The sequence below is a fragment of the Lissotriton helveticus genome, chromosome 4_1, assembly GCF_964261635.1.
Source record: "Lissotriton helveticus chromosome 4_1, aLisHel1.1, whole genome shotgun sequence".
Lineage (NCBI taxonomy): Eukaryota > Metazoa > Chordata > Amphibia > Caudata > Salamandridae > Lissotriton > Lissotriton helveticus.
In genome coordinates, this window is record NC_136063.1 from 1297903026 (window position 1) to 1298047204 (window position 144179).

Consider the following 144179-nt stretch of genomic DNA (forward strand, 5'->3'; position numbering starts at 1 on the left):
GAGTTAATGGAGGCGAGTACTAGAAAAGATTCTAAGGGGTTTTGGGATCTGATGAGAGCCAGGGACAAGCCCCTTGATGCACAACTCACCTGTAATATTCCTGGAGAGGTCTGGTTTGACCACTTCTCCAAGCTTTACTCTGCCCCACTAGGGTTATTACAATTAAACACGGGTTTCTAGCCAGATCTCCTGATGTCACCACAATTAATGATTTCCCCTTCAGTATTAAGGAAGTAGAAGGGGCAATCAGGTGCCTTGTTACCAACAAGGCTGCTGGCCCAGACGGAATTCCTGGGGATCTGTTGAAGGAAAATCCATACTTGTGGAGTAGAATAATTTCCTCGCTCCTGAACGAGGCTGTGTTGGGAGGTTCTCTTCCTGATTCTTGGAGGGGCGCTGAGGTCGTCCCCATTTTTAAGAAAGGCTGTCGGGACGACCCAGCTAATTATCGCCCAATTAGCCTGCTTGACTCGACACAAAAGGTTGCGGGAAAAGTAGTACTAGGTAGGATTTTGCAATGGGCCGAAGAAAATCAGGTTCTGTCAGATTTCCAGGCAGGATTTAGAACAGGGACAGGTACCATCGAGCAGACATTTCGCCTTCTAATGTTGTATTGGAAAGTGGTCGTACTGGGCGGGGGCAGTTTGTATTTAGTCTTTATAGACTTGCGGACTGCCTTCGACCTGGTCCCACGAGTCCAACTGTGGAATGTCTTAGATGGGTTGGGTATCCCCCCTTATTTGTTGGGTTTGCTTATCAAGTTCCATGAAAGCAACTTTGCCCAGATTAGATGGGGTGACCAGGGGGAAAAAACATCCCACATTCCTGTAGATAGGGGCGTCCGCCAGGGTTGCGTGCTAGCCCCCACTCTGTTTTCACTCTATGTCAACGGAGTGGTGGAGCATCTTCTTCAACAACCATCAGACGCACCATCCCTGGCTGGTAGAAAAATACCTACGCTCCTATTTGCAGATGACACCCTCCTAATCTCAAAATCACCAGCAGGCATCCAAAAGTTGCTTTCTAGCTTCAAGGTCTTTTGTGACACCAAGGGCCTATCTATAAATATAAGCAAAACCAAATTCCTTGTTCTTAACCCCCCTAGGAAATCTGTAATTCCTTCTGCTCTAGACTCAGTCCCACTTGAAAGAGTCAAAGAATTTGACTATCTGGGCATTCGACTCTGTGACACCATGACTTGGAAGGCCCACCACCAAAAGGTCTTTCTGACCCACAAGAGGGTCACAGGGGCCCTGCTTAAAGAACAACGTGCCTCATCTCTTAAACCTATTGGGGCACTATTAGACATCTACAGGGCAAGGGTGGGGAGTGCAGCACTGTATGGTGCGGAACTGTGGGGCGTGCAGAGAGTTGACACCTTAACCTATCTCGAGAACAACTTCCATAAAGATCTCATGAAGTTACCCCACAGTACCCCTACACTCCCCCTCTTACTTGATGCAGGTACTCGCCCAATATGTGAACAAGCTAGGCTACGCCCCCTCTTACTATGGGCCAGGATATGGAATGTACCAGAACTGTGCAGCTATGCTGATGCTCTAAGAGAACTCCTATCCCTACCGGGCTGGCACAAAGTCAGCTGGCTCAGGGAAGTCAAGCGGCTTCTCCATGAATTGGGTCTAGGAGATGCTTGGGTCAATAGAACAGCACCATCTAAACAGATGCTCAAGAAGTCTTATTGGCTATGGGTGGCAAATGAGAGAATGTGCAATTCTAAGTTATGCAAATCTGTTGTTGAGTTTCTTTTAATCAAGGAGCTCCCCTATAGAGAACCATATCTGGATCTAATTCATAACCCGGGCGACAGATCATTGTACTTCAAATTTAGGGTAGGAGTACTTCCCTTAGGGCTGTTAACTTCTACTTGGAAGCCACCATTACAAACCATTCCGTATTGCCCGTTCTGTGATTCAAGGGTTGAGTCTACTGCCCATCTGTTGTTTGAGTGTTGTGCATATGCAGCGCCCAGGTCGAAATGGCTGAAGCCACTATGTAGGAGCTTGGGCACCAGTTCACACCTGGAAGCATTACGCATATTACGTTCAGATGCTCGTCCCTTCTTCGCCTGTTGCATGGCAACATTTTTGGGCTGGGCTTGGCGGATAAGATCTGCAAAGAAACTGCTGCTCCAGTGATGTGTCTTTTGCTTGAATCTGTCTCTATGTCTGGGCTAACAATCCACTTCCTTGATATTTCTGTTGATTTTGTAGATTTTTATATTGTGTATTGTTAAACTGTTTTTATCTATTGCTGTAATGTAATGCTTTTATGATATACTTTTTATATCGAAATAAAGCTATTAAACAATAAACAACAACAGTCTATGTCAATTGGCGCCAGTACCATGTTCTCCCTTCATGGTAAGGAAATGGTATTAGACATCTTGCGCCAAAACCATACAGCACAGCCACTTGGCGAGGCATATACTGGCCAGCAGATATGCCCAAGGCACAGCAGCGCTGGCCCAGTTTTACCTACAGGTATCATGTCTGGCAGAAGATGCGTCAGAGTAAACGTGATTCGGAGACTAGGCGCGTACCCATATGCTCAGGCGCAGCTGCCCTGTCATAAAGCCCCTGTACATGCTATTATGGCATCTGTTCAGCAACCAAATAGTACACACTCACTACCGGAAACCCCAGTACATCGGCATCATATAAATCTCGCTAGCGGACTTCAGACTAGGCCCAGAGGGAGTCAAAACTGAGGCAACATTCAATATCCCATTCTATGGAGAATAATCCAAACCTATGCTCAAGAAATCGGGAACCGAACAACATATAAAGCAAAACAGATCAATATCAAACATGTGTGTGAATAGGGTGTACGTGTGTCCGTCTACAATATGAAGTGGCTAATACAGCGGCAGCCCCCGGGGGGAGGTGGAGGGGGGGGGAAGAAGGAAGAGGAGGTGCGAGGGGGTAAGAGGGAAACACAATCCGCTCTGCTCCAGTCGGGATCGCACTGACATGACTACGTGTCCAAACGTGAATGATAACTGTGATCTTTGAAAGGATGCAAACCTGGGAATGCCATTTAGGTTGTCTACCTGTCTCAATGACTGCCCAGGGCCGGGGAGGGAAGGAGGAACACGTCTAAGTAATGCCTCTCTGCATGCACACTCGGTGAAAAGCAGCCAAGAAGTCATCCCAGGCCTGGGCTATACGGTATTTGCGGAGACCTGCAGTCTCCTCCCTGTGCAACGCCACGCTCTCTGCTCTGCTCTCTGCTCTTGCCCAATTATCAAATGAATGGCGTCAGTGTATAGCCTGTGGGGGTTCACTATTTTTCCGGAGCTTGGTGATAAGCTATTTAATACAGCGGAATAATTTTAAACCAGCAACCCTGACCTTAATTTCTGTCTCCTGACCCCCTCAGAAAGATGTGCGGTGCACAGTGAAGCTTATTATATGAGGAAATTACGATACCCTTCACTACACTAAAGACGCGGAATCGCAGTAAGTGGATATACAAAAGGTTTTCCCCTTGCCAGTTGGCTAATGAGCTGTTTTAGCATTTCCGCTCAAACCCTCCCCCCATTGTACTGTATTTCAGAAACGAACAGGAGCACGCTCAAGCCCAAGACGTGATGCAAGACTCGCCGTCCGTCATTTTCTTTGTAGGTAACCCCTACAATTAGCCTATATCAAAGTGCCACTTCACCACACAGTTAACTAATACTAGGTAATGCCATGTTTTCCAGGCTCTCCTCCTTGTCCTGATGAAGACCCCATCATGAGGGAAGACTAACCCTTTAATGCACTCGGGGTCGAAACGTAGACTACGCCTAATCCTACACGCCATAGGAACTAAAGAACGATTCAATCTTACCTATGTGTGATGTGTTTTGGGAACACTGTTATTACCTTAAATGTAAAGGCGTTTCGATTTGAATGTGATGCAACATTGTCACACCACCTTTACCTTGTCCCTCACATATTCCTCTCTCCCTTTTCCCTTTCTCACTGAGAGCACCATTTGTGTAATGATTTTATAATTACATTGATGATATGCAGATGGCTTATAAGTAATTGTATGCAGTAACAAGTATAACGATTGCATCGGTACATGGAATAAATACAATTAATTTCTGAATACTGCATACGTCAATCTCATTGCGCTAAGCATGCCCATTGTGAAATATAATTGTGGTGAAAATATATACTAAAATAATTGCAAAGTATATCTACTCAACTCGGACCACCCTTCCTTGTACTTACGTATTGATCCAGGTCCATGAGTTTTGAGGGCCCACCCCTTTACAACTCATACTCTCTGAGCAAGAGTTCTCTTGCGAGGGTTTTTCACATCTAAATAATACCACTCACTAACCGAGTGTTTTGCATACAGTGAGGGTCACAACAGTATGGAACTAGAGACCCTCTCCTACACGGAAGACTATATTAAGGATCTAATTGGGGGAGAAACAGGGAATGCTTTCCTTTCATCCAACAGCACAAGCATAGACTACTCTCTGAATGAGAAAATTGACAAACTCGAGCGTCTCGAAAAAAAGCTGGTGAGAACCAAACTCCATGGACATCTACTGACTGGGTATTTGAGAGCCAACATTATTCCTACGGGACTACAAGTCCGAAACGAGCCTGCTATATTTGTGGATAGTCCAAAATTTAAAGAAGCCTTTAGCTTCGTGGCAAACAACTGCTCCCGGCACTGGATGGTGCTGAGAGTGGAGACAGCGAAAGAACAGGTTGAACAGCTAACTAAGGAGATTGAAGACTTGAAGGCAGAAATAGCCAGCCACGCGGCCTTTGCGGATGCGAAAGAGACGCTAGAAAGATTGAGAAAAACTTTGAAAGACTTTGATATAGAGACACAAACAAAGAAATTGGACAAGCAATCCAAAGACATTTAGTACTACGACAAGAAGAAGACCTATCCCTATCTGCAAGCAGAGTATTACAGGCAGGACACACAGGGCCGTTTCTTCTACAGAGGGAGAGGAGGTTACAGGGGCTCACGCAGATTTACCAATTTTTCAGACTCCTCATACAGTGGTGAAAGCAAAAACTAACAATCAGGAGCAAACTACCAACCACAAGACCAATATTACCAGCCCCCTCAGGGACACATGAGTGGTCCACAATCGCCTTTTTTAGGAGAAACTCAATGGAGGCCACCGAGTGGCAGAGGCAGAGGAGGTTCCTGGAGCAATCGCCCCACCAGGGGCCAGAACCAACAGATTTGGGACGGAGGAAGACAACAGGGTCAGAATACGAAGCAGGTGCGTTTCCAACCAGAGGACCACGGCGAGAGGAGCACCAGGAGGAAGACCTACAGATGGTAGCAGGGGGGATCGGCAGAAGCACTACCACAACTGCAATCAGAACTAGTCCCATAATTAACTTATCAAGTTACACACCCACAACAGACGAAACCAGTGTACTCTCCAAAGGATTATCCTTCGTACCCACATCACATGTCAACAGATTCAATATCCAAGCTGAACTAACCCGATTCTTTCACAAGCTACGATTAAAAAACTTTTTCAAGAATCGACCATCTACTGCCTTGACAGCCTTCACGAATCTACGACCTCCTACAACATTCATATACCACATTGTAAATACGGTGCATCCATTGTGGTGATGTCACAGTCCACAATAACTGACATACCTCTGGGGATGTACCACTTATTGTACATCTTCTGATTACGGTTTGAATGTAGTGAATGGATTATGGCACATACCTCTCCTTTTCCCTTCCACCATAACTCAATAGTGTGCCTATGCCAACCTATGAAGTGCAGCAGTGCTAACAGCTCTGATCTCCAGGCTAGACGAAGACAAATATCACTTGTCTATCAGCTACAAAATAAGCACACTAAAGGCTTTCAGTGTTAATCGGAACTCTGCAATTTCTTTTGTGGAAATTCCTTTGGTGTCTCAAACTTGCTGCACAAAGCCTTAACCTTGGCCTCGGCTCCCTGCGCACAGCGAAGCCAGGGAAGCCTCTTGCAGAGAAGCAGGAAGTACAATATACAAGCAAAGTTAAAAATAAGTGTGCAGGTGTTCATAGTTTATCTTCACTTTTGGTGCACGCCAGAGCTATTCTGCATAGAACCATTAGAGAGACGTTCCATGGCTACTCTATGAAAATTCAAGGCACGTTCTCTCTGCTTACTCTCTCATTTATTGAAGGTAGAATATTCATTTTTTTGGGGAATATTTTTATTAGTGCGTTTTTGATTGAAGGTTACATGAATGCGACATATAGCATAAAATATCACATAATTCGGCTAGTTCTTTCATCATACATTATATACCTGTCTCATGAACTAGCAAGTGGAAATGAGATATGACAATTGCATCCAATAGTGTACACAAGGATTACTATAAACAACAACAGTCTATGTCAATTGGCGCCAGTACCATGTTCTCCCTTCATGGTAAGGAAATGGTATTAGACATCTTGCGCCAAAACCATACAGCACAGCCACTTGGCGAGGCATATACTGGCCAGCAGATATGCCCAAGGCACAGCAGCGCTGGCCCAGTTTTACCTACAGGTATCATGTCTGGCAGAAGATGCGTCAGAGTAAACATGATTCGGAGACTAGGCGCGTACCCATATGCTCAGGCGCAGCTGCCCTGTCATAAAGCCCCTGTACATGCTATTATGGCATCTGTTCAGCAACCAAATAGTACACACTCACTACCGGAAACCCCAGTACATCGGCATCATATGAATCTCGCTAGCGGACTTCAGACTAGGCCCAGAGGGAGTCAAAACTGAGGCAACATTCAATATCCCATTATATGGAGAATAATCCAAACCTATGCTCAAGAAATCGGGAACCGAACAACATATAAAGCAAAACAGATCAATATCAAACATGTGTGTGAATAGGGTGTACGTGTGTCCGTCTACAATGTGAAGTGGCTAATACAGCGGCAGCCCCCAGGGGGAGGTGGAGGGGGGGGAAGAAGGAAGAGGAGGTGCGAGGGGGTAAGAGGGAAACACAATCCGCTCTGCTCCAGTCGGGATCGCACTGACATGACTACGTGTCCAAACGTGAATGATAACTGTGATCTTTAAAAGGATGCAAACCTGGGAATGCCATTTAGGTTGTCTACCTGTCTCAATGACTGCCCAGGGCCGGGGAGGGAAGGAGGAACACGTCTAAGTAATGCCTCTCTGCACGCTCACTCGGTGAAAAGCAGCCAAGAAGTCATCCCAGGCCTGGGCTATAGGGTATTTGCGGAGACCTGCAGTCTCCTCCCTGTGCAACGCCACGCTCTCTGCTCTGCTCTCTGCTCTTGCCCAATTACCAAATGAATGGCGTCAGTATATAGCCTGTGGGGTTCACTATTTTTCCGGAGCTTGGTGATAAGCTATTTAATACAGCGGAATAATTTTAAACCAGCAACCCTGACCTTAATTTCTGTCTCCTGACCCCCTCAGAAAGATGTGCGGTGCACAGTGAAGCTTATTATATGAGGAAATTACGATACCCTTCACTACACTAAAGACGCGGAATCGCAGTAAGTGGATATACAAAAGGTTTTCCCCTTGCCAGTTGGCTAATTTGCTGTTTTAGCATTTCCGCTCAAACCCTTCCCCCATTGTACTGTATTTCAGAAACGAACAGGAGCACGCTCAAGCCCAAGACGTGACGCAAGACTCGCCGTCCGTCATTTTCTTTGTAGGTAACCCCTACAATTAGCCTATATCAAAGTGCCACTTCACCACACAGTTAACTAATACTAGGTAATGCCATGTTTTCCAGGCTCTCCTCCTTGTCCTGATGAAGACCCCATCATGAGGGAAGACTAACCCTTTAATGCACTCGGGGTCGAAACGTAGACTACGCCTAATCCTACACGCCATAGGAACAAAAGAACGATTCAATCTTACCTATGTGTGATGTGTTTTGGGAACACTGTTATTACCTTAAATGTAAAGGCGTTTCGATTTGAATGTGATGCAACATTGTCACACCACCTTTACCTTGTCCCTCACATATTCCTCTCTCCCTTTTCCCTTTCTCACTGAGAGCACCATTTGTGTAATGATTTTATAATTACATTGATGATATGCAGATGGCTTATAAGTAATTGTATGCAGTAACAAGTATAACGATTGCATCGGTACATGGAATAAATACAATTAATTTCTGAATACTGCATACGTCAATCTCATTGCGCTAAGCATGCCCATTGTGAAATATAATTGTGGTGAAAATATATACTAAAATAATTGCAAAGTATATCTACTCAACTCGGACCACCCTTCCTTGTACTTACGTATTGATCCAGGTCCATGAGTTTTGAGGGCCCACCCCTTTACAACTCATACTCTCTGAGCAAGAGTTCTCTTGCGAGGGTTTTTCACATCTAAATAATACCACTCACTAACCGAGTGTTTTGCATACAGTGAGGGTCACAACAGTATGGAACTAGAGACCCTCTCCTACACGGAAGACTATATTAAGGATCTAATTGGGGGAGAAACAGGGAATGCTTTCCTTTCATCCAACAGCACAAGCATAGACTACTCTCTGAATGAGAAAATTGACAAACTCGAGCGTCTCGAAAAAAAGCTGGTGAGAACCAAACTCCATGGACATCTACTGACTGGGTATTTGAGAGCCAACATTATTCCTACGGGACTACAAGTCCGAAACGATCCTGCTATATTTGTGGATAGTCCAAAATTTAAAGAAGCCTTTAGCTTCGTGGCAAACAACTGCTCCCGGCACTGGATGGTGCTGAGAGTGGAGACAGCGAAAGAACAGGTTGAACAGCTAACTAAGGAGATTGAAGACTTGAAGGCAGAAATAGCCAGCCACGCGGCCTTTGCGGATGCGAAAGAGACGCTAGAAAGATTGAGAAAAACTTTGAAAGACTTTGATATAGAGACACAAACAAAGAAATTGGACAAGCAATCCAAAGACATTTAGTACTACGACAAGAAGAAGACCTATCCCTATCTGCAAGCAGAGTATTACAGGCAGGACACACAGGGCCGTTTCTTCTACAGAGGGAGAGGAGGTTACAGGGGCTCACGCAGATTTACCAATTTTTCAGACTCCTCATACAGTGGTGAAAGCGAAAACTAACAATCAGGAGCAAACTACCAACCACAAGACCAATATTACCAGCCCCCTCAGGGACACATGAGTGGTCCACAATCGCCTTTTTTAGGAGAAACTCAATGGAGGCCACCGAGAGGCAGAGGCAGAGGAGGTTCCTGGAGCAATCGCCCCACCAGGGGCCAGAACCAACAGATTTGGGACGGAGGAAGACAACAGGGTCAGAATACGAAGCAGGTGCGTTTCCAACCAGAGGACCACGGCGAGAGGAGCACCAGGAGGAAGACCTACAGATGGTAGCAGGGGGGATCGGCAGAAGCACTACCACAACTGCAATCAGAACTAGTCCCATAATTAACTTATCAAGTTACACACCCACAACAGACGAAACCAGTGTACTCTCCAAAGGATTATCCTTCGTACCCACATCACATGTCAACAGATTCAATATCCAAGCTGAACTAACCCGATTCTTTCACAAGCTACGATTAAAAAACTTTTTCAAGAATCGACCATCTACTGCCTTGACAGCCTTCACGAATCTACGACCTCCTACAACATTCATATACCACATTGTAAATACGGTGCATCCATTGTGGTGATGTCACAGTCCACAATAACTGACATACCTCTGGGGATGTACCACTTATTGTACATCTTCTGATTACGGTTTGAATGTAGTGAATGGATTATGGCACATACCTCTCCTTTTCCCTTCCACCATAACTCAATAGTGTGCCTATGCCAACCTATGAAGTGCAGCAGTGCTAACAGCTCTGATCTCCAGGCTAGACGAAGACAAATATCACTTGTCTATCAGCTACAAAATAAGCACACTAAAGGCTTTCAGTGTTAATCGGAACTCTGCAATTTCTTTTGTGGAAATTCCTTTGGTGTCTCAAACTTGCTGCACAAAGCCTTAACCTTGGCCTCGGCTCCCTGCGCACAGCGAAGCCAGGGAAGCCTCTTGCAGAGAAGCAGGAAGTACAATATACAAGCAAAGTTAAAAATAAGTGTGCAGGTGTTCATAGTTTATCTTCACTTTTGGTGCACGCCAGAGCTATTCTGCATAGAACCATTAGAGAGACGTTCCATGGCTACTCTATGAAAATTCAAGGCACGTTCTCTCTGCTTACTCTCTCATTTATTGAAGGTAGAATATTCATTTTTTTTGGGAATATTTTTATTAGTGCGTTTTTGATTGAAGGTTACATGAATGCGACATATAGCATAAAATATCACATCATTCGGCTAGTTCTTTCATCATACATTATATACCTGTCTCATGAACTAGCAAGTGGAAATGAGATATGACAATTGCATCCAATAGTGTACACAAGGATTACTATAAACAACAACAGTCTATGTCAATTGGCGCCAGTACCATGTTCTCCCTTCATGGTAAGGAAATGGTATTAGACATCTTGCGCCAAAACCATACAGCACAGCCACTTGGCGAGGCATATACTGGCCAGCAGATATGCCCAAGGCACAGCAGCGCTGGCCCAGTTTTACCTACAGGTATCATGTCTGGCAGAAGATGCGTCAGAGTAAACATGATTCGGAGACTAGGCGCGTACCCATATGCTCAGGCGCAGCTGCCCTGTCATAAAGCCCCTGTACATGCTATTATGGCATCTGTTCAGCAACCAAATAGTACACACTCACTACCGGAAACCCCAGTACATCGGCATCATATGAATCTCGCTAGCGGACTTCAGACTAGGCCCAGAGGGAGTCAAAACTGAGGCAACATTCAATATCCCATTATATGGAGAATAATCCAAACCTATGCTCAAGAAATCGGGAACCGAACAACATATAAAGCAAAACAGATCAATATCAAACATGTGTGTGAATAGGGTGTACGTGTGTCCGTCTACAATGTGAAGTGGCTAATACAGCGGCAGCCCCCAGGGGGAGGTGGAGGGGGGGGAAGAAGGAAGAGGAGGTGCGAGGGGGTAAGAGGGAAACACAATCCGCTCTGCTCCAGTCGGGATCGCACTGACATGACTACGTGTCCAAACGTGAATGATAACTGTGATCTTTAAAAGGATGCAAACCTGGGAATGCCATTTAGGTTGTCTACCTGTCTCAATGACTGCCCAGGGCCGGGGAGGGAAGGAGGAACACGTCTAAGTAATGCCTCTCTGCACGCTCACTCGGTGAAAAGCAGCCAAGAAGTCATCCCAGGCCTGGGCTATAGGGTATTTGCGGAGACCTGCAGTCTCCTCCCTGTGCAACGCCACGCTCTCTGCTCTGCTCTCTGCTCTTGCCCAATTACCAAATGAATGGCGTCAGTATATAGCCTGTGGGGTTCACTATTTTTCCGGAGCTTGGTGATAAGCTATTTAATACAGCGGAATAATTTTAAACCAGCAACCCTGACCTTAATTTCTGTCTCCTGACCCCCTCAGAAAGATGTGCGGTGCACAGTGAAGCTTATTATATGAGGAAATTACGATACCCTTCACTACACTAAAGACGCGGAATCGCAGTAAGTGGATATACAAAAGGTTTTCCCCTTGCCAGTTGGCTAATTTGCTGTTTTAGCATTTCCGCTCAAACCCTTCCCCCATTGTACTGTATTTCAGAAACGAACAGGAGCACGCTCAAGCCCAAGACGTGACGCAAGACTCGCCGTCCGTCATTTTCTTTGTAGGTAACCCCTACAATTAGCCTATATCAAAGTGCCACTTCACCACACAGTTAACTAATACTAGGTAATGCCATGTTTTCCAGGCTCTCCTCCTTGTCCTGATGAAGACCCCATCATGAGGGAAGACTAACCCTTTAATGCACTCGGGGTCGAAACGTAGACTACGCCTAATCCTACACGCCATAGAAACAAAAGAACGATTCAATCTTACCTATGTGTGATGTGTTTTGGGAACACTGTTATTACCTTAAATGTAAAGGCGTTTCGATTTGAATGTGATGCAACATTGTCACACCACCTTTACCTTGTCCCTTACATATTCCTCTCTCCCTTTTCCCTTTCTCACTGAGAGCACCATTTGTGTAATGATTTTATAATTACATTGATGATATGCAGATGACTTATAAGTAATTGTATGCAGTAACAAGTATAACGATTGCATCGGTACATGGAATAAACACAATTAATTTCTGAATACTGCATACGTCAATCTCATTGCGCTAAGCATACCCATTGTGAAATATAATTGTGGTGAAAATATATACTAAAATAATTGCAAAGTATATCTACTCAACTCGGACCACCCTTCCTTGTACTTACGTATTGACCCAGGTCCATGAGTTTTGAGGGCCCACCCCTTTACAACTCATACTCTCTGAGCAAGAGTTCTCTTGCGAGGGTTTTCCACATCTAAATAATACCACTCACTAACCGAGTGTTTTGCATACAGTGAGGGTCACAACAGTATGGAACTAGAGACCCTCTCCTACACGGAAGACTATATTAGGGATCTAATTGGGGGAGAAACAGGGAATGCTTTCCTTTCATCCAACAGCACAAGCATAGACTACTCTCTGAATGAGAAAATTAACAAACTCGAGCGTCTCAAAAAAAAGCTGGTGAGAACCAAACTCCATGGACATCTACTGACTGGGTATTTGAGAGCCAACATTATTCCTACGGGACTACAAGTCCGAAACGAGCCTGCTATATTTGTGGATAGTCCAAAATTTAAAGAAGGCTTTAGCTTTGTGGCAAACAACTGCTCCTGGCACTGGATGGTGCTGAGAGTGGAGACAGCGAAAGAACAGGTTGAACAGCTAACTAAGGAGATTGAAGACTTGAAGGCAGAAATAGCCAGCCACGCGGCCTTTGCGGATGCGAAAGAGACGCTAGAAAGATTGAGAAAAACTTTGAAAGACTTTGATATAGAGACACAAACAAAGAAATTGGACAAGCTATCCAAAGACATTTAGTACTACGACAAGAAGAAGACCTATCCCTATCTGCAAGCAGAGTATTACAGGCAGGACACACAGGGCCGTTTCTTCTACAGAGGGAGAGGAGGTTACAGGGGCTCACGCAGATTTACCAATTTTTCAGACTCCTCATACAGTGGTGAAAGCGAAAACTAACAATCAGGAGCAAACTACCAACCACAAGACCAATATTACCAGCCCCCTCAGGGACACATGAGTGGTCCACAATCGCCTTTTTTAGGAGAAACTCAATGGAGGCCACCGAGAGGCAGAGGCAGAGGAGGTTCCTGGAGCAATCGCCCCACCAGGGGCCAGAACCAACAGATTTGGGACGGAGGAAGACAACAGGGTCAGAATACGAAGCAGGTGCGTTTCCAACCAGAGGACCACGGCGAGAGGAGCACCAGGAGGAAGACCTACAGATGGTAGCAGGGGGGATCGGCAGAAGCACTACCCAACTGCAATCAGAACTAGTCCCATAATTAACTTATCAAGTTACACACCCACAACAGACGAAACCAGTGTACTCTCCAAAGGATTATCCTTCGTACCCACATCACATGTCAACAGATTCAATATCCAAGCTGAACTAACCCGATTCTTTCACAAGCTACGATTAAAAAACTTTTTCAAGAATCGACCATCTACTGCCTTGACAGCCTTCACGAATCTACGACCTCCTTCAACATTCATGCCAAGCATGGCATCTGTATCACACAGGATTCTGACCTATGAGAGTGTAGTAATGCGAGATGTCCTAAATACATCTAAAAGAAGATCTTATGTGAAGTATAATATCACAGCTGGAGAAAGAAAAGCACTGGACGCATTAAAGAACAATAAGTCAGTCGTGATCAAACTGGCTGACAAAGGGGGATCCATTGTGATGCTGGACGTAGAAGACTATAAGGCTGAGATTCATTCCCAACTAACGGATGGAGTTAGTTACAGGCCGATAGCACTGGACCCTACAAAGGAGATTAGAAAGGAGATCGTAACCATCACCAAAAAAGCACTCGAAGTTGGTTTCCTTTCCAAAAAGGAATTAGAATATTTGAACGTGGAACAACCCACTGTGCCCACGATATACGTACTACCTAAAGTGCATAAAAACCCTGTCAAGCCTCCTGGCCGACCAATTATATCAGGATGTGGGTCCCTCCTGGAACCACTCTGCAAATATGTAGATGCGTTCCTGAAACCACTAGCTGAAATCACGCCTACATATCTCAGGGACACAATGCAAGTAATCAACTTGGTCGACCAAACAACCTTCAATAAAGAGAGCCAAATTTTGGTCACGATGGACATTGTCTCTCTTTATACCAGCATACCGCAAAGACCCGCCTTGGAATCCATGAGAAGAGCTCTACAAAATAGGGAACAACCAGCTGGGGTCCCCACCGAGTTTATCATCGACCTACTAGAAATCGCTATGACAAGGAACTTCTTCTTTTTCCAGAACAGGTTCTATATCCAGAGCAAAGGAGTGGCCATGGGCGCTGCCTTTGCCCCAGATCTGGCCATTTTGTTCATGTCTGAATATGAACAACATTGTATTCTATCACAACACAACCCATACCAGACAAGGATCTCGGTATGGTATAGATACATAGACGACGTCTTCATGATCTGGACCGGCGATGAGGTGGACTGGCACAATTTCTTTGAATGGCATAATAACCAGTCAGATGACATAAAATTCACAATGCACAAGAGCAAAGACTCTATTGACTTCCTAGACATTAGTATAAAAGAAATGGAAGGCAAACTATACACCACCCTCTACAGAAAACCATCTGAAAGGAACACCTTGCTGAGATATACAAGCCACTATAGTAGAGGACTACGGGACAACCTGCCCTTTGGGCAATTTCTCCGCATCAGGAGGAACTGTTCTCTAAAGGAGGACTACTTTAAAGAATCAGATGACCTATTCCTTCGCTTGATCGAAAGGGGATACCCCAAAATATTGGTGAAAAGATCCAGAAAAAGAGCCTGGTTCCAGGATAGAACCACTTTATTGACGCCAAAAGAACGCCAGCCATCTCAAGAACGAATGATATGTGCCACAACATATTGCACTAAAAGCAATGAAATAAAGAAAATAATAAACAAACACTGGGGCTTGGTTGCTGACATCATAGAAAGCCCAGAACCACCGATGCATGCCTTCAAAAAGGCAAGAAGCTGGACACACCGCAGGCACCAACCATACAAGGACTTTGGAATCTACCAGAAGTGGTAGGCCATTTTCGGTGCACGACATGCAAAGCCTGCCCGACATGTTGGGAGACCAAACAAGTTACCAACAACAACCTAACGGTAGACCTCAAATCTCTCACAAATTGCAACTCGAGTGGAGTTATATATGCCATCGTCTGCCCCTGCGACCTTATGTATGTAGGGCAAACCAAACAAAAGATCAAAAACCGAATTTTCCAACACTGTAGCAGAATTCGCTGCCAGACAACAGGGGCACCTCTGGTAGAACATTATACAGAAAAGACTCACACTCCTGAATCCATGAAATGGGTTATACTTGAAAAGATCACCTTGGGACCATGAGGGGGGAATCTCAATTCCATCCTTAATATTAGGGAGTGCAAATTGATGCACAAATTCAATACCATACAGAAAGGTCTGAATGAACTGGACGCTAACTTTGCCCAAATGGCAGGACTTGACCCAGAATAACTATAATGCCCAAGTGGTCCTATGATCAAACTGTCAATTTGTCCCGTACCTAGCAAGAGACTCCACATCAGCACCCTATCTTAGCTTAAAGGCATTAATTCTCACTACTGATAGGAGACACATAACTCCTCAGCAGACACCCCTCCGTCTACATGATGAGCACAAATATGTTGTTTAGTAGGCAATTCAGAATGCAATACTGTCGATATTCTATTGGTGAACTGTCAAAGTTGTCATTCTTGTATGTATTCTATGTCTTTTAACTATGCACTTATATATTTGACCAAGTGAATGTTTCAAAAAATGCTGTTTATGACAAAGGTTCCCGCACTGATGTGGGAATTAGCACTGTTTGGCATTTGTTTAGTTTAATCCATATAGGAAGACGGAGATAAGATGATAATGTCCGGATGCGAGGCATGTGCTACATAGATACGAAGCTATTAGGTCACTCTGCCCCCTAAAACAAACCATTATTGGATTCTACCCCTGAGTAAATTACAATACTCTTTTTAGACGGTCCCCTACCAAACTGCGAGCGCCGCCACGGCATACTCGCCTGGAAGCCGCTGATTGGCTGCTTGAGCCGAGCCCCTTGCTCCTAGCATCTAGCGGCTGCACCGCGAGCATTCCCACAACCACGGAGAAAGGGACAAGTGCTGACTGCTGTAGCCTCGCGCTGCATAAGGTATGAGACAGCTACGTACCAAGTCGCTTTTAACTCAGTTTTCCAGTCAATCGGTAGTAAGCACAATTAATATATAGGTGGCCATGACTGGATATTGTCCTTATTATATGCCGCTTTGAAATGTTACTCTAGCAACTGTCATGCCATATTGCGGTTGTAATTGTAGTTCCCCTCTGGTCTTTAATAATGAATCATGCAATATGCTTGACAATACTTAGTCCCAATGTTATTTCTAGTTCATAACTCTAACTGTGAACTATTTAATACTGCGGAATAATTTTAAACCAGCAACCCTGACCTTAATTTCTGTCTCCTGAGCCCCTCAGCAAGATGTGCGGTGCACAGTGAAGCTTATTATATGAGGAAAGAAATTACGATACCCTTCACTACACTAAAGACGCCGAATCGCAGTAAGTGGATATACAAAAGGTTTTCCCCTTGCCAGTTGGCTAATGAGCTGTTTTAGCATTTCCGCTCAAACCCTCCCCCCATTGTACTGTATTTCAGAAATGAACAGGAGCACACTCAAGCCCAAGACGTGACGCAAGACTCGCCGTCCGTCATTTTCTTTGTAGGTAACCCCTACAATTAGCCTATATCAAAGTGCCACTTCACCACACAGTTAACTAATACTAGGTAATGCCATGTTTTCCAGGCTCTCCTCCTTGTCCTGATGAAGACCCCATCATGAGGGAAGACTAACCCTTTAACGCACTTGGGGTCGAAACGTAGACTACTCCTAATCCTACACGCCATAGGAACAAAAGAACGATTCAATCTTACCTATGTGTGATGTGTTTTGGGAACACTGTTATTACCTTAAATGTAAAGGTGTTTCGATTTGAATGTGATGCAACATTGTCACACCACCTTTACCTTGTCCCTCACATATTCCTCACTCCCTTTTCCCTTTCTCACTGAGAGCACCATTTGTGTAATGATTTTATAATTACATTGATGATATGCAGATGACTTATAAGTAATTGTATGCAGTAACAAGTATAACGATTGCATCGGTACATGGAATAAATACAATTCATTTCTGAATACTGCATACGTCACTCTCATTGCGCTAAGCATACCCATTGTGAAATATAATTGTGGTGAAAATATATACTAAAATAATTGCAAAGTATATCTACTCAACTCGGACCACCCTTCCTTGTACTTATGCATTAAATGGATAGACTCCTGATTTCGCCCAATTGACTTTAAGCCCTGACATGACGCCAAATTCGCGAAAAATGTTAGTGAGCTCCGGCGGGATGCGGGTCAAATCGCTGACATAAAGCAACAAATCGTCAGCAAATAATGACACCGAATGCATTCCGTCCGCTAGTCGTATACCCCAGGTTTCGCCTGAAGCACGCAGTCGAGCCGCCAGTGGTTCCATCATAAGAGCGAATATAAGAGGGGAGAGGGGACACCCCTGCCTAGTGCCCCTTCGCACTCTGATCGAGTCGGATATAAGTCTGCCCGTACGGACACGCACCACCGGCCTCCGGTACAGCAGCTTCACCAGTTGTAGAAATCCCTCACCCAGATCATATTTACGCAACACAGACATGAGGTAAGGCCATTCCACAGAGTCAAATGCCTTCTCCAGATCAAGCACCAAACAACCCGAATCAGGCCATCTGGGTACAGCTATACTCTGCACTCGGAATAACCGTCTGATATTACATGACGTGCTGCGCATAGGCACAACACCATTTTGATCAGTATGTACAAGACTGGGCACCAGTGGTGCCAGTCTTTGCGCCAATGCAGACGCCAAAAGTTTATAGTCTGTGTTTAGGAGTGCCAGTGGGCGGTAAGACCCCAAATTGGCCGCATCTCTGCCTGGCTTCAATAGCGACACTAGAGTGGCCTCATTCAGTGTGGGCGGGAGGGCAGTGTCATGAACAGCCGCTGCAAACATGCGCAATAGTTCCGGAATCAATAAAACAGAAAAGGCCTTATAAAACTCTGTAGGCAACCCGTCTGGACCTGGAGATTTACCATTTGAGAGCGAGAATATGGCTGTTCCAAGCTCTTCCGATGTAAGGGGTGCACCAAGGTCATCTCGTTGGGCATCAGTGACCTCTGGCAGGGGCAGGGTGAATAAATATGTCAATATCTGCTCGGCAGAGACCCGTATTCGAGAACTATAAAGGTCTTCGTAGTGTTTCGTGAAGGCGGCATGTATGTCTCGTTTTGTATATACTGTGGTGTCAGTGGCCACTGTTATGGACATCACTGGGGTGGTATGAGTGTCGCGCTTTATCAACCATGACAGCAGCTTGCCTGGTTTGTCCCCAGAAGTGTACGTGCGCGCTGAGTGTGCAGCATAATTCAGGTGTTTCATTCTGTCTAGTAATATCGTGTGGCGCTCCCTGTTTGCCAATAACTCTGTGTCATCACCTTCAATTGCTTCGCGTTCCCCATCTAGCAGTGTGGACTCAACCCTGGTCAGCTCGCCCTCAACCTGTCTGCGCATCCCTGTTTGCCTGCCCAGACAGTGGCCCCTAACAACCACCTTGAAAGCGTCCCATTCCAGCTGTGGGGAGGAGGCAGTGTCCGTGTTCGCCTCAAAATATTGCAGGAGGCGGGTTTCAAGTGCTCCTCTGAACAGAGCGTCTAGTAGGAGATCCGGTTGAAGGCGCCAGACAGGCACTGGTGGGCGTGGGCGCTCCCAGGCGAAGTCTAGAGTGTGGGGGTTATGGTCTGAGTGGGTGCGGCCTAAATAGCAGGTGTCCACCACTTGGGGGAGGAGATCACTCATCAGCATAAATCTGTCCAATCAGACGTGGAGTGTGTGTGCCCTTGAGTAATATGGGTATGTCTTCGTGTAAGGGCTACGCTGCCTCCAGACATCATGAAGATCCCACTGTTCGGCCCAACTCTTAAAAGCTCGCATAGCCCCATTCACCGGTGCACCAGCTAAAGGAGGAAATGAACGATCTAGGGTTACATCTAAGACACAATTATAGTCTCCTCCTAACAGGAATGGTATTCCATGCCATGGTGCAAGCACAGCTGACAATCGTTCAAGATAACTAAATTGCTCAGTATTAGGGGCATAAAGGGAAGCTAGAACGATGGGCTGCCCATCTAAGGAACCCTGTATCACCACATATCTACCCTCCGTGTCTACCACGCAGTGGGAGAGCGCAAAGGGGACCCAAGGTCGCACCCAAATCAGTGTACCTCACGCATAAGCTGAATATCCAGTAGCATAAATTTGTCCCCTCCATTTGCGGCGGAGTGTGAGTGTCTCTGTAGCAGTCAAATGCGTCTCCTGTAACAGTGCTATTTGTATGTGCTGTCACTTAAGGTAAGCATAGATTTGATAACGGCGGGATGGCGTGTGCATTCCCCACACGTTCCATGTACAGAATTTAACCACAGACATGATAACTATCTACTGTCACCGCATCCATCACCCACCCACCCCCCAGACCCACAGCCCTGTCGCACCACTCAGGTAGACACGGAGAACGGCAAGAAAACGCCACATACACCCATAACACAGTGATAAAAGGGGAACAAAAAACAGAAAAACAAAGAATCCCAAAACCCAGTGGGACAGTAATACAATACCAAAAGGTCGGCAGCAGAACATGTTGTCGTCCAAACGCTCAAGTGAGCTGCAATAAAACGTAAGTTCAAGGGGGAGTTTGCTGAGCACTCGACTCTAAAGTTAAAGAGCCCAGCATATGTGCAGACAAGGAGCGTCCACCCCCACAGGTAGTTTAGGTCTCTCGGGCTAGGTCCAGTAAATGGTTACGGTGTTTCCAGGGCACACTCCAGGCGGCCCCCGGCACCCCCATAGGAAAGACGTCAGATCCAGTAGAGCGCCAGTAGAGCATAACCGAGACAAGTAAGAGTCCATCGTAAGGCTCAAAAGTGCCCTATGTTCCACAAGCAGAGCCATTCAATCCAGGAGGCAATCAGTGGATGAAATCCGCAGTTTGTGGCGTGACATCAGGTAGGTCCGTCGATACCTGCGAGTCTGGCAGACCATATATGCATTCATCATTGCTGGGAGGATTACAGGGGCTAGTTGCTAGAAGTGGGTCTTCTTCCATGGAGCCACTGATTTCCACCACCATCTGCAGGGCCTCTTGCTGCTCACTGTGCATGAGTTTGGTGGAAGGGCCCATGTCGGTCTCCATCCGGGTCTGGCCCGACGGCAGAAGCCTCCTCCTGCGGCAACGTCAGGGATCTCGCTGACGTCTTACTGCTGACGTTGAGGGCATGGTGCCAGGTGCCGTTTCAGATCCGAAGTCCAGCCAGGCTTCCACTGCCTCCGAGGTATCAAAAAAGTGAGTCTTGACGTGAGCCACCACACGCAACCTAGCCGGGAAGAGCAAGGAATACTTCAGTGTTAGACTACGGAGACGCTGTTTTGTGGAAAAGTAAATTTTGCCATGTTCTGTGTCCCTACGTGTCATCCATCATATGTTATGTGTGCATGATTAAATATGCATATGTATTCCCTATGTTCGATTAATGACGCAATTACAGTTGTGTCCCCCTCTAGTATGTCAGTTTCCAGTTCTCGTGAATACTACGAATATCAGGCCTATGTAAAGCTACGTTGCCACGTTTCTCAGTGTGCACGTTATTCCATTGTAAAGTCCCCGTTTCTAGGCCTCAAAAGGGCCTGGACTCCAGATTCAGCTCCTGTCTCCTGAAGCCTCGCTGAGGAGCGATACAGCCCCCACCTGTATCCTCGACCCTTCACTTACTTCCTGCCTCGCAGTGCCCGGCCCAGCCTGGCTCAGTCTCTGAGTCTGCCAAGAATATGTTATGATTCCAGTTATCAGTTCAGCCCTCCTTCTCTGCATTCCTAAACTACTGAACTGCATCAATAGTTTCCGTCATTGTCTAGCCTTTCCGGCTCCACGTTAGAGAAATACTGTATTTAATGGTCATTTAATATTCTTCATCACGCACTACATGTAGAATAATGCATGGTCCAGTCTCAGAATCAAGTTAGCCTTTCCCCTCCTGACTTCTAGTTTATATCAACATGTTCTCTAAACATCAGATACTAGATACTGTTTAGGTACATGTCGCTCTGACTCTCCAGACTTCAGTCTCTGCTCCTAGCACAGAGTTCATAGCCCCCAGCTTCTCCTAGTGATACGTCATTGCCAGTTTGCGCGCACCATCAGGTTAGAGGTCCCGGCTCCTTAGGTAGCCCCCTCCAATGTTTCCGCCCCATTCATGACATATCCTGTTACGTTGGCATCACATGTCTATGTATACGCCCAGTTACACCTACTTTCGCCCTTATCTTTCGCGACTGCTACGCGTCACACCTTCTGCTCCACCCACTGCTACGCCTACTGCAATGTAATGCTATGTGTTCGCGTTATGTATATATGCTCATGTATTGTTATTGAAAGCCAGCGCGCTCATCCCAGATCCAGCCCCAGCAGCTGCTGGGCCCTGTCATCCTATTCCTATGCAGGTTGTCCTGTTCCTGTCCTTATGCTGTATTAAACCTGCAACTCCTACTACCTCGAATCTTGACTCTTATTTATTGAGCTATCTGTTATGATATATGTCTAGTCAAAAATAGGGTATTATTTATTTATTTACCACATAATGGCGCCCGAATAGGGACTTGCCCTTTCCCCACGCGTCGGTGAAGCCACGCCGACCCCCTGACCCTCTGCAGTCGTGACGGAACTCTTCTGCGCAGTGGCAGATATTTCTGCTCAAGTATCCCTCAGGCCCACGGAGGAGACGGAGGAGGCGGTCCAGCATCCAGACGAGACGGTGGAGGAACGCGGCGAGTCCCGACCAGAGCCCAAGCCAAGAGTCCAAGGTCCGAGGTATCCGGAGGTCCACCCGTAACTGAAGTCCGAAGTCCGAAGTTCGTCGTCCGTCGTCGTAGCAGTCCAGTCCAGTCCGAGGCCCTCCGTTCTTGCTGCCCGGTGAGTACCGTTACTGGGGTGGTATCTAGACAGGGTCAATTTAATTGACTCTGGTCTGTGGGTTGGTGGTACACAGTCCCACAAACGAAGTGTCCACTTCGATGGATGCGGGTCCTGACGTGTCTCTTTATGAGACCGGTAAGTTTCGTACTGTTTCAGCAGTGCATCTAGTTTCTGTTCTAGTCAGTTTCTGTTCTCGAGAAAATTTATGTGTTCTGTTCTCAGTATTTCCAGGTAGTATTCTGTTCGAACTGATTATTTTAAATGTTTTTCATGTATTTTAATGTCGTGGTATGAATGAGGAATAAGTATCGTGTTCATTGTGTATTGTATTGTGTCTAGATTACAGTTCAGTCATGCCCATATTTTCCAAGTTAGGTCAGTTAAAAAATAGAAAGGGTCTGCTGGAAGCAGCAGTTCCCGTCCCGCCCAGGGACAGTCCAGGTCATTTTATGTATCAGAAACATGGCATAAGTGCCATATTGTATCTAGATTTATGGGTAGAGTATACCAAACAGTTAGAAGAAAAGTATAGATGGCCCGTATCGGGTACATGGGATGCCGAATGCATCATGCGAGTAGAAGAAGCATTATGGAAAAAGAAAGCCAGACAGTCACAGAAAGATGCCATTGAGTTATGGCGCAAAGAAGCTCATAAAAGAACTGAAAAAGAAATCAGAAAGTCAGAATTAAGTAGAGAATCCTTAGAGCGAGCCCAAGAAAAAGATTAATCGAGATAGGTGAACAAGTCAAAGCCGAACAGTCAGATAGACAGAGGCATGCCCTTATTAAGGGTATGTATCCTCTTCTTGCCGAGGGTTTGCCAAAAGCGACCCCGGAGGCATCCAGTAATTTCCCGCCACCACTAGTTCCAACCAAGCTACGTCACAAACCGACCGCAGCTGATATTTTTATTTCGTCCTATCTGGACGACACAGTCCCTGAATATGCAAATCCTGTTCGCGCTCCGCCAGTCCCTGTAAATCAGGCACATCCAGACACCGGGGCACCCCATGCAGTACCTGCTACGGTACCCCCGGTCCAGCCAGCATTTCAATTTCCCGCTCCGCCACGAAGAATATCAGTAGACGACTCTAGTCTAGGGGCCGCAGGAGGAGGTCCTCCTCAAACCCCGCCGCCACGCAAGCGTTTATCAGCACTCGAATTACATGCTCAAGCATCACAGCGTACTCCCAAGAGTAATAAGTCTGTTGCAGAAATCAGGCAAGCCCTTGGCGAATGTGCCTATGACCCAGTCCCAGGCGAGAATAATATGGTTTTATATTCAGTACGCGTAAGGAGGGTGACCGAGTATCTAGTCACCCTACCCAATATGAAAGAAGATCTAGACAGAATATATCGTTTCATCCGTACAGGGGATGATCCAGAAAGTATTAGTGATGCCATGTCTCAAAGGAAAGCTGAGATCCAGCGTATGATATTAAAGTTTTTAATTAACTGTCTAATAAGAGAACAAGATTACCCGTCTAAAGATCCGGCCGAAATGAAAACCCTGACAAAGTGGATTGATAATATAGCCGAGGGTAAGCACAATACCATTAATGCCATGGAGAGTATGTACAAGAAAATCCGTAGAGAAATAATAAAGATACACGAACAACGTAAAGCAGCACAAGTAAGCGAGAAAGAAAGTAACTCTGATCCTGAAGAGGAAGAGGACGAGAATCCCGCCAGAATAGCGTATGTAGGAAAATCTAGATTTCCAGATCGCCATTTACGCCTAGAACACAAGTCAATTTTCCATCATTCAGCACCAGAACAAGGTTCCCTAGAACAAGTGTTCCAAGCTACCGATCACATTCTAAAATCACGAATCGGTTACAGTGAGTTAAGTACCATGCATGAACAGGAACTAACCCGATCAGCAGTCCGATGGATTACTGATTCTACCACTTTTCCAGACGAAATAGTGGCACAAATGTTTCTGAAATTGCCCCCAGCCGAGCAGCGACTGGTGGGTATGTATATGATCCAGCACCTCATTACTCTGTATGAGGGTCAGCACTCTGATCCAGGTCCGTTACACGATATCCTGAACGAGTTACTCCAGTATAGATGGAGAGGTCTAGGTACCGATTTAATTAGTGTCATTCTAGAACAGCGCCACAAATATAGAACGTTTCTGAACCCGCATTTTGTTCATGTCTCACCCCCAGAAAGTAAACCATTTTACATGGAAAGACAGAACCCGTTACGAGAAGTGCATCCAGTTAAGACAGAGGACGGTGAAATGCAACGAGTGTTTGTTTACACTCCAATTACAAAGATGGAACTCCTCGAGATGAAGAAATTAATTCCCTGTCACGACAAAGATCCAGCAGGGTTCCATAGAGAATTAAAAGACATGCTCCGTATGGGAGAATACACTTACCCAGATATCATTAAAATGTTAAAGGTCCTGTTGCCCGCAGGGGTGTATGAAAAGCTAAAGGAAAAAGAATGGGAGGTGGGAGAGAAAAAGATCGATTGGGCAGTTCTAGAAGCTGAAGACAAGGCACGAGTACCAGGTACCGGTCTAGGAGAGAAATGTAAAGAATTACCAGAATTATTAATACAAGTTTTACCCAGATTATTGACAACTAGAAAAGAGGACTGGGATGCAATCTCAGCCTGTAAACAGAAACAAGAAGAAGATATTAGTGATTTTTATTCTAGGTTTGAAAAATGCTTTAGCATCAATAGTGGCCTCAAGACAAGTAGTGAGTCATACCCTCATCTTTTTGTTACTAAATTAGTCGAGAATTCAAGCCCACAAATTAAAAATCGAGTTTTGAAAGTCGAAAGTACCTGGCAAGCTAATACTCCGTCCCAGATGCTCCAGATGCTCCAGTACCACCAGAATAGAATCAGGGAAGAGCAAGAACACGAGAGAAAACGTATGAAAGACACGAAAATGAAAGTACTAGTTGCACAATCTGTTCCTCAAGACAGTCAGAAGAGGGGTCCGAATCAAGCCAGTCATCCTGCAGCTCCTGTTAAAGGGAATTGCAATTATTGTAAACAGCCAGGTCATTTTATAAATGAGTGTGCAGTTCTGAAACACAACATAGCTACTGGTAAGAATAAAGAAATACCACGTCCGCCTAGACAAGAACAAGTTTCACAGACACCTCAGCCACAGAATGCACAACAGACAGTTACCGTACCGCAGCCTATCGCTGCAACACAGCACGTTACATCGCAGATGTACCAGTATGCACAGTCTGAGTATCCAGAGTACCAGCAGTATTCATGAAACAGCCTAGAGAGGGAGGTAGGCTTGCCTCTCATCGAGATACCTGTAGATCAAGAAGGTCCCTATGTTCACAGTCAAGTATTAGGGAAAGACAGAAAGTTTTTGATTGATACAGGGGCAAGTAGGACCACAATTAGTCACGCCGAAGTTCCAGGGGCTCCGCTCTCAGGCTCAAGAAATTTTTCCCTTGGATTTTCAGGAAAACCTATCGTAAATGAGATTTCAAAGCCAGTTACTCTAGAAGTAGGTCCATTGTCCCGCACTACTGATCTGTTACTTACTAAATCATGTCCAGAAAACCTATTAGGCATTAAGACACTGAAAGAGTTAGGTGCAGTTATATGTTGTTCCCCAGAGGGAATACGGTTGTTCCTACGTGACTTCAAGGGTCACTATGTATTACGAGATTTTGATTCAAGACTGTCTAATGTTCCGCAGCATTTATGGGCGCAAGGTCCAACTGATGTAGGTTACATGCAAATCACACCCCATCGTGTGACTCTCAAGCCAGGTGTAGTGTTACCACGAATCAGACAGTACAGATTGCCACCTGAGGCTGTAGCAGCCTTATACAAAATTATTGACGAGCTCAACGCTCAAGGGGTAGTTGTAGAAACTGACTCCAATGTATGCAATTCTCCGATCATTCCAGTCATGAAACGTACTGATCCTAATGCACCCACAGTATATCGATTAGTGATCGACCTACGAGAACTTAATAAATGTATTATTCCTCAGTACCCAGTTGTTCCAGACATCTCTTCCCTATTGACAGCCATTGATTCCGAAGCCATGTTCTTTACAGTAATCGACCTCAAGAATGCATTTTTTAGTGTTCCAATTCATCCAGACAGCCAGTTTCTTTTCGGATTCTGTTTAAATGGAAGGAGCTATATGTTCACACGCGCTCCTCAAGGTTTTACAGAAAGTCCTAGTATTTACAGTCAAGCACTCAAGAGACAACTAGACAACATTCACATGCCAACTGACACTGCCCTGCTCCAGTATGTCGATGATCTACTGATCACAGCCCGTTCTGAACGTGATTGCGAGCGAGCATCACTAACGGTTCTGTATTTCCTGGCCGAGATGGGGCACAAGGTGTCCCCTTCGAAGCTTCAATTCTGTGTCCAGCAAGTGGTATACTTAGGACACTTGCTGTCCAAGAGGGGTAGGCAGTTGACACCAGACCGTATCCAGTTAATAGCGAGTCTTCCTCAGCCCAAGACCCAGAAGGAGGTACGTGCCTTTATCGGCCTTACTTCTTATTGTAGACAATGGATTCCTCAGTATGCATTTCTAGCCAAGCCACTGATACAGTTAACGACACAGGAGGCAGCCGCATCGACTGTTCTCCCTTGGACATCTGAACATACACTTAGTTTCAACGAGTTAAAGAAAGATTTATGCCAAGCTCCAGTTCTAGCCACACCGAACTACAGTAAGCCTTTTACACTTTTCGTCACAGAACGCGAAGGTACAGCATTATCTGTTCTCACACAAGATCAAGCAGGACAATACAAGCTATGTGCTTATTTTTCTAGCACATTAGATCCAGTCGCCCAGGCTTTGCCTGCGTGCCTCAAGTCAGTTGCAGCCACAGCACTAGCTATCAGACAAAGTGATTCCATAGTCTTAGGACATACCTTGACAGTACAAGTTCCACACTCTGTGGAAGTTCTTCTGAATCTAACACAAACTCAGCACTTGACAATTGCACGTTTAACAGGTTATGAATTGACACTGTTCCAGCCACACATAGAAATCAGACGCTGCAACATTTTAAATCCTGCTACATTATTACCATCAGTTAATTCGAATTCTGCCACACACGATTGTGTGGAAGTAGTTAACATTACGACAAAGCCAAGACAAGATCTGACAGATATTCCGTTACCAGACCCCGACCTGACACTTTATGTGGATGGTTCATGTATGAGAACAAGTACAGGAGAACTAGTAGCCGCGTATGCAGTGACTACTGACACCGAAGTTATTGAGACACACCGTATTGATACCCTGTCCGCTCAAGCAGCAGAGCTAGTTGCTCTGACACAAGCCTGTATACACGCCAAGAACCTGAAAGTTAATGTTTACACAGATTCACGCTACGCATTTGGAGTCGTACACGACTTTGGAGTGCTCTAGCAGGAGAGAGGTTTCATGACTTCTCATGGAACCAAGATTCAGCATGGTCTCCTTATTCAAGCTCTGTTAGATGCCATACACTTACCGACATCTATCGCTATCATGAAGTGCAAAGCACATACGAAAGCCACTGACATTATTTCCCAGGGTAACGATCTAGCAGATCGCACAGCCAAGCTTACAGCACAGACTCCAGACATTCCAGTTAACATGACACATACTCCAGATCCGACTACATGCATGACAGTTAAGGACCCTACACAAGATGTCATAAATATCCAGTTACATGCTACTCCCGATGAAATCAAGAAATGGTCCGAACAAGGAGGGGTCCAGACAGATCAAGGATGGTTAACGAAGGGTAGAGCCACATGGTTTCTCCCCGACTCTATGGTTCAAGTCATTATCAATACCGCACATAGTCCAGCACATTTAGGGGAAAAAGCTATGTTAGATAGTATCCAGAACATTTGGTTCAACAAGCATTTACGAGCTGCAGCCAAGCAGAAAGTCCGTACCTGTATGATATGTTGTCAGTTTAACCCAGGTAAAAGTGTCCCGGTGGAACAAGGTGGTTTCCAGCCCCCTGACCACCCTTTTGAAGTCCTCCAGATGGATTATATTCAGATGGAGCGATGTCGAGGTTTCAAGTATGTCCTTGTAGTTGTATGTGCTTTGTCCAGGTGGACAGAAGCATATCCAGTCCCAGATTACACAGCCGCGACCACTGCCAAGCAGTTGGTTCGTGAGTTCTTCCCTCGTTATGGACTCCCTAGAGTTGTATATTCTGATAACGGCCAGCCATTCTCATCCGAACTCATGAAGCATGTTTCCCTTTTGCTAGGGTACCAGTGGAAGTTCCATTGTGTACGCCATCCTGAAGCAGCCGGTCTCGTTGAGAGACATAACCAGACTCTGAAAATCCGAATTGCCAAAGTGTGTAAAGAAAAAGGTGTGGACTGGCTAGTAGCTCTGCCAGTCGCTTTATTTTATATGCGCATGGTCGCACATTCCAGATCAGGTCTGTCCCCGTATGAGGTCGTTTTCGGCCGCCCCCCTAACATGTGGGGTACTCCTAGACCCCGAAATATTACCGATGTTTCAAGTAATATGCTGACAGATTACCTAGCTTCCTTGATGTCTGCCCTCAACTCATGTCGTTCACAGGTTGCCGCCGCATTTCCAGACAATACCGAGGTGGCACCGCATGAAATCGTTCCAGGATCCATGGTGATGGTCCGCAACTTTGACAGATCAAGTCCGCTGGAGCCTCGATGGAAGGAGCCCCGACAGGTCCTCCTCACTACCCGTACAGCCGTGAAGTTGGAAGGACGCAAAGGCTGGGTACACCTTTCTCATATTAAACTTTTTAATGGACTGAAACCCGCCTTAAAGAACATTTCCCAGGATTCAAAGGATTGCCAAAATATTGTTCTCAAGGACTGTCCCGCAAAAGACATTGTTACAACCCCTCCCCTGTTAGAGAAAACTCCGCAGCAGGAGTATAAACAGAAACTACGGTCTAGTAAAATAAGTCAGCCAGTTTGATTGTCTAAGTCCTCCCCTAGGTGAAACGGTTAGACTGTTTCTGACATGTATAAAATAGACCCCCATAGTGAGAGAGTTAGTCAAAACTCAATCCGATGTATCGTTTTTCTATGTTTCATATTGTTTCTCAGTATTATGATTTCCTGCACCAGTTATGCATTTTACCTGTATTTCCCAGTTTCTCATGTAAATAAGTCTGCTAATGCTACAGCAGAGCACACGTTTAGTGATCTGCCCCCTCATGAACTCTCTTACCGCCTCGCTATGCGTAATAACTCATTTATCCGCATGTTACATTACTCACACCAGTCCAGCAATACCACTAATTGTTGGGTGTGTGGTCGACTCCCCCCTTTTCAGACCCCGAAGGGAGTTCTGCCACTTTTTCCTTATCCATTCTCACATAATGGTTCGTGTGGAGCATGGTCCACGTTAACGTCATCCTCAACAGATATGTCTTTTCTTAACAGTACATGTTTCCCAGACAAGCAAGGTCTCCCCCACAGAACCGGGTTAGATCTAGAAAATGAAGTGTATAATTTAGGTAATTATTCGTCGAATTTCATGGTCCTGAATGTTCAGTCTGATACTACTCCAGACTTACCTGCTATTTCAGTACTACCAGTCAAAGGCGAATTATGTGTCCGAAATAATGGTTCCGTACATGTAGGACATAGTGATTGTACTACTATTGTCAAGTATAGTGACAGTGGGAAATCTGTCTTCAAAGCCTCACGTCATTCTTATTTTATTTGTGGTCAAACCGCATATGTTCGTCTACCCCTCGATTGGGAGGGAACCTGTTACATTGCCTTCCTACTGCCACCAGTTTTCCTAGCCCCACCTGATTATCATAGGAATACACATCTAGTACACATTAGACATAAAAGGGAGTCCCCAATTGTCGATTATACTGAAACTACTCTAGAACAGTATACAGATTTCAATAAAGGTTTCTTCTTCTTTATAGGCCCTGTCCAGAATAGTAAGTTAATCCGTAGATTAACCAGAACCCTTGAAGCTGTAGTAAATGAGACTGCCTCTGCTCTAGGTAACCTAACCGAAGAGCAATCTGCTATGAGATTTGTAGTTTTGCAAAATCGTCTCGTCCTTGACGTCATACTGGCCGATAGGGGCGGGGCCTGTAGAGTCATCGGATCTAGTTGCTGTATTTTCATTCCAAATAACGCGCCGTCTGTTTATTCAGCTATAACCAGACTCCATAAAATTGCCCATCTGATACACCAAGATCCAGGCACCTGGACATGGTCCGGTTGGTTCTGGAATATATTTTCCGCATGGGGATGGAAAATACTGTCCTTTCTAGGTATTGCAGTAGCGATCATATTCAGCTGCTGCCTCTGTATACAATGTGGCCCTGCGATTTGCGGCATTTGTGCTACCTCTTGTATTCCTAGTCCCAAGCCCCGTTCTAAATCCCGTTCCAGGATAATTCGAGATGAGCAAATGATACTGTATGAAATGATAGATGGTATCATGAATATTGATGTTTCCTGATGGAAACGTAGTGACAAGGAGGGAATGTGGAAAAGTAAATTTTGCCATGTTCTGTGTCCCTACGTGTCATCCATCATATGTTATGTGTGCATGATTAAATATGCATATGTATTCCCTATGTTCGATTAATGACGCAATTACAGTTGTGTCCCCCTCTAGTATGTCAGTTTCCAGTTCTCGTGAATACTACGAATATCAGGCCTATGTAAAGCTACGTTGCCACGTTTCTCAGTGTGCACGTTATTCCATTGTAAAGTCCCCGTTTCTAGGCCTCAAAAGGGCCTGGACTCCAGATTCAGCTCCTGTCTCCTGAAGCCTCGCTGAGGAGCGATACAGCCCCCACCTGTATCCTCGACCCTTCACTTACTTCCTGCCTCGCAGTGCCCGGCCCAGCCTGGCTCAGTCTCTGAGTCTGCCAAGAATATGTTATGATTCCAGTTATCAGTTCAGCCCTCCTTCTCTGCATTCCTAAACTACTGAACTGCATCAATAGTTTCCGTCATTGTCTAGCCTTTCCGGCTCCACGTTAGAGAAATACTGTATTTAATGGTCATTTAATATTCTTCATCACGCACTACATGTAGAATAATGCATGGTCCAGTCTCAGAATCAAGTTAGCCTTTCCCCTCCTGACTTCTAGTTTATATCAACATGTTCTCTAAACATCAGATACTAGATACTGTTTAGGTACATGTCGCTCTGACTCTCCAGACTTCAGTCTCTGCTCCTAGCACAGAGTTCATAGCCCCCAGCTTCTCCTAGTGATACGTCATTGCCAGTTTGCGCGCACCATCAGGTTAGAGGTCCCGGCTCCTTAGGTAGCCCCCTCCAATGTTTCCGCCCCATTCATGACATATCCTGTTACGTTGGCATCACATGTCTATGTATACGCCCAGTTACACCTACTTTCGCCCTTATCTTTCGCGACTGCTACGCGTCACACCTTCTGCTCCACCCACTGCTACGCCTACTGCAATGTAATGCTATGTGTTCGCGTTATGTATATATGCTCATGTATTGTTATTGAAAGCCAGCGCGCTCATCCCAGATCCAGCCCCAGCAGCTGCTGGGCCCTGTCATCCTATTCCTATGCAGGTTGTCCTGTTCCTGTCCTTATGCTGTATTAAACCTGCAACTCCTACTACCTCGAATCCTGACTCTTATTTATTGAGCTATCTGTTATGATATATGTCTAGTCAAAAATAGGGTATTATTTATTTATTTACCACAGTTTCACCGCCAGGAAGGAGTGTCTTTGGCGTTGTACCTGTATGGTATAATCTGGGAAGAACATTATCTTCGCGTTCTCAACCCGGACTTCAGACAGCGTCCTTGTCTCTCGTAGCACAGTGTCACGATCCCGATAGTTCAGTATTCGGATAAGCATTGGTCTCGGGTTGGAGCCTTCAGGGGGGGGCTTGCAGGTACTCTGTGCGGTCGTTCAACCACGAAATGAGGAGAGAGGGATCCTTCAGGAAGGAGGTCCATAAGCCATTTCTCCACTCGCACCTCTGGCTCTCTACCTTCCCATCTTTCCGGCAATCCTACGATAGGGACATTATTTCTTCGTGCCCTCCTTTCCGCGTCCTCCGCGCAGTCTTCTAGGAACTCAAAACGATTAAGGAGGTCTCAAACATGCTTATCTGTCTGTGTTACCTTGGGCGTGAGGTCCTCCACTGTAGTTTCAAGGGCCGTCGTGCATTCAGAAAGTTTCTTATGGTCAGCCCGCAGGTGCGTGAGGTCAATGGCTACGCTATCAATCTTCGTCTCCAGTGAAGTACAAGTGAGTTGTAAGAATTCCTCTAAGCGCTCCATTGCTGCCAGCATGGTATCAAGTTTGGAAGCTGTTTGGTCTTGGTCCGCCGGTTTCGCTTTCTTTCCTTTTGCTAGTGTGCCGCCGGTGCCGGCTCTTATTTTAGGTCCTCCAGACATGAGCCACATAGTGCAGGTCAGTATGGCACCACCTCACGAAGTAGGCCCCCAGCGGTCCGGAAACGATCTTAGCACCTTGGATCAGGGCCCTCAGGCATTCTGCGTCTCACCAGTTGAGAAGGTGTAATAACAGCAATCCACAGCATCCACCCGGAAAATCCACCTGATCAGACAGTCGGTCAATCGGGTCCAGCCGCCCCACATCACCTCAGTTATATGCGCAGGACTGTTATGGCGTCACTCCAGTGTCCATCACCAGCCTCATAAAGTGCATGGAGTAATCTCAGCTGCAATTGTAGCTTCTTGTTCAATTTCATCGTTCAACATTTTCACATAATTAGCAAAAACAGGATATTCTATACTATCTTTAGTTGCATTGAAAGAATCTTCATAGCTGTCAAAATCTCCAAGTAATTCCAATTCTGATCGCCATGGCTTGAAAAGTTGCAAAAGAGCTAAGTAGTAAAATTCCCTTTTGTGAGAAGTTTCGCAGCTCAGTTTACGGTGATTAATCAAATGTCCTTTTCTTTGTTTTACCAAACATCCTTCAGAACCAGTCACAGCATATATACCATTATTGATGTTTTCTGTAATATTCAGTTTAAAAATATAGTTTTGCAGCACTTCATAGAGACAAATGTTCTCCAGATGGTGACTTCTGTTTGGATAATATGTATCCAACATATTTGTTTTCACAATATCTGTACTTTCTGGATCCTTTTCAGCTAAATATTCAATTTCTTCTACAGATTTAAGTACTCGGTTTCGTGTTGCAGCAAGGCCTAGACTCACCCAAATGATTCTTCTAGATTTGGAGTATAGACTTGCAGATGATAAGCGATCCGAGCATTCATATGCTCCAATTTTTCGATGAGACAACATCTTCAAACTGTAAGTATATCATTTCTTACTTAGACTCTTCTCGTGGGAAATCTCTTCCCACATTTCCTTCAATTCTGTCTTTTCTGATTTCGTTATGTACGATGTTACATATCGAGCAACAGCAATGGAATTGTCTGCAACACATTGAATATCCATGTTAGCATTCCACATAGACAAAATGACTGGGTTGTAGTCATTTATGTATTTTGACTCTTCATTTCTTCTTAAGTTGTAGGTATTTTTAGGAGACTTTCTTGTGATAGTATGTCGCAAACTTGAAATAAAACTGTTCACTCTTCCTTTCAATATTACTGGTCGTGGAAATCCAAAATGGCATTTGGTGTAGAATTTGTCTTTTGATTTGTACTTTCGACTACAGTATTTCCCACAACGATGGCTTTGGAATCGTAAGAAATGTTGTTTTAAGTCTTTATCCTGTGTGCTTTTGAGTATATCACATGTAGCGTATTCTTCAATAAAAGACATCACAGTATCATCTGACTCTGTTCCAAATTTGGGAGCATCTTTGATCCATAGTAGCATGTGTTTGTGAGGAGCACCTCTTGCTTGTCACTCCTTTCTCCAAAAGAAGTCCACAACCTCTCCAAGAGGAGGATTTTTTTTATTGGTGATAAAAGACATCATAGCTTCAAATCTATGATTGAAATACCTGCATACATTTACTGGATCCAAAGAACACAATTCCCCTGGTGTCTTGTATTCAATATTTATTATATTTGGATTTGCCTCTCGAAGAAATTGAAGTAAATCATCCCAAGCATATTCAGCACAGCTTAGAGTAAGGAACCATGTAGGAGGTCCTAATTTCCTTAACATACATTTAAGTTCTCCATGACAACGGTACCAGTACTCATTACTACCACGCTGACATGCCATGAGATTGATCAGCTGAGATTCCAAACCATTATCTTTCTGGTATACTTTATCCATAAATTCCTTTGCCGAAACATTTTGCAGATGTACACCTGTTTTCAATATATGGTTTACTGCATAAGAAAGTCCAGACAAATCACTCTCAAACAAAAGATGAAACAAATACAGAATACATTGTAGAAATCTTGGATCTTCTGCATACAATCTTAGAGTCCGGTATTCAGGTGCAAGAATCTGCACAGGTCGGTCATCATATTGTCCTCCTTTTCCTGTAGGAAACAAATGAGGGAAACAATGAGCTTCCAAGCTTTTTTCCCATACACTAATGGGACTTCCCTTTGCTTCTTTCATTTGGAATAACTCTATAGTATTTCCCATCACTTCTTTGGAATGCAGTGGATGAACACTGTAGTGTTCATATATTTCCTCAGTTCTGGACACATCCACTTTTTCAATTTGTCCAGATGGCAAGTCACTATCTTCTTCTACAGTTATTTCTTCTTCACTCATAAACACGTCTTTATAATATTGCTTATTTTCTATCAGATACAACGTTGCCTTTTTTACTTTCCTAACGTCCACTAATTCCTGCCAGATTTTCTTATTCTTTGTAGGTACGCCATTAACAAGAATAACTAAAGGTTCATCTTCTACATTTTCTACATCAACTGTTTCAATATTTTCCTTTAAATCTAATGGCAAATACACAACTCTTCCCTTTAATCCTCTCTGTAAATCTGAAGGAGGCAATTTCCCTGTCTTAGGCTCCATACGAACAACAGCCTGAAAAGGATGCACACATTGAATAAGAATAGACTCATAGGTATTTAAATCCACCAGTTCAGAAGGAATTTTTATCAACTCAAAATTATTATGCACAGCTCTAGCAGGCATTTTATTTTCGTCTAATTTGTTATAACAATATTTACAAATACACTGATCACAACCCAAATCAAAAGTATTCTTTACCAACAAATAAGTTACAAATTCCATCCACTCATTATTTTCCTTTTCACATTTTAAATACAAATCAACATTCCTAGTCTGTTTTTTATAATGAGTACGTCGACAACAAATACAAGAATAATTTGGTGTTTCACCTGAAACCACCTTGAACTTTGTAATTTCTTGCTCAAATTTTTCTGTACTGCAATGTTGTACATTCTCTTCTACATTTCCTTCTACTAACGTATCAATTTCTGCACTATCTTCTTCTGCACCAAAGTAACTAACCTGAATTTCATCACAAACATTCTTCACATCTGACACAGATCCATGCAAAAGAGCACTGTTCAACTTCTTTAACATTAGAGCTGGACTTTTTGCATAATACAACGTTCTGACTAATTTCCTCATTTCAGTAGGATGTACTGCCAACATCCTGAAATGGTGAAAAACACTTCTACATACTTTTTTGGAAAGACAAGCCAAAGAATGTCCTTGCAAACCAGTATTTTCTCTCACTCTGCAAGGGTCTAATCCTTGCAACATCGTAATCTTTTGTTTAACACTTTTCTTAGTATAGTTACAAAGAGAGTGCATAAAAAATCAATAGATTCCTGTTGTACACTACAAACACTACTGCAATTACAAGTGTACGCTGGAGCTTTAGGCCTTCTCCCTAATACTTCATCAGCTAACACCTCTTCTACATTTCTAGGAACAATTTTCTCTTTCTCAATAGGACAACCATTTTTAACCTCACAAGCACGACCTGTAGTGTCATCTGCATGCAATAACTCATTACTCCGAAAATAACTCTCCTCGTTAAAAAAAGGCTCATAACTTAAACTATGTTTCCATTCACTCGAAAAAACTTCAGAAAAATTACTTCTATTAATTACTCTTCTCCATTTACTTTTGCTTTTCAATAAATGGATTGGCTTATCAAGTGATCGAATTCTGTTGATTACTAAAACATAAAGTTTATTTTTTAATTCAAAAGCTTTCTCAACTACATTCACAATACATTTTCTCTTCTTATAAAATACAGTTTTCTTCTTACAATTCTTTATTAATTTAGTTAAGTTTTTCAAAATTCTATTATAGAACATCTTCTTCCTTATTTCCTTATATTGATTTTTTTCTTCTTTTACTATTTACATTTTTTTCAGAAGTCTTTCCATGGTTTTTCTCTTTTCTCTTAGTAGAAGAAACAGTGATTGTATTTTTTATTTTGCGCACACTACTATTAGTGGTTGACAATATTCACAAAAAACTCTTCATTTTCTTACCAGGACTTTTTTTTATTTTTCTTATCACATTGTTGTTCAGGAAAATGTTGTAGATCACTTTTCTGTAAATAATCTGCTTTCTTGCTTTGTTTCTTCTTTGCTATTTTTGTAGGCATGATGTTCTTTTTCAGTGATAATGAAATTAATCTATATTAAAAAATATATTTCACTTTACAAAAATAAATACATCAAATATACTATTATATAATTTATAAGAAGAGAGGAGATATTATGACAACAAACATAAGAGTATGAAAATAGAAGGACTTACAACAAGAGAAAAAGGACTATGAGACAATAGGAAATATAAATTGAAAAGAGGATATGAGCAAACGCTGCAGTATAAGGGGATAAATATAGAATGAAAAGACTGGAAAATATGAAGAGATAATGAGCAGAATAAGGAGAAAGGTGACAGTATGAGGAGAGAAGGGAGAGTATTAGAAGAAAGACACAGAATATGAGGAGACAGGGGAGAGAGTATAAAAAGTAGTTAGACAAGGGAGTATAAAAAGAAGTTGGACTATTAGGAAACAGACGAGACAATAAGGACAAAGAGACACTAAGGGACCCATTAGGATGGTGGGCAGCTTTCCCCTACCAGGCTGGCGGTACCCACCGCCAGCTTGACAGGGGCAATCCACTCGCCAACTCTACCAGAATGACCCCCCGCCATATTTGCATGGCTGGAGAATCTACAGCGGTGGAGAATCTACAGCGGTCGGAAAGACCGTCCACCGCTTTTCTGCCCTGCTTGCCTTGCAACCAGTGTGGAAAGGGTTTAATATAGTGGCAGTATCTAATATACACCACCAGACATATTATGATAGACCTCTGCAGATGCTTTTCCATAGTAGTGATTTTGCCACGGAAAGATATGTAGTCTTTACTGTAGGGGCCCCCTGCAGACCCCCAGAGTGCAGGTATAATTGAGGGTGCACACAAGGGGTACCTGTGGTATCCCCCAGCATTTGCATACACAAAGCAGCAGACACATTTGCAATTTCCTGCATTACTTTTGTGCCAACATTACATCCAAAAATAAGACACAATACAACAAGAAAGAGGCCCATAAGGCTTTTAAACCTGCCTAACAATGTAAGCAGCAGTCTATGTATAGTGACTGGAAAATTATTAAATAAGACATATGATGTGAAATAGAGGAATACAATGTCAGAGGATAGACTATAAAAAGAAGGGAAACTATTAGGAGACAGAAAGAGACAGTAAGGACACAGGGAGACTAAAAGCACAGGAGGGAGTATGACAAGAAGTGGCACTGTGAAGAAAGACAAATTAAAATAAGGAAATAAAAGAAAATATCAGAACAGAGGGAACACTATAAGCAGAGAGAGGTAGACTGTGAGAGTGACAGCAGACATTATGGAAAAAGGTGCAAGTGTAATTCTTTAATTTATGCAGACGCTCAGTTGATTCTAGACAGAAACATTTAAACCATACATTTCACCAAAACACATTTACCACACTAAAACCTTTTATTAACTAAACACATTCCATGTATATGACCAGTACATTTCAGTAGACAATCCTGACTCATTTTGCAAATACATTTCCAATTTGCACCATTACTTTTTTGGGCCACCTTAAATCCAAAAATGAAACACAATAGAAAAAGAAAGAGACCCAAGAGGCTTGTAATTCTGCCCAGTAATATATGCAGCAGTCTATATATACCGACTGGAAAATTATTAAGAGAAACATATGATGAGAAAGAGAGGAATAAGATGTCAGAGGAGACACTCAAAAAAGAAGGGGCACTATTAGGAATCAGAAGGAGACAATAAGGACAGAGGGGGACTAAAAGAACAGGAGGGAGTATGAGAAAAAGTGGCACTGTCAACAAAGACAAATTAAAAGAAGGAAATAAAGGGAAATATCAGAAGAGAGGGGACACTATAAGCAAAGTGAGGTAGACTGTGAGAGAGACAGCAAATATTATGAAAAAAGGTGCAAGTGTGATTCTTTAATTTACAAAGACGCTCAGTGTGATTCTAGACAGAAAAATCTAAACCATACATTTCACCAAAACACATTTACCACACTAAAACATTTTATTAAGTAAACACATTCCATGTATATGACCAGTACATTTCAGTAGACAATCCTGACTCATTTTGCAAATACATTTCCAATTTGCACCATTATCTTTTTCCAACATTACATTCAAATATGAAACACAATAAAACAAGAAAAAGGCCCAAGGTTCTTATAAATAAACGCAAGAATATATGCAGCAGTCTATGTATACTGACTGGAGAATTATTTAGAGACAGATATGATGAGAGAGAGAAGAATAAGAAGTCACAGGTGAAACTATAAAAAGAAGGGGCACTATTAAGAGACAGAAGGAGACAATAAAAACAGAGAGGAATTAAAGGACAGGAGAAAGTATGACAAAAAGTGGCACTGTAAAGAAAGACAAATTAAAATAAGGAAAGAAGGGAAATATCAGAAGAGAGCGGACACTATAAGCAGAGAGAGGTAGACTGTGAGAGAGACAGCACAAATTATGGAAAAAGATGCAAGTATAGGCTCAGACGCTCAGTGTGATTCTAGACAAATCATTTTAAACCATCCATTTCACCAAAACACATTGACCACACTCTAACATTTTACTGACCAAAGACATTCCATGTATATGGCCAGTACATTTCAGTAGACAATCCTGACTCATTTTGCAAATACATTTCCAATTTGCACCATTATTTTTTTTGCCAACATTACATCCAATGCCAATATTACATCCAAATATGAAACACAATAGAATAAAAAAGAGGCCCAAGGGGCTGGTAAATCAGCGCAAGAATATATGCAGCAGTGTATGTATATTGAATACAAAATTGTAGAATTAAAACACAAGCCTAATTCTACAAAAGCAACACTATTAAATATTCTACAACTAAAAAAGTGACTACTCACATTCTACATTTTTTAGTACTGCACTTTATTACACACAGGTGACTACCTAAACACATTAACTTACCAAATGATTTTATCACAATAGTGTTCCAAATGGAGAGAAACTTAGAATATGGTTCTCCAACTTTATAGAAATAAACACATTACTATTACTAAAAATAAAATGCACCACACACAGTCCCTTACAAGTAATAAACTCACCTTTCAAACTGATTGGAAGATTAAGAAGAATGCCACGCACACAGCAGATAGCCTCACACAGAATCTCTCTGCTTCAGTGTGTGCAGCAGAACCAAACAAAAAGTCACATTTTCCCTCTCAATTTACACATATACACACATTAATAACAATCAAATTCCTTCACACAATAATTCAAAACCAAAGACACATTTTCATTGGTTCAACATTTCAAACCTGTTCAACTGACATAACTTTCCACCCTCCCCCCAGCAGATCAATCAAAAGTTAACTGTCAACGAGGTCAAAAGTTCAGCACTCTATAAAACACTGCTACTCAACAAGATTAAACTATGCATAAATACTTACATGCAAGTACCAATAAATTGAAAAGGTATAATTAGAACCAACCACCACATAAACACATAAACTTTATAGATATTTGTAAAATATATTTTTTTATTGAGTTTTTCATGCTGAGGTACCCTTATGGGACGTCTTACAGACTTTTTACCGTACGTTCATGGTACACGCACTGTAAATCTTTCATAAAAAAAAAAATTGCGTCTATTACTAATTTTTTATAATCCCCGGGGACCCCATCCCCCGGGGCTAAAATATAACGTTGGGGACCGTGCCAGCCGGCTCCCCACGTCCTTCGGGAGCCGGCATTGCTTTTCGTCAGAGAGAGCAGCCATCATGCTGCTCTCTCTGACGAAAAGTAGTTTGCTATGGTAGGGTGGGAGCCGCAAGGCTCCCGCCCTACCATACCAAACAGCAGTGTCCCGGGGGTAAGCACCCCGGGACACTGCAGGAGCCGGTCCTGGGGAGGTGGTGGTCCCCAGGGCCACACAAGGCTCCAGGAGGGGGGCCGCGCGGCCCCCCTCCCAACATCCTGAGTTTCCAGACTTCATTTTGAACCACTGTTTGTATTTCTTGAGGCACAAACAAAATCAATAAAGTCTCTTTTCTTTTTTCTTTGCCTTTTCCTGTTATTTACAATGTCTTTTTATTTTCAGTTTTCCATTCGATTATTGCAATTGTACTCCAATAATACTAACCTATTGAAGAGATGTAGTCAGCCCTATCCCATAATGCATCTTCTATCAAAAGTCCCTAATTTACTTCTTCTTCCGCTTGGGCCTAGGTTATCTTCTTTCTAAAGGCTAATAAGTTCTTCTTTCACAGTTCAATCTTCATCGTTAATGATATTATCTCCAAGCATAGCAAGAACAAGCTGTAGAATTTCTGCACAAATCTCTCCCATTTCCTGTGCGGTGGGCTGTCGACCAAATGTAGGGAACGCAACCTGGTTAAGATCAGAAATCGCAAACCAATCTGCCTTGGTGGATTAGGAACTGTCAGAGTCAGAATTCCAAAAGCATCAACTCCAGGGACCAGCAACTGAATATCAATTGTCAAAGTGCTCTCTTCGTGACTCACTGTATTGATCCCCAGCCTCCCAGATCTCCCCGGTCTGCATCTGCAGCCAGGTACTCCCACTCAGGAGAAGCGTACTTTTGAGACGGTACTCTCTTTCTTCTGGATCGTCTTAGACCATTGAGTCTCTGATCTGATTCAGACGTTTCAGGAATCGTAGCGAGGTTCTTCTCAGGTGCAAGCCTTATTTTCAGCCTCTCTTTTCTTGCTGGCCAAATCTCTGTTTCGGCACCTGCTCTCCTCTCTTCCTCTCGATCTGATCCTTCTGCACTAGGCTGTTCACTCTGATCTGGCTCAAAGTTCACTTCTGAAATCTCATCTATTTCAGAATCTAAACTGAACTCTAGGGTAGCTTGATCTCTTCTTCCTTTCTCAGTTGATTGTCTAGCCTCATCAGGAGTTTGTACGACTTGATCTGTTTCTTCCTCTCTTATTGCATTTTCAGTTGCACTTCTCGGAACAAGAGGAGTTATTTCTTCCACACGCTCTGAAACTTGACGGGTATTTGGAAGCGTATATCCAGTTTGGCAATCCTCCACAGTTCACCCCTGTACTTGTAACCAAAATCACCTGGTATGGTCCTCGCCAGAGAGCATAAAGGCAGCTCTTCCTCACGTGCTTTCGGACAAGCACCCAGTCACCAGGGTTAAGGTCATGCAGCATGTCTCTTGAGGTGGATGTAGTCGAAGCCTCGACCTGGTGAGACACAGAATTAACCACATCAGCCAGTCCCCTACAACAATCCAAAACCAAAACATCTGTGATGTTTATCAATGCTGTAGCTGGCATCATAGGCAATCGCATAGCTCTTCCCATCAATATCTCATGGGGAGAAAGCCCTGTCCTTCTATCAGGAGTGCTACACAGACTCATCAAGACCCTTGACGGAAGTGGCTATAGGCAGGGTGCTGTCCTTGGTGTCGTACGCCGACGACACCCAGCAGGTGATTGCCTTTTCTAAAAATTTCCGGGCCAACTTGGAGAAGTTTAAGGAGGAATTGTCGGTCATCTCGGATTGGATGAGGGCTAACTGTCTTCAATTAAATGCCAGCAAATCCGAGATCTTACTGTCCGGGAAGGACCCGCCCCATCACCCAAGGAGGCTGTTAAGAACCTGGGTGTCTGGTTCGATAATGGAGAAACAGACAAAAGCTGTTGCCTCTGTTTGCTTTGGACTCTTGAGAGGACGGAGACCCATGCTTGGTTTTTTCCCTACCAGAGTGTGCCAGACTATCGTGCAGGCCTCCATTTTTGCTAGGCTTGACTATGGAAATTCTCTATATCTGGGTGCCAACAAAGCTAGCACTAAACGCCTACAGAGGGTTCAGAACGCGGCGGCGCGTCTGTTAGTGGCTCTACCTAGACCCCATTCGGTGGCGCATGTGCTCCCCAAGCTGCATTGGCTGCCCATCAAAAAGTGCATTCAGTTTAAGGTGCTGTGCATCTCTCATAAAATGCTGATGCACCAAGCCCCCGTTGAGTTATCTTGTTTACTGATGCCCTATATGCCCAGGCGCGGTTTGAGATCTGCCGACCGTGGGCTTGTTTGTGTCCCTCGAGTTTGGAGAGCGAGGGCTGGGGGGAATTCGTTTGGCCTCTTGGCGGCTAAACTCTGGAACTCTCTCACTGCGCTCATTCGAGATATCCCCAACCTCCTGATGTTTCGCAAGACCATAAAAACCTGGCTGTTTCCATTATCTGATGTTTAGGCTCCTGCAGGTCTCTCTGTTTTCTCTCTGGTTTCTGGTTGCGCTAGGACGCCTCATCACTGAGGCTGCGTGCGTATTACAAATCCCAAATAAATAAATAAATACAAATAGCAGTGCATCTGACCATTTCAAAGAAGCTGACAAACAAACCTTTGATACCCTCATCTTGATTGTGCCATTTATCTACTCCACAAGACCAGATGCCTCTGGCCTGTAGCAACCGCGCAATCTCTGATCAATTTTCAAAGCTGTACACAACAATTTCATGAGTTGCTAAGGAAGTGTGTTCCTCTATCTCTCTCCACTGATGTTGGAAATCCATAACGAGGGATGAACTTTCTTAATAGCAGTTTTGCCACTGTGAAACTGTCATGCCGTCTAGTTGGATATGCCTCAACCCAATGTGAAAAGATAAACACCACAATCAAAACCTATCTCAACCTATTACACCTCGGCATCTCGATCTCGACTGTATCCTATTGAAAGGACCTCCTGATCTTCCAATGTGACTCATCGAAACCACAGTTCTCATTCCAACATTCATTTGTTGACACGTAACACACCTGTGACACTCTGCTTCAGCATTCACAGGGAAACGTGGGTTAAACCAGGTTTGTCTAAACATTCGCACCATGGCATCTCTCCCAAGATGAACTGCTCCGTGAATCTACCTTGCCATTGGGCTCAATGAACAGATAGGTAGTACTGCTGTGTCATCGCTCGACACCCAAATGCCATCTTCTCTCGTTTCACAGCCTGCTCTAACCGATGATGCAGCTTCCTCCTCTGGGACCTTATCCTGCAGCCGCTTCACCTCACCCCAAGTATTGGCTACAGCTAACATCATGCTGAGCTCGGTCTCTTCTGTCCTCTCTCCTACATATTCTCCACTGAAAACAGAAGCATTAATAGCCTTTTGTAACAAAGTCTTCTCCCTTTCCATGGGCTGCACATTTTACTACTGCAATCTCCTCAGTTTTCTGTAAGGCCTCCTATAATTGGCGCACATATTCTCCATTACGGATTGGGGATCCTGAGGACGTCAAAAATCTCCTCTGTGACCGTAAATGCCTGAAATCATGAACCGCTCCAAACCCATATTGGCTGTCCGTATAGATAGTCACTCCAACTCCATTCGAGATGGTACAAGCATGTATCAGAGCAATATTCTTGGCCGCCTGAGCAGAGTATACTCTTTTCAAACAGGCAGCTTCCACCACCCCCAAGATGGTGCACACATTAAACACTGCTCTCAAACACCCTTCATTGTCTCTTCAGCATGAACCATTAACAAAAAAAATAAAATTAGATTCAGGCAGAGGTTCGTCATTAATGTCAGGTCTGGGTTTGGCAGATAGCTCAGTAACATCTAAGCAGTTATGCTCTCACAATCCTCTCCTTCCTCTTGTGAAAGAGACAACAATGTGGCGAGATTCAAGGTGGAACACCGTTTCAAAGCGACATTTTCGAAAACCAATATAACCTGCTCATACTTTGTAAGTCTGTTATTCATTAAATACTGTGTCTTGGTTCTTGTCATTAACAGTTCTACTGAATGTGGCACATGAACAATAAGTGGATGACCCATCACTTTGCTTTCACATCTTTCAATGCTGACACCTGTTGCAGCAACGGATTTGAGACATCCGGGAAGCGCAGATGCTACTGGATCTTATGTAGCTGAAAAGAAAGCCACTGGTTTATGGGCACCCCCATGTGTCTGTACAAGGACTGCTAACGCAATCCATCCTTCTCACAGCAGAAAAGCGAAAACGCTTTGTTGTAATCTGGCATTCCCAGAGCTGGAGCACAACATAGACTCTCATTCAGCTCGTGGTAGGCTTTCAAATAATCATCATCCCATGGTACCGGATCACTAATGTTCTTTCAAGTCAGCCTAAATAGTGGCTTTGCTTGCAATGAAAAATGTGGGATCCACTGTCGACAATAGCCGACCATTCCCACAAAGGTGCGGACTTCTTTCTGTGTTTTCGGAGTTCCCATTTGCAGAATCATCTTTATGCGATCTGTTGACACTCTTCTTTTTCCCTTCTCAATTTGGTGACCTAGATACACTTCAGTCTGACAATACTGAAGTTTGTTTAGGGACACTTTGTGTCCATTCTCTGCCAAATGATTCAGCAAAGCAACAGTGTCGATCCTGCAAGCATCCTCAGACTCTGAAGCGACCAAAAGGTCATCTATATACTGAAGCAGAACTGAGCTCTGGGGCGTTACCAGCCCTTCAAGATTCTTTTTCAAACTCTGGCTAAAGATAGAGGGGCTTCCTGTATACCCTTGAGAGATACAACACCATGTTAACACACAGCCTTCCATCCTAAATGCAAATAAAAATAGTCTATTTTCGTGGAGTGCTATGGAGAAAAACTTCTGACATAGATCTATGACTGTAAACCATTCTGCCCCACATGGTATCTGAAATATTATAATAGCTGGATTTGGTACCACAGGACAACATGGAATCACGATTTCATTAACCCTGCGCAAAACCTGCACTATTCTGTACTTGCCACTAGACTTCTGCAGTCCCATAATAGGTGAGTCGCAGGAACTTCTTCTTATCTCCTTCAGAATGCCTTGTGCAATCATAGACTCGATTAAAGGTCCTATTCCAGCCACAGTTTCTGGAGTCAATTTATACTGTGGAGTTCGTGGAAATACAGCATTTGGTTTGACCTGCATCTTAACAGGTTCATCCCCTTGCATCAATCATATCTACTCACCTGTGAAATCCCACACTTTCGGAGAAACCGAATCCCTCAAATCATGTGGTAAGTCCTCTGCCGTAAGAACCACGAATATTTCTGTGCACAAACTCATAATGGCCACTTTGAAATCGGCATAATCATCACAGGTTTGCACCTCCACACCTCTAGGACTGCAATCTCCTCAGTTTTCTGTAAGGCTTCCTATAATTGGCGTACATATTCTCCATTACGGATTGGGGATCCTGAGGACGTCAAAAATCCTCTCTGTGACCGTAACTACCCGAGATCATGAACCGCTCCAAACCCATATTGGCTGTCCATATAGATAGTCACTCCGACTCCATTCGAGATGATACAAGCATTTATCAGAGCAATAATCTTGGACGACTGAGCAGAGTATACTCTTTTCAAACAGGCAGCTTCCACCACCCCCAAGATGGTACACACAGCAAACGCTGCTCTCAAACACCCTTCATTCTCTCTTAAGCATGAACCATCAACAAAAAAAATCTAATTAGATTCAGGCAGAGGTTCATCAACAATGTCAGGTCTGGGTTTGGTAGATAGCTCAGTAACATCTAAGCAGTCATGCTCTCACAATCCTCTCCTTCCTCTTGTGGAAGAGATAACAATGTGGCGGGGTTCAAGGTGGTGACCTTTCAAAGCGACATTTTCAGAATCCAACATAACCTGCTCATACTTTGTAAGTCTGTTATTCATTAAATACTGTGTCTTGGTTCTTGTCATTAACAGTTCTACTGAATGTGGCACAAGAACAATCAGTGGATGACCCATCACTTTGCTTTCACATCTTTCAATGCTGACACCTGTTGCAGCAATGGATTTGAGACATCCGGGCAACGCAGAAGCTACTGGATCTAATGTAGCTGAAAAGAAAGCCACTGGTTTATGGGCACCCCCATGTGTCTGTACAAGGACTGCTAACGCAATCCATCCTTCTCACAGCAGAAAAGCGAAAACGCTTTGTTGTAATCTGGCATTCCCAGAGCTAGAGCACAACATAGATTCTCACTCAGCTCGTGGAAGGCTTTCAAATAATCATCATCCCATGGTACCGGATTACTAATGTTCTTTCAAGTCAACCTCAATAGTGGCTTTGTTTGCAATGAAAAATTTGGGATCCACTGTCGACAATAGCCGACCATTCCCACAAAGGTGCGGACTTCTTTCTGTGTTTTCGGAGTTCCCATTTGAAGAATTATCTTTATGCGATCTATTGACACTCTTCTTTTTCCCTTCTCAATTTGGTGACCTAGATACTCTGACAATACTGAAGTTTGTTTAGGGACACTTTGTGTCCATTCTCTGCCAAATGATTCAGCAAAGCCACAGTGTCGATCCTGCAAGCATCCTCAGACTCTGAAGCGACCAAAAGGTCATCTATATACTGAAGCAGAACTGAGCTCTGGGGCATTAACAGGCCTTCAAGATTCTTTTTCAAACTCTGGCTAAAGACAGAGGGGCTTTCTGTATACCCTTGAGAGATACAATAACATGTTAACACACAGTCTTCCATCCTAAATGCAAATAAAAATTGTCTATTTTCGTGGAGTGGTATGGAGAAAAACTTCTGACATAGATCTATGACTGTAAACCATTCTGCCCCACATGGTATCTGAAATAATATAATAGCTGGATTTGGTACCACAGGACAACATGGAATCACGATTTCATTAACCCTGCGCAAATCCTGCACTATTCTGTACTTGCCACTAGGCTTCTGCAGTCCCATAATAGGTGAGTTGCAGGGACTTAGTCTTATCTCCTTCAGAATGCCTTGTGCAATCATAGACTCGATTAAAGGTCTTATTCCAGCCACAGTTTCTGGAGTCAATTTATACTGTGGAGTTCATGGAAATACAGCATTTGGTTTGACCTGTATCTTAACAGGTTCAACCCCTTGAATCAATCATATCTACTCACCTGTGAAATCCCACACTTTCGGAGAAACCGAATCCCTCAAATCATGTAGTAAGTCCTCTGCCGTAAGAACCACAAATATTTCTGTGCAAAAACTCATAATGGCCACTTTGAAATCGGCATAATCATCACAGGTTTGCAGCTCCACACCTCTAGGACTGCAATCTCCTCAGTTTTCTGTAAGGCTTCCTATAATTGGCGCACATATTCTCCATTACGGATTGGGGATCCTGAGGACGTCAAAAATCCCCTATGTGACCTTAACTGCCCGAGATCATGAACCGCTCCAAACCCATATTGGCTGTCCATATAGATAGTCACTCCGACTCCATTCGAGATGATACAAGCATGTATCAGAGCAATAATCTTGGCCGACTGAGCAGAGTATTCTCTTTTCAAACAGGCAGCTTCCACCACCCTCAAGATGGTACACACAGCAAACGCTGCTCTCAAACACCCTTCATTGTCTCTTAAGCATGAACCATCAACAAAAAAAATCTAATTAGATTCAGGCAGAGGTTCATCAACAATGTCAGGTCTGGGTTTGGTAGATAGCTCAGTAACATCTAAGCAGTCATGCTCTCACAATCCTCTCCTTCCTCTTGTGGAAGAGATAACAATGTGACGGGGTTCAAGGTGGTACACCTTTCAAAGCGACATTTTCAGAATCCAACATAACCTGCTCATACTTTGTAAGTCTGTTATTCATTAAATACTGTGTCTTGGTTCTTGTCATTAACAGTTCTACTGAATGTGGCACATGAACAATCAGTGGATGACCCATCAATTTGCTTTCACGTCTTTCAATGCTGACACCTGTTGCAGCAATGGATTTGAGACATCCGGGCAACGCAGAAGCTACTGGATCTAATGTAGCTGAAAAGAAAGCCACTGGTTTATGGGCACCCCCATGTGTCTGTACAAGGACTGCTAACGCAATCCATCCTTCTCACAGAAGAAAAGCGAAAACTCTTTGTTGTAATCTGGCATTCCCAGAGCTGGAGCACATCATAGACTCTCACTCAGCTTGTGGAAGTCTTTCAAATAATCATCATCCCATGGTACCGGATCACTAATTTCTTTCAAGTCAACCTCAATAGTGGCTTTGCTTGCAATGAAAAATTTGGGATCCACTGTCGACAATAGCCGACCATTCCCATAAAGCTGCGGACTTCTTTCTGTGTTTTCGGAGTTCCCATTTGCAGAATCATCTTTATGCAATCTGTTGACACTCTCCTTTTTCCCTTCTCAATTTGGTGACCTAGATACTGAACTTCAGTCTGGCAATACTGAAGTTTGTTTAGGGACACTTTGTGTCCATTCTCTGCCAAATGATTCAGCAAAGCCACAGTTTAGATCCTGCAAGCATCCTCAGACTCTGAAGCGACCAAAAGGTCATCTATATACTGAAGCAGAACTGAGCTCTGGGACATTACCAGCCCTTCAAGATTCATTTCCAAACTCTGGCTAAAGAGAGAGGGGCTTTCTGTATACCTTTGAGAGATACAAAACCATGTTAACACACAGTCTTCCATCCTAAATGCAAATAAAAATTGTCTATTTTCGTGGAGTGGTATGGAGAAAAACTTCTGGCATAGATCTATGACTGTAAACCATTCTGCCCAACATGGTATTGAAAATAATATAATAGCTGGATTCGGTACCACAGGACAACATGGAATCACAATTTCATTAACCCTGTGCAAATCCTGCACTATTCTGTACTCGCCACTAGGCTACTGCAGTCCCATGATAGGTGAGTTGCAGGGACTTCGTCTTATCTCCTTCAGAATGCCTTGTGCAATCATAGACTCGATTAAAGGTCTTATTCCAGCCACAGTTTCTGGAGTCAATTTATACTGGAGTTCGTGGAAATACAGAATTTGGTTTGACCTGTATCTTAACAGGTTCAACCCCTTGAATCAATCATATCTACTCACCCGTGAAATCACACTTTTTCGGAGAAACCGAATCCCTCAAATCATGTGGTAAGTCCTCTGCCGTAAGAACCACGAATATTTCTGTGCACAATCTCATAATGGCTACTTTGGAATCTGCATAATCATCACAGGTTTGCAGCTCCACACCTCTAGGATGGATATCTCCTCAGTTTTCTGTAAGGCTTCCTATAATTGGCGCACATATTCTCCATTACGGATTGGGGATCCTGAGGACGTCAAAAATCCTCTCTGTGACCGTAACTGCCCGAAGTCATGAACCGCTCCAAACCCATATTGGCTGTCCATATAGATAGTCACTCCGACTCCATTCGAGATGGTACAAGCATGTATCAGAGCAATAATCTTGGCCGCCTGAGCAGAGTATACTCTTTTCAAACAGGCAGCTTCCACCACCCACAAGATGATACACACAGCAAACGTGGCTCTCAAACACCCTTTATTGTCTCTTAAGCATGAACCATCAACAAAAAAAATCAAATTAGATTCAGGCAGAGGTGCATCAACAATGTCAGGTCTGTGTTTGGTAGATAGCTCAGTAACATCTAGGCAGTCATGCTCTCACAATCCTCTACTTCCTCTTGCGGAAGAGATATCAATGTGGCAGGATTCAAGGTGGTACACCGTTTCAAAGCGACATTTTCAGATGCCAATATAACCTGCTCATACTTTGTAAGTCTGTTATTCATTAAATACTGTGTCTTGGTTCTTGTCATTAACAGTTCTACTGAATGTGGCACATGAACAATAAGTGGATGACCCATCACTTTGCTTTCACATCTTTCAATGCTGACACCTGTTGCAGCAACGGATTTGAGACATCCGGGCAACGCAGAAGCTACTGGATCTAATGTAGATGAAAAGAAAGCCACTGGTTTATGGGCACCCCATGTGTCTGTACAAGGACTGCTAACGCTATCCATCCTTCTCACAGCAGAAAAGCGAAACCGCTTTGTTGTAATCTGGCATTCCCAGAGCTGGAGCACAACATAGACTCTCACTCAGCTCGTGGAAGGCTTTCAAATAATCATCATCCCATGGTACCCGATCACTAATGTTCTTTCAAGTCAACCTCAATAGTGGCTTTGCTTGTAATGAAAAATTTGGGATCCACTGTCGACAATAGCCGACCACTCCCACAAAGTTGCGGACTTCTTTCTGTTTTTTCGGAGTTCCATTTGCAGAATCATCTTTATGCGATCTGTTGACACTCTTCTTTTTCCCTTCTCAATTTGGTGACCTAGATACTGAACTTCAGTCTGACAATAATGAAGTTTGTTTAAGGACACTTTGTGTCCATTGTCTGCCAAATGATTAAGCAAAGCCACGGTGTCGATCCTGCAAGCATCCTCAGACTCTGAAGCGACCAAATGGTCATCTATTTACTGAAGCAGAACTGAGCTCTGGGCCATTACCAGCCCTTCAAGATTCTTTTTCAAACTCTTGCTAAAGACAGAGGGGCTTTCTGTATACCCTTGAGAGATACAACACCATGTCAACACGCAGTCTTCCATCCTAAATGCAAATAAAAATTGTCTATTTTCGTGGAGTGGTATGGAAAAAAACTTCTGACATAGATCTATGACTGTAAACCATTCTGCCCCACATGGTATCTGAAATATTATAACAGCTGGATTCGGTACCACAGGACAACATGGAATCACGATTTCATTAACCCTGCGCAAATCCTGCACTATTCTGTTCTTGCCACTAGGCTTCTGCAGTCCCATAATAGGTGAGTTGCAGGGACTTCGTCTTTTCTCCTTCAGAATGCCTTGTGCAATCATAGACTCGATTAAAGGTATTATTCCAGCCACAGTTTCTGGAGTCAATTTATACTGTGGAGTTCGTGGAAATACAGAATTTGGTTTGACCTGTATCTTAACAGGTTCAACCCCTTGAATCAATCATATCTACTCACCGGTGAAATCTCACACTTTCGGAGAAACCGAATCCCTCAAATTATGTGGTAAGTCCTCTGCCGTAAGAACCACGAATATTCTGTGCACAAGCTCATATTGGCCACTTTGAAATCGGCATAATCATCACAGGTTTGCACCTCCACACCTCTAGGACTGCAATCTCCTCAGTTTTCTGTAAGGCCTCCTATAATTGCCGCACATATTCTCCATTACGGATTGGGGATCCTGAGGACGTCAAAAATACCCTTTGTTACCGTAACTGCCCGAAATCATGAACCGCTCCAAGCCCATATTGGCTGTCTGTATAGATAGTCACTCTGACTCCATTCGAGATGGTACAAGCATGTATCAGAGCAATAATCTTGGCAGCCTGAGCAGAGTATACTCTTTTCAAACAGGCAGTTTCCACCACCCCCCAGATGGTGCACACAGCAAACGCTGCTCTCAAACACCCTTCATTGTCTCTTAAGCATGAACCATCAACAAAAAAAATCAAATTAGATTCAGGCAGAGGTTCATCAACAATGTCAGGTCTGGGTTTGGTAGATAGCTCAGTAACATCTAAGCAGTCATGCTCTCACAATCCTCTCCTTCCTCTTGTGGAAGAGACAACAATGTGGCGGGATTCAAGGTGGTACACCGTTTCAAAGCGACATTTTCAGAAACCAATATAACCTGCTCATACTTTGTAAGTCTGTTACTCATTAAATACTGTGTCTTGGTTCTTGTCATTAACAGTTCTACTGAATGTGGCACATTAACAATAAGTGGATGACCCATCACTTTGCTTTCACATCTTTCAATGCTGAGACCTGTTGCAGCAACGGATTTGAGACATACGGGCAATGCAGAAGCTTCTGCATCTAATGTAGCTGAAAAGAAAAGCACTGGTTTATGGCACCCCATGTGTCTGTACAAGGACTGCTAACGCAATCCGTCCTTCTCACAGCAGAAAAGCGAAAACGCTTTGTTGTAATCTGGCCTTCCCAGAGCTGGAGCACAACATAGACTCTCACTCAGCTCAAGGAAGGCTTTCAAATAATCATCATCCCATGGTACCGGATCACTAATGTTCTTTCAAGTCAACCTCAATAGTGGCATTGCTTGAAATGAAAAATTTGGGATCCACTGTCGACAATAGCCGACCATTCCCACAAAGGTGCCGACTTTTCTCTGTGTTTTCGGAGTTCCCATTTGCAGAATCATCTTTATGCAATCTGTTGACACTCTACTTTTTCCCTTCTCAATTTGGTGACCTAGATACTGAACTTCAGTCTGACAATACTGAAGTTTGTTTAGGGACACTTTGTGTCCATTCTCTGCCAAATGATTCAGCCAAGCCACAGTGTAGATCCTGCAGCATCCTCAGACTAAGAAGAGACCAAAAGGTCATCTATATACTGAAGCAGAACTGAGCTCTGGGGCATTACCAGCCCTTCAATATTCTTTTTCAAACTCTGGCTAAAGACAGAGGGGCTTTCTATATACCCTTGAGAGATACAACACCATGTTAACACACAGTCTTCCATCCTAAATGTTTAGCTTACACAAAAGGTCTCGTCCCAATAGACAGACTGGGCTTGAATTGTGCACCACAAATTGACGTCTATCTTGGAATGGTCCTATTCTCACAGGTAAGTCGTCTTTTAATGGGTTAGTCATTCTCTGATTGGTAACTCCCCCCACCTGAATTGATTGTCCTGAAAGGGATACATTTGGGACCACTTCTGTCCTTGCTGTGAAGCGCGCATCTCCCATATCTAACAAAAAGGTAACAGGAGGTCCATTCACCTCTGCATTTACAAACGGTCCACTCTGATCTACTTCCAGGGAAACAACTAAAGTAAATTCCTCTTGCACCCCCCTCTTACACTCCTGAGGATCTTGAGTTTGGGCAAATCTGTCTTGTATTTCAAAATAGGGCATTTGATGATACACCTGATTACTTATTGGTATTCTCGGAGGCTGAGGTATCTGCATGTGTGACTCACAACTACCTCCATACATTGACCTAGGTCTAGTCACGATGTTCAAACCCTTGGACATCTGTCCATCTCCTTCATATTGCAGTTGATTTGCCGGATTTAATTGACACTCGCGCTTCCAATGCCCGATTTTGTGAAAATAATGACAAGCAGTGACCTTCTTTTGATTCGTCACCCAATCACCTCCTGTACCTGCATCCATTCCCCTTCCTCTTCCCTGTCTAGGTTGGGTTACCATATGTTGACCCATTCCCCTGCCACTTCCTCTTCCTCAGCCTATTGCTCCTCCAACCCCTTGCATCAGATCAGGTCTTTTGGCATTCCTCAACTGCACCAACATCAACTTGTCTTTCACTTTCTTTTTTGCCGCCTCCACCTGCTCACTGCAGTATTTTGCATAATGCAGAATTTTGTCCACTGACTTATTCTGCCAACATATCAAGTGATGTTGTATCATTAAACTAATATCAGATTTCAATCCCAGCACAAACTTCGAGACAAACTGCCCCATATCTTTTTGCTCAATGGTATCCAATCCACTATGCTGTTTAAAAGCCACTAAAAGTCTCTCATAATAGTCATGTACGGACTACTTAGGATCGTGAGTAGTCCGAACAATTTTAAGCCAATCAACAGTCTGAGGAGTTACTTTAGATTGTAACCATGCATTCACCTGCTCATATTTCTGCATTACTCGGGTGAAGGACCATGAGTCACCGAATCTCTAGCTTGTTCTGCAGCAGGCCACTCAATGGCAATTTGGCATGCTGTCCACAAATTATCAGGGACCACTATATCAAACAAAGTATTGAAATCAATCCATGATACCTTCCAAATCTTGACGACCCGGTCCATTTGTTTATACCATTCGGCAGGTTTTTTCCTCAGCCCAGGAAAATCATTAGTGAATGCTGCCAAATCACCCCTGCTCCATGGCACATGTACATACCCCCCATTTTGTACTTCTCTCAGAGGGAAATGTCCTACTTGTCCTGTCCCTCCACCCGGAGGTAGTGTATCTCCTATCACTTTCTTGGCACTTTTTTTTCTGGCCCACCTCTCTTCCCATTTGTCTAATTCTCTCCACGGTCGCATCGCTATCACCAATTTTCTAATTTGTGCCCTAATCCTGTCGCTCGCTTTTCTTCCAAGTCTTTATCAGTATAGTTCAATCTGCAGCTTCCCTGCATCAATTTCATCTTTGTCAAATCCACCTCATACCTTCATGCCAACTGTATCAATGCTTCTTGAGCTCACTTTGCCTTTCATGTAATATCCTTAGCTACAAATAACAACTCGCGTGGGTCATATGTTTCAACTCTGTCCAGATTCCCTTCAATCACCTCATCCTTTTCTGCTTTTAATCTTACCACATCTAACAATGGTGCCTTCATTGCGACTTGTAAAATTCTCTGATCACTTTCATTTCCTGATTCCTCCCTGTCACAACTTTGTGTTCTCCTTGGACCCCCACTCTCCTCCATTCTCAAAACTAGGCGACTTTCTCTCTCATAGCTGTGACTTCTCAAATGGTTGCCCTCACACAAATTCTGTGATTCAAACTGGACCCTAGGTGCTTCTTGTCTCATCCCCATTTTGTCTCTCTGTATCATTGACTCAGTCACCGGTTGAAACCACATTGTGATGTCTGACGTAGAGTTTTCCAAATTTCCTGTTTGTCTTGGTTCCAACCCACTGTCCATTCTCGACAGATCAGCTGTAGCTGGCAGTGGAGTACTAGCTTCCACTGGTACCTAAGCCAAACCCATTCCACTCATTGTAAGACTCACTCCAGATATAGTCACTTCCCCTTCTCTTGCTCGCTGTTGATTTCCACCTGTTTTTTCTCTAGGGTTATATATTGATACCACAGGTCCAATAGTAACTGGTACAGTAAGAGATTCTGGTAACCGCATGGTACATGCAATTTCTCCTGACTCAGGATCTGTGTATCCTATTCCCCCCAGATCCTCCTGGAATTCTAGTTCCTACTGAAATGCTCCCTCTTACTCCTGTTATCTGCTCCTCTGAACCCGTTTGTCCCGCTCCTAAAGTTTCCTCTATTTGCTGCGTCTTCTCAGACTCCAACCTAGAGTCACACATTGGATGACGTTCTGATAGCAGTCTTTCAAGAAAACTGTAATCTGTACCACTTTCCTCTTCTGTCTTACTCTTTCCTCCAGACCCTCCATCTAGCAAACCAAAAGGATACAATTGTTCTCCCTCTATAGTGTCTACTCTCCATCTCTTCAACTGTGCATCCCACTTGGGATCCTGATATGCCTTCATTGCTTTCTTTATTCTTCCCTTTCAAACTTCTCTTCTCTTTGCCATTGCTGCTCTCATCCATGCATCTAATGCCTAAAATTGTGTTGGTTTGGGCGGAGGTTTCAGAGAAGACATCATTCCTCTAAGCTGGTACAGCGCCTCCATACTAAATGACCCATAACAAGGGAAAGCTAATTCTCCCTCTTTCTCTGTAATGTTATGCCAATTTTGAAGCCACACTATGGTATGGGTCCTACATTTGTTGCCATATAATGTGCCGGGGTATCCTCTGGTAGAGCTTCTTCTCCTACCCAAGTCACCACCCCTGTGTCGCCTCTACACAAATCTCGCAACACCTTAAAACATCTCATTGTTAAAATCAATTAATTGGTACCCAATATTCACTGTTCAACTTTGGATGACCTTCCACCAATCCCAGCGTGGCATTACACCAACCGACCAATCCCAGCGCGGCGCACACTGACGTCACTGCTCCCTCTTTGCAGCGGCTCACCTTCCTTTACAATTTTACCTCGTACACTCATTCACACATTCATACTAACATGTAACTGTATATCCAAAAGCTATCAAACCAGGTAACTGCTCCTAACGCAGTCACAGTAACTTACAGTTACATAAAACAAGTAATCGGCCATCCGCTAAAAGATCGATAGAAGACACTTACAAGAACATTCATCCACTGTGACCCCTGACCTGCGATGGTCACTCAATCGCTGTAGTCCACCCCCGGTACCTGAGGCTTTCTACCCGCGACATACTCCTGCATTCACACAAAGATCTGTGTCACAAGTGAATCGTCAATAGCGATTCACGATACCCACAGTATTGATCAGGCAATTACAAATACAAAACGATCCCGGGTTCTTGGACTTCTTTTGAGTCCGCTAACCAAACATCCTGATCCGTACGTGTCCGGACCAGTAAACCAATAAACCCACACTCACTCAACTTGCATTTCAAGTTCGCAAGACATCACACAATTAATTAATCACCGCAATCTAACACACCACACAGTTTCATACTCACGCTACCACTGTTTCCGCTGCACCATCAACGTTTGACCTCTTCCATCCTCTTCGCCGTCATCTACCCCCTGTCCAAAACCCTATTTTTTTTCCAATCCTTCTCCTAATTTCCCTTTTATCCCCTCACTTTAAGATGCTAACCATCCTTTGCTACCATTTGATTATGCAACATTTTACTCCTTGCCTTCCCTACTAAATTCAAATCAGATGGTCTTTTTATAGACTGCTAAACGTGTTTGAGGGGAGTAAAACAATTCAAGATTATACTTTCAATTTAGTCATGCTTTTAAAGGACCACAGACTCCGAATTTCAGTTTTATGGAGTTATTATAAGGCCAAAAATAATTGAATATAAACACACCTCAATATCAGAGTATACAGATACATAAAAATCAATACAGAGCCGAATCTACGAATATAATTCATTCGGCTCAATAGGCATAATATGATGAACTCCAAAATCAAAATGCAACAAAGAATAGAAGCTGAGTCCAATTCTCTTTTCATTAGAGAATTAAAGAACAGTATCCTTCTCTACACTGCTCTGCCTGAAAATCCTACCCATTTCCCCAATATCCTATCCCAAAGGTGTCAGCATGTGTTGACTTCCTAAGAAGTACTCACGTCAAATGGCTTTGATAGCTTAAAGCTATGGAGCTCGTTCTAAGATGCTCCTTCTCCTCCGAAATAAGCAGAAGTCTCTCAAATCTGTCCCTGCGAATCATACAAAAAGGCAATGTTCAACCCACAATACTTCACAAGGTAAACGTTTCCATTTGCAACATCTTTCGGTAAGTTTCCACAGAAGCTTTAATTAAATAAGTTTTTCTTCCAGTTGCCTTGGTTCCCAGGTAGGCCAGACATGGAAGGTATCCTCCCTTTTCACCCTCCAGCCTTCTTCAAAGACATTCTTGGTTTCTCCTTAAATCTAAGAATAACAAGGTTGAATTCCTGCACCTGCAGTGGGATGAGAATATACTGTCTTTAAACACAAAAATGATTTATTTAATTATAATTCTTGAGCAACCAAGGAGAAACAAAACTCAAAAAACCTGCAGTTTGGGCCTACAATTCAGGCAACTTAAACTAGGCACAAATTACATTGCAAAAATAATATTTCATCCTGCAAATTATACATACAGTAATTATAGGTTTCTTTTTTTACATACAAAGTCCTACTTAAATGTGCACATTATATTTCGAATCTAATATAACTCGAATGAATGCCTCTTAATAATCGTTAAACACTGCAAATGATAAAAATACATGTAAGTGCGTTTAAACCATGAGTATAGTGCACCCATACAATTTAGAGTGCTGTAAGTGATCTATCACCCTCAAGTCGGTAAGAGTGGAATAGAGACTGTCCATAGCACCATGATTGGTGCCGAAGTACATTATTGTTAGCATTACGAACTGCCTGATTGTTGCATTATGCATTACATTATTTTTGCATAACGAACTGCCTGATTGTTGCATTGCATTATTTTTGCATTACGAACTGCCTGATTGATGCTTTACGTATTGTATTATTTTTGCATTACGAACTGCCTGATTGTTGCATTACGAATTGCATTATTTTGGCATTACAAACTGCCTGATTGTTGCGTAACGAACTGCATTATTTTGGCATCACAAAGTGCCTGATTTTTGCATTATGAACTGCATAGCATTCCTTTAGGATTGCACTAGATCATTGAGAATTGCTCATTAATACTGTTAGAACCTACAAGGGCTTGCTGGCAATAACCGGCAAGGTGAAATATTACAAATACACATATGTTGGATTTTTATTGTATGGTCTCATCATATATCTTTTTAAAAAATATATAATTGTTTTTTTATGAAACTCATGTGGAGTCCATTTGTGGTGTCATCACTGGGTTACTGAGAGCATGGTTGCAAATACTTTACACATTTGGCTTGGAGATAAGCCTGGCTGCTTGTGCCAAGCTGCCGAAGGGGTGAGCATGGGCTATTTGAGAAGGTGTCCTTCCTTTCCCTGACTTAGAAGCAAGGGTCCCTATTTGGACTAAGGTACCTACCTCAGCCAACTAGAGACCCCCAGTTCTAACACAGCCCATTACCTGGGGGTGATAAGGGATGGTGAACTTGCAGGTTACAACACACTCCTGACACAGGGACTTCATATAGTTGGATATGAAGTTGGTATCACGATCTGACACCACCTCTCTGGGGAATCTCACACGGGAGAGAACCCCTATCAACGCATGACCCACCACGGGGGCTGTCACCATCCGGAAAGGGATGGCTTCTGGGTACCGTGTGTCATGGTCCACAAAGACCAGGATGCACCTATTGCCCATGGCTGTCTTGAGATCGAGAGGCCACACAATGTCAATGGCCATCCTTTCAAAGGGGGGTGCTGACCACAGGGAAATGCTGGAGAGGAGACTTGTGCTTCCTCCCATTATTCCCACTTGCCTAGCAAGTTTGACGGGTCCTGCAAAGAGTATCTGAATTCTAGCACACTTAGGGCCAATAAAAGTGGGTGGCAAGCCTTGCAAAGGTCTTGTCTTGCCTGAAATGTCCTCCTATAGGCACATCATGAGCCAAACCCAGTAGGAAGGCTCTGAAGCGCTGGGGTACACCAGCACATGGGCTGACCCAGGCTCAGCAACCTTATGCTTGCAATACTGGAGACCATTCTCCCAGTAGATCCAATGTGATCCAGACTGATCACCGGCTGCCTGGTTCGTGGCCTGTTGCCGAAAAACCCACAAGGGATGGGCACGTTTTCTGCTCTGCACAAAATTCTCCCCTGGAAGGTCCTCATTCCTGCAGCCAATGGGTCAGCTCGGACCGGTCCTCCTGTTCAGCTACTTGTTCCCTGTAGGTTCCAGGTCATCCCGCGTAAAGTCTGCCTCCTCCTGGACTGTAGGAATTGCAGAGGCTGGTTTCCTGTGCCCCCTGCCTCTTCTCTTTAAGGCAGGCACCTGGGCCACTATCTTAGGCTCCAGGTCCTCTTGAATACCCTTACTGACTACCATTGACCGAGTGGTCACACACCCACATACTGGCAGACCCAACATCTCCAAATGAGCTCTTCGCTCCACCTTAGCCCAAGGGGAGCTTTCCAAATCATTGCCCAGCAGACAGTCAACAGGCATAGTGGGCATCCCAGCCACTTGAAAGGCACCTGAGATCCCCCCACTCAAAGGGAACCTGGGCCACCTTGCAGTGGCTCTCTGAGTTGCCAGCAGCAACTATAGAGTAAAATGCATCGGGTATCACCTGCTCTTCAGACACCAGCCAACAACTGACAGCTGTCACACTTGCTCCGGTGTCCCTCAGAGCCTCCACCCTATGGCCATTGATGGCCACCCACTGCCTTTATTACTTAGTGTTATCAGGCAGCTGGGTCCTAGGGACCATCTCACTGTCTCCTAGAGAGACTAGGGACATCTCTGCAGGACCCCCCCACCATGGGCACCCATCTCCTCCCCCAGGGCTACACTAGCCATCTGTCGAGGCGGTGCACCAGTGGGTGCTGTTTTACCTTTGTTGGGGCACTGAGGCTTCCAGAAGAAGTGGCCCACCTGACCACAACCAAAATATCTCTTGGGACTCCTCTGAACAAGCATATCTGTCAGGCCCCAGAATTCTTCTCAGGGGGAGGCTGCGAACCCTTCCCTTGGTTCCCTTGGGGTTTACTTTGGGGCCCTTGCTGGAACTTCCTCTATTTACCCTTTCCCCCCACTCTTCTGCTGGGGATCCTGCCCAACTTTGGTGAAGTCTCCCACATGGCCCTTGTGGATCCGGGTACTAACCCAGCGGTCCGCCTCCTCAGCAAGCTTCCTAGGGTTAGTAAGCTTACTATCAATCAGGTGCTGGCATAGCTCTGGAAAACAATTATTGGGCAAGTGCTCCCACGCAAACAAACCATAGAGCGCCTGATAGTCATTCACTTTGCCACCCTTCACCCAACCACACAATGCTCTGCAAAGGAAAGTCACATATTCCACCCAAGTACTTGACTCCAGTTTCTTACAATTCTTAAACCTTTGTCTATAAAGCTCTGGGGTCAACCCATACCTTGTCATTAAGGCTTCCTTCGTGTGGACATACAAATTCTGGCCCTCCTAGGGCACATCTAACAAGGTGTCCTGCCCCTCACTGAGAAAGCGCCCCCACAACCCAGCTCCCAAATCCTTCTCAGGGACCCGATGGGAGGTCATAGCTACTTCATAGGCCTTAAACCATTGCCCAATATCTTCATGCTTGTGGAATTCCTTAATTACATCTTTGGGGATGAATAATCTTGTTTCTATAGGCATGGATGGTGTGCTGCCACCAGAGGGACAGATCTCTAAACATTTTGCTTTCAGATCCAGCTCCCTCAACCCTCTTTCATTCTCTAAAAGCATCTTTTTCTCTTCTAGGGCTAATTTCCCTCTCTGAAATGCCAACTGCTTATCCTCCTTCCAGCCTGAGCTTTGTGAGCTCCAATTCATGCATCCTGGTACTCTCCCTGTCCTCCAGCTCTTCTGGAGACAGGCCCTTGGAAGAAACAATGCTGCCCCCTGGAAGGTGCTTTTCTACCGTCAGGCCCAATGGCCCCTCCAGCTGACCATCCACATTCTCTCCCTCCATCATAGGCTCTTCAGGGTGCTCACTGGCATCCCTGGATTCCAACCAGGCCCTCAGCGCCTTTTGGTATTCCTTTTTCTTAGTGAGGCCTCTCCTGGAGATTTTGAATTTCTTAAAAACAGCTTTAAGGTGTGGCACAGTGTAGGTATCAATCCTCTCTTCTTCAAAGTCACAATCCATAGAAGCATGGGATGCAAGGTTTACTCATGGTAAGTATTAGCAGTTCTTAATAAATAGTACCAGAAAAACTGTACCAAAAGGTATGTGGTCGCGTTATGGTCTATACTCAGTAATAGTGTAAACCAATCACTATATATGAGTCATAAATGCAAGTCTGACCACCAATGTTAGCAATGGGGGTCTCTAGTTGGCAATGGTTTGCACCTTTGTCCAAATAGGGACCCTTGCTTCTAGTCAGGGAAAGGGGGATACACTCCTAAAATAACCCCTGATCACCCCTTGGTAGCTTGGTACAAGCAGGCAGGCTTATCTCAGAGGCAGCGTGTAAAGCATTTGTGAACACATACAGTAATACAGTGAAAACACTACAAATGGACACCACACCAGTTTAGAAAAATAACTAATCTTTACTAGACTTAACACAAGACCAAACGACAAAAATCTACAATACAATATCAGGAATATTGCTTTGAAATGGTACAAATAGCTTAGTTCAATGTAGATGGTAAATTCAACACTTTACTCTCAAATTACCATAGATGCGTCACGCAAAACAAACAAAAGGGTCACAGGAAAGGTGATGCGTTGGTTCCTTGCTTCGGGGGAGGTGATGCGTCGGTTCCTTACTCTAGCACTGGGGATGTGAGGCATCTGTTCCTTACAGGTGAGAAGGTGATGCTTCGGTTTCTTACTGCGTTCCGGTTACGATGCAACAAGATGGCGCCTCAATTTGATGCGACGATCCGGTTCAATGCAACAAAATGGCGTCTTGAATGCGATGCAACAACGTTGGATGTGATGCGTGCATGCCCTATGGCCATCCCGGAAATCGATGTACTTTGGAGCCGCGACAGGCCCTGCGACACACTTCTCCGGTGATGCGAAGGCAACTTCTGTTGCATTGGCACGCTTCTCCGGTGATGTGACACGTTTTGTCTGCATTGCGACGGCGAACAGCTGCGGCGGCACGCTTCTTCAGCGATGCAACGGCAACTGCTGCAGCGGAGACACGCTTCTCCTTGTTGTGTCGCACTTCCGGCCCCCAGCGACACACAGTCTCTCAGAAGGCCCAAACAACAGCAGGCACCTCACTGCAGGTAGAATTCCCAGCAAGGGAATTCAGGGGGAGCTGGTGGTGAAGTTTTTGTGGCCCAGAGACTTCAGAACAGGAGGCAAGCTCAACTTCATGCCCTTGGAGTCCTTCCTCAAGATAGTAAAAGTACACACAAAGTTCATTTTCTCCTTTCCTTGGCAATAAGTAACCACTGCAGGCCAACCCTAAACAGCAAACAGCACTGGGGCAGTCTCCTCCTTCAGCTTCCTTAGTTTCTCTCCTTGGCAAAGGGTTTGTCTTGATTTCCAGTAGTGATCTAAAGTTCTGGGGTCTGGGCCCCAACATTTATAATACAAAATCCTTTGTTGTCTGAAGGCAGAGAGTGTCTGTGCCTAGTCAAAAACAGTTCTGTTCTCCTGGGTGCAGCTTCCTTGCAGGAGGTGGAGACAGCATTGTTTAAGAGAAGACCTGGCCTAGGTAGCTGAAAGGAAATCTCCTCCCCCTATTCTCCATTCTATGAGGGCTCAGGTCAGTGAAAGTAAATCTCCCCCCTACTCTCTATTCTATGAGGGCTCAGGTCAGTGAAAGGAAACCTCATCCCCCTACTCTCTATTGAATGCAGGTCCTATCCAGCCCAGCCCTGACCCATCAGACTGCTGGAGTCAAGGCCCTCTCCAGACCCCTGTCACTCACAAACCAGACATGGAATACACAAACCTAGCAGAGGCATACTGTATGGTTAGGCAAGAAAATACCTACTTTCTAAAAGGGATATTTTCAAACACAGAATGTAAAAATTACCCACACTAAAAGATGTATTTTAACATTCTGAGTTAAGGCATAGTAACCTCGAATTTCTACCTTGTTCCCTGGGTCAGTTAGGATTATAAGATGTTATAATCAAACTGCCCATTCTGGCCTATGGGAATAGGTAGCCTTGCAATAGTGAACAACGAAATTGGTTGTAATTCACTATCAGGACATGCAACACACATCAAGGCATGTCCTACCGGTTACATACAATGCGCCCTGCCCACAGGGGTACCTTGGGTCTACCTTAGGGGTAACTAGCATGCAGAAAAGGGAAAATGTAGGGACTGGCAAGTGGGCGCTTGTCAAGTCGACATGGCAGTCCCAGACTGCACACAGGCTCTACAATGGCAGGCTTGAGACATATTTTACAAGCTGCTTCTGTGGGTTGCACAACCAGTGCTGCAAGCCCACCAGCAGCATTTGATTGACAGGCCCTGGGCACACATGGTGCACTGTACTAGGGTCTGACAAGTAAATCAAATAGCCAATCATGGAGTCACTAAACCATTACACCAATTTACAATAGGGAGCACTTGCACTTTGGCACTAACAGTGGCAGTGACAAAGTGCCCAAAGCTCCTAGACCAGCAAAAACATGGCAAAAACATAGGAGGCAACAGCAAAAAATGGAAAGGAGACCCACGTCAATGGTGCCAGGTCTAACAATGCCTAAAATCCAATCAGCTGGGAGGATAGTCTGTAAAATAGTCTATTTATTCAGCTGGTAGCCGAATGAAGAAAACCACTTCCCTCATGAATCACCCAGATGGTTTGCTTACCTGTCTTACCAACCTCTGCGTTCCCTTCCTCTGTTTCACAGCAGCCCTATTACCGTGCTCCCCCCAATTTTCCTTCCACAAGTGCCCCAACAACCTATGCTCAGCAGCGGTGCGTCCATTGGGGCGTAGGGGCGTAGCCCCACTAAGCTCCATGGACGCACCGCATCGTCACTAAAATTATTTGTATTTTACTAAAAGAAAAAAATTCGAGAGCGCTACCACTGGTCGGGAATCCGGGAGACACCTGATGTTTCCGGAGTGCGCTGGGGGGGCGGGGTGCTAGGCCTGCTGCAGCTTGAGTGACAGTCCACTCAGCTGCAGCAGTACTGCGCAAGTAAATTTCAGGCTAGCACCTAGCGCAAGCATGCGCAGATGCAGCCCCTGCTGAAGATCCCCATGAGAGAGTACCAGGGGGCGGGCCGCAGCCCCCGGGGTTTCAGAGGGAGAAAGGGCGAGCAGTCATGGTGCCCCCCCTAGCGCCAGGATTGGCTGGTCCCGTGTGCAGGCCAATCACTGTCTCACTTCGGGATGCCCGCCGCTGTGACGTCTAGTAGCCTGGAGTGCGTAGGCAGCAGACCGTGTGTGACTCCCGCCTCACCGTCACCGGCGTCACGGTGCAGGTAAGGCACAGTGTGCATTCAAAGCTTATATTTTACAGCAGGGCAAGCTCTCTGGGCCGCGGTGTACCGTCACTGCCAGAGAGCACCCTGGTCCGACTCCTAATGCTTACGTAACGTTGTATATTTTTAGAAATAGTTTCACAATGAATCTCCCAATGTTTGCGCTGGTGCACACATCTGTCTGTGACAAACTGGAGCCACCTTTAAATTCGGCATTGTGTGGCACCACACCTGCACCAATATGGTGTGTAAACGAATTCGCAGTTTTTCACCAAAAGTGAATGTTGGTTGCAGTTTGTTTTTCTGAATCCTCCCCGGGACCCCAAAGTTGACTCCTGTTATTACCCAAAACCTTGTGATTGACAGCATGTCAGTAAAACAGGCGGCAACATTATCTATGAGAAAAGGACGGCTGAGGAGGGTGTGAGAAAAGTACCGCACACGCGGCCAGAGGAGGTAAAAGTACTCACCGCAAACGTGGCGAGCAGGGGTAAAAGTACTCACCGCACACAACGAAGTACCTACCCATCGCACTTGGGAGAAGTACTTGTGGTGCGAGATAAAGAAAGCAGTACTCACCAGTCACCACACATGTAGAGAGCAGAGTAGTACTCGCCACATACATTGAGAGAAGTTCTACTCACAACGCAAACGGAGAGAAGTACTCACCACACAAGAGAAGTACCCACCGCATTTGGAAGACGTGGTAGGGGTGGTTGGAGGGCTGCCACTCACATGGTGTGTCAGTAACAAGAGCTTATACCCTGTGCGCGGTCTGTTTCTTGTCTCTTTCCATATTGTGTACTGTAAATACTTCACCTGCCAGCCTGGGGTTTCAGGACAAACACCCATGCCCTCCGTCCTAGCTACACCGAGCAGAGAGGGGAGAGCACAGACTCTGAATGGGGTGGGCTGCGCGGCCGCCTTGTGGGAAAGGTTGAGGTTTCAAGGTTATGTTTGTGTTTGAATATAATTTGTAGGGTAAGTTAAGTATAAGATTTACAGTGTGCAGCGCGCACAACGTTTTATTTATACTGCAAAAGTTTATGAATTAAAGCAACATCTGAAACTGATCTTTTGAAACCATACTGCACAGGAAATCTGGCATAATTTATTTAATACTGATTTAATTGTCCTTAATTGCACCGCTCCGTCTGTTTATGTGCCGGTCCTGTTTCTAGCTGCAGCTTACAGCAGTGGTGGTTTTGGCTGTTACTGGTGGCGCGCAGCTTGCCCCCACTGTTAGTGGTCTGGCCTGCACATTATGCTAAGTGACCTGTTGGCTTACGTTGTATTTACAGACCAGTGCGATAAAAGGCAGTTTGAATACTGTAAGGAATGCATCAAAAAAAGGATTGGTTCAATGTCATTTGCGAAACCATGCATCCAACTGCATTGTCACGCACGTCAGACTTGGAAACGAATGTCCAATTCAAATTGACATGGTTTGCGTTCAGAAGTCCTCGGTGTTCTGCATGTTTTTTCAAGGGAAATATCGTTGCTTATATTTCCGAGTGTTAATACAAAGAATGACACAAGCGGCGAGCACCCATGAGTATTGGGTAAATATGGACGCACGAGCTGTGATGGTATTGAAAATGATTTGTCCTTTTTTTTTCTGCAACTACTCTACTTCTGCAGTTTCACATACTGGTGTTTTTCATTGCCTCACATCACGATTCACTTCATGCTGAGGAGTGTACTACATCATGCTCACTCATGCAACCAGGCAGACGCATTCTGAACACTTCCCATCTGCAGAATGGATTTGCATTTGTGTTTGGACGTCTGCGGGCTATTGGTGAATCTTTCAGCTATTGATCGCTTTATTTGTGTGTGTTGGTTGCTACTGTCTTTCAGCTGGAAAGTAAATAGCAGCCGCAGCTTGCATCAATTATCTGCGCAGATTGTTTACTCTCCATAGAGCACAGGGTTATGGGAACAGCTTTGAACTTCCCTTTAATCTACATCAGTGGTTCCCAAACTTTTGACGCCTGTGGACCTCCATTAAGTCACCACTGAAAGCCGGGGACCCCCAAGCAATTTGTAGGATTTAAATTTCAAACATTAATTTGAGCAAAGTAAACACACATGTGCACACATATTTACAAGCCCCTATCTTCAAGGGAATGTCACTTTTTGTGATGTTTCCATGGCAATAGGGGCTTCTCCTTATTTACAAGGCAGCGTCGAGGCACTTACCGTGGCTTAATGCTGCCTTGCAAATAACGCCTCCTTTCATGCAATACTTAGAGTGAAAGAGGTGGGCAGTGGGTGTTGCGGTGGGCGTTCCACTGCAACTCCCAGTGATTTTTACGCTGCCTCCTATTTACAAGGGCAGCGTAAATAGGAGACCGTGCCAAAATGAAAACCAGGAAACACCTGGTTTTAACTTGGGGTAACAAGGAGAAATGCTTTATTTCTCCTCAATTTTGCTTTTTTCACGTATGCTGCCTTATGCAGTACACATGGAAAAAGCAAAACGCCTTGGTTTGTTTATGTTCAGGAAGGCGACCCTTCCTGCACATAAACAATCTTTAAAAAAAATTACATTTTGTAACTTCCATGTGTGCTGCATTAAGCAGAACACATAGAAGTGACAAAACAGCATTTCAAGATTGTTTATGTGCAGGAAGGAGGACCTTACTGTACATAAACTATCTTCCCCTGCACGCAGATGCCCTTGCACTATGGTGCAAAAGTGCCTGCATTGGCGCTACCCTGCTAAATGTAGCACCAGCACAGGGGGGGAAACGCAGGGCTGCACCATATTCTTGTGTAAATATGGTGCAGCCGTGCATTTCAGAAGTGGCGGAGCATGTCAAGCCAAGAAGGCTAACGACACACGCTCCTCCACTTCTGTTGTAAATATCCCTCATAATATTTTATATTGAAAGAATTGGCAAAAAACAAAATAATTTAAACGGAAGATTGGTGCTGCATCCCAGTGACTAACTTTTAAATGGCTGGTTTTATTTTACAGTACGAGGCTCCTGCTCCTGCCAGGGCCAAACTGGAAACCAAAAGCAGCCCTAGAATTTTTTTTCAGACCAGTCCCCATACGGTGTATACCAAGTGCAGTAAGTGAGCCTGGCGACTGCCGAGGGGGCTTTGTAAGGCTCTCCCCTAAAATATTTTGGGAAACAATGGTGCAGTCTACAACACATTTATCATTATGTATTTAATTGTATTATCGTTTAAAGAATAGTAAATGAAAACCTTACTATGCACCAGGGTATGACAATCTGGGAAGATTGCACATGAAATAAAAACATTTTTAAATGCATGGTACACGTTCTTTGCAGTAGGCATGTTAACCTTCTGTGCTACATTAGATAAGTTAAAGCTGCCACTGGACAAAACTCTCATCTCTCTCCTGCAGGTACATTAAACACTGATGTTATCTTGACACTTTTATTGTTGCTTGAAAACTGCTAATGATAAAGGAAACTTTCCAGTGCTTTTAAGACTACTGCCTGCGGACCCACTGGAAATGTGTCAAGGACCCCTGGGGGTCTGCGGACCACAGTTTGGGAAACACTGATCTACATTATACCTCTGGCTGTGTGTGTGAATGCGTGTATGCATGTGAGTGTAGATTCTGTTTTCTATTTTTATATATTTGTATGTGCCTGTATGCATATGCGTTATGTAACTCGACTGTAAGGCAATGTTTCCCGTTTTCCTTGCCCGGCCTCTTTTCATTCATTTTCCTAATTTCCAATCCTTGCCCTGGCCTCTTTTCTTTAGTTTTCCTTGCATCTGTTCTTCTGTTTGCCTTGCCCTCTGTTCTCCCGCCGATTTCCTTGCCCTCTGTTCCGTGTGTGGTTCATTTGTCTTGAGCCACAGAAACAAATTATTCCACCATAATTTGAAAACCATCGGACATTCCAAACCTTAAATCAAATAATCAATTAAGGCCTCACTTCATCTGAAAAGCTAAATTAAACAGCTGTGATTAACGGTTGCAGGACATCAATTCCCTCACTCAGCTTGGTGCAAGCCTATGAGGAAATAGCGCGCGATGCAATTAGGGTATTTAAAGGCACAGTGGCCTCCATAAGTGGCCTAAAGAAATTATGGGAGTGGATGGGGATGGTGACTTTTTTCCTTCTAGTGACCTCTAAATGATGTCTTCAGAGTCTGGTCACGCCTTTATACTCAGTGAACCTTGTTGGGGCTTTGTGTGTGTGTGTGGGGGTGTGGGGGGGTTCTGTGTGTGTGTGTTGGGCTCTCTGAAGGATGCTCTTGTACTATGGCCGGTGCTAGTGTCAACAATGGGACCCTGCGGATGGATGCAACCACATACCACATTGTTATTTGTTTATGCTGAAACTGTTTTAATGGGATACTTCTTAATGCAGAACACAGCTGAGTTAATTTAAGTAACTGATTATGATGCCTTTGCATATCATTAGGGACCTAGTGGCCACAGCTCCAGCTGCCACCAATGCAGCTCTACTTTATCATTTATCTACTGTCACAGAGGAGTGAGGATATAGACACTGTCTATATCCTCACTCCTCTGTGACAGGTCTCTTTCCTTTGTGCTCCCAGGTCTGTCACCTCCCTCCCACTATTTCTAATTTGCTTTGTCCCAATTCAGAATTCTGCCCGTTCCTGGCCCCTTCTAACCCTGCCCTTCTCCCTCTCCCCTCTACCATAGCTCTTGTCTGTCTATTCTTCAGCCCTTATCAGCTCTGTCTCCACTTTACCTATACACTTTTCTTTATCAGCTGTTTTTTTGCTCTCCTCTCCATACAAAATCCCAGCTCTGTCTAGTCATAAACAAAAAGCAGAGGCCCACAGACACCTTGTGGATGATTTTCTGACTTGGTTCCATATACCCATCACAGGTACTAGGTCTGTCTTATGACATTGACCAGGGTGACACACTGCTCATGAAGGATAAAGAGACTGAGGCTTAATGACAATGCTCATGTCCGTGAATAGAATAAATAAATACAAATAGTTTTTTTAAACCTATTTTTAAGCTCGTTACTAAACTAAGATGCAATCTTGTACAGGGCAAATATCCTAAACCAAATCAGCGCTGGCTATTTTGCCAACGTGGGCATAGTGTGACAAGAAAACGTATGTATTCATGGATTTTGAGTAGCATTACGAATTTCAAATGCAGTTTGAGTAGGTTGCAGTGATACTGAATAAGCAGGTACCTATGTTAGGACAACTATTAATGTAATAACTGCACTTTTACAATTGCTTTATTAACCTTCCTGCTTTCTCAAATTTGCTTGAAAATGCATGATTTTTCTTCTTTTTTTTCAAAATTTTCTTGGGGGTGGTAATCCCCCCAAACCCCCCATTTGGGGTTCAGGCTCGCTCGCTACGCTTGCTCGCTACGGTGCTGTATGCAAATCACTTTGCGCCCCACCACTTTCAAATCTCACCCACCGCCCCTGCCTATGCTCCCTAGCACCAACTGCTTTATGCAAGTATCCCTCCCTCTGTGGCCATCATAATACCTGTTTCTCTGCATTCCCTGTTGGCCGCTCCTTTTTGGCTCCAGGTCTCACACACTATGCAGGCAAGATCCCCCTTTAAATGAAGTCCAACCTTAAACAATGCCTTCCATAGGAATCCCAAAATGTGCCCTGCAATTAAAAATCATTGCAAGGAAAATTGTGAATATTAAAAAAAAAACAATGTAGAGTCATGACTGAAGGAAACATTTAAGTAACCTGCATTAGAAACATGCTCATTATTCTTTACAGCCAAATACAAGGAGACTGCAGCACGAAATATCTGTCTGCCATATCATGAAGCGCCTGAAGCAGAACTTTAAATCCTACATTTATTTTAATATTGTATTACCAGAAATATATTTATTGAAAATAGTTTTTTTCTGTTTATTTGTAACTCTTAGCCTAATTCATGCACTTGCCATTGTGAATATATCAGTACATTTGTGTATGCACTTAATTTAAAATGCTTCTAACACTTTCTCGCGCCCCATTACAAGATGGCTACCATCCTGCCACTGCCTGGAGGCCATTTTTCATGAACAGCTAAAATAAACATCCTTCACACTATTTATCAGGACTCTGGTCAAACAGTACATGATCTCTAATACTTAGCCTGTGAAATGTCAGACATTTCGCTGGCTACATAGCTGAGATTATGCACAATTGTGCCAGTTGCTTGGTTAATAGCTAACATTTAGTACTATTTTGGCCGGCAGCCGGAGAAATAGCCACTTACAGCAAAAAAAACATTCTGCATCTACACCAGAAACCAAAGGCATTACTTACAAGGGAAGAAATAGAAATGTCACCAAAATGCATCGCCTGCAGCTGCAACGCCCTCTTAAACTGGGAGGTATTGCTGAGACTGTAATAAAGACAAAAATACATCATAGGAAGAATAAGGGGGGGGGGGGATAATGAAGAATAAAAATCAAAATATTACGACAGGAAACAGCGGTATGAGAAAACTGTGCTGAGTGCTGATTGATTATGGCAGCAGACCACACCGAAATGTACCAAATGGTCAACATGCATCATTCATTCAAAAATGGCAGAACATAAGCGGCATGTAAATTGCTCATCAGTTCAGCTGTCATTCCAATATGGCATACAAATTAGGCAGCAGAACAAAAGCACAGAGGGGTATCATCCATTTACTGGAGGGTTTTGCAGGTCAGCCTCTGCTGAAAGAAACAACAACGATATTTGACTCTGTATTATGGGACGCTTCCAATATGTAGCACCATCTCTCTTGGTTTGGCATAATTCCGTCTCCATTTGTGCACCGTAAAACAGTTAGATTTCCATATCGATATTAATTAGGCTACAGAGAGCAGTAGTCAGAAATAACATTAATACAATTTTAGTTCAGTGGAAAACAGGTGCAGTTTTAGAGACGATAACCCCACTTTGAATTATGGGGAAATGAAACTGTGCTGCAAAAAGCTGCAAACAAATGCCCACATGCATCAAACAGAATTGCATTCGCAAACGGTGCGAATCGCAAAATTCGGCCGTTTGGGATGCATTAACCTTTTTTGTTTTTTCGCAATTTAAGAAATCGCAATTTTTTTGCGATTTCTTAAATTGCGATTGCATTTAAGAAATCGCAAATTTGCAATTTCTTAAATGCAATGCATCAATGCATCATTGAAAAAAAATTGCGATTTCGCAAATTGGAAGTGTTAAATTAGCATGAAGTCAACGTTCATGGTAATTTAAGAAAAGTTTCAAAAATGCACAAAAGTGCTTTTTTTGACACTTTCATTTTACACACATACATGCCCTTGGGTCCTTTGGACCCCCCACTGCAACCAAGAAATTGCATTCTCATTTTGCGATTCCTTAATTGCGAATCGCAAAATGAGAATGCCTTCCCATTGATTTAGGAATCAATGTTAAGGGATTCTTATTTGCGATTCTCAAAATTGGGAATCGCAAATAAGGAAAAATTAGAAATCGCAAAAATATATGCAAAAATTTTATGCATAGGTATTTGCGATTTCTAAATTGCGATTCCTTAATTTTCGCAATTTAGGAATTGCAAATACCTACAATGATGCATGTGGCCGAAAGATTTTACACCTAACATCTATCAGTCATGCATTGATGAATTGGTGAGCAAAGCCTTAGACCATCTTCATACATAATAACAATTCTTGCCTCATGCTGACCTAGTTCATTAGACAAGCATGGATTAAATATAGAGCTTTCTTTTCTACAAACAAATACAAAGATGTTCTAATATCTGAAGTGACAAAATCAGAATGTAATGTGTAATTCGGGATCTATTTCCTGATAACATTTCCTAAATCTATAGCTCAGCTGAAACACATCTCAGTTACTTCCAAAGTTGTGCAGGAGTTATGATAACACTTATACACGAAGAGCCTCTCCAATTACAATACAATGTTTAAGGATAAACGTGTCTGTGTGGCTGAAAACGGGTTTTGACTGAGAGACTTTGCTGCAAATTTAGTTTGATCCATTTGCAGCATGAGGTTAAAGCGTTGCAATGCTTATGACCAGCACACTACATCAGTGAATTTCTACTTGTTACATAACTATCTAACACTACTCAGAGGTTCGTGCAGGTGGCAACAAATCCAGCTTCTGCTCTCCATCTTATCTACTGAAATATTGCTGGGATTCGGTCGAAAATGGATGAAGGAGCCTGGGGATTGTTCATGGATTGCTTTGACTTCTGCATTTTCCAGGAGACTTGGGCGCTGACTGATGTTCATACGCAGGGTTTCTTAACACACAGTATTGAGGAACTGCCTTCGGTAGCGGGTAGGCCATCTGGGGGGCTTTTAATATGGTCCACAATTTTGCTTGAGTGTTCAATCAAGAAAATTCCTATAGACTCCTGTGCTATTCTAGTCCTCAGCCTGAAATGAAAGCACTTCATATCCGTGGATTAACATCTACAACAGGTCAAGTCCTTTTTCCAAACCATCGCTGTGTTCAGATTTTGATTGCATTTCTGGAAACTTTTGCCCTTGGTCAAAAACTGATCATAGCAGGAGATTTTTAACACATCCTTTGAAACCTATACACCATTCTTGGAACTGGTAAAGGACGAGAATGAATCTTGTAGAATGCCTAGAAATTGTGTTCAAAGAAAACACTGAAAATGAGTTTTGCTGCCCTCCAGATTATTGATATATTGATCTCTTTTGGTATGAGGCCATGTAACAGTAGTTTTCCATCACACCTTGATGCAAAGCCAACCTTCAGGAGGGGCGATTATAAGAGACATATAGGTTCTATCCTTTTGGATGTTCACATTTGTCACAAAATCAAAGACATAACACGAAAAAAAGAACTCCCTCTAGACTTCAAATTATTATACAGCCGACTTAATCTAAATACATAGTGTGAGCAACCGAGACAGAATTGTTTAATCAATATACAAATACTCCAACAGTTACAAAAATATATTGTTTTATTTCATTTCATTTAAAAAATCTATAAAAAGTACAATGATGAAAACATTTCTGATAAAAGAAATGAAATAAAGCAATATATTTTTGTAACTGTTGAAGTATTTGTTTATTGATTAAACAATTCCATCTCGGTTGCTCACACTACGTATTTAGATTAAGTCGTGTGTATGATAACTTGAGGCCTATTGAGAGTTGCTTTTTTCGTGTTGTGTCATTAATTCCCCTCTTCTCCCTGACCGTTTTTTCAGAGGCCGTCCCCCACACATTGCACAAAATCAAAGACATGTCAGTGTTTGATCAACAAGATAGCAATCACTTTCCTATTACTCTAGTCTGGGATAAATCACAGAGAAGGGAAGGGCCAAGTTTAATCTCTCCTGATCCACATAAGGCTGTGCTCTCCAGCAGCTGGAGGTCACGGTATATAATTATGCCGATGACCTCCAGCTCATCTTTAATCTGTCCTCTTCCTCTGACTCTATTTCTAATTTTCAATCTACTCTATCCTTCATCAGGGACTGGATGAACTTCAACCACCTGAAGCTCAATCCCGATAAGACGGAACTTGTGGTTACGGGTGGTTGCTCCAGTCCCTGGAGCTCTCTATTTTGGCCCCCTTCCTTTGGTCCTCCCCCCACCCCAGTCCCATCTGTTAAGACTCTAGGCATTAAGCTTAATGACAAACTCACTATTCACTCCCAGATAGGTTCGGTGGTTTCTTCTTGCTTTCTCACTCTTCGTACTATCCGCTCCATTTCTCGCTTTTTTTCTTTCTCTGCAGTCAAATTGATCATGTCCGCACTGGTCCTGTCCCGCCTGGACTACGGGAATGTCTTGTTCAATGGCATCCCTCAGTACAGCTTGCGCAAGCTACAATTGGTGCAGAACCAGGCGGCCCGCCTTGCTTTCGGTCTCCCCAAATTCCATCATACCTCTCCCCTCTTGAAGACCCTTCACTGGCTCCCCGTCCGGGAACGCGCCTTGTTCAAACTAGGCTGCATGGCTTTTCAGGCCAGGACTGGCCTGGCCCCTATTTTCATATCTTCAGCCATCAAATCTTACGTTCCCGGCAGAGACCTTCATTCCTCAGCCCAACATCTTTTGGTTGTCCCTCGTTACAGGAAAAAAAAACAGGGCGGCTCTAAATTTTCTACCGTCGCCCCTGTATTCTGGAATTCCCTCCCCTTCCATCTTAGGTCCCTCACCCAGTATTCCATTTTTCGCAACTCCCTGAAAACATTTTTATTTACTCAGGCCTTTCTGTCTTAAACCTTCCCTTCCTTCAGCCTATGTCTCAGCGATTGACTCCGCCAAGTAGGTTGTTTGCTATCTCAGCGCCAAGAAACCGCACAGGTGCACCTTGCGCTCTACAAATACTTTAAACTTAAACTTAAACTTAGCAGCAATAAACATAAGGTAAAATGGAAGATTCTTTTTAAGATCCAAAGAGGCCATAGTTGCAATCTACAGGGTAGTTTTAGAAGAACTGCAAACTCTAGAGTGCCATGTCTTAATCCCCACGCAGATTATGATAATACACGATCATTTATTTCTAAAAATTTGTAATCGGTTTGTAATGGACTGTAAAAGGGAAGGGGATCTCGGAGACCAAGAGTAAATGGTTGGCTTATTGAGTGATGCAAAACCTTCAAGAAAGCTCTCTTAGATGCTCTTAAGAGTAACCACTGAGCATGTATTATGAGTCTAGAAGAGGATACTCCAAGGCTATTAAAACCAGCAAAGCACAGCGGGAGGCCAGCATATGGGATGATCTATTAGAGGCGGTAAGGCTTAGAGACGATGAGCGCTTCTGGCAGTTGGTCACACATGATGGCAATAGAGATTCATCTCGCCCAGACTGCCATTTCTCCCCAGAAGCCTGGGTGATTTACTTTTCAAAACTTTATGAGGAGGCAGGATTGCGTGATGGGATATCAGAGACCCTGCCATCCCTTCCAACAGATTTTCATGGAGAGGAGGTTAAGCCATTCACTCTAAAAGAAACTCGATGCAACTTAGGCCCAGAATTCAGGCAAAGCCCCTAGTTTGGATAGAATTCGAGCAGATTTATTCGAGAACGAACAATAGATCTGGGAACCCTACATACATTCTTTGCCAAATGCACTGATGGCTGGCTCACCAATCCCGAGGTCTTAGAAGGGAGCAGAAATCATCCCTATTTACAAAAAGGCAATTCTAGTTATTCTAGGCTACGGGATTGGATTTCACATGCCAAAGTATTGTCCCACTTACAGGCCGGATTCAGATCTAACATCAGCACCATAGACCAGATTGTCCGATTTCTGTCTGTTAAGTGAAAGGTAGTCACCAAGGTTAGAATCCTAGGGGTGATTTTTGACAACAAATTATCATACACGCATCATGCTAACACAGTAGTCTCCTCTGCGTTCTTTACAATAAGAATGATCAGGAAACTCCTTCCCTATATTCCTACAAGCACAATAAAAACCTTCGTCAGCACCTTGGTGATGTCCCACATTGACTACTGTACGGACTCCTTGTCAATGCTCAAGAAAAGTTATTGAACAAACTGAATCTGGTACAGAACATAGCTGCCAAATTAATCGCAGGAATACCAGAGTTTAAACCAATCTCTAAAACCATCCGACAACTTCATTGGCTACCTGTGAGACATAGAATTAAATTCAAAGCTTTATGCATAGCTTTCAAGACCATTCACGCAACAGGACCTGCTTTTCTGAAACAATCCCTATGTCCCTACAGACCAAAACGTGCACTACGATCCTCTACGGCCAACCTCTTAGAGGTTCCAAAAACTAAGAAAGTAACCTGGGGTGACAGATCTTTCTCAATCACTACCGCCAAACTCTGGAATTCTTTGCCGCACCAAATAAAAATCACCACACCTCTAATACCCTTACGCAAACAATTAAAAACCTGGCTTTTCAATCAATAATCATTTATCAAACTATCACTCTACCCAAGCGCCTAGACACCTTAGGGTATTTGCGCGCTTAATAAATCTCATAAATAAATATAGGGGGATGCTGTATGTTGCCTTTGTGGATTTGTGAATTGCAGTCGATCTAGTCCCCAGGGCAAAACTTTTGGTGGCTTTGCACTAGATAGGGGTCCCGCTTGGTACTTTCCTTGATCCAGGCATTATATACGGAAAGCTTTGCGAGGGTTAAGTGGGGACCAGCAGGGGAATTGACGGAATATATTCCAGTTACGACAGCTGGAAGACAAGGGTGTATTTTAGCCCCACACTCTTTCTCTTGTAAATAAATGGTTGCATCCCCTATCTTTTAAACTGTGAAAATGATTCCCCGAAGGTGAAGCATTATAAAATTCTGTATCTTCTTTTCGCAGACAACACTTTGTTACTATCAAAGTCCCCTAGTGGTCTGTCTGTTCTCTTGGATACATTTAACAATTTTTGCCCTAACCACGGCCTGGAAATTAACAAATGAAAAACAAAGTATATGTTCTTTGGTAATAGGAGGAAAATACCCAATATTAAGGTACTCATATGGGGGAGGCCCTAGATAGGGCCATGTATTTGATTATTCAGGTTTAAAACTGGAAGACTCCCATAGATGGGTAGCACAGGTCCAGAAAAGTACCATGATCTTAAAGGAAAGAACTGGGTCCATTTTAAGATGTCCCATAGATCACCCACTTTCGCTATCTCCCCTCACCTGGAGATATACAATATTGAAGCCTGTGTTTAAGTCATGTATGGGGAAGATTTATGGGGGCACTGTAATCTTAACACCCTTGAAAAAGCAAAAAAATGCCTTTATTAAGTCTCTGTTGAGACTCCCAACCAGTGCAACTACCCTGCCTATTAGAAATGGCTCAAATCTAAGAATTGTTTCTGACATTGTGTTGAGAGGTATCCAATATTGCATAAGGTTCTCGACAAATGAGGATCTAGGTCCCTACAGGGACTGTATCAGAATTTTACTAGATGACCACCATGCTGGGAAGGTCCCCCGAATTGTAGACATAAATAAATGGCTATTTAAGTTAGGATTGGAAGGTTTCTGGCTACAGCTTTTTACATTACCCAAAGGTGCTAGGGAAAAGCTGAAAACGTCCTACTGGAATTATGTATTAGTTGTAAAACTCTCTGCGGCTTCTCCTGAAAGCCTGGTAGACTCCTGCTCTGATTTGAGTGTGCACCTGAATATGAGCAATACCTGAACATGGTTACAAACCCTGCCACACAAGCACTTTATGATAAATTCAGATTGAGTATACTACCTCTGGCTTCATTTACACATTCCTGGTCGAAAAAGGGAGACGTACCATACCTGCGCCTGATGGGTTGTCTAGTGCTATTCTTTTGTAAGGCATATGCCAAACAACGTTCACAATGGATTATTCTTGGGCTTAGGGATCGACATACAGCTCTTTAAAGTGTATACAGACATGCAAAATCAGCACCAGAGACTGTGTGGTGTATTCAGTTGCTACATACATGTCAGCAATGTGGTATATTAGGTAAAATGGTCTCTAAAAATAGCACTTTCATGTATTTTCCTTTATCTAAGCTTGAACTTGCCTTGTTTATAAATCGTATTTATTATTGGGGTGTTTTAACTGAATCTCGTTTATCCTTTTATAATACTATGGATTTTTAAAAGGAAAACAAAATGCATGATGAGTATTGCATTGCTGGACCGAAATTCTCTTCACAATTAGGTTTTACCTTGAAATAACGTTGCACAATGAAATTGTATGTTTGATTATATTGTTTTTTAAATTGTTAATATTGTACCTTTCATGGTTTATTTAATCGAAATAAAGGATGCACGGGAAGCATCTAATACTATTGAACACCAACTATAAACTCCAAATTCAGTGCTTAACATGAGACAGTGGCTGTAGGTAGAGCCCACCGGTATTTATTTTTGGAGACCTGCGCTCATTTTTCTTCATCAAACGGTGACCCAGATCAAGAGACAGAAAAACACCAAAGGTGCTAAACAAGGAGGAGGAGAAAGATGAAAAAACAGTGACAATAAAATGAAATGAAATGATGATTTCTATAGCACGCTATTACCGGAGGGTGTCTAGGCACTCACTTCCAGGAAACGGGTGGACCAGAGTGAAGGAAACACCAGACATCCGTGGGACACAAGAGAAATGGAAAGGGATGCTAGGCTAATGGTTAAATAGCCACGTTTTAGGAGCTTTCCAAAATGTGAGCAGATTTTTTGAGGTTTTGGGTGTTAGTGGCATAGTATTCCAGAGTTTGGCAATGGCCATGGCAAAGCTCTTGCCTCCCCAGGTAACTCTTTTAAACTTGAGAACAACCAAGTTAGCCTGGGAGGCAGATCTTAAGTTTCTGGCAGGGATGCAATGATGGAAGAGTTGCTTAACAGAAACTGGACCCACAGAGTGGAGGAACTTAAAAGCTATGCACGGAGATTTGAACATAACCCTTTTTTTAACCGGAAGCCAATGAAGTAAGGAGAGAGATCTGGACACCAATCGATATTTAGTGATCCCAAAAAGCATCTGGAGGACGCATTTTTGACCATTTGTAGTTTGACAGGAGCTTTTTTGTCGGTGGTCAGAAAGAGCCCATTGCAGTAGTCAATCTTAGAAAAGATCAGTGCAGTGATCACTGTTTTATGTAGGTCCAGACGGATAAAAAGAAAAACCTCCTAAGGGATTTAAGAGTAAAGAAACATGAGAAGGTGATGGCATTGGCATGACCTACAAACGAGAGTTTTTCATCAAACTGTACTCCCAAGTTTTTTACCTTTGGCACAGGAGTGGGGAGAGCACCCATTTCTTGAGGTCACTAGCTGGGGGACAAAAATGATGGTTGTTTACCAAAGAGCAGCACCTCAGTTTTGTTTGAGTTCAACTTCAAACAGTTGTTAGACATCCAATGCCTGATCTGTAGCATACAGTTGTGGAAACATTTACCTGTGTTGTCAGCATTTTCTGTAACTGACACTACAATTTGGGTGTCATCAGCATAAGAAACAACTGAGAAGTCAAGACCTTTAATCAGTGAAGCCAGAGGTGTGAAGTACAGGTTAAAAAGAGTCAGACTCAGTAATGACCTCTGTGGAACACCACAAGGAAGGGTAAAAGAGGCTGATCTGAGACCGTTACATTCCACATGCTGTGTTCTGTCTGTGAGAAATGAGCTGAGGAGCTTAAGAGCAGTACCTTTAACTCCAATCTCGAACAATCGATTGATGAGGAGTTGGTGGCCAACAGTATCGAACCCTGCCGAGAGCTCTAACAGAATTAGGTCAGCGTTCCTTCCGGTAGCTAAGGTTGTTCTGACATATTCCGCGGTTGTGATCAAGGCTGTCTCAATGCTATGATAACTTTTAAAGCCAAACTGAGAAGAATCCAGTAGATTCTGATCCTGGATATAGAGAGAGAGCTTGGTGTTTATAGCTTTCTCTATCAGTTTGGCCGGAAAAGGAAGTCGAGAGATTGGCCTATAATTATTGGGAATATCGGCCTCCAGATTGGATTTTTTTTAAAAGAGGAAGAATGGATTCAACTTTCCAACTTTTGGAAAAATAACCAGACAGGAGCATAAAAGCAGGGATGCAAAAAGAACCTGAAACAAAGGGAAGGGTTTGTCTGGTGGTGGATTAAAGAGACATCAGGTGGAATCAAGACTATACAGCCTCGATATTCACCACCTCAACATTCTATATTGTCGGCCATGGGCTTCTGCCCAACAATTTGGACCATAGCATTTATTCGTTTTTTCAAAAAAATCCAAATTAAATGAACTTGGACTGTTTTCTTGAAATATAGTCTGTGCAGGAATTATTCATATATTTACATAAGATGCCGGAGTACTTTGGACACAAGTGAAATTCATTCTGATTGCTAAACAGTTTTGAAACCCTTAACAATCATGTATCACATCACACGGTGGGTCAGATTTAGTGTTTTGGGAGTGGAATTGCCATCTGTTACTGAGGTGAACCCCCCCCCCCAAAGGTGTCTGTGAAATGTGACATATTTGAAGTAATCTGACAAAAGGTCAGATCATTCTCTCCATGGTGGCAGCACACTAGGGGAGGGGGCTGGTGGAAGATCTGCCAATGTGGTGGTACATTGCAAGTTTTCACCAATAGAGTCTCACAAACATGTAAGTGTACTTTTCTACCTATTAGGGATAAGGGACACTGCACTATGGGTGGTAACAAGAATCTTACTTTTGGTTCCCTTGGGCATTATAGGCGGGGTAATCACTTTATTTTTGGCGACAGAGTCATATCCAGCTCTGACATTAGAAACAGTTTTGCGGGCCAGCTGTTGCAGGTCTGCAGTCTCTATTTTGTCGAAAGAATAGCCCTTTACATCTTGGAGCTTATGACCCAGATTTTAACTCCTCCAGACTGCCAGGCAAGAGAAAGCTGCCAGAGGCATGAAAAACATCAATATTTCTAACACACTGGGAAAAATCTGGCATGGCCTGCCAAGCCATATGTCCATACTCTCACCATGTGGACATCTATACTCACAGTGTGCATCAGACAGGAAGTGTAATGATGAATCGTCCAACACCATTGTAAAATAGAGTTGCTGGCCTACATCCTCACATCCTCAATGATATCTGTGGAATCTTCCCTCTGCCACACTATCTCACATATCTATTCCGAGGAGTGCTCAGGTATCCCTGAGGCTGGATTACAGCTGCCATTCCTCAGGGTGGTTGTTGAAAAAGTGGTGAAACTAAGTAAATGGTTCCTACTGACAATGTGCTAACACACTTACAGCAGCATATGTTGAGATACCACTGTGATGATTCAATTCAATGATTGGGAAAATGTTTGTCCCGTTACCACAACATTTGTAGCATCTATCATAAGAGGAATTGTTAGTTTGTAATGGCTAGTCTATTGACATGGTCACACAAGTTTGTCTGAGTTGGAATCTTGATTTCACACATAGCTACTGGTACAGGTATGGATCACAAAACATTTTAGTTGTTGATCAGCATGACAGTCTTTCACACTGAACTAATTTGCAGCATGTATGAGCCTAGTACAATGCTCAAAAACAATTGTATAAGTTGCATCTTGAAAACACCCTTACTGTTAATCTGATTACATGACACTGTAAAGTTGACTATTTGTAATGCTGTCTGAGTTACTTGTTCCATGTCATCAGCACCTGTCTTTTGCTGAAATATGGACATAGGCAAGCATACAATGTTCAGACAAGCTCAGCCTAGCTCATTTCACTTTGCTGCAACATTTGGTGAACCGTAGGCTGTTACGTTTGTGCCATGTTATGGGTGTATGACAATAGAACTTTTGACCATCTGTAGATTTAGTGCCAGTGGATGGTACATGTGCCATAAGAATCCAAACAGTAGGTAGGCAAACATCACCCAGCAGATAAGGAAGCATGACTCATATGGGCCTGCATACATTGATCCAAATGCACACTGACAAACATCCTTGTCCATTTAACATTTTACAGCGCTCAGCTTCTGTTTTGTCTCAACTTTGCCCCGGGTGGATGGTGCAGGTCCACCTACAAGGCAAAAATTTGAACATTGCTTTGCGAATATTGCAAATACACACTGTCTCCATATAATGAACAGTGCAATGACATCCCAATGATCTGGTATATTCAGCATGTTGGACACCCATATGTATACATTGTTTGTATACATTTTATGCAGCTAGTCACCTTACATGGCAAAGATGGTCGGATGTTGACGCTCAGAGATATCTCACATCACTTGCCTGAAGCATGCCTCATTCTTCTTTTTAAAAAAAAATCTTTTTATTAAACATACTCGACATAGAGGTACAGTTCTACATGGGTCAATAACAGGGAGCACAGTGAAATCAAGGTACATACAGGTACAGTAGGATAATGCTTTGGAAATCACAGGGAGGGGGGATCATCACAATTAAAGTTACAGGGGGGAGTACATATATTGCCACGGTACTCATTCCAGGAAGCCCAAATCTTCGACTATTTTCGGGGACAGCCACGAGCTGTGTATACTGTCTTTTCCCTCAACATACACCAATCAAGATCTTTCTTCCAATCCGCAACTTTAGGAGCATGTGGTGCCCCCCAGAGTTGAGCGATGTTTCTCCTGACGATCATGCAGCCCAATGTGACCCATTGTGTGGTATGTGCATTAAGGTCGGTGGGTTCCTAGATGTTGAGGAGGCATCTAGGGGCCTCTGGCATAATTTTGACCTCCAGTCTTTTGCTCATCATTTCGTGAATTTTGCACCAATACTCCTGGTTTGGGTCGCAGTGCCAAATGATGTGTATGAACGTGCCCATTTGGGAGCACCCCCTCCTCAAGACCCATCTGCTGGACCACCCATGTGTGTTAATTGAGGACCCGTGACGTCAATACTGTGTAGCATCTTTAGTTGCACTAGGCAGAGACGCGCTGGGATGGCGACCGTTTTGGGGGAGGAGACCGTTGCTTGCCAGTTTTCGTCATCTAACTCGATACCATCTCCAACCCATTTCTCTCGCAGGGACAGTAGGGGATCGTCCATGTTGTTGGTGAATTTTCTGTAAGTCAGGGAGATAGCTTTCACCGGTAAATGCCGTCTAATAACCTGTCCTCTAGTAGAGAATATTCAGGTGGGGAAGGGTCACGGGGCAATGCTGTTCGCAGTGAGTGTCGAATTTGCAGGTAACAAAAACACTCCGAATCTGCCATAGCGTATTGACGTTGGAGGGTGTCCAAGTGCTTCACGTCATTTTTGTCCCAAAGGTCTCTAATGAAGGAAATGCCAATTAGATCCCCTTCATCAAAGCCTTTGGAGTTGCCCAGGTCTCCTAGCCTCTGGGAGTCCCACAACGGTGTGGCAAGGCATGCCTCATTCTTGTGATGCTTTGTGTACTCTCAGCTCGCATCATCTCATGCCAGCTTGCACCATGACACAAGGGTAAAGAACATTATCCCTAGGCATGGCAAAGTAGAGCTGGAGTAGAAAAGAAAAGATATATGCCGTATGTAACATTGTAAGGATAATTTTAGACTATTCGTGTCACTGGTGCTGAGTAGCTGCAAAGCATGTTACCTTGAAACATGGTGCATCCCTTTATTGGCGGTATCAAATTCCTATCCTGAAAGATCACCCTCTGGAAGTAATTACATTGCCAGGGACATTTACAACTCTCTATGTGTGGTGAACAGTGTAGGACACATTAGAAGGTTAACATATTAGGAGATTGATTATGACTTTACTCCTTACATGTCACCTGTATAAGGTTTATCAAAATAAACAGTTCATGCTTGGAACAACCCCTTATGTAAAATCAGATCATGTTAACAAATGGATGTGAATCAATCTACAAACACCACAACAGCTTGACCAGTCCCCTTGGTCAGGGTTGAGCTATTGGACATATGCACACTGGATTTTTGTATCCTACCCCTTAAATAATCTGCTCCTTACATATATAAATGAAGTATAATTTATTGTGATAGGGACACAACTACGTGCAGACGGTACATATATATAAATACTTACAGGGCCACCAGCTTTCAAGCCAAGGTGGTGTAAAAGATTTACCTTTAATTAGTGCTGGGCATAGTTCGCGAAGTAGCGCTATGCGTAGCTACGCAAAGTGCACTTTTGCACTAGCGAGCTACGTGTAGCAATATGCGAAGTGCCTAGTAGTCTGTTTGCACTGTGCAAGATGCCATTTTTAAATGATTGCACAGTACGGACAAGCATTCGACACTGTGCAATCATTGACAACGGCATCTGGCACAGTGCAAGCTGTAGTTTTCTGCTGCTCGAGTAGATTTTTACTCAAGCGGCAACTTTCTCAACGCTGATGGTAGTTTCTCATCGCGAGCGGTCGCGATCATATGGGAACACTCGCAATGGGAAACCTGACCTCACGCATTGAGAATCTCGCCGGGAGATCTATTTTCCACGCTCGCGATCGGCAACTTGATGTTGCTTATCACGAACTAGGAAAAAGTCTCACCGGGATGTAAATTTGCCTGCTCGCGGTCGGCAACTTGACGTTGAGGACCGCGAGCAAGCAAAAAATGACAGTGGCATTATGCTACGCTACGCATGTTTGCACTGTGCTACATCCAGTTCGCGTAGTGTGAAGTAGCGCAAACTACACGAGCGAAGCGTAGTGCTTTGCCAAGGGTTACCTTTAATGACACCAAGTCCACCCATCGGTACTTCAGCAGGTGGAGGGTCTAGTTTATATCAAACACCCTATACATGTGCCACAGCACCCTCTCCTACCACTCCATGAGTTCCTTGGTGGGGTAGCCGTTCCTGACACTACCTCCTGATGCCATCATGTTTGGCTCATAATGTCCCAGCAGTCACAGGAGGCCCCTAAACACTCTGAAAGGTCATTCGCCCTACCCTTCCCCGTCATGGCCCAAACCACTTTATAGAACATAAACCCAATATAAACACCCCTCAAACAAATCCCTACCCCTAAAATAGTAAACATCTAAAAGGACAAACACTCAACAATACAATGACAAACACAATATGTTACAATTACAAAATACAATGGGGCCAATTCAGAGAACTAACTTAAGACAAAATCCGAAACTTACTACTTTTGGTATTCACAGAAGGCATTTAGTAGTAGTAAAGTTAGGATTTTGTATTAAGTTTGACTTAAATTTGTCTTAAGTCTGTCTTAAGTTTGTCTTAAGTCAAACTTAAGACAAAATCCTAACTTTACTACTACTATATGCCTTCTATGAATACCAAAAGTAGTAAGTTTAGGATTTTGTCTTAAGTAAGTTCTGTGAATCGGGCCCTATAAGCACAATTGGCACAGGACAGGGACAGAACAGACACTGACAAGACCAAAATTCACCAAATCCACAAAACAGACTGTAAGTGAAAGTGACCCATCAGTACTTAAACGGCCAATGCATCATTCCTACATTGCGCATTGCCACTTCTGCTGTCATTTCCACGCTTTGGCTTGAATGCACAACTTCCAATCAATGCAACACAAGTGTTCCAATGCGCTTCGCAACATGGACAATGCAGGATTATGACCCATGCCCCTGGCCTAATGTGTTGATTAGACTGTAGAGGTCTGTGTGATGCTGGATGGTACACCTTGGGCACCCTGTCATTAGGCTAGGACTGGGACGGCACCCCTTGACAGCTCTGTGTGACAGAGGTCAGCATCCATGTGGTTAAGCAGGATGGTTTTAAGTCCATCATGTGCAGTATCTTCATGAAAGGTGGGGCAGAATTTACTGGTAGGGCAACATATTGGCCATGGAGTTAGCATGGGAGCAAGGAATTCATGTGCTGTTCCTCTCATCATGCGACTGGAAACAGTAGGCAGCATGGTAGCACAGCAAGACAGACATTATGAGATGTAGGATCACATATCAGTTGTCATAGCCATTACCAAGAAACACGTCTAGATGTCCACCACACGCATATGTGCATATTTAGAGGGCTCCTGGGGCCTATGTGCAACACAACTGTATTCTGAAATCTAGCTAGGCATTCTATTTATGCCATGTGTGGGCAATCAGTCATTGTGATGTGTCACATAGGCAGCAAACACTTAGGAAAGAACAAAGACAAGCTGGCTACAGTGTATCTCCCACCCACATTTGCAGGATTTATGGGCACAATCATGTTTAAATCAAAATTGCAGCATGGTTTTGTGAGTCAACCATGTCTTACACGCAGAGCTAGAGCTAAGCAAGGTCCGCCATGTTTTGTAGTGGTGCAGGCACTTCACCAACATGGTACATCTGCAATGCACAACAATTATGATATCATCTCTCCAACTAAATTCCACATTGCATGGCCATGTGAGGGCTCATTCATCTTGTGTGATGCAATGCTTTAGAAAACACTACATTGCTTCACTCTGCACCAGAGAGAAATTCTATGATCTTTGCATGGGTGAGCCCCACGTAACATCCATGGTTTGAGACCCATTCCAAGATATGCCAAACTAGGGAAACCTGGAAATGCCCCAGTAAGTACACACTTCTCAGAAGTGGGGTAACAAAGTGTACTATCTTAGGGCCTCCTACATTGTGGTGTGTGCCTCACTGATTACTTTTCCTATCCAGAAAGCACACCTTTATGAACAAATACATTCCTGCATTTAAATGAAGCACCCTTGCACCATGATGTAAGGTTGACTGTGTTGGGGCTAGCCAGCCAAAACAGCACTGTTGAAGGGAAAAGGCAGAAATGCATTGGACACCGTTAGAAATTGGATTTCTGGTTGGCTAAAGAATGCGCCAAGACCAGGCAAAAACAACCACTCTAGTCAGGGCAAGGGAGTTAAATGCTGAAGATAACCCCTGCTCACCCCCTTGGCAGCTTGGCACGAGCAGTCAGGGTTATCCCTGAGGGAATGTGTAAAGCGTTTGCGCAACACACACACTGCAGCAACCCACTAGGCACACCACAAAAGAAACTCCACACAAGGTTATATAAAAAAATCGCCTTTGTATTGTCCAAAATACATTAGAATCATAATCACACATTATACACAGTGCCAACTGGCACTAGGCACTATTCACAGGTGATTATATACAAGACAAGGCCAATCGGGTCACCGTCAGAACCATCACAAAGCACAAGTAACACATATAAAACACCACCAGTGACTACTGGCACAAAAATGACCTCATCATTATATCACATTAGCATTAGGCATAGAACACCTTGTGCATAAATCACAAGCATAAACACATTATTCACAAATCACCATCATAAACACATTATGCTCAAATCACAAGCATAAACACATTATGCAGCCTTGTAGAGCCTTGCACTCTACCTATTTCACTAAAAATGACCCCATGACAACTGGCCTTTTGCCGGGGCTCCAATACCCTCTGTCCCAAAAGTCAGGGTGCTGAGCTGCCACTTGCAGCCAGGTGCAGGCACACCAGGCCAGCACCAGTAATGAGGGGAACACACTGGGGCGGAGGGGTGCAACTCACTCCTCCCTCATTGGAAATGAAAACCCTACATTGCAGCTGCCCGCTCTCTCTCGCGGTTCAGCTGTAGAAATTAGACCTGGAACCACTGTGCCTCTCAGGTCCCACTCGGGGTCCCAAAAATTGCCCCCAACGAGAAAACAATATTGGCTCCAACAGGGTGCAAATTCGAGCCCCACTCACCAGGGCTTTAGACATCAAAGGCTACTTCCGGGTAGGCGGGGAGGAGAGACTCTGTCTCCCCCTCACTGAGGACAGCCCTAGGACCCGAACCAGCCTCCAAACACAGATGGTAGGGGTGAGAACTTCGGGCTCGCTGACTCGCTCTGGAGCTGTCACCGGTCCCTCTTCTCCGTGCCACAATGCTGTGGGGGAGCCCCCTCTCACTGGGATCTTTCAGAGCCACTCCAGGGCACCGCAAGGCTCAATTGTAGCCCCACTCACCAAGGCTTCTCCTTCAGGACTGACGCGCATCGCAGGTCCCAGGCACCAACAGTGTGCCTCGGCAGGACCCTGCTAACAGGACATTTCCCGATCAGCTCTGGTCTTTGCTTCTCGCTGGTCTCGCTCTGTCCGTGGGGCTCTCCTTGTCCACGGGAACCCCACCCATGGTCAGGCACCCTTCAGCTGACTTCCAGTTGCTGGGCAGCACTGGCGGCTCTGGCGACACTCCTTGGTAATCGGGGGGGAAGCACCACTCGGTCACAGCTCCTACAGTGCTTTCTGCACAGATCACAGCCACCCGGGGTGGGCTCCCGCTGAACCTTTGGGCTCAAGCACAGATAAAAGTCTCCGGTTTTCTTGGTTTCTTTCTTGTGGGCACAGCACGGGGTTCCCTCAGCAATACGGGAGTCCCGCCCACCTCCAGGCATACGCTGCCTGACATCCGGTTTTGCAGCGCGAGGTTCCCTCGATCCTGGGATCCTGCTTTCTCGCTCTGCGCCTGGTGGGCAATCTTGCCCTCGAGCCCCCGTCAGCTCCAAAAGCCCCCAGTTCCCAGCAATCAGAGGCGCTCTCCACGGTGTCTCTGAACACCGAAACGCCGCGTCGACAGAACTTTTTTTAACAATTTTGTATTTTATTGTATTTGATTTATTTTTAATTTATGAAAATTGATATGTTTGTAATGATGTATTATGTGCAATGAATTCATGCTTTTTAGCAAATAAAATAGATAACGAATATACTCTAAATGTCTGTGTTTTTCCTGTTTTAATTGTTATTAATGTTGGTTTGAAATACAGAATAAATTCCTTTTTGGTAACCTACTTTAGACCGATTAAATGAGAAATAGAATGGTAAATATCTCACATTAGGAATTGTAAGAGGCACTCAGCCTCACTCTGTACAAAAGCAGGGAAAAGGAGCTCTTTCATTTCTGTAGTGTTATATGGATAGTTAACAGCTGTTGCTTTTCATCTGACAATTTTTCATTGCACACAGGTATTGACACATAGATATTGGGATGTGGGGCATCTCTATGTAGGACACATCGATGTTGTTACAAGTATCCGTCTGTAAAGAGATGAGGTGACAATACTTTGGTGTTCAAATGTTTGTGTATTATGGTAACTTGAAGGGGATTGTGTACCTCTATGCTTTGATTCTGTCATCATTGCTGTGGCAACTGAATGTTGAGATTGGTATCAAGAGTGCACTGTGGTGCCTTGTCCAGGTTGCATTTTATTCCATTTCGATGACTGATGTATGACATGTTTGCCTGCATTGTGTTAGACTTTGTGAGTTTCACATTGCTGGATTCATATGCTTTTTATTTGAGCAACTTACACCACAGAACAAATGAGCCATTACATTGGTTACATTGGTCAATGCAGCTGAAAACCTATGTGCATGAGTGTACATAGACTGCCAGTATGGCTGAGCCATAAATGTGTTGGGTACCATTGGTGCCACAATAGAATTGAAATTTAGAACTGCCTGGGGCCTACACTAACATAGCAGGCCACACATGGCCTCTTCAAATATATCTTCCAGAGTTGCACCTGAAACTTTAGTCAACATGCAAGTATACTGCCATGTGTGACACACTTACTCATTTCTGCAGTGCTTGTTCTCACACCACTGACATTTTGATCCTTGACTGACACCAAGAGTAGGTATGTGGAGAAGCGTGGCTCAGTGGTTAGAGGCGGCAGAATCGGAAGCTGAGATCGGCGTGGACCAGGGTTTTATTCCCCGCCTTGGCGGGTCTCGGGCTCAAAAATTCCACTGACTCGACAATTCTCGCTCCGGTGCCTACTCAACTCACGGGGTCACACTCTGGGCAATAGCTTGCTTAATCTCCACTACGGCCCCTCGCGGCGGGATGCCTGGCTTTCACCTTGTGGATACCCTGCCGGGGTACCTCACAGGGGAATACCAGGACGGGTTCCCTAAGCAAGCGCTTAGATACCGGGTCGGTGATTTGTGCTATATAAATACATGTACATGCTGTTGAGGAGACATCGAACTCACACTTATCTCTAGGGTTGCCGTTATATTCATTCATTCATTCATTCATAATAATGTTATTTGGATACACAAGATATCCCTAAAATAAAAAAGAATAACAATGTGCAGATACATTAAAACATATAAATACTTATTAAAAATACATTTCATGAAAGTGTCAATAAAACTGGCCCAATGCAACATTTAGTCTTTGTACTCATATTGGCTTGTCTGGCATACCACATGGTTTTCATCGTAATTAGATACCTAGTGCATAGTATGTGGTTCCATCTATTCACACATAGTTAAATGACACATTGCTACTCACTGAAGTTCTGTACTTTCTGCAATTGACAGACTAGTGACTGCATGTCAATGTGGGACATAATTGTGTACAAGTGGCAATGCGTTGGGACCACTATGTACACATGACACATGGGTCCAGATGTTTGGCAGATTGGCACTGTGCAGTGCGACACCTATTAGCACTGCGCTGCATCACTGAGAAACGGCAGTACTGCACAATATTTAGGCCATACTGCACATTCCTAACTTTCCAACCTGCACTGGCAAACAATGGCCTGCCTAGTAAAGACACAGACATACTTGCACCATGTTGCTTGGGTACCTGCATTGCATGTGGAATTGTCTATATGCAGGAGGGTCACAATCCTATACATGATAGGCCTGATCGTCAATGTATGTGTGCCACAGAATACAGCACACATAGGAAGCGGGAGTGGCTTAGATGACTTCAGTTGTATTTCCTTGTTACACATCACCAGGGAAGACCAATTGATGTAACACAGTTCAAAGTTTATCTGTTGTGGGATACATGACATACCTCATGAACCATTGGAGTTGTATAGAGACATTCACCCAAAGCCCATGGAACCCCCCCCCTCCGCCTTGCACATAATGTTGCATTGTTCTGGATTTTTATGCCATTCAAATAAACACAGATTGGCTTTGCCTGTTATATTAATATTAAAAATACACAATTATTCAATATATACTGAAGAAGCATATGTTAAAATAATTTTCAAAACATGTATATACAACAATGTAATAAAAGTTAACCCTTCGCTACTAGGCCTTTTCCCCTCCTGCGCTAAGTTTTTTTGGGCTATTTGGAGTAGTTAGTGCTGAGACCTCTGTAACCTTTTGACCACATTTAGGGGCCGATTAGGATGGCGGACGGAAATGGGTACTGTCCGCCATGGTGGGGGAAATTTTACTCCCGGCAGCGCCGCGGAGAAACCGCGGTTGGGATTAGGATATTCATGTCACGAAACTCCGACCGCGGCGGACGGAACACAACCAACACCGTCCGCGGTGGACGGAACACAACCAAGTCCGTCCGCGGCGGACGGAGTCCAATGAACAACCACTGCCGCGGACGGAAATGACCGCGGAAAATAAAACATGTACCGCCATCCCTGAGAATACTCCGTGGCCGCAATTAGGATAAATCCGCCCGTACAACGGAACTCACAGCCATCCACGTCCGCGGCGGAAACAATGCAACGAGAACCACAGCATCAGGGCGGAAGGCCAACACGCACAACATCCCTAGCGCCTAACAAATGTATGAAAGTGCACCGCAAGTCCTAAGCAAACATACGAACATTGACAAGGCCCCCCCCCCCAGCACAAGCCACCATGACACGTCCCAATTATCCAATAATGCACACAAGTCAACACGCCCACCTACCACCTGACTGCCAACAACCATCGAGACACGACTATAAAAAGACACCCCCACACAACCACAATCCCTTGCACCACAGCATTGCTGCCAGCAAGAGGGCCATTCGAGACACTGCTAACTCACATAAAATCACATAGAAGACACCCACCCACCACCCTACCACACAAACACCCACCACACAAATCCTACACATCACACACCACACACCTGCACCTCCCAACCCACTCAACTCACACACTGAGCACCACACACCATGGCACCCAAAAAAAACCCCAAATTCACGGAGACAGAGTTGCGGGTAATGGTAGATGAAATTATCCGTGTGGAGCCCAACATCTTCGGGGCCCAAGTCCAGCAGACGACCGTGGCGCAAAAGAACCACATGTGGGACAGGATCGTCACTCGTGTGAATGCGTCGGGGACTGTGCCGAGGACCAAGCACGACATTCAGAGGCGGTGGCATGACCTTAAGACCAGGGTCAAGGGCATCCGAGCGAAAAACCACGCCAGAGCCAATCTTACTGGCGGTGGCACACCCCCGGAGCCCATACCCTACACCGATTGGGAGGAGAAGGTGCTGGTGATACTACACCCAGAGAGCCTAGACGGCCTTGACGAAGGAGAAGAGACTGGTGAGTACAAACCAAGCACCACGATCAGCACGACATGGTCAGGCTCACACAACTGAGAAGAAACATCCCCCACGCCCCAACCCATGCACGTCGGACACCAACACACTAACATGTCCATGGCTCCCAACAGGCCCCCATGTTCACGGGGAGGGTGGCGGTGGTGGTGGAGGGTGGGGTGTGTGAGAGGCCCAAACTACAACTCCCAACAGGCCCCCATGTGCACGGGGAGGGTGGCGGTGGTGGTGGAGGGTGGGGTGTGTGAGAGGCCCAAACTACAACTCCCAACAGGCCCCCATGTGCACGGGGAGGGTGGCGGTGGTGGTGGAGGGTGGGGTGTGTGAGAGGCCCAAACTACAACTCCCAACAGGCCCCCATGTGCACGGGGAGGGTGGCGGTGGTGGAGGGTGGGGTGTGTGAGAGGCCCAAACTACAACTCCCAACAGGCCCCCATGTGCACGGGGAGGGTGGCGGTGGTGGTGGAGGGTGGGGTGTGTGAGAGGCCCAAACTACAACTCCCAACAGGCCCCCATGTGCACGGGGAGGGTGGCGGTGGTGGAGGGTGGGGTGTGTGAGAGGCCCAAACTACAACTCCCAACAGGCCCCCATGTGCACGGGGAGGGTGGCGGTGGTGGAGGGTGGGGTGTGTGAGAGGCCCAAACTACAACTCCCAACAGGCCCCCATGTGCACGGGGAGGGTGGCGGTGGTGGAGGGTGGGGTGTGTGAGAGGCCCAAACTACAACTCCCAACAGGCCCCCATGTGCACGGGGAGGGTGGCGGTGGTGGTGGAGGGTGGGGTGTGTGAGAGGCCCAAACTACAACTCCCAACAGGCCCCCATGTGCACGGGGAGGGTGGCGGTGGTGGAGGGTGGGGTGTGTGAGAGGCCCAAACTACAACTCCCAACAGGCCCCCATGTGCACGGGGAGGGTGGCGGTGGTGGTGGAGGGTGGGGTGTGTGCGACAGGAAACAGAAATGTCTACAAATCAATGTAACCATGTACTGTCCACATTACTGACCTGCTCGATCTTGTCCCTCAGGTGATCGTCAACTGACTGGGGAAAGCAGTACCCGGCCGCCAGCCTCGCCTCCCACACCTACAGGACTCTCTGCCGACGACGACACAGGCAGCTCCGGGGCGGAGGATGGAGCGGGACCAAGCACGCAGCCAGGGCCATCTGGCTCACAGGGACTCCCGGGACCGACCAACGTCGCATGTGTGACTCCCGCGGCACCCGTCTCTGTGATCTGCACAGTCCCCACCACCACCAGTACCACCAGTACCACCAGTACCACCACTACCACCACTACCACGAGCACCACGACTCCTGCCGGTGCCACCCAGCATGACCCAGCGCGCAACGCTGGTCCAACGGCCCCACACACAAGCAGGGTGAGTGGGCCACAAACACAGGCAACGGGACAACTGCCAATCAGGCGACCCACACACCGCCGGTCAGAGGAGGGACAGCTACCCGAGCCAGTGGCACAGTCCCTACAAGCTCTTGCCAGGTGCCAGGCCTCATACGACCGGTCCCAGGCAAACGCTGATCGTGTTCACGAGGACTCAGTGGACAACACCAACAGCCTGCGCGAGATCTCTGGCATCCTTGGCCAGATGTTGGTGATCATGGGCCAGCAGGCAACGATGTGGAGGGAATGGGTTGCCCGGAACAACCCCCCCCCTCCTCCACCATGTGTGTCAGCGCCACCGCCACCGTCACCTCCGCCTCCCCCGTCGCCTCCGCCTCCGCCTCCACCGCCGCCACCACCACCTGAGCCCCTGGCGACGGATGTGGCCCATCACCAACCTGCCCTCCCAGCTGCCTCTGTACCACCTCCGAGACGGAGGGGGCGTCCGAGGCAGGAAGTTGCTGAGAGCAGTGTTGGAGCGCCAGGCACACGCTCCAAGAGGGGACGACCTTGACAATGCCACTGCCTGTGCCAGACATTCACCCTGCAAACCATCCTGTCCCACATAGACAATCATTGCCACTGGTCTGCTGGACTAGCCTGACACCCCCCAATGTGGTGTCAGCACGGACATTTCATCTGCCATTACCTACAACTCCAACTCCCTCCCTCCCACTTACTTGTATATATTCACCAGCACAAAAGCACAACCTGTCAATAAATTGCATTTACTCACACAATGATGTTTTGCCTCCATGTTTATTCACATGATTGCCATCAGATACAGACGTAAACAGGTACAGGGATCATAGTCGCACATGATCATGGCGCTGCGGGAGTGACCTAGAGAAAACCAGAGACAGCAAACACACGTCAGTAAAGAGATTCACACACATCACAACACAATGCACAGCAACATTACACAAACGACAACCATCACACAAGCATGGGATGGGAGCACACACATCATGGACACTCCTATGTCCAAAGACATGAAGACACACATGTGCAACCATCACAAACCACACCCAGCTGAATAACCCCATATCCACACAACACCAGATAACATACATGAGGCATTGTCAACCGCCACTAGAGGTAGATACTCACATTCAAGGGAAGTAGCGATCAATGAGCTGGCGCCTCTGGTGCACACCTTCCTCCTCACCACTATCCTCATCAGTCGACATGGGTGGGATGGGAGGCCGAGGAACTCCTTCGTCTTCAGGGTCCAACAGCAGTTCAATGTCATTGCGTACTGCCAGGTTGTGGAGCATGCAGCAGGCAATCACGATCTTGCATACTTTTCCTGGTGAGTAAGGCAGTGCCCCTCCGGTCTTATCGAGGCACCGAAACCTAGACTTCAGCAGTCCAAAGGTACGTTCGATGACTCTCCGTGTCCTTCCATGTGCCTCATTGTACCGCATTTCACCCGCCGTCCTCGGATTACGTAGGGGACTGAGGAGCCAGGGCCGGTTTGGGTAAGCCGAGTCGCCTATGTAGGGGGATGACAGAGACAAACATCAGAACAAGATATGGTGGGTACCCCATGCAACACAGAGATCACAAGAGTCCCCACTGCACACTCACCAACAAGCCACGCTTGACCGGGTGGCAGATTTGCCATGAGTCGTGGGACATTGCTGGTTCGCATGATGTGGGCGTCATGTGCGGATCCAGGAAATCTTGCACACACATGGGAGATGATGTTGCTCGCCAGGCACACCACCTGCACGTTCAGCGAATGAAAGTGTTTCCGATTCCTGAACACTTGTTCGCGTGCCCGTGGTGGAATGAGCGCGATGTGCGTGCCATCAATTGAGCCCACAACGTGAGGTATGTGGCCCAGTGCATAGAAACCAGCTTTGACAGCTGGCAACTCTTCCGGACGTGGGAAATGTATGTACTCATCCTTGTACAGCATCATAGCTGTTAACACATCCCGAAGAACCGTGCTGAACATTGCCTGTGACATACCCCCGGCACCTCCAACTGTATACTGAAATGTGCCAGTAGCGAAGAAATGTAGTACCGCCATGACCTTTGCAGTGGGTGTAAACGAGCCAGGATACGTTCTACGTGGCTGCAGATGAGGAGCCAATTGAGCCACAAGCTCCAGCAACCGACGTCGATCCAGCCTGAATTTCCGAATCACCTCCTCGTCTACCATATCCTCCAGCTGAGTGTATGGGCGATGCACATTTGGAGCCCTCCTGTGTGGGAGAGAGATGTAACTTAGGTCAACGTACAAACGACGCATACGTGTACAACTCCATCACATGTGTACCTTACTGACATAACTCCAGTCGTCACCCTAATGTATCGTAGACACATCACAGACACTCATGCAACTGCATGCACACAAACGATAAGTTTACACACGCCATGTCATCAAGCACAAATGCCACCACCAATGATGATGTGCATACGGTAATGACATGCATGGTGACAGAACGTATAAATCACATACACGGAATGCATGTGTACCACCACCACTGTAGTCACCTCGACACAACAATAAACCGACAACAGATGCATGAATTGGCCACACAGCCGTGATGTACTGTGTAGTTGTGAAGATGTAACAACGTCTGTAGGGTCAAACCCGACGTCAACACGTACGAATGCACATCTGTTGGCCATTGTGTGCCGACCGATGTCCATTGTATGGACACACATGCTATATTGTATGACATATGACCTTTCACAATCACGCTCACATCCCTCATGACGCAACTGCACACAACACATCACGGTGCAGCGTCTGACAAGATCACATATTTGGCGCCGCCATGGCGGTGCTCAACTTCCGCTACTTCCCAAAGGCAGAATGCGGCCTGCGTCCCTCTTCCCATTGGCTGCATGTGCAGGGACCGTGACGGGCACACATCGGCAACCGCACGTGCAAGCTTCAGGCACGGATGCTTCAGTTGCAACAATGTACTATCACTGGCGCCTCCATGGCGGGGCACGTACACAGCGGGGGAGGTGCAGGCCTATACACCCTGCAGATGTACTCAATGGACATGCCAGTTCATGACCCCCCTTACAGTCACCTTGCATCATCCACCGTACACCGGCCGGAGCGGCCGGCCCATGAACAACCGCCGTGCCCGGCCATGAACACAACCGCCATGGCCGTGCCCGGCCATGAACAACCGCCGTGCCCGGCCATGAACACAACCGCCATGGCCGTGCCCGGCCATGAACAACCGCCGTGCCCGGCCATGAACACAACCGCCATGGCCGTGCCCGGCCATGAACAACCGCCGGTCCCGGCCATGGCGGTTGTGTTCATGGCCGGGCACGGCGGATGTTCATGGGCCGGCCGCTCCGGCCGGTGTACGGTGGATGATGCAAGGTGACTGTAAGGGGGGTCATGAACTGGCATGTCCATTGAGTACATCTGCAGGGTGTATAGGCCTGCACCTCCCCCGCTGTGTACGTGCCCCGCCATGGAGGCGCCAGTGATAGTACATTGTTGCAACTGAAGCATCCGTGCCTGAAGCTTGCACGTGCGGTTGCCGATGTGTGCCCGTCACGGTCCCTGCACATGCAGCCAATGGGAAGAGGGACGCTGGCCGCATACGGCCAATCGCAAGTAGCGGAAGCTGTGCACCGCAACAACAGGGCCAGTCATTGGCCCATTTCACGATCACGCTCCCAGGGCTGACCAATTGCTGGCGACGTATGCCACTGACACGTGCTGAGGGCCCTATATATGTGTCTTGGCCAACATGAAACTTCCTACCCTGGGGACCAGTGCTGCCTGTGACCATCACCTCGACCTGCTGCTGCTGCTGAGCTGACCACCGACTGCTGCCTGTGACCATCACCTCGACCTGCTGCTGCTGCTGAGCTGACCACCGACTGCTGCTCTAGTGCCATACTCCGTGATCTTGCCATGTCGAGAGGCAAAGAGATCCGGTCTCGACCCTTCACCGCCGCGGAGCTTGATGTCCTCGTGGACGGTGTACTCCGCAACTATGGACGCCTCTACGGCGCACCGGGACGGGTGGTAAGTGCAGTGTGGGACATGTTGGTGTGCATGAGGGGGCCAAATGATCAGGCCTATTTATATCTTAGCTGTGTAGTGTGGGCTAGACATATGTTCCTGATTGTGCATGGCTGCTGACAGTAACGTCTTGCCCCTATGTGTGTGACAGGCCACCTGTCCACTGACTTAAACCCTTTTGTCTCCCATCATGGTAGGTCAAGCTGCACCTTCGCAAGGACCTGTGGAGGACCATAGCACGGGAAGTACGGGCATTGGGGGTGTGCAACAGACGACATACACACTGCCACAAACGCTGGGACGACATTTCCAGGCTGAGCAAGAATGTAGCGGAAGTAACACTGGGCCTGATTCCAAGGACGCCCCGTCTGGCCCGACGCTCCATGACCCCTCTCATGCACCGTATCATTGCAGTGACGCATCCTGAACTGGCCGAACGTCTGAGTGCCGATCAACAGCAAACTAGCGGTGAGCATACTGTCTGTGTAGGAAACTTGTGAGTGCTATGCATGTATTGGTGCACAGACACACCATTGAGTTCCGTGTTGCGTATGTATGCCTGTGATGGCATTTTGGTCCCATTGGGTGGTACTCATTTGACATCCAGGTCCGCCATGTTGACACGCCACTTGCTTAGTAGTTGAGTGTTAAAGCACATCCCCTAGTGGTCCATGTCCCCATGGCAGAAAATGTGAGGATGACTGGTAGGGGTGGGCCATGTGCAGGCTGAGGGCTCATGAACCTTTGTCTGCTATGTGATTTGGCTATCCTGTTCCTTCTGTACGTGAGTGTGCCCATGACTCACACATCTTTTCTGTGCATTTCAGCTTTGACAGAGGACACTCAGCCACAGACGGTGGAGAGTAGCCGAGGAAATGAGTCCGGCTCAGACTTCGCACACACGCAGACTGACACGGAGGAGGCCAGCGCCGGAGAGGGGGACAGGACCGTCCCTGAGGACTCGCATGTGGAGACACCATCGTCCTCCTCGTCGGACACTCTTGGTGAGCCTGCACTGTTGTCACAGACTGGGAGTGGGCACTCATCACCTTCTGTCGGAAGACAGCACACAGGGCCCACACTTCCGCCAACTGCACCATGTATTGTTCGTGGCCGAAGGAGTAGGGGGAGCAGAGTGGCGTTCGGTGCAGGCACCGCTGCCCCTGCCACGGTGAGCCAAAATGCACTGTGTGCTGAGGCCGTTGATCTGCTGCGACAGCTGTGTGTGGGTCAGACCAATATGACAAATGCTTTCCAGGATCATGATAGGAAGTTGGGGCAGGTGGTGGCATTCATGGAAGGGATGCATGGCGATCTTGCAGGTCTACACAGGACAGTGCAGTCATTGGCAAGCAGTGTGTCGTCTGCAATAGTACAGTCGAATGAACAGGGTGCTACTTCTGTTTCCCCATCTACACCGCTGGATGTCTCAGGGGGTAGTGATTATTCAGAGCAGGACTCAAATACAGGTTATTGCACTAGAAGCAGCGTAAGACAGCACGTCAGGGCACGCAGGGCACAGACCCCATCCCCTAGATCAGCTAAATCTGTTCACGTAGACGACGTCAGATGCACTGGAGTACACACACAGGATCCACAAGTGTTGTTGGGGGACATGCCTTCCGGAGCTACACAGGCATTCAACACGAAAGGTACTCCGAAGGCAAGGGATACTCACATGTCCATGGACTGTTCCTTGGACAAGGCCAGTCAGAAGACAAAGGCACCTACTGAGAGCAGGGAGACTCCCAAGAGCAGGCCCACAGCAGTGGATAGGAACACTCCCAAGGACAGTGAGAAGACTAAGGCACCTACTAAGAGCAGGGAGACCCCCAAGAGCAGGCCCACAGCAGTGGATAGGAACACTCCCAAGGACAGTGAGAAGACTAAGGCACCTACTAAGAGCAGGGAGACTCCCAAGAGCAGGCCCACATCAGTGGATAGGAACACTCCCAAGGACAGTGAGAAGACTAAGGCACCTACTGAGAGCAGGGAGACCCCCAAGAGCAGGCCCACAGCAGTGGATAGGAACACTCCCAAGGACAGTGAGAAGACTAAGGCACCTACTGAGAGCAGGGAGACCCCCAAGAGCAGGCCCACAGCAGTGGATAGGAACACTCCCAAGGACAGTGAGAAGACTAAGGCACCTACTAAGAGCAGGGAGACTCCCAAGAGCAGGCCCACAGCAGTGGATAGGAACACTCCCAAGGGCAGCGACACACACAGGGAGCAGGTGTCTGCTGGAGGCAGGTGCACCACAGACGACAAGTCTGCTGGCAGGAACAGGGCGGCGAGCAGGGCACAGGCTACATCCAGAGACAACACTCCACCTAAGGATAAGGCACATCCTACGGACAAGGCATCTAGCATGGACAATGGCGCAATCAAGGACAGGCATACTTCACCCCTGGCTGCACTGAGGCTGATGTTTTCTACTAAACGCCAAACTGATGTCTCCGCGGCGGAGTCCCCCCATACCTCCACTCCCATCCAGGCCAGTCAGAAGCAGAGGAGGGTGTCCCCTGTTGTTGCATCCCCCATTACACATCATTCCGAGTCCAGGCGGCAGGCACAGAGCAAACGACAAGCAGGCTCCAGCACGTCCCCCGAAACCAGATCCCCGGCAGCAGTTGCTCCACCTATACTGGGTGGTGATTCTTTGGAGTCCCCACCACTTGGCAGTCCTGTCCTGTCCAGGGTGCACTCACACCTCCCTAAGAAACGCAGACACACACCATTGACACCTGCAAACCCCGATTTGGCTCTAGGTGAGCTATCCCCAGCTCCCAGGCCCACCCTGCCTCCTGGCCCATACAGCCCTGTGGCTCATCATTTCAGTTGTCCCAGTGGCGCCGGTGCAGTTGACTCTCATGTATCAGATGGTGGCACAGTGTCAGTTGTGCCCTCTCCTGTTGCAGGTCCTGGCAGTGTATCTGGGTCTATGGCTCACGTGTCAGTTAGAAGATCTGTGGCTGTGTTGCACACTCCTGTTTCTGGTGCTGGCAGTCTGTCTGGGTCAGTGGCTCACGTGTCAGTGACTACATCTGTGGCTGTGTCTCACACTCCTGTTGCTGGTGCTGCCAGTGTGTCTGGGTCCGTGGCCCATGTGTGTGTCACTCGGGCTGTGGCTGTGTCTCACACTCCTGTTGCTGGTGCTGCCAGTGTGTCTGGGTCCGTGGCCCATGTGTGTGTCACTCGGGCTGTGGCTGTGTCTCACACTCCTGTTGCTGGTGCTGCCAGTGTGTCTGGGTCCGTGGCCCATGTGTGTGTCACTCGGGCTGTGGCTGTGTCTCACACTCCTGTTGCTGGTGCTGCCAGTGTGTCTGGGTCCGTGGCCCATGTGTGTGTCACTCGGGCTGTGGCTGTGTCTCACACTCCTGTTGCTGGTGCTGCCAGTGTGTCCGAGGCAGGTAGTTCACGCAGTCCCCCCTGATTCTGTGATGTGACGTGCTGTACACTTCACTCAAATGTTAATTCACATGGTGTGTCCATTGAGAACTGCGTGGCACTCTTGTGGTCCCTGTGACGGGTTGGTAGGGACACGTAGTTGTGCTGCCTCTGATGTACCTGCTCTGTAATGCACAATGCCCTGTTGATGCTCTGATACTGCATACTGGCCTCTCGTTACCTGCCTCTGATGTACCTGCTCTGTAATGCACAATGCCCTGTTGATGCTCTGATACTGGCCTCTCGTTACCTGCCTCTGATGTACCTGCTCTGTAATGCACAATGCCCTGTTGATGCTCTGATACTGCATGCTGCCCTCTCGTTACCTGCCTCTGATGTACCTGCTCTGTTGGCCACACTGCCCTGTTGCTGTTCTGATACTGCATTCTGCCCTCTCATGTGCTGCCAGTGATGTGACTGTTCTGTGCAATGGACTGTTGATGCACTTGGCCCCTCTCACGTGCTGCCTCTGATGGAGCTGTTCTGTGCAATGGACTGTTGATGCACTTGGCCCCTCTCACGTGCTGCCTCTGATGGAGCTGTTCTGTGCAATGGACTGTTGATGCACTTGGCCCCTCTCACGTGCTGCCTCTGATGGAGCTGTTCTGTGCAATGGACTGTTGATGCACTTGGCCCCTCTCACGTGCTGCCTCTGATGGAGCTGTTCTGTGCAATGGACTGTTGATGCACTTGGCCCCTCTCACGTGCTGCCTCTGATGGAGCTGTTCTGTGCAATGGACTGTTGATGCACTTGGCCCCTCTCACGTGCTGCCTCTGATGGAGCTGTTCTGTGCAATGGACTGTTGATGCACTTGGCCCCTCTCACGTGCTGCCTCTGATGGAGCTGTTCTGTGCAATGGACTGTTGATGCACTTGGCCCCTCTCACGTGCTGCCTCTGATGTACCTGCTCTGTACTCTACAATGCCCTGTTGATGCTCTGATACTGCATACTGCCCTCTCGTTACCTGCCTCTGATGTACCTGCTCTGTACTCTACAATGCCCTGTTGATGCTCTGATACTGCATACTGGCCTCTCGTTACCTGCCTATGATGTACCTGCTCTGTAATGCACAATGCCCTGTTGATGCTCTGATACTGCATACTGCCCTCTCGTTACCTGCCTCTGATGTACCTGCTCTGTAATGCACAATGCCCTGTTGATGCTCTGATACTGCATACTGCCCTCTCGTTACCTGCCTATGATGTACCTGCTCTGTACTCTACAATGCCCTGTTGATGCTCTGATACTGCATACTGGCCTCACGTTACCTGCCTATGATGTACCTGCTCTGTAATGCACAATGCCCTGTTGATGCTCTGATACTGCATACTGCCCTCTCGTTACCTGCCTCTGATGTACCTGCTCTGTAATGCACAATGCCCTGTTGATGCTCTGATACTGCATACTGCCCTCTCGTTACCTGCCTCTGATGTACCTGCTCTGTACTCTACAATGCCCTGTTGATGCTCTGATACTGCATACTGGCCTCTCGTTACCTGCCTATGATGTACCTGCTCTGTAATGCACAATGCCCTGTTGATGCTCTGATACTGCATACTGCCCTCTCGTTACCTGCCTCTGATGTACCTGCTCTGTAATGCACAATGCCCTGTTGATGCTCTGATACTGCATACTGCCCTCTCGTTACCTGCTATGTTGTACCTGCTCTGGTGCCCACTTTGCCCATGTTCACGCATACACTGTGATTTGACCCCTATTATTTGACAATAAAGGTAGTCTATCAAGTCTCGTGGTCTGTCGTTGTCATTCCTGCTTGCGTCCTGCTAATGTGTATTCGTATATGCTTCTCATCAGTGGTTTCGGTAACATGACACTCCCCCTCCCTACGTCACGTCCCTTGCTGGTATTCCCCTCCAGACAGCCAATGGTTTGTACCTTACCTGCGTCGTCGTCCATAGTAGGCCATGACTAGGACGTGGTGGATCGCGAAGAGCATCGGGAAAGCGTGTAGCGCCGGGTCCATGGTGGTGGTCAGCTTGCGGTGGGTATCTCGGCTGTGTCACCTATGTTCGCTGTGGGGATTCCGCCGTGTTAAGACAGGTTGTTTTTCCGCAGCGGTTTTATGTGTGTTTTCCGCCATCTTGATTTGGGGGACGGTCTTCGACGTCAGTGCGTACGGCGGAGCGTTTGGATGTGTTCCGTCCGCCGCGTGGTCGTGTGTAGTTGGCCGGCGGAGCGTGTTTTTCCGTCGCGGACGGAAATTTGACACGTTTTCCTATCCTGATATGGCGGACGGAGTATCCGCGGCAGGCGGACACGGAAAAGGCTTTTTCCGCCTACTCCAGGGCCGCGGTGGCTCTTCCGTCCGCCATCCTGATCGACCCCAAAGTATGAACTACAAATTTGCGTCCTTTTCTTCCAACATCATGGGGATTCTAAAGGTCCCCCGGGTTTGTGGATTCTGCTGGAGGGAACCCAGAAATTATCCAAAATACAGCTAAATGTTTTTTTGTGGAAAAAAAGCTGCAAATGAAAGCGTCTGTTTTTTTCCCCTGCAAATGGTGTTAACAAAGAGTTTGTGTGGATGAAATCACTTTGTTCCCAGCTTTCAGGTACTGACAGACATTTGTCACAAAACCAACATTTTTTACACAGTTTTGGCATTTTACTGGGCCATAGCCTATTTTTGCTATGTTTTGTGCTTTCAACCTTCTTCTAATGGTAAAAATGGGTTATAAAGCAATAATGGATCCCGGAAAGCTACAGATTTTAGAAAAGTAGGCAAAATTCTCAATTCAGCAAGGGGTCATTTGTGTAGATCTTTCAAGGTTTCTTTATAGAAACTAACAGTTGAATATAGGAAAATCTGAAAATGAGTTGAAAAAAACAGCCATTTGTGCCAACGTTTTCACTTGTAACTTATTCTAATCATGACAAATGTATAAAAGCAATGTACCATTACATCCGCTGGGCATTTCTGGTTGTGGGGATATATAGGACTTTTAGATTTACCAAGAACCCGAAGAACCCAGAGCCAATAACTGAGCAGCGTCTTGCAATGTTTTTTATTATGTATCGGGTAAGTAGCAATTCCTTTGGGAAAATATATACAGTGAAAAATTGGGATGAAAGACACCTATGTATTTCTGAAATTGGAACACAATATAGAGTTTAGAAACTGTAGCTATTTGCACATTTCCAAAATTGTGAGTCCCGATAATAGCATGAGAATTATACAACATTTTTCAAAGTGATTTCTTTTTTACACATTGTCTTTCATTTGGAATGCAGAAGTACATCAAAAGTCAATAGGTAATAACAGTTGCTTTACAATTATGTGTTACCCTAAGTCTTCCGATAAAAATGATACCTCACTTGTGTGGGTAAGCCTAGTGCCCGCAACAGGAACAGCTCAAAATGCAACATAGACACACCTAATATTTTTTATTTGGGAGACCTGGGGGAATGCTGGGTGTTAAGAAATTTGTGTCAGCCTAGTGATCCCACAACTTACCCACTCAGAAATCTGAGAACATTTTTATTTTTTCAGCTAAATGTGAGGTTTGCAGGGGATTCTGGGAAGGGAAACGTTGGGGGATCCATGCAAGCCATACCTCCCTGGACTTTCCCGGGTCTCTAGTTTTCAGAAATGTATGGGTGTGGTAGGTTTCCCTAGATGGCTGTCGACCCTGGGACCAAAAACACAGATGCCCATTATATTTCCAAAAATTACCTTGTTTTGCATGTGAGTTTTTTGACAAAGTTTGCAAGGGATTCTGGGTAAGAGAACCTGGTGAGAGCCACACAAGTCACCCCATCTTGGATTCCCCTAGGTGTCTAGCTTTTAAACATGTATAGGTTTGCTAGGTTTCCCTAGGTGCTGGCAGAGCTAGGGTTCAAAATCTACAGCTAGGTACTTTGCAAAAAAGGGTCAGTTTTCACTGTGAAAATGTGGGGTGTCCACGTTGCGTTTTACACTGTTTCCAGTCGCGAGTACTAGGTCTACTAACACAAAAGGGATACCATTTTTATCAGAAGACTTTGGGGAATGCAGGGTGGGAAGAATTGTATGGATCTAGGCAGATTCCAGAACTTTCCACCACAGGAATATGGGGAAAATATTTTTTTTTACAAGGTTTGAGGTTTGCAAGGGATTCTGGGAAAGAGAAACTGGTGAGAGCAACACAAATCTCCCCATCCTGGATTCCCCTGGGTATCTAGTTTTCAAAAATGTATAATTATTCTAGATTTCCCTAGGTGCCGGCAGAGCTAGGGTTCAAAATCTACAGCTAGGCACTTTGCCAAGAAAGGGTCAGTTTTCACTGTAAAAATGTGGTGTGTCCACATTGCGTCTTAGGCCATTTCCTGTCGCAGGCAGTAGACTACCCACACAAGTGAGATATCATTTTTATTGAAAGACTTCGGGGAATGCGGTGTGGGTGGAATTTGTGGAGCCACGCAGATACTAGAAGTTTCTGTCACAGAAATATGAGGAACATGTTTTTTTTTTACAAAGTTTGAGGTTGGCAAGGGATCCTAGGGAACATAACCTGGTGATAGCCAGACAAGGCAGACTTGGATGGCAGCTGTGCTAGAACCCAAAATTCATAGGTAGGCACATTCTGAAAAAAACATATGTGCCTAGTGGGCTTTATGGTGCCCTGGGGAGGGGGAAATCGGGGGCTAGTGCCCTGCAATGCCCCCAATGGGGCAGAAAGACTGTGGCTATTTTTGGGAGGTGAGTAGGGACATTGGGATGCCCATCCTGGGCAGCCCCCACCCCTACGCATAAATAAGTCAGAATAATCGATGGCACATCATGGGTTCTCTGCCCCCCCCAAGGGGCAGATCAGGGGCTACTGCCCCATCTGCCTCCTGTGGAGCAGAAAGACTGTGGCATATTTTTTGGGGTGGGTGGGTGGAAGCATTGTGAGACCCATTCGGGCAGCCCCCATCCCTGAATTTTGAATTTCTTTTTCGTCCCCTGGTGCCTAGTAGGCTTTCTGGGGCAGATAAAGGGCTTTGCCCCCTTATGCCTCCCGGCGGGCAGAAATACTGTGGTAATTTGTTGGGGGTGGGGCATAGGCATGCCCATTCTAGGAAATCCCCACCATTCCTTATAAAAAGAATCCCTGGTGCCTAGTGTGCTTTTTGCCCCCTGGGCAGCAGATCAGGGACTACTGCACCCCCGTGCCTCCGGGGAGCATAAAGACTGTGTCATTTTTTTGGGGGTTGGGGCATTGACATGCCCATTCTCAGTAGCCCCCAACCCGAACTTTTGGGGGAAAAATCCCTGGTGCCTATCAGTATTTCTGTCCCCCGAGTGGGGCAGATAAGGGGCTATTGCCCCATCTTCCTCCCGGGGGTAGGAAGAATGTAACATTTTTTGGGAGGTTGGGGCATAGGCATGCCCATTCTGGGCAGCCCCCACCCCTACCCGTATATAAAAAAAATATCTGTGGCCTAGTGGGCTTTTTGCCCCCTTGGTCTTATGCCTTCTTTAGGGGGGTAGGGTGGGGGCTCTGGCATGCCCATATTGGGCAGCCTGACCCCTGGCCTATAAAAAAATACCTGATGTCTAGTGTGCTTTATGCCCCCCCAGGGGGGGGGCAATTGGGGGCTACTGGCCCCATATGCCCCCCACGGGGCATATGGCTGTCTGGCAATATTTTATAGGGGGGAGCAAAGGCCCTTCCCCAAGGGGCCGCTCCCCCCTCCCTGGTGGCTAGTGGGTAGATCCCTGCTTGGGGATCACTGGCCTGGGGCAATCCTCAAGCAGGGATCCACTACAGAAGGGAACCATTGGAAAGGGGAGATTCTGCCCTTTCCAACGATACCTCTCCCAAGTTTTTCGGTGCTCGCGGGCTGAGATAGTCCCACGAGCACCGAAACATTGAAACTAAAACTTAAGTTTCAGTTTTGTTTTCAATATAAGGACCACAGCACGCCATGCTCTCCATCGTCATTACATTGAAAATCATTGAAGGGCCTCGGGAGGTTGAGGAAGCTCTTCCCCACCTCCCAAGGCCCCCAAGAAATGGAAATCCCTCTGCTGTTTGTAGAAGAGGGATTTAGTGCCCTTGTCCTTATGAGGGAATGGTTCCATCATGAGCACAGGAGCGCTGGAGCTCACGACGGAACCATTCCATCATGATTACTAAAGGGGTTAAAAAACTGTAAACAAATGAAAAACAAAAGTGGAAATTATGCACATATAATTATTAAATATAATGTACTCATTTTAAAAACAATAATAAAAACATGTATTTACTCAATTGTATATAAATGTTTATTTTTAAGTTGATTACCTACTGATGATAGCCAGTCGGTACTTATAGTTAGGACCATCTTACCATAGGACAATGATTTCTGCTTTGCCTTTAACTTTGGCGCATTTAAACAAATCTTCACTAATTTTTCACAACTAGTTTGCCACTCACTTTAGCTTTTGTCTTGAATGTTTTGGGGTCATACATCAAGCAGGGACACAACAAACATCCGGTTGTGGCATACAATTCGTCTGCACCATTGTTTGTCCCCAATGTTCTTAAAATGCTCACTACTTCCGGTCAACCGAAAAAACCCCAAACCTAAACATACAATTTTACAATTTTGAGGAGCACATTGCAGTTCTTTCAAAAAGAGTCTACAAGAGAAACTCTAATAATTTACAAAATCTGTACACTATACTTGTTGAGGTCAAAAAGACAGCAAAAGACTTTCCCTACTTTATATAAAACAAATGTTGCATTCACAATTGGATTGTTTTGCATCATCTTTATTCTTTAATTAATCAAAATTCATGGTAAAACAGAAAGACAAATCCATGATAGAAACAGCCTACGCGTTTCGTCCTTTTTCCACATGGGACTTCGTCAGGGCTGTTTAGACATAAAAAACATATAATACATTAGAAAAACAATCAGACAAAAAGTCAAATAGCTGTTTTTTTTACATCAGATATTTAACCAAACAGAAATATTGCTTAAATTCTATGGTTCCTATTCTAATAATTAAAAACGTCTTTTTCACCTCACCATTTTAAAAAACAAATTTTGATCATTTGCAACACCAATAACACCACCATATGTTACAAAAAACATTATTTTTTAAAAAGACATAATACATGTATATACAACGATGTATTCACCCCTTGTTCTATTTTCATGAATGCAACCAAATGTATTCCCTACCCTCAATCTTAATGGTAGTTGATAAGCTCTTTTTAACTATTTCCTTTGTATAAAACATCTCTCCTGACCATCACCTAATTTTTTCTTTTAACCTAAGCATTCCACTGCTGTCTTCTTATTGAATATTTGGTACATTATATCTCAAAATAATCTGTTCCTAGTCCAACCCTATTGTTGACCTCATCTCAACTTTTAGTCTAATTATTGTTCATCATTTGATACATAGGGGTGCCAATTACTCTATCATATTTTATTTTAGTGGCATATAGTAGATCACCTATTTATACAGGAAAAAATAAACAGGGACTCACCAAGGAGTAATGTTATGGAGCCTCTTATCTTCTTTCAAAGTGCGGACACTAAGTATTCCTTATGTACTACACAGACTTGAGTAGAAAAACCAAAAACAAACTGTTCTAATTTTCAATTCAAGAAAATACTAATTAAAAAGATCTTTCTTAAGAGAAATATTTATTAGAGTATGCACAAAGAGAAAATATATATTTGTGGAGAACCTTCTCCAAATGATCTTACCTTACAAAGTTCTTTTGTAGAATTCATGCTTATTAGGGACATCTACAGGACAGTCAGTCTCAAACACAGAGTTAAATTTTTCTTTCTAACAGTAAAGAATACAGAAAACATCATCCTTATACCCCTTTCAAATACTTGCATTACGAACATTATTCACACAAGAGCTGGGTAATAATACCATTGCTCACCTCTTTCATGTAATGTAACCATGTAAGTGTTCTGCTCAACATAGTCCTCTTTTCTTCAGGCTTTAATATTTTCCAGCCTCTATTCGTATTTCTCATTGGGGCATGTAATGCCTCCTAGAATGGAGAAATTAGCAAGACCTTAGATCTCCTCACCAGAACTTACTTCACCATGATTAGCGAGGTAGGGCTCCTGGACCGGATTGTGACCCGGCAGATATATTTAAATCAGATCGGGAGAACTGGTCGAAATATATCCTCTTCCTTGCTAATGGTTTGGCAAGAGGTGCACCCATGAAATCATCCCCATTTATAAAAAGGAAGATCACGCCAGCCCATCTAATTATAGGCTCATAAGCCTCATAGACTCCCTTCAAAAAATTGTGGCGAGATTAGTCCTAAGTAGGGTAAATAGTTGGATAGATGAGAACGAAATACTTTCCACATATCAAGCATGATTTCGTTCCCATGTTAGCACTATCGACCAAGTTTTTAGATTCATGATGATATACTGTAACACAGTGGTCTTAGCAGGGGGGACACTCTATGCATCATTCGTAGATCTTAAATCTGCATTTGATTTAGTCGCCCGCCATAAGATGTGGGAGGTTCTTAGGGAAGCAGGGTTGCCTGCTGAGATCTTATCTTTTATTGTAAATCTACATGAGTCTACATCTGCCCAAGTACGATGGGGTCAGCAGGGTGATCTAACTGACCACTTTCAGGTGAACAAGGGAGTAAGGCAGGGGTGTGTTCTGGCCCCTACCCTGTTTTCATTGTTCATAAATAATGTTATCTCATACTACTCCGAATATTCCACCGATAAACCTACTCTTGCAGGATCCAGGGTTCTTCTATTAATGTTTGCAGATGACACCTTCATTCTGTTGAAGACGCAATGAGGTCCGCAACGTGGCCTTGATCAATTCACTTTGTTCTGCAATGACCATGATTTAGTAGTTAACGTCGATAAGACGAAGTTCATGGTCTTGCATAAACACAAAGTAGTGAAAGCTAGAGTGGATATGAACAATGTGCCCCTGGAACAAATCGAATCCTTCGCATACCTGGGTGTTACTTTGGATAAACGCTTGAACTGGAAGCCACAGTTAGATCTATTAGTCTTAAGGCATAATCAACTTGCAGGGGGCCTCCTAAAAGAATTCCGGTTGTCCCAAACCAAATGGACCGGCTCTATCTATTTACCAAGGGAAGGTTAGAGCCTCAATAATTTACGGGGCAAAACTTTGGGAGTTCGAAAACTTACTACCATTAGTCTTAACCAAGAACAAGTTCCTGAGGGCACTGACCGGCCTTCCTCAATCCTCTCTTCTGAGGCCCCTACTTTTAGATCTAGGATGTATTTCCTTTGAGGAGGCTACGGGTTTTAGACCACTTGCCTATTGGCGAAGACTTTGGACAACCCAGGAGCTAGCTCATTATGCTAAAGCTGTTAAGTCCATTGGGGAAGCAGATAAAGCAAACAAAATTTCTTGGCTACATAAGATTAAGGTATTGTTATCTGAAATGGGCCTCAGCTGTAGTGTAGTTCCTATATTCCCAATAGGCTCTGCGCATTGGAATAATATGTCCTATAGATGTGACGTAGGACTTAAGTCGACTAGGTCTCTATCGAATATATTAGACTTAATTGTGAGTGACAACTAGCTCAGAGGTCACTAGAAACTTTCTCGAATACACAAGATGGGATTAGTTTCTGACAACCGCATAAACATGACAACTTTGTTTCGCCAGGAATAAAACTGATCTTCAGAGTTGTGGAAACAATAGATAGATATTTTACTCAGTCAATCGTGCATGCTTTGTTTCATCAGAGGTGCAGAGAAATAGAGAGACGGGCGTTTTCAATAAACATTATTTATTGGAGAGTCTTCTTTCTCATGCAGAAGAAATGAACTGCTACAATCGTAATACTGGCTGTAAAGTATAAAGCGTATAGCAAGAAGCGTATTATAAAATAATACTGTAAAAGCATGGTGTGGTTTCTAAGCCATAAAATACATACATAAATAACAAAGACTAAAAGTACTCAACCAGTGCTTCTAAAATACGCCTACCCCAATGTACCTAACCTAAGTCTAGTACGAGGGAAGAAGTAAGTATGTGTTTAGTTTCTTTGCCAAGAATCTATCCAAGATTTCTTTTAGGGTCTAATCAGCTCCGTACCTTGGTGTAGAATGAAGGAGGTCTGGTATCTCAGTCTCGGGACTCAATTTCCCAACACCCCGCAAGGGGAGCTTGGAAACACTGGAGCTGGATTCTCAGCGAGAGAAAGGCAGCCTCTCTTTCAGTGCGTCAGCTGGAGGGTCGGCTTCCTTCGGCACTTGCTGTAGCGAGCTGCGTCGGGCAAGTAGATAGTCGAACTGCTCCAAACCACCATGTGTTTGATAGGGCAAGTGTGGTCATATTTATACCTTAAAGATGCTTTCTTTGACGTAAAGTCGGACATAATAATGTCACCAAAGAACCCCTAGGGAATGGTAGTTCTTTAAAAACGCCATGATTCCTAGAACAAATCATTATTCAAGAAAGGGGATGTCCCTGACTGCTGAAGACGAGTTTTCCAAGAAATCATTGTGGCTTTTTGGAACTAGTGGAAGTAGCCATGCCGTATTTGGACTGGATGGGTTATGTCTAAATAAGGGTATGATTTCTATGCTTAAATAAGGGTAATGTGAATTATACCTATATAAGAGCATGAATCGGGAAAATACACCAGGGTCCTAAAACGCTAAACAAAACATCCACCTGTGGGAGGACCCAGAGGGGAATTCCTTTCCATCTAAAAGAGATCTTAAAGCCTTATATAGGGACAAGGTTTATGTAAAGTCGCTGTCCTCGGTTACTAGTGGTTCCCTCACAGGCTTCTTTCTTGAATATAAGTGTGAGCATAAGCTGGAGGTCTATTGGGATATGATCACATGTACTGGTGATAGAAAACTTTTCCACCAATTTAGAGTGGGAACACTCCCCCTAAATTTGTTTACTAAAAAGTGGCTGGATGACCAGGATATAAAATGTGACACTTGTTTAACTGAGGACAAGACTCTATCGCATGTCCTGTTTGTGGAGAAGTGTGGCTCACTGGTTAGAGGAGGCAGACCCTGATGCAGAGGTCAGACCCGGGACCAGGGTTCAATTCACGACGCGGCAGGGTCTTGAGCCCAAATGTCCACGGACTCGATAATTCTCGCCTCGGTGCCTACCCTAATCATGGGATCACACTCTGCAGCTCTGGGCAATAGCTTGCTTAATCTCCACTACGGCCCCCCCGCGGCGGGATGCCTGGTCTTCACCTTGGGGATGCCCAGTAGGGGTAATCTCGCAGGGAAAGCCAGGACGGGTTCCCAAAGCAAACGCTAAGAGACCTGTCGGTGATTTGGCGCTATATAAATCGAAATTAACATAACATAACATAACATAACAAGAGCCCTCGGTTGAAATGGCTCAAGCCGGTTTGTACAAAGATTGGAACTAGATCTTGTCAAACGGCCCTATGTATCTTAAAAACTGAAACTCCTAAAGTCATAGTTGTTGCTATGGCTAAGTTTCTGAGCTGAACTTAGCTAGGTCTTTAGAAGGAAAAATCTGCAAGGCATTATGTAATCTATCTGCTTATGCATTGGTGTACTCAAATCTCCCCCACGCCATTCAGTCCAATATTGAAGACTGTAACCAAGCCCCTTGTAATTATGCATTAATAACTTTTGACCCTGAATTCTCCCTACTAAACCTACTCATTGTTTTAACAGTCTTGGGATTTTATATGACACGCTTTTTTGACAAAATATTCTTGTATGAAATTTTATGTCTTTTTATATTATATTGTAATTGTCTTAATGTGTCTTTTATGATTGTTTATGATCGAATAAAGACGAAAATTGAATTGAATTGAATTGTAATTGAATTGAATAAATAGTTGTATATACATATATTATGTCATTTTAAAATAATGCTTTGTGTAACATATGGCGGTGTTATTGGTTTTGCAAATGATTAAAGTTTGTTTTTTAAAATGGTGTGGTAAAAAAGGCATTGTTTTTAAATAATATAATATGTAAAATGGAATTTAAGCAATATTTCTGTTTGTTTAAATATCTGTCTTTTGTTATGTAAAAAAACTGTTTTTATCTTTTTGTCTGATTGTTTTTCTAATGTATTATATGTTTTTTTTAATGTCTAAACAGCCCTGAAGAAGTTCCATGTGGAAAAGGGATGAAACGCGTAGGCTGTTTCTATCATGGATTTGTCTTTCTGTTTTATCATGAATTTTGATTAATTAAATAATAAAGATGATGAAAAACAATCCAATTGTGAATGCAACATTTGTGTTATATAAATTAGAGAAAGTATTTTGCTGTCTTTTGATCTCAACAAGAGTAGTGTACCGATTTTGTAAATTATTAGAGTTTCTCTTGTAGATTCTTTTTGAAAGAACTGCAATGTGCTCCTCAAAATTGTAAAGTTATACTTCAAGCAGGGGGCTGAGAAAAATGGGGGGGTCCCTAAAAGTGTTTTTCACCTCCAATTTTTCATCAGGATTTTGAACACTTCTACAGTCTGAACCGCTAAATGGAATTACAATAACTTTGACAGAAAGCTAGCTCTAGGTCTAGAAAGAGGCCTGTTAATTTATGGTGTAAATCTATTCAGTATTTTTGGAGTTATTAAAGAAAACATATTTCTAGATATATAAGGATGCAAATCCTCACAGTCTCCGACAGATTTTTTGGTGAGATCATACTGCTGGCAACACTTCAACCATTAAGTGTTGGCAGGCAACTTGGACTCAGCCGAGTCCCGAGAAAAAAAAGACAAGGGAGCATGGTAGGAACACCCTCACCCCCCTAGGATTTGTTGTGGGGTCCTACAGGGCGCTTGGGGCCTAAAACATTTTTTTTTTATTTTACAGCATATTTGCGGAGGATTAATGAATCCATACTGAAATACAATAAAAACCAATTACACGCTCCCATGCTGGCTTATTTAAATCCCCCTGAGTGGTCCAGGTCCACAGGGGATAATTACCATTAAAATTGGGAGTCCCGGCTGCATTGTAGTTAGGTAATAGCATAAAACACAAAGAAATTGACTAAAAACAAAGGTTACAGGGACGTTATAGTTAGGAAATGGATATTTTTTTAAAACATAGAAATTCACTAACAAACCAAAAGTTAAGGGACGTTATAGTTAGGTTCAGATTTCACACACACAAAACCATCATAGTTAGAGTGCTCTCAAGTAACTTTAACTCATGCCCTAAGGTAACTATAACTCACGCCCTCGCCATGCACTTCTAATTACTCCGCATATTACATTGTCATGACATATTTCATGACATCATTGATAATATCAGTGCAAAATTTGCTGTAAGATTACTAATGAGGAAAATGTACATGGCGAGGGTGCGAGTTACACTTACCTTTTTAAGTATGTACAATTATTTAATAAATACATTTCGAAAACATAAATAAAATGAGAAAAATTAATCTGTCTATTCTTTATAAAATGCAAATAATATTCTTGCCTACAAACATAAAATTAACTAGTTTTTTTATTACATTTCTAAACACCAACAATAGTAATTGGAATTTTAGACTAAAATATTAAAATTAGCCCCTTGCCTGCGAGGCTAATTCCCCCGCTGTGCTGGGGGGCGGAGGGGTGCGAACAGCGCCCCTGTGCTCATGACGAGCTTAGCTCTTCATGAGCCACGGTGTCCGTGTGCTCATGACGAGCAGCACAGCGGGGGAATTAGCCCCGCGTGCGAGCATTGCGGCCGTTATGACGAGCTGAGCTCGTCATGGGCACATGACCACCATAGCTCATGACGTGCTGAGCTCGTCATGAGCATGGGAGGGGTTAAAGAATCACATTCCAACATAACGCATTTATTGAAACTAAAAGGGTGACGTTTACTATTCCCACTCCAATATTGCCATATTGGGGAAGGTGATGGACACTAAAGGGGTGCCATTTGCTATTCACACTCCACTCGAACTAAATCGGAGAAAGGTGTTGGACACTAAATGGGTGATATTTACTATTCCCACTGCACTCTAAGGCTATTTGAAGACAATGTTAAACATTAAAGTGCTACAATTTACTGTATACTCTTCAATCTAAAACAACTTGAAAAATGTATATACACAATCAATACTCCCTACTCACACACAATTTATTAACTATAAAATACAATAATATTTAATCATGAAATACGCTATATACTAAAATATAAAAATATTTTATCAACAATATTAATCAATATAAACATTTAAAAATGTACTACAATTCCTAAACAGTATGCCATAAAAAAATCGTAATCCAAAATTAACAAGCATACATTAACAAAATATTCTAAACCCATTTTTAATTTAAAAAAAGTAAAAGCAATTCTGTATTATTTAAGACATTTAAGAAAAAGTTAAGTTTTAAACATTTATATAAATAAAGGTTCTAATAATTTTACTTCTTTCAAAATATATATTTTAATTATGGTTATTTAGTTATGTACACTGTTTTATACAACATTTTCTTGTGTCAATGTAATACTATTACTATCCAATTGATTGAATATCAAATTAAGGAATATGAAAATAAAAAAAATAATTGTTAGAAAGTGTATAACAGAACAGTTTAAAAATTTAAAACTTCTATTTTAAAACATAGTTTCATCATCATATTTAACTTTTTTTGGTCATTACGACCATCAAAGTGCAAGTGCGTACATTACAAAGAGGCAATTATTACCAAGAAAGCTATTATACATTCAAAATCAGAATTAGAATATAATTATAAAACCAACAGCGTTTATATAATTATTTAAAACAATAATAAGAGAGGGTAAAAAGAAGGATAAACCATTTAATACTGGACAAATAAGCCCACACAAAATGATTGAAAAAAGTGCTAGAACGGGGCAAAACTAATGTACAATACAGGCAGAGTAAAAACAATTCATTCATAATACTTGATTCAAGTTAGTAGTTAGCTAAAAAGCTGCTAAAAAGACAATTGGATAGGGCTACAGATTAGAAAAGTATTTGGGTACAATAAAAGAGGTAGCAAAAGGGTAAGGATAGTTTGCGTTTATTTATTGCGTAGCGCCTAGTAATCGACATTTTCCCCAAGAATTTTGCCACTGCACAGGCTATTAGTTGCCTAGAATCCGTTTTAAGTATTCAAAATGCCTCTTGGTGGGACTGGGTCTTGGTGTAGTGTATAGCGAACACACAAAGAGGACATGTTTAACAGTTTGGGATGTCCCAGGGCAGCCTGGGCAGGGCTGTGCAGCCTCGGAGAATCATTGCCAGGCTGCTGTGAAAGAATTTAAAGGGAGGTAACCGAATCTGAATAGTATGTAGTACTTTCTGTCTCGTGGGGCAGAGATTTCTTCCATGTACTGTTCATTCATACCTGTCCACTTAAACTCCATAAATTCTGATGTTAAACGACCAATAGAAGGCTGGGAAATGGTTAGGTTTACCACCCAATGCCAAAAATGGGATTTTACAATGTCTCTACTAGGTAGAAGACTAGGATCAGAGACGTCCCACAGGTTACCCAGACCTATGGCAGAGAGCACTGCTTTAACTTTGGTAAACCAGCCTATTTTTTTAATTGATCTAGTAATAGAGGTCTTCAAAGGCTATAGCATAATGACTAAGGTCACGTGTTTATTTTAGTCTCAGCCAGAAGAGGAGGGGTCGGAGCCAGGCTTTATCCACAATACTGGTCCAACACATATCCAATCTCGGGGGGATAAGCGGGGTACTCTGGGGGGAGAGAGCACAGAGATGATAAAAACTCTTATTTTCAGTCTGTAAAAGGCCATCAAGATTGTCAAAACCCAGATTTCGGCCCCTTACAGAGCAGATGTTGCTACCTTCTGTTCATAAATCTGCAGTGGCTCTACTGTTGGCCTCGATTGGGAAGTCCTGTGCTCTTTCAACAATGCCCTGAAGGTTTTCTTCTGCTGAAGGTTCCTTTTGATGATGTGGTACTTCCACTCCATTGTCTCTTAAAGTGTTACCCCCAGGTAATCAAAAGTAGACACTATCACCAAAGGAATCTATCCCAGCGTCAGATTACCTTTAAACAATTTATGAGGGTTGGTTGTCAGGAGCTTAGCTTTTGAGGTATTATCCTCCAGTCCTCTCTGATTGCAAAAGGCCATAAAACGGTCAAGGAGAAGTTGAAGGCCACTAGGGGTCTTGGACACTACTAATGTGTCATCCGCAAATATTAAGGTTGAAACTTTTCTACCCCCTAGTGTAGGTGCGTCATCTGGAACTTCCTCCAGGTGCTTCGCCACCCCATTTATAAAAAGTGAAAGGAGGGTGGGAGCCAGGACACACCCTTGCCGGACCCCCTGACAACCTTAATTTGCTCAGTCAATTGCCCTTGATCCCCCCCAGTGTACCCTTGCATAAGTGGCTTCATGTAGCAGGACTACCAGCACAAGAAGCTCGGAGGGTAACCCTAAATCCTGTAGTACGTGCCATAATTTGGATCTCGGAATAAGGTTGAAGGCTGACTTAAGATCAATAAAAGCAATATACAAACTAGCTTGCTTAATGTTCACTGTTTCCCATGACAGTAAGGCAAATCTAAAAACTTGGTCAATGGAGCTGACTTTTCTCCTAAACCCAGCTTGGTATGGGAATAAGATATAGTTTTCCTCTATCCAATAAATAATCTTGGACAAGAGGGCACAGGCGAAGATCTTTTGGACGCCAATGATTAAACTGATCGGCCTATAGTTGGAGGGCAGTGCACGATCACCCTTTTTAAAAACTGGGATTACTTCTGCTCCCTTCCAAGACAGTGGTATTGGTGCCCCAGCAGCAATTCCATTATATAGAACCTAAATATATTTAAACCAGTTGACAATGTCATAGTGAAAGATGTCTCCAGGTACGCTGTCTTGTCTTGGGGCTTTGTTCTTGGTTGTCGATGTTAAGCTTTGGGTAATTTCAGTTATTTAGAACAGCTCACTGGATCAATGGCCAGAATATTCACATGGAGGAAATTTGATGTCCAGTTCTGCTGGCCCAGTGTATAAGCAGAAAGTGGTCAACACAGACAGCTACAGAGATGTTACTATCAGGCCGTTAATCCACCTGATGACGCATGCTTTAATAGATAAAAAATGAGTAGAAACATGGCCCATCTAAGAGTATCTACATAAGATGTGCCAAAAATCCAAACGCATGCCAAGTATGAAGATAACAACTCTTTACTAAATAGATCAATCCAGTGGATCCGGAAGGTTATGGGGTGCACATCAGTCATTAGAGATGATATCCTTTGGGCAAAAAGGATAACCCACTGCTTGTCGGATTCTATCGAATTACACCTTAAGGATGAAAATATAGTAAATAGTCGAATAGGCCTTGAAGCATGGACATGTTTGCCTTCATCCACCAGAATCCAATTGAATTACAATCCAACTGGTGCACTGCATCTCCAATCCAGTAATAGGCATGGTACTTCACTGGATACAGTTTCAACTATAGCTAATACTAACTGACTGGCACCCCCTAGCATCGTTAAGCCATTTGCCACTCCATCTTTTAGATCCAACTGCCTATCTAGCCTCTAAGGACAAGCTAAAGGATTATGAGCCGCAAGCCAATTATTATTAGTCTCACAGTTCTGAGGCCCCCCTTTACTCCCAGCCTTTGATCAACAACCATTGGTCATGTCCTACTTACCGAGTTCCATCTGTGAGCTTATTGCCAAGATGTACAATAGACGAACACCACCTCGTGGGCTCCGAGAACAAATGGCTATTTAACAAACTACGTGTACTATCCTGGAATGAGGCCGAGTTAAAAAACAAGGTAGCACTCCCACATTGGGCCGAGTATATTGAGTATTTTGACATCTGTTTACTACAGGAAACATGGGCCACAGAACCAATTTACATCCCTGGATATATCACCATATGTCACCCAGCAGTCGCTAATAGACCAAGATGACTGGCCGGAGGGCTTCTGATATGGATTAGAATGGATCTACAATGCTCCATGAAAGAAATCAAGACTAATAGCCCTGATATCCTTGTAGATGACCTTAGGGGAAGGAATGGCAAATCCGTGGCCGTATATAATGTTCATGCCCAAGGCACTAAAGCGGGTTGCAGTTCTCCAACACTCCAAGTGCTGGAAAATTGCCTGGAGAAAAGAGAGTCATCTTTGCCCTTAATAATGGCTGGAGATTTAAATGTAACCTTTGAACCTCTTGATTCTGAAGATCTAACTAATACGGATCATATTGACGAGTTGTTGTCTATTCCACAGCTGGAAACACCGCCAATTAAAAAATGGACACAACCAGCTCTGCAGCTCCAAGCGATTACACTCGGGTATGGCCTAAGGGCAGCCAATGGACGTACTAAGTCTGATAGGACAGGAGCTAACACGCTCAATAGAACTGTGAACATGAGTTGCATCGACTATTTCCTGATTGATGTAACAATTTAGCCCAGAGTGATGTATATGCTAGTTGGGACGACCATCGATTAGTGACCATAACCCGCTCGAGCTCGACATGACATCACCTTGGACAAGACATATTAGACCATGCGGCATCATGTTATCAACAAAAATTACCTGCCCTTCAAATGATAATAGAAGATTGCAGTGGGCTTGGGTTGCAATAGATATCTCTAAATGTGATGCAATAAAGAAACTATTACACAAAGCACTTGAAATTCCCATAACTTGAACGAATAATGGGAAGGACTGTTAAAGTTAACAGATAGGCATACATCTCTTTTTGAGCAGATATCTTTGATATTCCCATACCTAGTTGGAATGAATGTAAAAGACAGCCTATTCAACCACAATCTTCCTGGTTTAATGAAGAATGTAAGAATCAGAGGGATGTCCTAGCTGCCGCAGTCAAAACAAATAATGTACCAGAAATAAGAGAGGCCAGGAAGACCTACAAGGCTAATGAAATGATATTTTTATTTATTATATTTTTTTATAATATATTATATTATAATATATTATATTAAAAAATAAATACTAATGAAAGCAAAAAAAAACTGGGCTGAAAATCGCTGGGGACAAATTTGTAATGCCTGCAAGAAGAAAGACTCCCAACAGTTTTGGTTGCTGGTCACAAGGGGAGAGGCCAACAGACTGAGGCTCCCTGATAGTAACATCTCTGTAGCTGCCTGGGTTGACCCCTTCTCTGCTGTCTACACTGGGCCAGCAGAACTGGAGATAGAAAATAATTTCAAATTATTTTGGTTTATTACAATAATGTTTTTTAAATGTCTTATTTTTAAATTATTTTAATAATTTAGTTATTTATTAACATACAAAATATTTTGTTTGTATGACCATTATTATATATTTAAATTATTTTGATACTAAAAATAATTTAAACATTAAATTAACAAATGTAATTTGCATATCCTTATGGTGGTAAAGCAAAAACTTGCTTCTGCTTGACGTTGGTAGGTCTTGCAAAATCTGTGACAATGATGACATAGCTGTTCTCGTAATGAAAGGGACCATGTTTTTTCCTCTCTAATAGAATTTGTTGTGTCTGTTGATGTCTCATGCAGCATGCCAGGAGGTGCCACAGGTGTTTGTTGTGGTCACTTATACAGGTACATACTCGGTGTGCCCGCTGGATCTCTAGTGGTGATGTGAAAGGGGCATTCAGCAAAATTGGGGGCAGGGTGCCCAGGAAGGCGAAGATGTCACCTTTTTCAGCCTGTTCAAGTATCCTCAAAATCCTTACATTATTCCAATTATAGCGGTCTTCCAGATCAATGGTGTTCTGATGCAGGTGCCACATCTTCTGCACCAATCAGGATCATTTTCCAGGTGTGATTGCACCACCGTTGTTCATTCCTCCATCATTACCAGTTTCGTCTGGAACTTGGAGATGTCATTGCTTACTGAATGGATTCTGTATTTGTCATACCACTGCAGTATTGATGGTCAAGATAGAGCATTTTATGTCTGCAGATTTTTGTTGAGCATTGTCAGGGTTGACTTTGTGGTATTGTGGATATTTGGAGTGGTCTCCAAGACTGACAGTGGGGCAATCAAATGTTGGAGGTGCACTACAGCTTCTGAAAATGATAGCTGTCATACATGTTAAGCCTTCAAACTCAAGGAAATAAAGTGGCTTACTTTGGGTACCAATAGCATAGAGAATCAGTGCTGGAGAAGGATTAATGACAGTACTAGGTAAGCATACAGTAAGGGTATAGAAGACTGTAGCACTGCAAAAATAGCCAAAGGGAGAAGATGTAGCACCCCAAGTAAGCTTCTAGGAATATGGAGTGCCTTCAATGACTACAATGACTACTCAATCAGTAATAATCAATGATCAAGATGTTGTGGCCAATTTATGGTTAGGTCACTTAGTTAAGAGCATTTTTTCGGAGGAGCTGCCCATTCAAAGATGGATGCCGTGCAAGGAGTCCTCTATGATGCTGTTCTTGGCAATTTGCCTGATGGGTAATGACAAGCTTTGGTCTGGTAAATGGCAAACACAAAACACTGTGTCTGGCAAGCCTCTGATTGCAGGTATGCTTTTAGCCTGGGGGTGCCCCCTATACTGCAATAGGCACATCAGCAGGAGTGTCAATGGCAACCACGCTGAATCTTTGAGGCACATTTTAAGATGTGTGTGTCAGCTCAAGAACTGACAGCATCTGCAGTGCACTGACACCAGAGCAGGAACGTAGTACAGCCAGTCCCAGAGAGGAGCTGGGATATGAGACCACTGTGGATCATGGGCGTGGTTAGCAGGGCCACAGTCTATAAATCAGGACTTTTATACTTACCAGCCTGCCAGCTGCATGTTGGACACAAATATGCGCATTGGGGTATCAACAATATTTTCCCCTCAGAAGGGCTCCAACATTGTGATGAGCAGTTGCCTGGAATGGTTCACAGACTTGCATCTCCAGGGGAGCCTCAAGGATGTGCGGCCATACAGATTTCCATTAAGCCTAGCCCTGCTTTCAAACTAACAGTGACTGACTCAGTTGCCCCACAGTTCCCTTTTAATTTTCCTTTATTAGTTAATATAACACTAACAATACTTTCTAAGAAAGGTTGATAGTGTAATGACTGCTCTCAAAGTATAAGTCTACTTGTGAAGCATATTCAACTTGAATACTTTGGGGACACTATTGGAAATAATACATAGTTGACGTGACATTCATATATCCAGCTATATTCTATTATATATATCATTCTCAAATAGATAATCTTTAAACGTAGAAACCAACATAGTTTTAAATGTTTATATTTTGTTGTGAAAATACTATAATCATAACCAAAAACACTTATGGCTTGAGAACGTGTTCTGTGGTCCGACCACCCGAACACTGTGGCCACCAGGAGCCTGCTTCGCCAGCGATCTTCGTACCGCTGTTTTACAAGTTTACTCCGGTGCCCAAGGAGTAGCTGCAGCGATTTTGCAGCAATGGTGATTGCTTTTCCATAGGTATTTATGCCTGTGTGAGTATTTCACATACGTATGTGTCGGATGCACACATATGCATGATACATGTGCAAAAATACCATCTACCCATTGCCAGAGTCTGGCCCATAGGTGGCCAGTCCAGGCAATGAGTATATGGAACAAAAAGAACTCACCTGTACATCGCTAAAAACAGGGTCTTTATCCTCAGGGTGAACATGCTGCTGTGAACGGGGGAACTGAAGAAAGGGATCCATGTTAAGCTCTGATGAAAAGAACAAGAAAGGGGTAAGTACACAACATAAATCTTTAGTTTCTGCTAACTTTATCCTGGCGTTCTCACTGCTGTGGTCAGCTCGTGGACAAGCCAACTTGTAATGCGGACGGCAGTGAAACTGCCCAGTACTGCCCTATGGCAGTTGCTTTTACCCTACCATGACCCGGACGGTCTGTGGTGTGCTGGCAGCGTCTGCGGTTCAGTTGAGGTCTTTTCAAATGTAAGCCACACATCTCGTAATACGCAGTTGGACCACCAAGCTAGCAGCGTTCAGAATGCAGGTACGGCAGTTCACGGACTCATAATCATGCCCTGGGACATAGTCAATTAGAAGGATTATTTAGAAAACCCATTCATATTTTTTTTTTAAATCATTTGATAAACATTTTATATCGGTCCTATTTCAGATAGAAAACTCTCAGAGAGCAAGAAGTTGTAACTCAACAGTCAACCAACAGACACAATAACATATTGTCCATACCTGTGCTTTTATTAGTAAAAGGAAAGTACTTAAGTCTCACAGTAAAACTAAACACTGTCAGTTCAAATAGAAATACTGTTATTATGTTTTAATCTCATATATGAATCTCAGTGTACCTCTACACCCCCTGCAACACCCTCCCGCAGTTCTAAGTGTTCTTCTAATAACTATGGTTCTTCACAAAATGAATGGTCATGGTCATTGATTGACTGGCTAATGCATAGATCAGTTTTTGGAAAAAGGGGGTGGTGATGGACAGAGTTTCTGAATGATGCAGAATACTCTTACCAAGTCAAGAGATCATGGTTTTAATCCATCACCTGTTTTTTAGCTCATTGCACCATCCCAGCTCAGAACCTGGCTATATGCAAATTAGTCTGTTCCTGTCCCAGTGCATGATGGGAACAGGGCAAACCAAACTACCAAGCCAATTCTTATACTGGGAAGGAGACAAGCTTCCGGGGACCGGTTTCTGGCATCACAGCCTTCGTCGGCCCGGCTTGCTTGAATCCTGATGGTGCAATGAGCAATGGACTCACGTCTGAGTATACCCTCCCACACGTAGTGTGGATAAAATCAATTTTGGAAAAAGGGGGTGGTGATGGACAGAGTTTCTGAATGATGCAGAATACTCTTACCAAGTCAAGAGATCATGGTTTTAATCCATCACCTGTTTTTTAGCTCATTGCACCATCCCAGCTCAGAACCTGGCTATATGCAAATTAGTCTGTTCCTGTCCCAGTGCATGATGGGAACAGGGCAAACCAAACTACCAAGCCAATTCTTATACTGGGAAGGAGATAAGCTTCCGGGGACCGGTTTCTGGCATCACAGCCTTCGTCGGCCCGGCTTGCTTGAATCCTGATGGTGCAATAGCAAGGGACTCACGTCTGAGTATACCCTCCCACACATAGTGTGGATAAAATCGATTTTGGAAAAAGGGGGTGGTGATGGACAGAGTTTCTGAATGATGCAGAATACTCTTACCAAGTCAAGAGATCATGGTTTTAATCCATCACCTGTTTTTTAGCTCATTGCACCATCCCAGCTCAGAACCTGGCTATATGCAAATTAGTCTGTTCCTGTCCCAGTGCATGATGGGAACAGGGCAAACCAAACTACCAAGCCAATTCTTATACTGGGAAGGAGACAAGCTTCCGGGGACCGGTTTCTGGCATCACAGCCTTCGTCGGCCCGGCTTGCTTGAATCCTGATGGTGCAATGAGCAAGGGACTCACGTCTGAGTATAGCCTCCCACACATAGTGTGGATAAAATCGATTTTGGAAAAAGGGGGTGGTGATGGACAGAGTTTCTGAATGATGCAGAATACTCTTACCAAGTCAAGAGATCATGGTTTTAATCCATCACCTGTTTTTTAGCTCATTGCACCGAGATCAGTCCAAAGGACACAGGAAAAGTCTAGAGTTCTTAATGGTAGATTTAAATTTGTGCATTCACTCTTTTCAAGCCTAGGTCCCATTTTACCAGTGGATGTGGCATTGGTGGGTGACTTCAATGATAAGGGACCGGGAATGCACATTTGTTCAGTACAAGGGCTGCTGGGTGAAGATTAGCAGGCCTGTATGGCCGGTGATTGTTTTTGCCAGCTGGATACAACAGGGTGCTTGGTTTCAGCTATTACAGCCCCCAGGCTAGACCTTGAGCACGTGTGCACCTTCAGCAGTTGCATACCACCCAAGATGGATCAAAGCTACCGTGTTTGTGTTTTCAAAGGCTCCTCTTGTGTACAACCCACATCAGACAAAGCCCATCAATCTCTTAGCACTTGACATGAATGCCAGACAACAGAATTTTGTGCTTTATTGAATGTGGAGAATGTGGAGAAGTGTGGCTCAATGGTTAGAGCGGCAGTCCCTGATGCAGAGGTCTGGCCCGGGACCAGGGTTCAATTCCCGCCTCAGCAGGAATTGGGCTTAATTTCCTCGGACCTGACAATTCTCGCTTTGGTGCCTATTCTAATTCTGGGTCCCACGCTGCAACTCTGGGCAATAGCTTGCTTAATCTCCACAACGGCCCCAACAGCGCTGGGATGCCTGTCTTCACCTTGGAGGTGCCCAGGAGTGGACATTTCACAGGGAAAAGCCAGGAAGGGTTCCCAGCGGTATGAGTGCAGCGCCGGGACGCCCCGTTGCTGAGGCAGCCGTGCGCTTTACAAGTACAACACATTTACATTTACAATGTCCTTGTGCAGTTCCATCTTGATGTTGATCGAGTAATTTTTGGTAATCCTGGCTCTGATTGTCCTAGTACCCATGATCCTCATTATCCAGGTTATGGGCTGCGTACCCCACTTGGTACTCCAGGTCCTGATTAACTTGGGTTTGGCCCCCTTGGTCCTCCTAGTCCTGATCCCGGCAATCCTCATCCTTCTAGTTGACATAATCCTCCTCCATGTGGTCCCTGGTCCTATTGGTCCTAATCGAGATCTCCTTGCCCTCCTCTATCAGGTCATGATCCTCCTGTGCCTGCCTCCAAAGTCCTGTTGTTACAGTTGTTCCAAATCTTTCCTGGATGTGCACTGGCTCTTCCTCTTAGTCCTCATGCTGAATATTCTTATCATCCTGTACTAGCCATCAGGTTTGGTCATCCCGGCTATTATCACCCCAACCTCTCCTACCCTGGTCCTCCTTTGCTTCTCACCCTGGTCTTCATCCTGGTATGCCAGGTCTTGATCTTCCCTGTTGTTTGTACCTTTATCTTCCTGGACACTTTGATTTTGGGAACACTGGCTGTCTTTGCCCTGGTCCGCTTAGCTCTTCCTCTTATGGCTGTAGTTGCCTGGACATCTGCTCCTGATCCTCTAGGTCCTTTATTTTAGTCTTTCTCGCTCTAGTTCTAGTCTGCATGGCCCTGGTATTTTTATTCCTGGTCCTAAAAGTCCTTGTTCCTGTCTTTCTTACTCTTGATTGTGGGCCTCCTTGTTCATGTCTTGGTATGACTAATTATTTTGGTCCTGGTCCTCCTGGCCATCCTGTTCTCTCCAGGTCCCCTCCTTCTAGCCATTCTTGTTCCTTCCTAGGTCTCTTGACTAGTGTTCTCATGGCCTGGTCCTTTTGATACTGCTTATCCTGTGGATCCAAATCCTGGTGCCCAGGTTCCTGGTCCTCTCTGTCCCCTTGATCCACCTGGCTTCTGGTGTCCTGGTCCTCTTAAACCTTGCCGTCTTGGCCCTAGTCTTCCTGGTTTGGACTGTTCTGGTCCTTCTGGTACTGCACCCACTTGTCCTCACCTTTTGGTTTTGGTTCTTTTCATGTCCTTCTGAGACTGGACATTTTATCCTGATCGTCCTGCCCATTCAATCCAGTCCTCTTGATCTTCCTGTAACTTGTCCTGATCCTCCTGGCAATGGTACTGTTGCACCTTATACTTGTGTTTCTATACCAACTGGCCTGTTATGCTTTTCCCAGATTCTTGGTCCAACAAACCACTTTCCTCCTGGTCCTGATTTTCCAAGTCTTCCTCAATCTGGTCAAGATCCTCCTGGCTCTTGTTTACCCAGACATCCTACACCATCTCCTCATGCTCCTCCAATAACTCATACAGGCACACCACATATCATTCTAATGTTTCCTCATTTCAATAGCCCAGGGTCTTCTGTTCATATAAGCCTTATAACTTTCTGGTCCTAGCCTTCCCTGTGCTGCTCCAGCTGGTAATCATTCCCAGATAATACTGCCACTGGCCCTCTGGATCCTGGTTCTCCTGCTTCACAAATTCCTGGTCCTTGCCCTTTACACCTCTTCACCCTGATTGTGGTTCCTCTATACTCTTCGTCGTACTTCTCTGGGTTATCATATCCCCCTGTTTGGCCTGTTTCAAATACTTTTTCTCCTGATACTCCTTGTAGTCTTGGTATTTTTAGTTCTGGTAATACTTTGTCTGGTCCACCTGGATCTGGGTTTCTGGTGCTGGTGCTGGTGCCACTGCCATTGGTTTATCTATCCTCCTAGTCACTCAATCCTCCTGTCCCATCCTTGTCCTACAAATTCTTCTGGTCTTCTGGTTTGCCGGTTACACCTTGTTCTTTTTTAGCTGACCCTAAGTCACTCTGTCATGGTCCTCCAAATGGTGATCCTCTTGAATCCGGTTTTCCATGTCCTTGGTCCCCTGTGTCTGGTCCTCTTTGACCGTCGTAAACCTTTTGATCTGATCTGTCTGGCCAGAGCCTCCCTGCACCTGGACCTCTTGTCTACTGTTTTCCTGGTACTGGTCCTCCACCTGGGTCTGTTACTTCTGGCCCTCATGCACTTCATCCCCCTGGTTCTGGGCAGTGCTTTTGAGCTCTCCAAACCTTCCTATCTTGCTGACAGAAGGCATTCTGTACCATTTACCCTGGTCATTCTGTTCTCCAGGCTCTGGCCCACTGGGTCCTGATCCTCCTGCTCCACATCCTCCTGGTCCTTGTGCTCTTCTCATCCTGGTTCTGATGTCCCTAGTTCCATATCTCTTGGTCTGTTCATGGTCCCCTCTGACCTTGGTAACCCTCGTCATTATGGATTAAGACTCCCTTGTCCTCCTTCTTGTCCTGGTCAACTGGTCGTCTTGGACTGCCTGGTGCGCACCTCCTTGTGTTAATATTTCTACTGATCATCCTTCTCCTTCTACTGATCCTCTTCTTTCCTTACCCACCCCAGGCATTCCTCTACAAGAACTTTAGTCAGGTAGAGCTTCATAGCTTATTACTCAGATTATTCTTTTGCTGAGGCAACACTGTCAAGGACTGAAATGAGGGCCAGGAGACAGAGGACCCAGACTACTTAAACACTGCTGAACATGTTAAAAACAAAACTACAATTCTCAAGTTAACAGTTTTATTATGCCATCATCATTTTGCGAATATCGCATTACGCTGGTTATGTGAAAATCCAGATATGACTTCATTTTGCATCTTGGCGTAATTGTGTGCCATTCCCTGTAAAAATGCACTGCGAACTCGCAATTTACGGGACTTAAGAGAATGAGAGCAGCTATTGCTCTTGTCACTCTCTGTGCTTTCATTTAAATATGCTCTTGTGGAAAAAAATGGTTTGAGGATACATTATGTTTGAAAATATAGCATAAAAGGACAGCTTTGCATAATTATGTTTAATTTTTTGGGAACTTCACGTAAATATGTGAATTTCACATACTCCTACTCATTACTGTGCCTCAGCCGCTTTTGTGCAAGTGCCCTAAAGCCATGCTACCCCTTGTTCTAATTGTCTTAAGTAAGTATCCCCCCCACCCCCTTGTGGCTGTCACTCTGCACTGTTTGCTGCTTCTTTGTTGGTTGGTCTGTTTTACTAAGCAAGCAAGATCTGCCTTAAAAAGAAGCCCCCAACTAGCACAATGCGTTCCAGAAGAAGCCCAAAATGTTCCCAACAATCAAAAATTATCAAAAGGAAGATCACGAACATAACACAATGTAGTCATGAGTGAAAAAAACATGTATGGAACATGCAATAAACATGCTCAATTTTCTTTACAGCTAAATTCTTCCAGACTGCAGAAAAAAATATCTGTATGCTGTTTCATGGAGTGAATGAAACAGAAGTCTGATTCCTTGTTTCTTATTTTCGAACTATATTAAAATAAATGTATTTATTCTAAATAGGTTGATTGGTTTATCTGTAAACACATTTAGCTTAATTAATGCTCTTACCTTTGTACACATGTCTATGCACTTACTTGCAAATACTTGTAACGCTTTGCTGCAAAACCATTACAAGAAGGCTACCACTCTGCTGCTGCCTGGAGTTTTTTCTTCCATGTTTAGCTAAAGAAAGACCATTCTTCCTACTATTTATCAGTATCCTGGTCAAATAGTACATGATCTCTTCTACAAAGCATGTGAACTTTCAGATTTTTATCTGGCAGCTGGCTAAATAGCAGAGATATGTACTATGTTGCCTGTCGCTGGCTAAATAGCAAACATTTGGGGGTATATTATGACATTGCCCTGGGAAATGGGACCGCCCGCTAAAGGTGCGGTGGTCCTGAATGGGAAATTAGGATGCGCCCACCACACTGGCCGGCGCATCCTGCATTTTTTGCATTGCGCTGGGTGGTGCTGTCAGCGGCACCCACCGCAATACAAAAAAGGCATGTGCGCATTTGCATGCACAATGTGACAGGCACTGCGCAGTGCCTGCCGCATCCTCCATGCACATGCAGGGGGGTACCATAGGTACCCCCCATGAGCCCCCCAACATCCTGGTGGCCCTCAACAGGCCCCCACTTGAGGAAACTGCATGCCTTACCGTGGCGGCACCATGGCCACGGAAAGGCTGCTTCCCGCTGCAATTATAATATGGACGGCAGTGTCTAGCAGACACCGCCATCATATCAGGCTCCTTTTCCGCCCGGTCACCTGTGTGACCAGCGGAAAACCAGGGAACGGTCTTTCTGTCATACTAATATGGCGTGGGAAATGACATGCAGGCAGAGGAGAATGTCGGGTGGATCGCCACCGCCATGCAGGCGGAGGCGATCCGCCTGACATTCTAATAGACCCCTAAGTCTGGGGAGAGGGGTTGGCCTAACGGCTAAGGCGCTCGACCTCGGACCTGGGGATCTGGGTTCGAGTCTCGGTAACGACGCCAAAAACCCCCTGTGATTCTGGGCAAATCACTTAATCTCCCCGTGCCTAAAATGAAAGTAACTGGTGCTATGTAAAGCGCTCTGATAACTGATTCGGTTCGGTTCTAGTTCGCGCTATATAAAACTCTGCAAAAAAAAAAAAAAGTACTTTATATATGGCTGGCAGGCAGGTAAATAGCCTACTCAAAATAACGTTCTGCATCTACACCAGAAACCAGAAGCATCAGTGAAGTGTGCTTGAATGAAAACAAGGCAACAAATAAAAATGTCACCACAATGTATCGCCTGTAGCTGCATCATACTTCAAAATGTGGCAGCACAGCTGATATTGCAATAAAGACCACAAGATATTCAAATAACAATACAGGGGAAATATAGAGAATGAAAATCTAAATACTAAGCCAGGCAACGGAGGTATCTGAAAACTGTGCTGAGTGCTGCTTGATTATGGCAGCAGAGCACACAATGTTCCAGATGGTCCTGGTGTATCATTCATTAAAAATGGCAGTATATTGTGGCATGTAGATTGCTCATCCGTTCAGCAGTCATTCCAATGTGGCATGCAAAATAGGCAGCAGAACAAAAGCACAAAGGGGTATCATCAATTAACTGGAATGTTTTGCAGGTCAGCCTCTGCTGAAAGAAACAACAACGATATTTGACTCTGTATCATGGGTCACTTTCAATAAGTAGCATCATCTCTCTTGCTTTTGGAATGTAATTTCGCCTCCATGTGTGCACCAATAAAACAGTTAGTTGTTTATGTCAATCAGTCTAGAGATAGCAATAGTCAAAATAGCCCTAATACAATTATAGTTAAGTGGAAAACAGATTCAGTTTTTGAGAGAATAACACTCCTGTGAATTATGGGAAAATGATACTGTGATCAAAAAAGCAGCAATCAAAGATTTTACATCGAAAGTCTATATGTCACTTTTTTATGAGTTTGTCAGCAAAGCTTCAGACTGCTCTTTATTTTGGATTAATATTCTTGTCTCATGCTGACCAACGTTTCATACCTAGCTTACCAGACAAGCATGCATTAAATATAGAGCTTTCTTTTTTGCAAACAAATATATAGGTGGCAAAATCAGAATGTCATGTGTAATTCGGGATATATTTTCTGATATTTTTACAAGACAACGTATTAGGGATAAACGTGTCTGTATTGCTGAAAACTGTTTTGGACTGAGTGACCCTATTGTACATTTAGCTGGAGCTATGTTAGCATGAGGTATGGATGTTGCAATATCAGCAGAACACATCTGGGAAATTCTACTTGTTGTATATCCATCCAACACTACAAAACGCCATCAACCAGAGTACTGATAGCTCCTGAGGCGAAAAGCCGGGAGAAGCTGCTTTGGTGTTTTAAATCTTGTTGTATAATATTGTGTTTTTAACATTTACCTGTCACTCTCCCATGCTTGCTCTTATCGTGTAGCGGATCCTAGCGCTCACGAGTAATCTGTCTTCACTTGCCGCCACTCCGAGGGGAAGACTGCGGCCACGCCCACCACCCTCAGGCCACGCCCCCAACCCCAGCTCTTAAAACACGCTGAATCGCAAGCGCGAGCAGAGTACTGATAGCTCCTGAGGCGAAAAGCCGGGAGAAGCTGCTTTGGTGTTTTAAATCTTGTTGTATAATATTGTGTTTTTAACATTTACCTGTCACTCTCCCATGCTTGCTCTTATCGTGTAGCGGATCCTAGCGCTCACGAGTAATCTGTCTTCACCTGCCGCCACTCCGAGGGGAAGACTGCGGCCACGCCCACCACCCTCAGGCCACGCCCCCATCCCCAGCTCTTAAAACGCGCTGAATTGCAAGCGCGAGCAGAGTACTGATAGCTCCTGAGGCGAAAAGCCGGGAGAAGCTGCTTTGGTGTTTTAAATCTTGTTGTATAATATTGTGTTTTTAACATTTACCTGTCACTCTCCCATGCTTGCTCTTATCGTGTAGCGGATCCTAGCGCTCACGAGTAATCTGTCTTCACTTGCTGCCACTCCGAGGGGAAGACTGCGGCCACGCCCACCACCCTCAAGACACGCCCCCTTTTTATAATATAAACATGTGCGCACCCCGGAAGCGCAGCGGGCGCGCCTAAGGCAAGCCCGTCTGCGCCCGTCCGCGCCTGGCCCGCACCTAGCGCCGGTCCCCCTGTCATCCGACCTACGATAATTACTTGGACCAGTACTCAGCTTCTCCAGTTCAGACAAGGTATCTGCACCCCAGGTATCTTCTGTTGCCCTCTTAGCTAAGAGGATCTCCCTTACAACTGTTTATCATGTGAGTTTGCTATTACCTCTCTGTGGAATCATCGCCCCTCTTCATTGAAGATCACTAAACACCCGATTCCCCCTAGGTTGATAAAGGCTGCTCTAGTCAACTGTCGCTCCCTGCCCCGACATGCCAATGAGATATGGTTATCTCTTGACACCCAGGATTGGGACATCCTATTTCTTACTGAAACTTGGATAAAAGACACGTCCAAACCCGATATACACTTGGCAACCCCCCCCGGCTAACGATTGGTGGGTGTCAATCGTGATAACGACAAAACTGGAGGGGGCCTTGCTATTATCTTAAAATCACATCCGAACCTGAACGTTAAGAAACTTGCTAATTTAGGACTTATTGAAGCTTTGTACTTCACAATCCTAGATTCCGCCACTATTATTCTAGCTGGCATCCTGGTATATAATCCCCCTACTGCTTCTACTTCTTCACTTACCGCCCTGTTGCACACAATAGCTGACCTCTCCCTAAGACATGCTTATTTTACGGTGTTAGGAGATTTCAACTTACATGTTGATGACTCATCCTGCACTCAAGCGTCTCGCTTAATTGAAACCTTGCAAGGACTATCTTTGTCCCAATTAGTTCAGGGCCCGACACATGCAGAAGGCCATACTCTTGACCTTATATTTAGTAACCACCCACATGTTACCTCCTTTCCTGCACTGCCCCTTACCTGGTCAGATCACTTTCTCCTCCCCTTTGATATTTCGATCCCCCCCTCCCCCTTCTATTCTGAATGGAGAGAATGCACGAAAATGGCATAAAGTCACTTGCGATGCCATCGATTCTTGTTTTTCCTATCAGTATGATGTTTCTATGGACCTCAATGAGGACATAGTTAGATATAACTCCGTTCTTTCTGCTGCACTTGATGTCATGTCCCCATTAAACCCCATTACTTCCGCTAGATCTCGGCCCTCTGCTCCTTGGTTTTCTCCCACTTTACGGGAGGAAAAGAGTAGATGTAAACAGCTGGAACGTAAATGGCGGCAGACCTATGATCCTGAGTCTAAAACAATATATAAATCTGCCCTGAATAAATTTAAAAAATTAAAACGTTCCACGATGAGAGGTTACTTCTCTCAGTTAATTAAGAAGGCTGAGAATTCTATCAAAACCCTCTTCAAGATAGTGAAGGATTTTGTTAATCCACCCGCTATGAAGGCCCAGAGCTAAGCCCTCTGCAACGGGCTTTCTGATTTTTTTCAGGCCAAAATATTAAGTTATCTTCCTCATTTGAACTAGTTTTGTCCCCTCCTCTGACCGCTGTATTTGACTCTCAGCAATGCTTATTCAATTCCTTCGAGGAGCTTACTCTTGAGATGGCCTCTAAACTACTTGTTCAAGTTAGTTCGGGGTCACCATTGAATCCAGTCCCCGCTAAGGTAATGGGTAACCTAGCTCCGGTTTTAATTGGCCCTCTTCTTTCCATTTGGAACTCCTCGCTAAGCCTGAGTCAATTCCCCTCAGCTTGGAAACAGGCTATGCTGGTCCCTATTCTGAAAAAATCGGATGCGGATCCCTCACAATTTTGTAATTACCGCCCGATTTCCCTTCTTCCCAAACCAGCTAAGATTCTGGAAAAGGTGGTTCAGAGGCAACTGGCCGACTACCTAGAAGCTAACCAGCTGCTGCATGACTCCCAGTCGGGATTTAGAACCGGCTATAGCACGGAGACCGCCCTGCTGGAGGTATCGGAGACGATCCGTGGGTGTGTGGACAGGGGCAAGGAGGCCATGTTGGTCCTCCTCGACTTGTCCGCCGCCTTTGATACGGTGTCCCACGATATACTACTGGACCGGTTGCAGCAGTTGGGAGTTGGAGGCACTGTACTGACCTGGATTAGATCCTTTCTTACAGGGCGGACACAGAGGGTATTTCTTCGGCCCTTTGAATCAGAGGCTAAACCTCTCGTGTGTGGAGTGCCGCAGGACTCGGCCTTGAGCCCTCTTTTGTTCAATGTCTACCTAGGACCGCTTGCCAGGGTGGTTGAGTCGTGGGGTGTCAGGGTGGTCTCTTACGCTGATGATACACAGCTTGTGTTTTCTTTTAGTGATCACTCTGACACCCATTTTTCCAACTTTCGCAACTGCCTTGCCAACATCTGCTCTTGGATGGCTTCTAACCATCTGGTTCTGAACACTGACAAAACTGAGGTTTTATTTTTTAACCAAAAAACTGCTCCATCTGCTACTCTGTGGTGGCCTGCTGTTCTGAATCCCCCCCCCCCCCGGTCCCAGTCCAGTCAGCCCGTAACCTGGGCTTCCAATTTGAAAATACCATGTCTTGTAAGGCCCAGATTAACAAGGTTACATCTGCCTGCTTCGGCAAATTACGTATGATCAGGAAGATTTTTCCTTACCTCCCTTTGGACTCTCGTAAGACTATTGTCCATGCCCTGATCACGTCGCATCTAGATTATGCCAACAGTCTTTATGCTGGTGCCCCTCTCTACCTCATTGAAAGGCTACAAGTTATACAAAATGCTGCCGCAAGACTAATTGGAAATATCCCTTTCCGCCACTCTGTAGCAGCTTATCGGAAAGAATTGCATTGGCTTCCCATCTCCCGCCGCATCCAGTTTAAAGTTTTGATCCTTGCCTTTCGTGCTCTTAGCGGATCAGGCCCTGTCTATTTGAGTAAAAGACTCAAATTATCCGTATCTGTGGGAGCGCTGAGATCAAACAGCCTACGTCTCCTGGTGGTACCCAGATTTCGCCTAGCCAGGAGCGGGGGCAGAACGTTTGCTGTGGCGGCTGCCAAATTGTGGAACAGCCTCCCACTGGATCTCAGGTTCGCTGAGTCGGAGCTAGTGTTCCGCCGCAAACTTAAGACCTGTCTGTTCACTACCTCTTAAAGCAGTTTTTCTTTCTCCTCCTCTGCTGGCATGTATTCTGTAGCGCCGGGACACCCCCTCTGGGGGTAGCTGCGCGCTTTATAGGCTTCTTAATAATAATAATAATAATAATAATAACCAGATTCAAAATCAGTGCTTATTTTGAGCCAGTGGTTGGGGTGAGGAAGGGGGTACAACACTCATTTTTGGAAAGCCGCCCACATTTTTTCTCATCAAACTGTGAGCCAGAACAAGAGTCAGAAAAACACAAAAGTGTGAAAGAAGGCGGAGGAGAGAGACAGAGAAACTGTAACAAAGAAAGCAGCAATGAAATAGAACCTGCAACATAGGGGCAGAGAGTGTCTGGGGGTGGATTTCTTTTCACCCTCTGAGGCGGAAGCCGGAGGTTCTCCCGCCTTGTCTTTTACCTACATTGCTAGCAGACTTACGCTTGATGGAAAAAAGCATTTTAGAATTGTTATAACAGTGACTTTTGTAATTACTTTGCGCTTGATTTTAAAAAGCGTTTGAACTAGGATTCGACTCCTCCTACCTCCCTCTACCGCCTGGGCCACTCTCAGCTGAGTGTTGACGCTGAGAGTTGGTCCCGGGGAGGCGAGGGTGTTACAGCGGCCATATTGGGTGTGGGTCCGCCCTGACGCGCTCTAGCTGCCTACAAAAGGGGGCTTGTTGCTCGCACGCTGAATTTTCTTTTCACCCTCTGAGGCGGAAGCCGGAGGTTCTCTCGCCTTGTCTTTTACCTACATTGCTAGCAGACTTACACTTGATGGAAAAAAGCATTTTAGAATTGTTATAACAGTGACTTTTTGTAGTATTCTGTAATTGTACCTCCTAGGCACTAGTAATTAGAACTCTTGGTGTTGGGAGTTCTGAGACTAGGTGTGGAATGCTGACAGTTTGTCAGTTGGATTGCTGTAGCTTGCTCATGTCGCTGTGCCGCTCTTGAGCCAATAAAGCTAATTACAAACTTCCTGTGTCAACACCTGATTGTCAAATACTACAGAAATGCTGGCGACGATGCTCAAGAGCATAAAACGGACCCACTGACTCACCTCGTTAATTTGAGTCACACCGGAGAAGGAGGAAGAATTTCAGCACAAACGAGGAACTGATCCGCTGAAGAGGAATCTCGGTTGGAGCGGAGCAAATGTCAACGAACACTGTCAGATAAGTGTTCCGTGTTTATTTACTTCGCGCTGCGCATCCATTTGTGTACCGGAGATAAACTTCACAACAGTCGTGGTTGGCGCTGAATAGAGCGTTTGATTGGCAACGTAAGGTCACGTTGCTGACGTTCTGACGGCCATTTTAAAGAAAAAGCTTCAGTCAGCGATGACGTAATTGATTGGCAACGTGGTATCACGCACGCAGAGACCATTTTAAATAAGACGATTGAGACGTGGTTGGCAAAGTCTCCTCGCGTCTAATTTCTAGACATTCTAGACAATACTATTGTGCGCTACACGCTATAAAAAAAAAAGAAAGAGAAAATCCTCCAACACAACTTTTAACATTAAATTCAAGTAACCTGTGGAAATTTACACACAAAAAAAACGAGTAATTTGAAGCATTGAAATTTTAACAACTGCACTCAGAATTACAACATTGCTAAACTTTACAATAAGTTATTAATCAGTATCCTTGCACTTATAGAACAATATTGTGTTATGAATTATAATTCATCAATTGGCACAGCGACATCACAAAACTAATTTTTATTCGAGATTGACTAACTTATATTCCTACTACTCACCATGCAGTCAGTTTCTCCACCACCTCCTTTTCTGGAAACACCAGGGAATCCACCGATATTCTGGAGAAAATGGTTTGACGCATTCGAGACTTATTTGGGTGCCATAGGCGCATCAAGATATCGCGCAGAGATCGCGCAGAGAGAAAAAAGTGTCTTTTATTACATTCATTGGGGTTTGAAGGGAGAGAAATCTTTAAACACCTACCTCCACTAGTGAGAAACAACGAAGATGACATCGATGAGTATGTTGAAACTAGAATGAAACTGGAATTGAGATTTGACGTAAAACCAAGCCTCGTCGTGATTAGACATAAGTTCTTCAAAAGGGAACAACTGCCAGGAGAAGATGTGGAAACCTATGTGTCCATCCTGAGGCAATTAAGTGCAGAATGTGAGTTTGAAGGATTCAGAGAACAATTGATTAGGGATCAGTACATCTGTAAATGCATTGACAAGTCGATCCAACAGAAATTACTTACGTTAGGAAACCCTACTCTGGAAGAAATGATCCGCACAGCAAAAAGTATTGAATTATCTAAGAAAGAAGTTAAATAACTTGAGAAGAAAAGCGAAGAGACAGTTTCCATAGTAAGGGCCAAGGAAAACAGAGAAACCAGAACTAGTCCAAGTCAGCAACATTATGAGAAGAACAATCTTCTCAATTCTCAACGCTATGAAAGGAACTTGTTTTCCAGACGTGACATTTGTTATAGATGTGGGAATCCTTCGCATAATAAGAATAATAAGTTCTGTCCTGCGAGAAGTTCTACTTGTCGCAATTGTGGAAAGTATGGTCATTTTGCAAAAATTTGTCAAAACCCCAGGCAGGGAAATTCAAATTTTATTAGCAGATCTCAGAGTCAGGTTACCACTACTGGGGTAGGAAGTGTTGCAGAATTCTATGAAAATACCAGTAAAGGACAAGATCCCATAAATACCATCCAAGATGACCTTAGGGACATGGTTGTTGTGGTTCATGAGGGGCAGAATCCTATTGATGTGTCTACCAGAGTCAAAAAAGACATGGTCATAACTGTGTGTGATGATGGTGTCATTACTGGAGATCCTTCTGATTGCATTGACCCTTACGAAAATTTTAGTGTAGGTGATAAAGTAATTTCCTTATTAGTGGATTCAGGTGCAAGGGTGACTATGATCACTCAAGAGTTATTTGATGTGACTTGGCCTGGAAGGAAACTTGAACCTCCCGATAGAGCTCCAGTATCTTTTGAGGGGCGCAGAATAGCCTTACATGGTTATTTCGAAGATGTTATTCAGTTCAGGGGCAGGAAAATGTTTGGAAAAATCTATGTAGCTATCAAGGGTCTTAACATTCTGGGTTGGTTCCATGGTGGTTTATTTCGGTTAATCTTAAGGCCAGGTGCCAAAGAACAAGTTGGGATGGATGAGGATGACATTTGTTTGGAAAGTTTAGCAGTAGTTGAATCCGATGACTATGTAGTAAGTTTAGCTAACAAGTTTCCTTTTGTTTTCAGTAAAGAGCTTAGAACGATTAAAGATTTCAAACACGAAATTAGAGTAAAGGAGGGAGCCATTCCTGTCAAGCATAAGGTCAGGGGTGTTCCTTTTAGTGTCAGGGAGAGTCTTGAAGCAGAATTGATTGATTTATGTAAAAAGGGAATTATTGAACCAATCGAGTCGTCTTTGTGGTTATCCCCTCTTGTTGTTGCTAGGAAAAGGAATGGTGATTTGCGTGTCTGTGTCGACTTACGCAGCCTCAACAAATACATCTGGGTTGACTCGCATCCTTTACCAAAAATCACTGACTTGTTGTCTCTTACCAGGGGTGCTAGATGGTTCACAAAGTTGGATCTAGCGTCTGCATACCACCAGGTGGTGTTAAGTGAGTCCTCTAGGCATTTGACTGCTTTTGTTTCACCTTTTGGCAGTTTTCAATACTGCAGAATGCCTTTCGGCCTTGCCTCGGCGGCAGCAGTTTTTCAGAGGTTAATGAGTCAAATGTTCAAGGATACCCCTGGAGTAATCGTTTTCCAAGATGATGTCTTAATTTTTGGCCAAAACAAAGGGGATCATGACGTTTCCTTAAATCAAGTATTAGACATTATGCAAAGTAAAGGTGTTGTCCTTAAGAGAGAAAAATGTGTTTTTCTTAAAGAAAAAATGGAATTCCTTGGGCATGTAGTCTCGCACAATGGGGTAGAACCACGCCCTGGGTTAGTAAAGGCCATTGTTGACGCCTCTCCTCCCCTGGATAAATCTGGTTTGAAATCCTTCATAGGTTTGAGTGAATTTTATTCTAGATTTATCAAGGACTATGCATCTAAAATCCAACCACTTACCAACATGCTTAAAAAAAATTTACCTTTTGTGTGGAATGAGAACTGTGATGAAATTTTTCGATGGATTAAGTCTCAGCTAGTCAGTGACAGTGTTCTTAGAGCTTTTGATCCCAATAAGGAATGTGTGGTGACTGTTGATGCAAGTGGTTTTGGGCTTGGAGCTGTACTTACACAGAAAAATGGTCAGGTCGACAATACCATTGCATATGCTTCAAGAGTTTTGCGGGGTGCAGAGATGAATTTCTCTGTCATCGAGAAAGAGTTGTTGGCCTGCTGGTGGGCAGTGAGGAAGTTCAACTCTTTCCTTTAGGGTAGTCATTTCACTATACGTACGGATCATAGTCCTTTGGTCTCAATTTTATCTGGTGAAAAGATAAAGGAGCACACTCCTAGGATTGCCAGATTGTCAACGAAGTTGCTTCAGTATGATTTTGATATTACTTACTTGCCAGGAATGAAAAATGTCAGAGCAGACTACTTCTCACGTTTTCCCATTTCTGGTAACGACTCTGATTTTGAGAAGGAAGACGATCAGGAGGATTGTTTTGTTGCTGCGTTGGATTTAGAGGGCATGTGTGCTGTGAATGAAACTGAATGGAGAAGTGAATTGTCAAAGGATGTTGTTCTTACTAAAGTCATTGATTATTTGAAGTCAGGTTGGCCCAGGGAGAAGTATGTCTCAGGACAGTTTCAAACGTTTGTTAAGGTTGCCGATGAACTCACCGTGGAAGAGTTTTTTGTTTTTTTCAAAAGTATCCTTTTGCGGTGCGGTAGGTTGATTCCTCCGGAGAGTTTGAGGAAACGACTTATGGATGGTGCGCATGAAGGTCACCTAGGGAAAACTTTTACTAAACGTAGGTTGCGTGATGTATTTTGGTGGCCTCAAATGGATGTGTGTGTGGACTCGTTGATTGATGGTTGTGTTATTTGTAACTCTTCTGACAAGAGTCATAAAGTGAGAACACCCCCTTTAGAACCGATTCAGCTTCCTGAAAGAGCATGGGAAAAGATTGGAGTTGACCTAGTTGGTCCTTTTAACCTCTTACCCTCTTCTTCACGTTTCGCAATCGTGGTCATTGATTATTACTCAAAATGGCCGGAGGTTCGGTTCATCAGTGAGCCCTCCTCGGCTAATATCATTCTTTTCCTGAAGGATGTAGTTCTTAGAGAGGGTTTCCCTTCGTGTGTCATGACTGACAATGGGGTACAGTTCGTTAGCACTGAATTCGAGTGTTTTCTCAGACAATGTGGCGTCTCTCACAAGCAGAGTTCTTTATATCATCCCCAAGCCAATGGTCTTGTCGAGAGAATGAATCGTGTGTTGAACAATTGTGTGCAGTGGGCCATTGCCAGTAAATGTGTACTCGAGAATGCTGTTCGCTCTATGTTATGGTTCTATCGCACCACAGCACATTCTTCTACTGGCGTTTCCCCATTTGAACTCTTAAGGGGTAGGAAACCTTCGACTAAGATTTGTCCAGGTTGGATGTCCAAGTGGGTCAAGATGAATATCATAGATGGCATCGATGGTTTTGTAAGGAAAAATGTTATCCGAGCACAAACTAGGCAGAAAATTCAATTTGATGAGAGAAAAAGGGTGGTGTCTCATAGTATCTGTGCTGGTGATGTTGTTCGTATAAAGAATCCTGTTCATGTCACCAAGGGCAGGAGTAAATTCTCTGAACCGTTTGTTGTCGACAAAGTGCGTGGCAATGCTGTGCGAGTTAACGACAAATATTGGTGGAATGTCTGTAAAGTTGTCAAAGTTAAAGATGTCACCTCTGAAACCACCAACACTAGTAACAATTGTTGTAATGATAAATTGTCGCCTGTACTTCGCAGGAGTTTGAGAGTATCTAGGATTCCTGCCAGGTTCAGATAGTTCAATTGTTTCTCTCCGCCATTGCTGTGTTTTACCTTTACTTTGTTATTTTCTTCATCTCCTTTTCTTCTTTTCTCTTCTCTTTTCTTTTGTGTTTTCATCCCTTTTTCTCTCTTTTCTTTTGTTGTAGAAATGAGGATAATGTAGTATTCTGTAATTGTACCTCCTAGGCACTAGTAATTAGAACTCTTGGTGTTGGGAGTTCTGAGACTAGGTGTGGAATGCTGACAGTTTGTCAGTTGGATTGCTGTAGCTTGCTCATGTCGCTGTGCCGCTCTTGAGCCAATAAAGCTAATTACAAACTTCCTGTGTCAACACCTGATTGTCAAATACTACACTTTTGTAATTACTTTGCGCTTGATTTTAAAAAGCGTTTGAACTAGGATTCGACTCCTCCTACCTCCCTCTACCGCCTGGGCCACTCTCAGCTGAGTGTTGAGGCTGAGAGTTGGTCCCGGGGAGGCGAGGGTGTTACAGCGGCCATATAGGGTGTGGGTCCGCCCTGACGCGCTCTAGCTGCCTACAAAAGGGGGCTTGTTGCTCGCGCGCTGAATTTTCTTTTCACCCTCTGAGGCGGAAGCCGGAGGTTCTCTTGCCTTGTCTTTTACCTACATTGCTAGCAGACTTACGCTTGATGGAAAAAAGCATTTTAGAATTGTTATAACAGTGACTTTTGTAATTACTTTGCGCTTGATTTTAAAAAGCGTTTGAACTAGGATTCGACTCCTCCTACCTCCCTCTACCGCCTGGGCCACTCTCAGCTGAGTGTTGACGCTGAGAGTTGGTCCCGGGGAGGCGAGGGTGTGACAGCGGCCATATTGGGTGTGGGTCCGCCCTGACGCGCTATAGCTGCCTACAAAAAGGGACGGGCTTCTCCGCGTAGCGGACGCGTTTGCGGATACGCCGGATGCCCGCCGGAGTCACGCCAGAGTCCAGCCCGTCTGCACCCGTCCGCGCTGAGGACGGACTGCAGGCCGGGATGGATTCAGCTGATACTCCTTCCCCTTCTGACGAGATAACCAGGCTATACTCCAGGTCGGAAATCCTCGCTCTAAGACCTGCATCCCAGCCTTGTCTTCACCGCTATTCTCCTGAAGGGATCTTGCACTCTTATAGATGTTGGGCTTGTACGGTCTCCTTTAAATTCTCATCTAATGGCATTGTAAGATCACATCTCCCACCTAAACAGCCTGTTGCGCCCCGGAGATCTGGCTTCATAATTAACGCTCGTTCGCTTATTAGGCATAACGTCGCCTTCCACGATTTTGTGGATAACCGACAGCCGGATTGGGTGTTCATTACGGAGACCTGGGCCTCAGATACCTCAGGACATGATCTGACCATGGCCATTCCTTATGGCTACTCTCTTTATAGGCTGGATAGACCCTTGCGCAGAGGAGGAGGCATCGCCATTCTTCTTAAATCCTCCTTTCCTTGTTCGATCAAATCATTATCGACGCCTCCAGATCGCTTTGAATCGTTATACTTCTGTATTACTCTCTCCCCATCGGTCTCCTTTACTGGGATTTTGGTATATTGGCCCCCCGGTCCTAGGGCCAGTTTCCCTTCAGAATTATTGACAATCCTGGAACCCTATTTCGGAAAAGCGGCCTTCACCATTTTGGGTGATTTTAATTTTCATCTGGATGAGGTCAACTCTAAGGACACAATATCATTGGTCGAATCGCTAGGAGCATGTGACTTCGCCCAGCTTGTGAACAGTTCCACCCACAAGGCTGGGCATATACTTGACGGGGTATTTTCTAATGACACCAGGCTCTCCACTGGCCCACCGCTATCGTTGGTCTGGACAGATCACTGGGCCGTGCCATTGGAACTCTCCGTGCCTGCCTCTTGCTCTACTAACTTGGTAACCTCGCCATTCACCCTTAGGAGAAACTTTAGGAATATCTCTGATAAGGCTCTTGTCCCTCTTGTTTCCACCCCGGAATTTTTATCTTCAAAAGACGCAGCCGAGGCAGCTCAAGTTTTGACGGACTCCATTTCTAATGCAGTGGAACAACTTGCCCCCTCATCTCTGCGCTATGTAGCTCGCCGAAAGCCTACGGCACCTTGGTTTTCCGATCAGTTGAGACTCCTGAGACAGGGATGTAGGAGCAGTGAAAGAAACTGGAGGAAATCTTGGGACTCTAATGATCGAGAGGCTCACAAGTCTGCACTGCGGGAATACAAACGGAGAGTGGTTATTGAGAAGCAGGAGTACTTCTCCAATCTCACCAGCTCTCTCTCCTCTTCTAGGGAGCTCTTTAAAATCGCTGATACCTTATGCTCCCTGCAACTCCCAGGCCCCGTAGTTAGCTCACAAGAACTTTGCAATAATATTTCTGACTTCTTTCATAATAAAATTCTTGACATACATGTCTCTTTGGAAGCCCATTGCCATGCTCTGGATCAAAGCATTCCGCCTGTCATATCTAGTTTCGATTCTTTAGGTAAAGATCCTTCCCGTTTACTCTTGGAATTTCCATCTTTATCCCTGGAAGGACTGAACCTGTTACTTGACAGGATCAAATCTGCTTCCCCCCTGGATCCTCTACCCCTGAAAAAACTGAAAGAGTGTAGAAAGAGCCTTCTTCCTCCTATGCTTGAGGTTATGAATAAGGCCATTGCCCAGGGTTCTTTTCCTCCTGTATGGAAGAAGGCGATTGTGAAACCTCTTCTTAAGAAGCCGTCCCTCGATCCGGCACTTTTGAAAAATTTTAGGCCGATCTTCCTTCTTCCTGCTCCCGCTAAGATGCTCGAGGCGCTTCTGAATCTTCATTTGTCCTCCTTTCTTGATTTATCTGAATACCTTGGTTTCAGAAAACACCACAGCACTGAGTCTGCTCTTACTTGTGTGGTCGATAACATCCGACGCAAAGTGGACTCGGGCCATACTA

The 144179-nt window shown here is 44.5% G+C and overlaps 1 long non-coding RNA gene across 3 annotated transcripts; it reads left to right on the forward strand.

Annotated features, from left to right (window-relative positions):
* The first annotated feature begins 16297 nt into the window (after positions 1-16297).
* Positions 16298-113647, forward strand: LOC144827500 (uncharacterized). 3 transcript variants are annotated; one of them, XR_013610216.1, is made up of 4 exons: positions 16684-16789; positions 16887-16950; positions 33461-33602; positions 113532-113647. It is a non-coding gene; the product is annotated as an uncharacterized LOC144827500 (long non-coding RNA). The 3 variants fall into 3 exon arrangements; XR_013610217.1 differs by lacking the exons at positions 16684-16789; positions 16887-16950 and adding an exon at positions 16298-16379; XR_013610218.1 differs by lacking the exon at positions 16887-16950 and having other exon boundaries at positions 16747-16789.
* The last annotated feature ends 30532 nt before the right edge of the window (positions 113648-144179 follow it).